This window comes from Aphelocoma coerulescens, chromosome 4, assembly GCF_041296385.1.
Source record: "Aphelocoma coerulescens isolate FSJ_1873_10779 chromosome 4, UR_Acoe_1.0, whole genome shotgun sequence".
Taxonomy (NCBI): domain Eukaryota; kingdom Metazoa; phylum Chordata; class Aves; order Passeriformes; family Corvidae; genus Aphelocoma; species Aphelocoma coerulescens.
The window spans coordinates 36,564,229-36,698,980 of NC_091017.1; the positions used below are offsets into that span (position 1 = coordinate 36,564,229).

General features: G+C 36.9%; 1 long non-coding RNA gene across 2 annotated transcripts; it reads left to right on the forward strand.

The window, feature by feature from the left end:
- The first annotated feature begins 62,823 nt into the window (after window positions 1-62,823).
- LOC138109717 (uncharacterized) lies at window positions 62,824-104,981 on the forward strand. 2 transcript variants are annotated; one of them, XR_011150686.1, is made up of 6 exons: window positions 62,824-63,023; window positions 87,325-87,524; window positions 89,439-89,489; window positions 96,765-97,001; window positions 101,822-101,894; window positions 103,130-104,981. It is a non-coding gene; the product is annotated as an uncharacterized lncRNA (long non-coding RNA). The 2 variants fall into 2 exon arrangements; XR_011150685.1 differs by lacking the exon at window positions 101,822-101,894 and having other exon boundaries at window positions 103,130-104,979.
- The last annotated feature ends 29,771 nt before the right edge of the window (window positions 104,982-134,752 follow it).

The window sequence follows — 134,752 nt, forward strand, 5'->3', positions numbered from 1 at the left end:
ACTCTTCAGTATTTTTAATTATCAGAATCAAATGCTGGTCGTGCTCCATTCACTATGGGTTTCGCCTATTTGCTTTGCTATTATTTGGTTTTTTCCATGTACATCATAAAAAAGTAATTTTGGAAATGGATTCATTAATAACTGCAATCATGATGCTGTAACTTTAATTTCTTTGAAATGGAATGAATAGCTGCTATATTACTTTTTAATTTACAAGCTGGTTATCCAGGGAGCACAAGGAGGTAAAATGTATTTTAGAATTTAAACTCTGGATGTTTATGAGTACAACAGTAACCGTAAGGAAAGAATTAATAAATCAGGTAAGGCACAATGTAACTAACTTTAAATTTAACCTGAGGATGGTAAGAGTATATGTGACATGTCTAAGAATGCAGTCTTGCAAGCTGTTACTGCAGTGGCAACATAGATTTTGTCAAGAACACAACCAAACTAGGTGTTGTACACATTCATTACCAGCAAGACAGAACAGAAGTGGCTAATGGGCAATGCTAGTTTTTGTGCCGTCTGTGACTCTGTTGGTGTCACATAGTGCTCTACCTTGTTCACAACAGGAAAGGACATTTGCAACAGAAGATTGCAAGGTCACCTCTCCTGTGCTCCTGGAATCCTGTGTCCCACAAGGTAAGCCTGTAGTTTGGTCCTTTCCGTTTTACCCTTCTTTGTGTCTAGGGATTTCCCATATAAAAAAAGGTGTCACTAATAAAATTGGGTGCATTTTTAGCAGCTCTGAAAAACCTGAATTGGTTGAATTCAGTGCAGTGATTAATTTAAAAACAAAATGAAGATCAGGCAATGCTGCCCAGCTGTCTCTGGAAATACTTTCATAAGATCTAAAAAAGATATGTAGCATTTTTAAATCTCATACTGAGTTAGCCAGTGGCATGGCAGCAAAGGGCAACTTCCAGCTGTGATGTTCCTTCTCAGTGGTCAGCTTAGTTCTGAAGGAATGAGGTGTAAACTGGCAGTGCTGTCATGCTGTTGGGCACCACCAGTCACTGCAAGCCGTGCTCTCCTTGCATGTGACTTTCAGACAGCACAGAAAATGCTGGAACATAGTTAAACAAGTGTCTGGTTTATGAGACCAGTTGGAGAGGTTGCTAAGCATCAAACTGTCCAGTTTAAGATGTTAGAATTAACGTGCTACGTCTTGGATTATTTTAATGTATAAATTACTCTAATGAGAACCCTCACTCTGCTGGGTTTTGCTGAAACTTGAAGCTCCCGACCCTTCTTTCCTGGATATATACTGTTTTGTTTAGCTTTGTTTTGTGTGTGGTAATGGTCCTAAACAATGATTAGTCTAAATGGTTATTTGGCAGATTAAATGGCAGATTTGATTAGGTGCCAGCTACTATGAAGTTAATGTGTAGTTTTGTGATTTGGTGTCCTGAGTATCCTATGACTGAAATTAATTTCTATTGCTTCTGCAGGAGTTGGGTTTCTGTAAATATTTCTAGGAATCTGCCCATGACATAATTCCTCAACATAAGAAAAACACCTTTGTAGACTCTTCCTGAATTTCTTGTCCATTCAGACTTTCAAAAGCATGTGCTTTTGGTCCTAAAGTTCAATTGAAGAGAAAGCATGGCTAATGTGAGGTATTTTGCTATCATCAACACCTTAAAAATAGTCACTCTTCTACCTTGACAGCACCAATTTACTGATTAATGGCCCATCATCTTGGCTTTGTATGAAGCAATTGCACTTGGCTCCTGCTGAATTACCAAAGGAGCTGTATAACAGACTGCTGCACACTGTAAATGTTTCTACCACACAAAACTCAGTGAGAACCACCAAATCATATTAGGACAGCAATTCCCATCTCCTGTTGTGTTCCTGAGGCAGATGACCTATTGCTTCCAATAAGGACAATTTGGGAGCTTGAGACTGTACAAATCAGTAGCCTCCACTGGACAGATCTGTGCCCCACTAAAATAGTGTACTCACACTTTCAGCTTTCATTTCTGCCCCATTGAGAAGCCAGCTTAAAAGGATTTTCACAGCTCTTATGCCCTCTTTGTATTTCCACTGAAACTCAAAGTAGATCTTAACTAGTGAGTAGATAACTGAGTTGACTTAAATCAGTTGTCTGCAGGCCTGGTCTCTGGGATGGAGAAATTATAAGTGCCTTGGAAATGGAGATGGAAGAATGCAATTCTAGTTGCCACTGAATGACTCCTGATAGCAGGGTAGAAACATGAGGTCCTGGAGGTGTCATATCCTTTCCAAACCCTTTAATTAGATCCGTAGTGTTCATGCCGCCTTGGCTCTTGGGAGTATATTTATTTTATGGACAAACCATTTACTCATCATCTGAATGACCACAAAGTACAGTTGTTCTTTGGAGTTTGTTTTCAAAGAATATTTTGCCCTTCTTTCCCTCTGCTTTTTTGTGCAGACAGCTTTTGAATGTGCTGGTTCACCCTGCCCAACCATTCCACTGCAGCTGCCTTGGCTGTAAATTCTTCCTCTGATATTTTGCCTTCATAAATTATAGAAGTTGTGGAGAATATAAGATGTTGCTTTCTATATCTTCTGCAGCACTGTTTGCAGCCCTGTTCACTTTTTAAATTCTTCTCATTTGTATCCCAATGGTAATAGCATTTGCTGGGAGGAAAGAATTAAAAGTGGGAGAATGGCAAGGGGGATAGTAGATTTACTCAAGTGACCTTGTATCTGGGAATGCCAAGTCCTGGCAAATAACAGTGTGGGAAACCATATATTATGCCTAGTGCTGCTTATCCTCTGTTTTGAGAAGTAGAATTTCTGTGCAGAGACAACATAGGTGTTTACAGAGACTTGGAGACCCTCTCCAAGACATGCTTGAGCTTCCTGTCTTGGGAGAGATATCAAAGCAGAGGTCATAAAAAGCACAGAGAAAATCGTGGAGGTAAACTGAGCATGTGCCAGACCATTTGATATATTGAGCCTGGGGAACAGGTCACATTCTTTTTGCCCCTGCTAAGGTGGAATGAGCTTAGCAGTGTATGTGCCCCAGCTTGCTCCTGAAATCCTCCAGCCAGCAAAGTGATGGAATAAATCTGTTCTTCTCACTTCAGCTGTGGGTCCTGGTCACCTTGGTTACTTGCATCTATCTGTTCATGCAGTATTATATCTCATAATTCATGTTGATAAATTCAAAGCACTTGTGGCTGATATCCAGAACCATCTTTTCTAAAGGCTGGAGCTAGAAATTATCAAGTGTCTAGCCAGCTCTCTGGCCCTGAAGTTTGTATTTCACTCCTGCCAGCAGTGTGTTTCCTTATATGTGCACATCACAATTTGACATATAGCTTGTAAGGTCTTCAAGATATTATATGTTAACAAGTTAATCCATTGAAGAGAAGTTTCATTTACTCAATAAGAACAGATGTGTGCATAAGGTAACTTATTCCTCATTAGAAGAGAAAGTGTATGACCTTTGGAGCACTTAAATGCTGATAGGTAGATGGTATGGAAGATTATCTTTCTTTGAGTATCTTGTCTGAGCCATTTGATGTTAGCTTATATTACATATATCAGTCAGCTAATGCTCAATAGATCTTTGTCATACTGTAGGTTGTGCGATAGATTCTAGCAGAACTTATTTGATGTAAATAATAGATTTGTAATAAGTAAATGGATTTCCATGTTTAGCTTTTGAAATTTTTTGCATGGCTGTGAAGTGGAGATTTGCAGGTCTCCACTGCTAGAGCTATGCCCCAAATTAGCTCATACCTGCAGTACCAAATAGAGACTTGGTTACAGAGCAGGAATCAACAATATTTTTTTTTTAAGTTGTCCTTAGTGACTATTTGGCATTTGATTACTGACCTATGGTGATTTACATGCCCTCCAGTTACCACAGGCCACTTCCCAGCAAAACTGCAGATGAATACAGTCCCATTCTCCATGGACATTTTCTCTTTGAGTGTTTGGTGGAGATAACTACTAGTAGAACTGTGTCTTGCAGTGACAACAGCAAAAGGTGCTCACATTGGGCTCTGACATTCATCATAAATTTTTTAGAGATTGTTTTTCTCGACAGCTCTACCCTTCTGGTTTGCTGTGTTTTCTTTAGCGATACTCAGTCAGCATAGGCCCTGAACATTCCCCACAATTATAGTCCCCACAAATAAAAAACTTCAGGCCATTTAGATAACAATATAGCTTTTTCATCTTTCCTTTCTCAGTTTGCACCCTCTGGAGAAGGCCAAAAACAAAGGTTCACCATTTCTATCACCCTAGTTAGAGCTAGTCAGTTAGAGGACTCTGAAATCAGATAGCCTTTTGTGTGTGTCATAGTGTATCATATTCTGCCTTAAATCTTCTTTGAGCTTACTAACCCAAGAGTTCTATCAGCTTCAGTTCTCTTGGTTTCTTTCTTGCCCCATGTTAGCCTCATGATCGATAATTAAGCATTTCAAGTTTCATTCAGATGTAAAAAAGAATAATTTTGAAAGGAAAACTCAAAAAGCAAACACACAGACTGTCAGTGGACTTAATGCCATCCTCAAAACCTCATGATTTTTTAAAGCTCTGTAACATTCATAAGGGTTTTTCAGCATGTTAATAAGGACAACAAATACAGTGCTGGTAACAATCTGAAAATAAAAATCCAACTCTTTTCTTGCTGCAGTGCTTTAGAATTAGTTTCATATTTACAAACCCCGATTTCTTTCCTCATGAGTTAAAAAATTTAAAGAAATCCAACTGTAGGTAATTTGAAGCTTTCTGATAAAAATCTATCTTAAAACCTCTGATAAAGATTTTGAGACATATCTGTTATATGTGTCTACCTCTTGCGCTTTGAATTTTGCCATTTAAATGCTCATCACTCAGGTCTGGCCACGAGCATGATAAAGAATGTTAGCAAAATATCTCTAATCTGAATCCAGTCTAGGTTTGACTTAGAATAAGCATCTCATTTTTCATTCTGTAGCCATAAATTTCACTCTAACACATCCTGCAATGTCGTGATTGAGTATATTCTGGAGAACCTTTTTCCTAATTCTTCCGAAATCTTACCCTAGTTCGGGAAATTACTTACCTATGGAGGGCTTTAGAATTGACTGCCAGTAGATCCACAGGAAATTGCTAGGCTTAGTTCAGACAAGGACTTCTCCTATCAGCTGAAGTGCTACATTTCTTTATTTGCTGGATCTGAAGGCAAGGGCAATCTCACTCTGTACTTCAACTTATTTACTGTGAAAAAGAGGTGGTAGAATATAACAAGCATTCTACATAAAACATAATTTCAGCTGCTATGTGCTAGATTGAAAAAAGGGATACATGCTGCAGATTTTTTGGTTAGAAAATAATGTCTAAACAGCATCTTTTCTAGCTGTGGCTCCAAAATTAAATCCATTTAGAGTGCACTTACAATAAACAGAAAATGTTTTGTGGATGCAATTGTTCTGTTGCATGAAATCGCTTCCAAATCACTGTTTTTCTGGGTTTAAAGTACTTTGTATAACTGCAGTTGTGTAATGAAAAGATTAGTATACTGCATGTATGAGACTTGTATTGTAACTGCAAAGAAAAATTACTCTCCTTGCATCCAGCCTACATTTTCTAAAATGTTAGGCTGAATGCAAGGAAAGTCATTTGCATTAATGAAGTCAAGCCCAAAAGGTAGATTTTTTCGTTTTTAGAAAATGTGAACCTAAAACTGAAACATGGAAATTAATTAAGGTGTGCTGTGTTGAAGATTATATCTGGACAGCCAGAATCAAAAGTACCAGGAAAATGAAGGGTTTTTTTCCTTTGGAAGTATCACCATTCTAAACTAAAAAGACAGAGCAAAGGAGGTTAAAGAAAGGTTTCAGTAGTAGCACTGTCTACGTAAGATAAATAAGTGGCATAGTTCAGAAATCTGCACTAGAGGGCTTATCTTCTGGGTTTTAGATTAGTCAGAATTATTTAGCACACTCTATTTAGCAGAAAAAGTCTTTTAAACTTTAAACCCATTGAGCTGCTTCTATTACAGAATATGTATTCACTGTTGAGTCAATCCTAGGGAACAGAATTGATAATCTTTTATCCATTTTATATCAGGTCACCCATCATTAAGTTTCAGAACTCACCTATCAGTGACAATGAAATTTCATATGGGTGTTGCTTGTTAATTGCTCTAATTTACTTCTTAGGTGAGGAGATAAGAGAACAAGAAAGGCACTGAAGATAACTTTGAAAAAATCCCCTTACCTACATGGTCATGTATTGATGTTTCATGTACAAATATCCATTTAATAATGGATTAAAAACTGAGGTGAGGTGAGAGACAGTCCTAGTGATAATATTAAACAGATGCAGGTCAGAGAGCACAGGTGACCCTAAGGGAAAGAAAGGCCAGGAGAGCAGTTAGAATAGGAAAACTGTAGAATGCAGGAGGAAAGGTGCAGTTGCAGTTTCATCTGCTAAAACTGCTTAGTGTCAGGCTAATTCCACTCCCTGAGACGTCAGTGGGAATTTTATTTCTGATTTCAGTGGGAACAATTAAACAAAGTGGGTCAAAAACCTGACTGAGTCCTATGCTACATCTTACAGTTATTTGAACTCAATGGTGGGCTGATTAGATTTTATCTATAACTTTTTGCTAACTTTTGCCCTGTTCTTTTAGGAGAGTGCCAAGGCAGTGCGCAAGTGGTAAGAAAACTACTTGTAATATTAACTGTTTAAGTTAATAGACTAGTTTAATGTGATGATTGGAAAATATGTAAAAATCTTGAAGGATAGTCTCAGAGGTAGCTTGTTAAAGTGTTTTGGATTACTGTAATATTGATCTTAATTCTTGTACAGAAAAGTTGAATAATATTTAAAGATGCGTGTCTTGTGTTAAATGTTATAAAAGGCAGAAGCAACTATTATAATGTTATAATAACTCATAATACTCTATCTTCTGTGCTCCATCCTCCTGCTCTAATTGGTGAATCCCTGAACAGACAGCTCCTTTGGGAGCATTCCTCACACCAGCTTCAAAGTGCCATCATGACCTGGCACAACAGAGAAAAAAGGCATCTGCTGGGTCCTAGTCCCACTAAGTAAAGAGAAGAAGGGGATTAAAATAGCTTCTGCATGGTGAGACAATCCAGTCAGAAGATGGCATTGATAGATATGAGTATGAGCTTTTGTTGCTGAACCTCAGCATGTTTCGTTCCGATATGCGTTACCTCCTTGGAAACGTGTATCTTCTGATTATGGTTAATGAGAAAGCTGACAAACTCCTTCTGTTGCTGACCTCTTTTGCAGCTGTTCTCAAGTCTTCAGAAAATAGCTTAGGGATGCCGATATATTTGTCTTTACCTCCTATGAACAGGTGATGAGGTAAGTATTGCCCTCCATTGTTTCCACTTGAGTTGAAACATGGTATATAGTGATTTGGTACTCACATCTTGATAACCCTGTTTCTTATTAGTGTATGTTGTCTGTATTCAGGCTGTAGCTTCAGTATTTCTTATGACCTATAGAATAATTGCAATGGATGTATCTCATTCAGACAGAATAACTGATAAAAGGGAACTGCAAAAACGTGCCTGGGTCTTTTCTGGGTTACCACCACAACAGGAAGCTATTTTTTCCAATATAATTACTGGCAACATTTAAAATTTTTGTTAATTTTGAGATTAACTACAGTTATTACTTTCTCAGTGACCCATGTGATTTTAACACACAGGTCACAGTGAAATATACATGCAAAATTCTTATAGGGTATTCATCAGTAGCAAAGGCTCTGCTTCCAGATGAAATGAATGATTCTTGAATTCAGGTAAAAGCAAAACTAAAAGAAAACAAAAATAATTGTTTATTTCATGGAAAGTTAAGGTCTTTTAAATGGCAGTGTACGTAGAAAATAACAACTTGTTCCTTTCACATTAAAAAAAAAAAAAAAGCTGGAAATTCATAAGGAGTACAGAGAGTTTGCAGTTCTTGGGCAGAAAAATCTTTACAACTGAGCTGTCAGCAGGCCAACCCTCCAGTTCTCTACCTTGCCAAGCTGGATATATCTGCATGTTGATCATTGTACTAATTTGATTGGGCGTGTGAAAGTCCTAAACTCCAGCTCTTCACCTGATCCTGTATTTTGGGCAGTTACTGTCAGATCATGAGTCCACAGTTCACAGGAACCTATGACAGCCCTAAAAGTCAGTACAGACATGTAAGTCATGTCTTTGCTCGTGCACAGCATGTACAGAGAGCATTTGGCCCTGGGATTTTTCTAAAGACAGAAAAAAAGCAATGTTAGTGCTGCTGCAGAGAACAGAAATCAACTGCTGAGATGCATCTAAAATGGTTTTACCACTGGCAAAAACCGTTTGGGACTATATTTTTCCAGTTTTGTAATCAAACGGGCTGGTTCCTGGGGAAAAAAAGAAAGAAAAAAGAAATCAAAGATGTATGTTTCCCTCTGGTAAAACCAGGAAAGAAAACCAGAAAGAAAATCTAGAGGTAATTGTTGAGGGTTTTTTTAACAAAACCCTGTACTAATTCAAGTAAATTTTGAATTTATGGCTCAGCAGTGAGTAAGGGACTCCATATTATAAAGGTGATTACATTTCTCACGAGTGACGAAACCAAAACCATGTCAGTATTGTTCTGCAAGAATGGAGTCGTTAGCACTCAGTTCCAATTCCCGATTGGATAATTATTTTCTCCTTACCTAATTTCACCTGCAGTTCAAAATAGATGCAACCTTCAATTTCTATTATAAAATATTGTGTAAAATCACTATAGCCCCTGAAATTCACCATAGACATAGCTACAGTTCCAGGGCCTGAAAAGTTTCTTGCATGGTATACATTCAATTTATAAAGAACTTTGTAAACCTTGTGAAGTGATACGAGTATATGAATATATAGCATCACTAAATGTTAGGTAAAGTGGGGATTTCTAGCTAAAACAAGTCAAATGATGCAAGATTAGTCAAATCTTTGATAGGAAGGAATGAATCAATACATTACTCTTTAGATATTTTTTTCTTTTCTTCACAGTTCTGTCAGTTACTCGATCAGAACCTTTTCTGTGGAGGGAGATAAGAGATGAAAAAGAGAGAAGAAGGTTGACTAAAGAAATTCTGTTGTAGCTTAATCATCAGCTGAAAGAGCTGTAGCATTCATGAAGTCAGATTGTACCACAATGGAGGAGCATATTTCTTCTATCACAAGAAACACCCCTCCTTCATATCTCTCCTTCATATCTCTTACCTCTCAATACAGGACTACTGCTCTTACAGCTGCACTTTTCTTCCTGATGTTACACTGGCTATTAATATAATCATGAGATCTCTGAAAAGCTGGGGCATTTACTCTGTTGCTAAATGCTTTGAGATGGGGAAAGATGAGGGTGGAAAAAGTCAGACATGCGTTCTGGGCTACTGATGGCACATATCACTTTGACTTTATTATTTGTACCAGTGGTTCTAAAAGCTTGTTGTCTTCCAAAGTACACCTATAGACTCATTAAGAAATAGAATTTTTAAGCAATGAAAACATTATTTTATTTCTTTTTCTTCTGTCCCAGTTATCATCTGGGATGCTTGAATTATTTTTCATGCTTAAAAAAAGGTAATTTTGGATGAATCTCATTATTTTTCTCCCCACATGTAAAATTTAGCACCATGAGAAGTGCATGACTTTTGTCAGCAGAAATTTTTCTTTTGCTACGTAATTTCCAGGTGCTTTTGCATCGGTCTTTTTTATAGGCTTCTCTGATTTGAATATATTCTTTGAATTGAATGATTGATTTTAAATTTATGTAATGGTTATTGTTTTTACCATCTCAAGTTTTTTCCTTGTGCCATCTCTTCACAACTTTTCTTCTAATCCAGTACCTCCAACTATTACAAGTGGTTTGAAACTGTTGCCAACATGCCTTTGAACACTGAAAATTGTTATGGAAGTACTGGTGGTTATGTCATAATGACACTTAGCTCCCTCAGCACAAAAACCTGCATCACTTAACAAGTTACACTGATTTAAATCTTTAAGCCAAAATTCCAAAATAGGATACTGACACCCAGTTCCATTATCCACTACACAAAAATAGGTTGGAGATAATTATTACTGCTTGATCGGTAACTGATCGCTCATTGATCCTGTTGAGAATCTGAAGCTAATTTGCTTTTGCTTCTTTGCGTGTGCAGTATGTATTCCTTCATCAATATAGAAATTGTCACTACTTTATGGACTTGGTGTATTTCTTTTTCTCTTAAAAGAGTGTAAATGACACTCCTTTATCCATTCCCTATTCAGATCAATGACAATATCCCTGCTGAGTTAACACCCCCCCAAATCACACTTTTTTATGTACTTTAAAGGAACAATTGAGATAATTTTTGATGACGAGTGTCTTATATGAGACATAGTGAATTCAACCTGTACTCCCCCAAATCAAGCAAAAGAAAGCATAAAATCACTTTTGGTAATAGGGTAGAAGACATCTCAACAGTAAAAACAGTAATTCTACAAAATGAATAGTTTCAAATGGCATACTTAATTTCCTATGAAATGTATGTCACCTTAACAAACATGCATTAAAGAGGGGCTGTCATGAATTTAAAATTTGCTGGAAAAGCAGAATATTTCTTTTTATATTGTACAACCTAGGGAATAAAAAAAAAAGTGGCACCAAGTGCTCTTAATGTTCCAACTTGTCAGTGAACATTATAAATAATTACTACTTGTATCCATAAAAATGAATGCCAGTTTCAAAACTAGATTATAAATTTGCATGAAGATGATACAATTTGAGTAAGAACTATAAAGTCTCATTTTTTCAGAGATTTTAGTATATGTTACCACCATATCTGTTTCTAGATTTGGTCCAGAGATTTATAAAAACAATTTTCAGAAGACCTTTCTGTATAATTAAAACATTTTACAAATCTCTGCTTCTATATGCCTGTCCTAAGTTTACACAACTTATGTCCATGTAATTATTCCTTGGGGTTAGGTGTCTTTACAGGCATCAGCTATTGAACAAAGATGTTTCCATTATCTTCCCTTTGAAGCATTTCCCTTTTTAATGATAAAAATCCTTATTTGCTTTCACATCTTTAGGTCATTATGACTGTATGCAGTGATTTCTAAAATGGCAATTTTAGAGGTGCCAAAAGCAAGGGCTGTCTCATGGCAAAAGACCAATAAGATAGTGAGTACTGAGCCAAGGAGCACAGTGGAATGCTCTGTCTCTAGTGCCATTTAATTACCTATTTAGGAATTGTCCTCTGGATGTGATTAACACTATCAATAAAATGACTATCTCTAGTAATACCTGATATATGTCTATACTTTCATTTTATAGACAATTTCTAACATGATTCCTTTCTGACCTCAATTTTACATGTATTACAAAAATTTCTTCCTCATTTAATTAATTTTGATCATCAAACTGTCTCCAATTTCCTCAATGAAGATTGAGAATGATTGACCCCCAAATCTGTGTACAAGGTGCTCTATGGAAAAAACCCTAATTCCCTAGAAAATAGATTTATATTTTAGAATACAAAAATTCCTTCCTTCCTTCCTTCCTTCCTTCCTTCCTTCCTTCCTTCCTTCCTTCCTTCCTTCCTTCCTTCCTTCCTTCCTTCCTTCCTTCCTTCCTTCCTTCCTTCCTTCCGAATTCCTTCCGAATTCCTTCCTTCCGAATTCCTTCCGAATTCCTTCCGAATTCCTTCCTTCCTTCCTTCCGAATTCCTTCCTTCCTTCCTTCCGAATTCCTTCCTTCCGAATTCCTTCCTTCCTTCCTTCCTTCCTTCCTTCCTTCCTTCCTTCCTTCCTTCCTTCCTTCCTTCCTTCCTTCCTTCCTTCCTTCCTTCCGAATTCCTTCCTTCCTTCCTTCCGAATTCCTTCCTTCCGAATTCCTTCCTTCCTTCCTTCCTTCTTCCTTCCTTCCTTCCGAATTCCTTCCTTCCGAATTCCTTCCTTCCGAATTCCTTCCGAATTCCTTCCGAATTCCTTCCTTCCGAATTCCTTCCTTCCGAATTCCTTCCGAATTCCTTCCGAATTCCTTCCGAATTCCTTCCAAATTGCTTCCTTCCAAATTCCTTCCTTCCTTCCTTCCTTCCGAATTCCTTCCTTCCTTCCTAATTCCTTCCTTCCTTCCTTCCTTCCTTCCTTCCTTCCTTCCTTCCTTCCTTCCTTCCTTCCTTCCTTCCTAATTCCTTCCTTCCTTCCTTCCTTCCAAATTCCTTCCTTCCTTCCTTCCGAATTCCTTCCTTCCGAATTCCTTCCGAATTCCTTCCAAATTCCTTCCTTCCGAATTCCTTCCTTCCGAATTCCTTCCGAATTCCTTCCGAATTCCTTCCTTCCAAATTCCTTCCTTCCTTCCTTCCTTCCTTCCTTCCTTCCTTCCTTCCTTCCTTCCTTCCTTCCTTCCTTCCTTCCTTCCTTCCTTCCTTCCTTCCTTCCTTCCTTCCTTCCTTCCTTCCTTCCTTCCTTCCTTCCTTCCTTCCTTCCTTCCTTCCTTCCTTCCTTCCTTCCTTCCTTCCTTCCTTCCTCCCTTCCTTCCTCCCTTCCTTCCTCCCTTCCTTCCTCCCTTCCTTCCTCCCTTCCTCCCTTCCTCCCTTCCTCCCTTCCTTCCTCCCTTCCTTCCTCCCTTCCTTCTTTTTTATTAAAGTCCACATTAAAATCAGTTTGATATTTGGGGTTCCCAGTATTTTGGTGACAAGGCACTTGCTTTGAATTTCCAGAAGGATTTCAGTTCTTCATGCCCAGTTTATGGTCATTTGTTCTTATGTCACATTATCCTTGAAATGAGATTACATTTTTCTCTTTTTGATACCGTGCCTCTTGATATGTCTGCAGAGGGCAATCATACCAAACCTTGGACTTTTGGCAGGCTAAAAAGTCTGGTTCTTCTCTTCCACAGTATCTATTTCTCTGTGATATCTATAGCTCTTTTCTGTTATCTGTAGAAGGAATGATCAGAAGATTTGTGAAATCTGAAAGCCCTTTGAGCCTCTTGTGGTCACAGAAATGCTTCTTTCTCTCTGCAGAGGTTGAGAAGCCCTTGCCAAATTTGCTCAGAGTGATCTTGTTCTCTCCAAGTGTGGTATGGGGTGCTTTGGTACTGAACAAGGCAGGAACTCTGGTGTAGTCCCACTGCAAAGAAAATCTTGTCTTCTCTTATACTTGCAGTGTAATAATGAATAAGTTTGGGCGTTCATAATCTGGCTCAAGTGCATAGTAAAAGGTGGTTTAGCTTATAACCTCATGATGCTATGTGTTCTAAACAGAAATCCTGCTAGTGTGGGAGCATCCTGATGTCTGTTTATTTTTATGTACCTAAATTGCTGAGTTCCCATTTGTAGGAAAATGGGAGGTTTAGAATGGAGGTCGAACATAAGTATGTGTGATTAATTTCCAAGGGAGTCATTCTTGTACTTTCTTTCACAGCTGCAGAAACCTGAGCTGCTTAGGTTCAGGTTATAATTTGAATGGTTCGTTTGAGTAGCAACATGGGTGAAAAACAAGGTCTCAGGAAGGTCTGCCAATGAAGACTGCCACTCAAAGACAGAAATACTATTTAACAAGTAGAGGTAGGCATCTTTAGAAAGATATCTTTGAAATAATTTTCAACATAATATGAACAAAATTGAATAAGCCAAATCTATGCAAATTTCATATTGTTCCACTCTGTGTAATATATGTGTTACACTGTTAAAGACTGTGGTCTCATCACTACACTGAAAATTTTGCAACTGATTAGAGTGAGATGCAGATTTTTTCAATAGTCCAGTGGACGCTCATTTACAGCTATTGTGAGACAATAGATGCTGTCATCCTTTCATTACTTTGTAGCTCTTATCATGTGAGTGCAACTAAATTATTTGAAACTCACATGTTTATCCAGAGACAATGCAGGGTGGGATTCTGGATAAATTCAGTGAATACAATGCAGATTTATTATGTATCTATGCAAAAACATTTAAAAATTTATCTGAATGCAATTTTCCACATTTAATTTTTTAGAGACAAGCATACATCATGCATAATATTTTCAAAATTAATTCCTTTAAAATATTTAATTGTAAAAATTAACATTAACAATAAAATATCATTTATGAAATGTTCTTGATTTGCTTTTTTTTTTTTTATTTTGTAAATTAACAGTGAAAAAATGAGAAAATACCCCTGTGTTTCTAATCCCCACTCAAGTCTTTGAGATTTCTTGGCCTGCTTAAAAAAAAGGAAATTAAAATAGGTCATTAGATGCTCTGCCTTATTTATTTATTTATTTATTTATTTATTTATTTATATCAAATCTTTATTGTATTTCATTAAGGAAATAAGGCAGTGAAGCCACTTTATCAAACATTTAGAAATGTAGCTTGAAATAAAGTCAGAACTGTACCCACTTAAATGTTAATGTAAGAAAGATTTTGATTCTATGTAATAACAGCTGCACAGGAAGATTGTTTCATTTTAGCTGATTTCAAATAGGATCTATATAGAGTAAACGTGGCTGCTAATCTATTTTCTTCTGATCCTTTTTTAGAAAAACAATAGCTTAATTTTATAAGACTTTGCAGGTTATATAAAACTCTCACCAGTGATTGATATTCCATTTAAGAAATTAACTGTAATTCAGGAATAATAATAATAATAATGATAATAACAAAAAAAATGTTGTGAGATTGGTGCAGCGGGGCTTATTTTATGTCTTTTTTTAGTAGCAAAACCAATTAGGACATGTGTAAGCAAAATATAAAAACTGAAGAAAATAAACTTGTTGAAAACCAGATATATTCACAGAATGGGTAAGGTTGGAAGGGACCACATTCTGGCTGGGTCCAGTCCAGCCTCCCTGCTGAAGCAGAGTCATCCCAGAGCACAACGCACAGGGTTATTTCCAGACAGTTCTTGAATATCTCCAGTGAGGGAAACTCCACCACCTCTCTGAGCAACCTGTTCCAGTGCTCAGTCACCTGCACAGTAAAAAAGTTCTTCTTCATATTCAGCTGGACCTTCCTGTGCATCAGTTTCTGCCCCATTGCCTCTTGTCCTATTGCTCAGCACCACCGAGCAGAGCCTGGCTCCACCCTCTGACACCCTCCCTTCAGACACTGACAGACACTGATGAGGTCCCCTCTCAGTTGTCTCTTTTCATGGCTGAACAGGCCCAGCTCCCTCAGCCTTTCCTCTTAAGAAAGATGCTCCAGTCTCCCAATTATCCTTGTTGCTCTCCACTGGACCCAGATAAAGAATGAATGATTTAATAAAAAGGAAATAAAGGGCTATAATGGACATGTGAAAAATGTTTTAATGATGTACTAGAAAATGGGAAAATAAGACTTTTAATTTACATGTCATTAAAATGAATCAGTGTATAAAAGCACTCAGTTTTGAAGAGTACGAACAAAATGTTTTCAACTGTCTGGTTAACCTTGTTTATCACAGGCATGCTGTAATATCAGCCAATGACTGTGGAATTCATGATACTTTATTGTTCTATTCTTCATATTTATTTGGATATATCTTTTGAAAGTGAGGTCATAAATGTTTCCTTTACTTACTAAAAGACATCTCTTTCTTTTTTATTAAATAACTATGCTGCCATTAAACCAATGAAAAGCCCAATATCTGTAAGGTATAGATGAGTATGTAAAATAAAGTATGCACCATGAATTATAATTTACTAATCATACACCAAGCTGCTTTTTAGGATAAAGTTTGGGTCAAACAGAGCTGTGGTAAAGATAAAGTATACAATGAATAGATGAACTCAAATACAGAATAAAGAAATAATCCCAAAACAATTGTACCTGAAGGTGCTAGAATGAAATCACATAAAAAGTATTGCTTAATAAAAAAATGAAAATCACATAAGCAAGAGAACATATTGCTTATTACCTGTATATTTTCGTAGTAGGGTTGCTTGAAAGATACTGTTTCTATTGATTTATTTCTGTCAAAAAATGTAACATTGCTCATCTATTCTAGACAAATTTAATATCCTTTTTTTAGGAATTGCAATACTGGAGTGAGTGGACCAGAAGTCTAACTTCCCCAGTATTTTTATTCTGAACTTAGGAAGGATCTTATTTACTGCATCTGTAGCTACAGAAAAAAAAGATAATTTCTTAGTTGTTTAATCTAGAAAAATTTTCTCTTTTCCTCTCTGTTCCTCTAAGTCTTAAACTTCTGCTGGATAGAAATCTCTTAGCCTTACTCCTGCAGTTTTGTACATATTCCAAAACTAAACCAAAGTATATTGACACTCGTAAGAATTCTGGATGTTGATTAGAGATATATGTTCTTTTTGGATCGCTAAGATTTTGACCTCAGTAGCTTTGAGGAACAGTGAATTCTATTCTGCTATGTGGAAAAAAAAAAAATTATTAATTTATCATCCTTTAATTGAATTCTTTCATGCCTATTTATTACAAGAAATGGAGACGAGAAGCTCCCAACCATTTCCAGACTATCAGTGCCTGTGTTTTTATACTGATGGGCTTACATTAAAATAAAGAGCAACTGTTTTGTATCACCTTTTTAAGTAAAATGATTCTAGCCTTACTGAGTGTTTTTCCACCCCTTTGTTAATTTCTCTGGATTTTTTTTTCAGAGATTTGAGCTTCCTTTTCTGAACCACTGCCAGTTTAACACTTTTTTTGAAACCTTGTGATCAATGCTACACATAATATTCTGGACAAGATGACATTTTAGATGGATATGTGGTAATTTCTTTACTGTAATGGCACATTGAGCTGTTGACATTTTTTATTTCCTCCTTTTCTCTGTCTTCATTGTCAGTTAGTTTGGAAGACACAAACTGTATGTGAGTACCACACAGAAATTGAAAGGAGATATGATCACTCTTTTTATTCTCTTCCTTCATATCAGTGTCGAATTCAATTACTGCTGTCCTTGAAGTTTTCTGGCCCAGTTACAAAGAATATCCTCTCCTTTGATAAGTGATTTGGTTTGGAGAGAAGTACTGGGATGGTGGCTGGGGTAAGGGATTGCTCTGCTTTCCTCTGAAAAAGTGGAGCTACATTGGCAGCTGGCAAGGATAGATGCCAGGGAAGCCTCCCACTGCAGTCACTTTTAGACCCTTCAGTGGCATGCAGCTGGTTGGTGTGACCGTCTCTAGTTCTCTGGCCTAGATTAAACTCTCATGGCAAGGGGTTTACTTCTGGATGATATTCATGGTCCCTTCCAACACAACGCATTCTATGATTTGAGGGAAAGAAGGAGTTTTGCCTTTTGTCAGACTTTTTTATTCTGTAGTGTTTTATATTATCTTGTTTCAGGGAACATCAGGGGAGTTCCATCAGAAAGTTGCAGAATTTCTAAACATAGGGAGTATCCTTAATCACCACTTCCTCCTCTGGTGTGCTTTCATTTTAAAGGCTTTTGATCTTTTATATTAAGGGCTCCATTCTCTGATCAGATGCTGAGGCATAATTTGTGCATTGAAGGGCATTTAAAATCTTGTGGATGGGACACTGAAGAGTTTCACACCATCTGTGTATCAGATGTACATCTGATTAACTTGGTGGAAGTAGCCTTATAGGACCAGTGCTTTGTACTCTGAGTTCCTGAGTGTGTATGTAATGGGAAGAGGGAAAAGAGGAAGAGGTCAAGAGAAGTTATAGGGAAAGAAAGGATTTGGAGTGAATGTGAACATAACTGCATCCTTAAAGAGGGGTGTTTGCTGTATTAGAGGGTGTGGCCTGAGACAAGAATGCAGTCTCCAAACCCATTCATTGATTTTACTTCAAGTAGTCAGAACATAGACCGAAATTTATCCCTGACTGTAGCCTGTGTTCTGGGCTGCAGAGTACCTTTTCCATGGTCTAGTCCACTTGCTTTGCAAACGTTGTATGGAGCTGGCTTCCAGCTATGCTCTGTGATTTTTGTGGGTTTTGAGACTCCTCTTTCTCTCTATACTTAAGTTGAATTTAGGAAACTAAGTCAGAGGTATAGCCTCATTAATAAGAGCAAACAAGAAAAAATTGATATTTCAGTGTTGTGGAATTTAAATCTCTCTTAGATTTGGATCTAAGATCTGTCTCAGATAGAAAGGCTTTCCATAATAATGAATTCTACATGAATAGTCATAATCAGAAAAAAAATGTTATGGGAAATTGTCCAAATGTCCAAATGCCCAAAAAAGTCCAAATTTCTGTACCATTTCAGACTAATCCTACAAATCTGGAGATTACCTAAAAATGAAGAGTAAAATTTGGGCTGCTATACAGGTCCTTTCAAGTTATTTTTCACTCCTCTTTAATGTTTTATGGTATAGGTGACCTTGGAAGATACATTTCTTTCTCTTTTTGTTTTTGGTATTACTATCTTAACTTTTTTTTCTTTCTGAAGAACTAAGCTTGTCATGAATTCTAAAATCTAATCTTCTGCAAGTGCTAGTAATGAGACAGTGGAGCAGAGAGGCATGGCTCCTTCCCACAAGGTTTTGCTTTCATAATGAATTAAGTCATATGCAGTGTGGAATCTGAGATAAGGCATGAAATTTTTAGATGGTGCCAGCTGGAATAGCTCCTTTAAAATCAATGGAAAGACACCAGTTTTCATCAGCAGCTTGTGACTCATTCCCAGGGGAAATAAAAATGGTTGATATAAATGTTTCAGTCATGAGCCTTTTAGAGTGACCTATTGACATGGCAAGAACAGATGCTAGTATTCAAAATCGAAGATAATTTGGGATATTATATTCTGGATGTGATAGAATCTGTTGGTTTTCTCTCTCTTTCATCCAGTGTCGCTTTGAACCTGACTCATATTTGAGCTTTTTAGAAAGTAGCTGAATAATGTGAAGTTTCTTGGGGCTGTGGAGTAAACTGTGGGCTGCTGCACAGCATTAGAATGAATCCCTGCTTTTCATAAAGACTCAGGCAGGGGAGGGGAAAATCAAATCTTTTACCCTTTGTTCCTCACCAGACACATATTGAATTGTACTACTGAGTCCTTTGCAGCCATATGACTATTGACAAATACTACTAAATTCAGTAAACCCATATTTGTGCTGATAAATATGCATGTCATTTTTTGATTTTACTGTAAGGTGGGTGCGGGATGTTATTTTCCAAAGTGAATGTGGCAATAGCAACAGCCAAATCCATGTGTGAGGATGCATGGATGGGCTTGGAAAAAAGGGGAAGCAACTACGGGTTTTTCAAGAACCACTTTCAGATTTTGTGAATTCCTACTGCGAGCTCAGGAAACCCCCAAGCAAGAAAAATCTAGAATAAGAAGCAGAAACATAGATGATTTATCTACTTTAACTTTACTCTTTAACATCAAGATGAACACGGAGAAAAAGAAGCAGGTAAGAGGCAAAACAGAATGGTCCTTTCACTGGGAAACAGTGATAGACCTTTAAGAGTCCTGTTTATACAAGATGTGAAAGCATTTCATTTCATGGACAGCCTGGTTTCCCCATTTACATTACCCTTGGATCAGTGCAAAAGCAAGTTTCTCACTGTGGAGTTTTATTAATGAGGTTATTGTTAAGCAAGAAAGCTCAACTGCTTTCCTTCCAAATGAAAAAGGGAACATTTCCACGGGATAAGATTTGCCCTCTAGCTGGGCTCCTGAAATCTCACCATGTTAAAACTTATCCTCTGCCTATTTTAACTGTTGTATAATAACTTAAATATAATATATATAATGCTATATAATCCTCTATGTTAACTGATGACGGATGGATTTCAAGCTGTTTCAAAATATGCCCCATTAACTTTAGTAGTTGCTAAACTTTGTAGCAGAATTTTAATTTTCTGTCTTTTCATACAGCTGTGCTTTTCCCTCTGATGAAACTTCTCTGCCGAAGAGAATACTACTACTAGAACAATAATGATTTTATTTTTCTTGAATTCTTAAATTATTGAAATCATAAGCTAGAATCAGAGGATATTGCAGACTGGAAAGGACCTCAGGAGACATCCTTATGCAATTTCCTCTTCAGGGCACTATTAGCTGTGAGGTGAGACCAGGTTACTCAGAGCTTTATCCAACCAACTCTTGAAAACTGTACTAAAAATTATAAGAATAGAATAGAAATAGTAAGAACTTCTAAATTCTTGATATTGGAGAAATTATAAATCCACAGTTATTAGATTAAAGGTATTAGAAGGTGCCTTTTTGCTAATTCCCTTTAGTAGCTGTTTATGGCACTATTGTCTTTAAATTTGTCTGAGGTTTTTTAATCTGCTGCCTCCAAGGGACTCCTGAGGCAAAAAATTTCAGAAGTTCACTTGCTACTGCATAAATGTATTTTCTTTTAATGGCTTTTAACTGATATGATGAATTCATTAAGAGCTGGCTGTTTCTTTTTGGGCTTATTGAATAAATAGTTCTGAGTTCACTCACCCTTGTGATTTTACAGACCTTCAAGCATACCCCATCATCCTTCTCTTTGCATCAAAGGATACCAGTCTTTCTCATCTGTCCCTGTTAAGGTTATTACTCCTCTCCATATGTTCTTAGTTCCATGATGTTTGTCTTGAGGTGCAGAAGTGCTCACAGTACAGAAGATGTTTGTGTGGAGGAGGCTGCTTATCCATCCCTCAATGCCTGAAGTCTGCCAGAGACAGATGTGTAAACCATAGCTTTTAAATGATGGTAATGAAGTAAAAGGAACTGTATGGCTGTGGTGTAAGTAAAAAAGGAAATTCACTGTTGATCTTAATGATAGTGGTGGACATCCAGTTTATCTGGATGTCTTAGTTGCTTTTGGGCTGATTTTTTTTCCTTGCTCTCTTCCACTGCTTCGAGTGTGGTTGTATTGTGATCACTAATGAGTTAGTAAATATCTACGAAGTTGAGCAATTAATATTTGTGATACTGTTACACTAAGAGTAAGGCAAAAGCTTCAGAAAAAAAATTAAACTAAGAAAAGGTTTTTTATAGATTTCTAGACATCTGAGGATGACCTAGAAATCCACATTCACTGTTTATCAGGACTGCAAACATAAATGGGGTATGCTCTACATCTCATCAAACTCTTGCACTTGTTTCTGTTCTGGCACAGGAGGACATCGGTTTGGAGATACGGCTGATGCTTGCTTGAATGTGGCAGGGGGCCCTTAAGTCTGCCAGAAAAATATTCCTGTCTGTCTTGTTCTTGCCAGTTACGTGGCGAGAAGACACTTCTCATAAGAGAAACAGGTTAGTACACCTAATTAATGGCTAATTTAACTGAGCAGTCAGAAATATTCTGTTTCCCCTCCTTCCTTATGTCATCTGGACAGCTTCTTAAATTACAGCTAAATGTCTTTTTCTCTGATGCCGTCTCTGAGATGTACTAGTCCTGGCTTTCAAGATTCCTATCACCTCATCAAATACATTCCTGTGCTGCAATAGCTGAACAAAAGTTAAGGGAAATGAAAAAAATATGTAAAAGAAGTTTTGAAAGTTTGAAGCCAGACTTTAGTCATGCAAGTAATACAAGTTTCCTCAGAATGTAGTGACTTATTTTAACTGGAATTACAGGATTTGTTTTTTAAAATATAAACGGTCATGTTACATGAAATTTTATTTCCTGCTACCAGCAGTGATTTTATTGACAACTGTTCAAAGAGGCTTTATCAACTACCTGGTCAGTCATCTCAAGGCCATTCACTGGAAAAGGGGACTGTAATTTTTTGTGATGGCTCACATTTATTTTTGCTCAATGATAGAAATAATGAATTATTTTCATGAAAGATTCATGTCAAAATATGTGTTGTGGAAGCAGAAATGTTTCTTATTCAGATCTCTCCATATTCCTCTCAGAAAACAGCCACCTTTGGAAACTTTCCAGTCAGAAACTTTCCAAGTTGATCCAACTCTGAGCAATATGTTATTTGTTATTTTGATAAAAAGAAATATTAACCATAAGAACGATATGAAGTCTTCTAGTGTCAACAAGTCTACAGTCTCAGGCAAACAAAACCAAAAACGTTCTGAACAAATTCATCACTACTTAAAGGTCTTCTAGACTAACACTGGAAATTCAAGAGCTGGGTCATCCTTCCTGGGAAATGTTGCTAAGATTTTCTTGAGATTAGGTAAAATATGATTCAGTATACATTAGTGCCTATTTAACAAACATTTTGTTGTGGTATTTACTTATGAAGTTTGCTAAAGGGAAGCCTTTAGAGATGCAGTATCTCACTTTAATTTCAGTCCTGAGGGACAGGAAAAACCTCATGCATAGTAACTATCATTTTCATAAAGCTATGAATTCACATTGCTTGTAAATAATAATTGTGTATCAAATGTGAAAATATGCAGTAGGAGATTAACAATTTGTTAAAGCACTGACAAGATCCCTGAGAGAGAAATATAATTCATTTTTCTAAGCAACATTTTCAAGTTACTCTTTACTACTTCTCCTTTTAGATGAGTTATGAAATAGTAACATCACTGAGACAGTTGAAGGTTATGATACAGTAGCAGATTACAAAAATAAAATGAGAAAACCTGTTAATCCTCTATCTCATTCTGTGTAGTTTAGCTTCCTCTTTGTTCCTGCATTTAGATTATATTTTCATCACTATTCTAATTCTTTCCTATGTGTAGGGGGTACTTCTAACAAGACATTTTAATCACAAAATTTTAAGTAATGCTATTTTGGTAAGAGTTCTGAGAAGAGCTTAGAATTTTGACTCAGTTCTACTGTGTTTCCATTGTAAACTCAAAATAAATTCAGAAACAGCTTCAACACATTTATGCAGTAGGGGCAAAGGTTTCATGCCAAATTTCAGTTAGCCTTAATCTTGATACCATCATAATATTGTCAGTCTCTAAGTGTATCCAAAGCATCATTACACAGGCTGGAAGTCAGCTAAAGTGGAGTGGCACTCTGGAATGCCTCTGCCATCAAGTCTTCACTTAAATTTCATTGCCACAAAGCGGATGTTGTAGTGACATCTCTGCCATCAATCTGCCATTAAGGGATCCCCTTAGCTGCTAATCCAGAGAAGTTTTATAACTCCTTTGCCCATTCATACCGTGCAGCATATCAGGATAAAGATCATAACATTTTTCCAAAACAGTGCTTAAGCACTTTAAAATGGGCTCTGGATATATTTCCTGTTGTCATTATCTTCCCTTTTGTCAAACAATATTGTAGTTCCACTACTGTAATGTAACAGTATTTTATAATGTGTATAATATCTGCAACACTCTATCAATACATATTTTATGAGAAAAGCTCACATATGTAGCCCTTTTGCCTCATAGAAGCAGGAAAAAGCCTGGTTTTTTTTAAATCTGACTCCTAATCAATAAATAAACTGCACTGTGTCTCAAAATCCTCACAAAAATAACTGTACTCTGTAGCCTCCTTGCAGCAGAAAATTCACTAGTCATATAAAGACAAGCAAATGTTTAACAGGAAATTTAAATGTAATCATGTAAATATGAAAAATATGGGAGTGATATGTAGCATGTATGCATGGAAAGAAATTTCCCCCTATCCACAAAACTGGAGGTATTTTGTGAAACATACCTGCCCTGAGTTGATGAGAAGCTTTCTCAAGCAACACTTCACTGTTTGCATCAGCTTTTGCAACCAACCTTCCTCAAATTCTCAGCAAGAATCTAGCCATAACCTACATGTCTTCTTAGCAGGTTTTTATTAGTGCCCTAAGTACCTTCTGCCTTCTTTTGACTCACCAAAAAAATTTGTTAAACCAGTGGTTTAATAAGTTACTAACTACCTGTATATCCATACAGTGAAACCCCTTGTGCCGTGATTTACTTCATTTATTAACAGTAAATTTATAATTTTGCAGTAGCACCTCATCAAACTCATAACAAATTGGCAAGTAAGAATAGCATTGGTGAGATCCAAAGAAGTATTAGGACACTAACCAATTATTGATATAACTACACTAATCAAAGTTAAAATCAAAGATGTTCACAGAGATATGTCAATTAGAAAAATGGTTTGTTGTACTTCTAGGGTTGCTGTAATTGAAAATGTAGAAGAAATGAAGAATAAAATGGCTAGAAATTATTTTACTTGCATCATTCCTGCCAATGCACTTGAATACATTTCTTTTCACTGTGTCCTCTAGTGAGCTACTTTGACTCGCTACTTTTGGTGATACTTAGAGTGGAGAAGATGAGAAGGTAACAAAGAAAAATGGAAATATAGAAAATGAAGACAAGGAAGACTCACATACAAGGCCTGATAGTGTTTTCAGACATTTGGACTTGGCTAGATCTCAAAGCAATGATTTCTCTGTAGAAATAAATATTTGAAAGTCACATTCTTTCATACGGTAAGTCCCTAATGATGGGTACCATAAATTTATTTTATCTGATTGAATTTGGCACTGGTCCTGAGTCATTTCCCTGGCAAAGGAGGTAAAACTATCTCATTTGTGGCTACTTTCATTTGATGTTATTGGTAATTTAGTGTAGGCTGAAGCAATCCTGAAAGTCTTCTGTATAACTCTCCAAAATCTTGAGCCACATTATGGTTGGGGACCTAAACAACTGCTGCAGAGCAACTGTTTTCTCCCTTGTGAGTGCACAAGCCAAACTATAAATGAAAAGTTGGGCTATGAAGTTGCATTTTTCTCTCAGAGTAGCCAGAAATGTTAAATGTTCAAACGCATGTAATCATTATGTGTAATTTTAAATACAATAAAGCAGATGGCTCAGAACAGAACCAGCCTCTTTTGGTTGTTGACTTGCTAAAAGAAAAATGTCTATTGGTATTAGTGCAGGAAAATTTTAGCTGTGAATTTGGGTTCCTTTGTTGCTCTACTTGTCTCTGCAATTAGGAAAATATTTCAAAAACTTAAAAAGTTGTTTTGTAAGCTTTCTTGTATTTCAGCCAGCTGATGTGTACTTTGACTTTATGATTAACACATCCTTGTTTTGCTAGAGTACAGATAGCATCATTTTTAGAAAAGTGGCTGCCATTAATAAATGATCCAGAAATTCCGATTTCAATGCTGGCTTTTCTAACGAGTGGATGTAGTTTGTCTGCAGGTAAAACCATCTTTGAGCTTTAAATTTCATAATAAAATCTTACTTGCATTTCATCCTAGAGTATCATTGTTCGGCATGTTAATTTGGAAATTTAGCAACAGCTTCAATTTTGATTTTCCTTTTTCCCAGTTATGATATAATCACTGTATATATCAATTAGCAGAAAGACCCAGTTTTGGGTTTCTTGTGATTTTAGAAAGAATGTAACCTTGCAGCTATAGCTCGTGACCTGTTAAGTGTTTAAATAAAAATACATGGCCTCATCCAAGGACTTCTGAAACCAGTAACTTTCTTTGGATTCCTCCCCTGCCATTTGGTGATGTCTCGTAAACAAAACTGTGCTCCCTTGTTCCACATGCTAAAGACTGGAAAGTAGCTGGACTTTTTTAGTCAGTTGTGGTTTGTCTTGCTTAGTTTTTTTTTGGTGTGCACATATTTCTGTGAGGAGAATGACTGAATTTTAAGTTACTTAAATAATAATGATCACACATAGGACTTAAAAATACTCTGTGTATTATGGAATTTTTCTATCATCATTTCATAATTAAGAAAAAATATGATGGATTGATTTACAGAAGTCTGCTCTAGAAGTTAGTGATACTCATGCAAAAATAATCCAAGATGTGCAGATACTGTAGATCACGCTAAGTGAAAAGCAATGCTAGTCTAGCATATCTTGTTATATCTTTTTTCATTGAGCCATATATGCGCTTTTAGAAATATTATATAAAAATCTGATACCTTCCCAGGGGGGTTTCAACTCTGCAATGGACTACAGGAAGAGAAGATGATAGAGAAACTAAGAGCAACCAGTCTGTTTGATTTTATGTCAGTTGTCCAGATAGCTACTTAGGAATGTTGAGACACATATAAATGTATGAATCTCTCTTTCCTAAGAGGACTTAATTGAGGAGAATGTCAACATATCATAAACTAAGTAGCCTAATTTTACCTGCTTTCAATCATCACTTTCTTGAGTACAGAACCAGTTTCAACAGGCCAGCTGAAAACTTCATGTCCCAGGGAAGAAACTTGAGGAATCTCAGTGGCTGAGAGGACATAAATAAATAGGAAAGAATGAAAACAGGAAGTTTCACTGTGTGGAATTGTGATGTGTTTTCTCTTCATACATAAAGGAACAACAGAACTCTGTCTTATTTCTAGGAATGTCAGTGCATTTGTCTTTGCATTTGACAACCAAAACAATACAATCCTTTTTATTATATTACGTCAACATGGTTCTTGAGGAAAAACCAGTGCTCTGTTAGATGACTCAGGAATGCAGCAATGGGAATGAATGTCCAGTAAAAGCTCATCCATGTCCTGCTTAGACCCACAGGGTCTCTGCAGCTCTCACCCAGCAGTAATGAGAAACCTTGTCTCATCTAAAGGCTGCACAAGGTAGAGCCACGAGTGGCTGTCTTTGATGAGATCTATTTATGGGAGAACATTTTTCTCCTCTCACCCTTTCCCTCCGCTAATCAGCTGCAGCTCAGGCAGCTCTTTCTGTATTTCAGGGCTTTTCTCTTTGTTTTCCTTCCTTCAGAAGATCAGAATGGGCTGGTGCTGACAAGTGAAACCTTTACAGATCTTTTGCAAAGAGTGAGGTGCTGTAGGCCTCACACTGTAGGTGTTTTATCACACTGCTAGTCCACAGGGCTGTTCCCAGCTGAGCCTCAGCAATCAGGTCAGTGTCTGCCTTTCAGTGCTGATTGGGATAGAGCAGTCAAAGAGAGTTGCTGGAGAGTTCTGGATCATGCGAACCTGGGTTCTTGGCAAAAGTGTGGGATTGGGAACATAGGTTTGCAGGAACATAATGTGGAAGATTACTGTAACTATGGCTGGCAGCCATGCATTCCGGTGGCTTGAAGCTTGCCATTGATGACTTGCAATGTGAAGAGTTTCATATTAGATCTAATGAAATTTCTTCACCACATGGAGTGGATCACTCTCACCAGACATGCCAGTGCTACTGGAACACCAAAGTCTGCTAAGAATATGTGAGGCTAGTCTTACGGTCTGTGTCTGTATCACAGAGACACAAGGAGGCAAGTTAAGCACCAAGATGTGTTTTTCTGGAAATATTTAATGAAAATGTAGTTCTGTTGCTCATCTTTCTACATGTGTTGGCAGACTGATACAGAATCAAGCGAGGATGCTGTGGAGGCTTGCAGCAGCAACAAAGAGAAACAACTAAGGGACTTCTTAGTAGTGAAGGAGATGAGCTAAAATAGAAGCTCAGGACTTGGGGATTAAATGTGTTAGATTTATTCAGTTATTAACAACCTATGTCTTTGAAAACTGAGAGATCATTTCATTTCTATTAAAATGTTACATTATATTCAAAGTGCCATGCTGTGCAATTGTGAAAGGATAGTAACTCGAAGAAAATCACACATAAAAGAGTACTTCTAAAAATATATATCTGTAACTTGGGCACAGAAAGAAAATCTGGCTATTTAGCAAAGGAGAAAGAGTGGGGTGGGGTAACAGACTACTACAGTGAGGGTTAATAAGTGAAGTTTTTTTAATAAGTGAGATTTTTATGACTCAGTCATAAACTTTTGAATGCAAGGGTCTGTAAAGTAAATGCTGACACTCTTAAACACTGTAAAACATTCTGTAATGGTACCAGATTCCTGGGATTTCTTTATAAATATATATATTCTAATAGCTAAGCCTTTTGCAAAGAAATAGTACAGATTACAGTAAGAACTACAGATAAAGGTATCTTTTTCTTTGCTCCAGTATAAAAGGTGTCAGTGACTTTCCAGCAACATACTGTAAGTAACCACAGTAAAACTCCTGACCTTCTGCCGTTCAGTTAAAACCTTCAATGTGAATTACACTTTTAAAAATACCTTTTAAAAATAAAAGCTACTTACTCAGTTATTTGAAATAATTCTGCTGACTATTGATTTTTTTTTCTCAATATGTTCACATTCTTCACTCACAAGAAATGGCTTCTTGGTTCAGAAATGAAATATCTATAAGTGCCACATTTCTTAAAGATGAGTTTGTGCGCTTCTAGATAACCATAATCATTCCATCTGTGCACCAAGCTTGTAATACTACTTATAGCTGTAAATTCATAATTTTAAACCACAAGTAACATACACAGAAACACTAATTTATTGTTATGAACCTGATTTAATTTCGTCTCCTTTGAAAACAGCAAATCTCCTTGGTAGGTAAGGATTTGAAAGTATAAAATTATATTAAATTTCTGGTTTGTTTTTTTTTCTTTTCAGTTGTGCACATTTTTATCTACTACCATTCTATTATTGTTAAGTTATAATTTAAAAACCTCATGATCTATTACAGATAACACGTATTTGTCAAGTTTAAACTTGTCCTCACCTTCAAAGCTGAACTTTTTTAGAGATTATTACTGGGAACTGTTGCAGGAGGAGTAACTTCTGATTCGTGACAACCTTAAGCCTTTCTACAGGTAGTGTGGGAAATGATTCTGTTTAGAAATAAAGAATCACTATCATTAGCCCTTCCCATCCTTCCACAGCAATGACCGATTATACCCAGGCTGGGATGAGCATTTAACACCTTTTTAAAAAGCAAGATGCCTCCTTTTAAAGAAGGAGCTAGAACCTAGTATTCACTGAAGTAGATATACACTGAAAATGCTGGAGGTGAAAGCACTGTATGTCCTTTACCTATGAGTGAAGCTCATGAAAAATGAGCTATTTGCCATTTTCTCCAAACCCTGGTGTCATAAGATGGTGGTGTGTAACTAGTGTAATGACTATCTGAGTTTTAGGGGGCTGGAACTTCTGCTCTGACTGTTGGAGGCTGTGTTTTCCCAAGGATCTGGTATCATCAATTCCAGACCATTAGTACCAACAGCCTTTACAGATAAGGCTGTTGAAAGCCTCATGTGATATGGCTTCAGCAGTATTTGTGTGCTAGGCTGAACATAAGAAATTGTTTAAGTAGAATACCTTTTATACTGAATATAAAGGATGCAATTTTTTTAGCTACATGCTTGTGTGGTACAGCATCTAGGAGATGGATGAAGAATGTTGAATAAAAATGAAGGGATTTCTTTGACTGCTAGTAAACATTACAAGATTAAGCAATGTTGATCAAAGTTTTAGAGTAGTGGAAAATAAGATTTACCAAGAGAATGTGTATTGTAACAACTTTTGTTGTGTTTGAACCAGTGACCTTTTTGGAACTGGCTTCTCTGGAGTCACAGAAGAGGAAGGGAGAATGAGTGAATTCTTTAGTATGGTGTCAAGTTTGAAAAATATATTTTTATGTTTTTTTAACTGTTTCTAAATGTCTGCTTTCATAAGAGAAGTTTGCATGTATCTGTATAGACATTCCCTTCTTTTTGTCTGTTAACCAGCTGTGAATGTTTATTCCCACAAGAATTTCCACATACATAAAAAATTTTACTTTATTTGTTTTCCTCTCTTGAAATTTGGTTTCCTACTGCTGTTTCCATGACTCTTATGAAAAGACACTTAGCATGGTTGCAAAGACCCCCAAGGTATTTTCTGATTTTTCTGGGTTTATTTCATCAAAACCTTCTTCCATTTGATTTTTTCAACCCAGTTTTAAAGTTTAAAAAGTTTAGTCTCAATATTAAATGTCTAATCTAGATTCACATTTCTATTTCCAAGTCAGAAATGTGTGCATGAAATATTGTTGCAATATTCTCTCCTTATTTAAGCCACATGATACTTTGAGCTGATGTTATTACCAGGGAGAAAATAAAGAGATTTCATAGTTAATCAGATGAAGTCCGCAAGTACTTTTTGATTTAGCTCCTGGAACATCAGCTTATTCTGTAGGATATATTGAAGTTTAGAAAATATAGTATGAAAAAAAATAGACACACCCAAAATCTTCTCCTGCTTTTAAAGACTAATCTAAGAGAAGTGGCACTCTAAAAAAGGAGCTATAAATTGAAGGTGAAAACACACCCAAGTGGCTTGTAACAGCAATATGGTTCAAGATGAATTCTGTAGTGTACCAGTCACAACATATCTGGCCCTTGTTATCTTTGAATTATTTTTATATCCCTGTAAAAAACAACTAGTCCATTATCTCTTAATATCATGTAGATAAGATTAATGTGTGACACAAGGGTGGCTGTGGAATTTGTACCCCTTGAAATGTTTTTTCAAAGGCAAATTACATCAGATTGCCCTTTCTGTCTTCCTGGAGCCTTGGTGCTGTTAAGAAGCACAGCAGGTTATATATTGCAAAACAGGTCACACTTTGTGTTATAGTTTTAGTAAGTGCTAAAATATACTTACCTATTAGAACAGTTCATTTTGTTATCCTATTTGAAATCCTTTTTAAGGTAACAAGGTGATGGACAATAAGAGAATTATTTGGATTTTTTCTGTACAACTGAAATTTACTTTACTCTTGCAGCTCAAAATAATTTTGTGTTGCCACTGTTCTTTTTCCTTAGGCAGAACACTCTCTCATGAGTCCTTTGTTTCTGATGGTATAAACCAATGCATTTGAAGCTTTTATACTGTTAATGGCTTTTTTTATTTAGCTGCTTTCAACAGCAAATTCTAAAGCTGTAATTAAATCTATAAGCCAAATTCAGTCCTTGGCTGCAGGAAACACTTGGAAATTTAGGGCCAGTACAAGGGTTCTTCTGTATTTCTTTTAGTGTTTTGCTATAAATTCACATGCTGTATTCTGTATTATAACAGTATTCTGAGGACTGATTTTAGTTAAAAAATACTTTATAAATGTAGTATCTATGTATATAACACCATGCCATTTCATTAGGTTTGTAGCTGGTGCAGAATTAAAATGTCTGGTTGATTGAGGAGAGCATGGAACTTCTGGAAAAGTTGGTTGACCATTCAACCACACTTAAGCCTCCTCAATCCACTGAAAATGTGGCTTGATAATTTATCCATTAGCTGTAAGCAAACTGAAAGTGTAATTGTCTCCTCATCCTCAAAGACAAACATTGAAATAACATGCCTTTGTCTGTGAGAACAGAAACTAGTGTTGTAACTTTCAGAAATATTTCCTGGAACAGAAAATTTTTCATTCCTAATTCTAACTAAAAGACATTTGGAGCTTCCAAAAACCCTTGAAAAATGAGCTGGAAGTGACATTCATGGCAAGTTATTGAATATAAAAGCAGTACAATGTGATCCAGAGTTGTGACCAGAAAAAGTCAAGTGCTAGAAAAGTGGAAGAATCCAGAAGCAAGTACTAGAATTGTCAAAAAAGGTAACCAAGTTATATTTCCTGTATTAATTCAATCACCTAGGATGCAGGAGAGAAAGCGAGCATGGATGGTGGTCTGTGCAAAATGCTGGGGGGCAGATTGTTTGCTCCCAGGTTTTCTTGTGGAATACATGTCAGAAACAATAAAAAGATACAAAATATGCAGATCCAACCACATTTACCCTGCTCAAAATCATGTTGACACAAATATATTTTCTTATTAACTGAATTGTAGTAAATTTGCAATTAGTGTACTCATATGGGGTTTACACTATGTTGTTATTACAGACTATATAGGTCACATTTATACAGCCAGTTCAGGATCTTTCTGAACAAATCACTGCTGAGGAGAATAGGGATACGTGGAGCAGAGGAATCCTTGCTATTGTTTGTGACTACTGAAAATGGGAAGAGACAGCTGTGTGTGTGATTAATTGTGTTGATTTGGGTAGTGTGGGGACACTTTCTGGCTGCACATCCCTTTCCTAAATATCAGGGTGATGTGCTCTTGTTTTTATTCTGCCATCTTTGATGAAATGTAAACAGACTGTACATTAGCTACCAGTATATCTGCAGTACAAAAGTAATATCAGATCTCTAGTCCCAACTTTTACCAGTTTATCTGGGTTTTACTTATTTACATGGATACATGGAGACAGAGAGTAAGAGGACATGCTTGGCACCAGGAATTGCTCTTTTAAGAGATGTTAAACAAAAATTTTGCAAGTAATATATATTTGCTAGACATTTATACCTCTGCAGACTGTGGAATGATCCCCACCTCAGGTCTCATCATATCCCACTCCACATCTCAAATTGTATCTTCTTCTCTTTCCTGAATTTGTGAAGGCTTTGTGGGTTTCTGCTCACTACACACTAAAAAAGCTTGGTGAAAAATCAGGCAAGAGGTAATATTGTGTGTTCTCTCTGTGGCTTTGGATTAGCCTCCCCAAGAGTGGTTGGCCATTGGGTCTTGAGTTACAGTGACAAGTAATAAATGATGCTAAGCTTTTTATTCTAGTTGTATCCATTTGGGGGCAGAGGCTGTGGATGATGTCCCTTATCTAATCACTGTCTTGTTTTGCAACAGGCAAGCACTGAAACTTGGTAAAATTGTAAAATGTGCCCTGTGAATTTATAAACTCTAGATTTCCCTATAAGCTTCGTTTTTAAAGAATTTATCACTAGTATGTAGAATGAACTACATATTGCTTTGAGCATAGATGTAACTTTCTGAAGTGCTGGACAATAGAGCTAAATGGAAAATGCAAATCTTTTGTTAGGATGTCGGTGTTTTAGTTTGGTGGCTTTTGTTGATTTTGGTTTTTTAAATTACAAATCTGAACAAAAGGTCAAGCTCATTGACCACATTTTCTGCCATGGGGTTTCCAGATATTTTAACAACTGATGTGGAATATTTTAGTTTGCTAGCAATACTTGCAGTGAATGACAATAGCTTGTGCCCTAAGCTGCAAGGCTACCAGGCTGCCTGAGAGGACCAGGAACCAATTAACCCAGGAGCTGGGAACCTAAAACAAACTGACACCTAGGGCTTGCTTTGGAATTTCTTGCTAAGACGCTGACAGTTGATTTGTTTGGAATTTACTGCTAAAAGGGCACCCAGTCACCATCTCGGAAACCCAGTTAATTAATCCTTGTTGGAAGAGCTTTACCCTGAATGCCTAATGTCTAGTTATACTGACCTTTAAAGTAACACTTGTAGCTGAGATATCTGCCTGAGAGCACCCTCTCTGCTGAACATTGGGTTTCAAAAATAGGCACAGCAGGGTTCTCATCCTCTCTTCCTTTTGTTCAAGACTGTCATACTTGTCCTGCTTTTATTCAAAACTTTTCATCTAGCTATAGTGCAGGCACAGCTGTGGCTGAGAACACTTATGCTTTTCATGTTCCCTATGGCCTCTTGCAGACATAGCCAGTACCTTCTCCGAGGACTTCCCTGTGTTTGTAATTGCATTGTCATCCTTAAAAAGTTTTATCTGGCTGAAATGCATTTCTCACTGCTCACAAAACTTTCACCTGTTATAACAGTTTATAGCTCTAGTCTCATAAAACTGATTCACAAGGCATGCATATAAACAGATCTGTAATTTCTGATTTACTTTTAGCTTTTAGTACAGACCATTTGCAAGATATAAACATGAGGTTTGCTTTTAAGAGTGGATCATCCAAACATCTCCTCTGTACCTTTTATCAGACACTGGCATACCATTACACAGCTGGGCAATGGGTAAGCAGCAAGTCAGGTCCCTCAGCAGCTCACACATAAACAAGCTGTCAAAAAAACTGGCAAAAAAGACTACCAGGCTTTCTATATCTGCAGCTACTTGGGCATTAAAACCTCTCACAAGGCAGCTTCCCGTGCCCTGGGGTTCAGAGTTTGCTTCAGCAGGCTGCTACTACCTGTGCAGCTGATGAGCCAAGTGGTGTGGCCGGGAGCGGTGAGAGTTGGCAGGTCAGTTCTTCATCAGCATCCTACTGCCTCTCCTGTTTGCCAGGGCATGGGAAACACTGGAAGCCATGTTTCCCTGAAACATCATAAAAGAAGTTGTTGGGAATCCATGAAGTCATGGAGCTCCACTTTTTGGGACTGTTTCTAGCACGAGGAAGTTGGGGACTGGCAAGAAGTGAGTAAGCATTGCCTCAAAAATTGGAAATCAGCTGGTTCTACCTTTGCTGAATCAGAATTTCCAGAGGAAAGCTGTTAGGTCAGAAGATTTTTCCACCTGATATCATGAACAGAACAATAAAAGCAGCACACATTGCAGGAGGAGATTTTGAAAAAGTCATTGACTAAGTATTCATTTTCCATTGAGGACTACAAGCATATTTCAAGGCCTAAATGATGCCCAAGTGCTAAATTGGCTTTGGAAAGTTACATTTTTTGTCTATATAGCCCAGCCTGAATGGCTGAATGTCTGCTGCCTAAGACTGCCCTTCGGAAAGTAATCTCCACATGTGGTTTGTACAATTTGTACTGTAAGTTAAAGTTCACTCTTTTTTTTTTTCTCTTCTCTTTTTTTCCCCTGTAACACTTTAAAATTCTTGAATTACAGTATTTTAGGAAAATACGTTTATGTTATTCTGATTTATATGCAGGCAATACAGAAAAATCACCACCTTAAAATATAATTTGACTTTCTAGAGGTATAAATCTGACACTGTCCATCAGAAAATGTGGACTATCTGCAGAGGCACTAGAGTCACCCAGTCACCTGTCTGCACAACTAAACAAAAGAGAGAGATATTTTATAGGTATTTTAAAAACACACTTTACAACTAAACAAGAAAAGTGCACTTCAAAATCCAATGACGTTCGAAATGCCATTTTACAATTTCTACAAGGACAGTAATTGTTTCTTAAATGCAGACAGAAAGCAGAAAATAGAAACACTGTTTCAACTGAAAAGAAAAACAAAAAGAAAGTGACACATTGTGTTTTTTTTCTAATTTGCAAGCACCCTTCCTGGCACACACACATAAATGAGGAAAAAGGAATAGAAATAATAGAATCCAGAAAAATTTGGCTTTACCTTTTTTATTTTACTCTACTGTATCATGATAGCATATAACTAAAACTAAACAAATATTGCTAGTGCTAGGAAATATAAATCAGAGAAAAAGGGTGAAAAGAGATTGGTCATACCTCCCCTGTGCCCCCTGTGCATCCTTTGACAACAAACAAGGTGGTGCTTTGTACTGCATTGTTTTTCATCACACTTCCATGACTATTTCAGCCAAAAATAAGAGGAATCAGCAAACCTGATAAATCAAATATTCAAACAGAAAACAATATAATTCTATTTTCCTTATTGCATGGCAGAGTTTGCACTCATCTCTGCCTTTTTCTGTATTCGGTAATTGATACCAAGTTAATGAGATGAGACACACGTGATTATCTGCCATTTTGTGTTGGACATCCTCTATTCAAAAGTAATAAATGATCTGAAGGCTTTTACGGTGACAGAAATATATATTAACCATTATTAAATTATACTATAGCATATAACACAATTTTAATTATAGTTAGAATTAAAAGTTTGGAAACATTTCACCCTAGATATTTAAGTAGTTATTTGAGCTATTGCTGCAAATGGGATTGTGCTAGGTGCTAGATAAATGCATTGCTTGGTATAGATAGATCTTTAGTGATGTGGTACAAAAATTGTAGTTGCTGTGGGAGTTTTCACTGACTCCAAGTGTTTGATGTGAAGCTTTCATTACTGTAACTTTCTTGGTTATTTTTATAAACGTGCTGTATTATATCCTAGGAAGAACTTACAGAGCACACCCAGTTATGGAGGAGCAGGGGATGAAACATGCATTTGCAGCTTCTTACTCCAGGTGCCAAGGTACAGAGTTTGTTCTCAATTGCCTTACAAAATATTGGAAAAAACCAACCCAACACTCAGTCAATATTTTATTTCATATTGCAATATGTCTGCGCTCTCTACCCAAACCCAAATAACAGAAGGGTTGCATTTGAGCTGTATATCATGTTTCTGAAAAAGAGAAAGCAAAGTGTAGTGAAAGTTGAATGGTTAGAAGCCTTAAAGTGTTATTCTGAACCAGAGGATAGAAGCAAGAAGAGGATAAAGATTGTAAATCCCTTGAGACAGATTTATAAAATCACCCACAGGCAGTTCTTTATGAAATCCCTCAAATAAACCAATATTCTCTCTCTTATGCACTTTCTCACAAAAACACGTTTTCCAATAACTTACAAATATTTTAATGCTTTTGTAGCCACTGTAGTAGCACCACTGCAGTACAAAAATCAAATGATCTGCACTACTTTTAGTTCCATATATGGTGGTACAATTTTATTCCCAAAATGATAAACAGAAACAAGAAGGTGGAGTTTATAAAGAAACTGCAGTGTGACTCTATCAGAATCATAATATCATCAGAAGAAAAAAGCCACCTTTTTCTGATGTAATGCATTACAGAAGCTGTGAAAGGGATGAGTCTGGAATGGGCAAGTCATAAATGGAGAGAAATGTCCATTTGGTGGAATGCTCTTTAGGCAAAAACAGTGTGTAGATAGAGAAATATTTTCCATTTATTTTTGTGATTTTTTTTCTCCTACAAGTAGGGCTGTCAGTGGTTCAATTAGTAGCTCATAGACCTTAACCTTGTGGACACGTCTACTTGGTGCTTATAGCACACACTGTTTACAACAAATGAATTTATTTATAATTATTTATAAATTGCAAATTTCTGCTCAGTAGGCAAATGTGCAGTAGCTGGCACATCTTTTCATCCTTGATTCTGTATAGGATGATGAATGTTTCTGTGTTTAGCAGAAAGATTTGTCTCATCTGAAAATGAAATTCATAGATGTTTTATGATATTGGTCTTGGCACGTGAAAACACCAGTCTTGATGCTAACTTAGGAAAAAATAATCTAAATGTCGGTCCTCTAGAAGAATTCATGTGGTATCCCTCTTCAAATCAAGTTTTTCTTTGGATATATATGTGTGTGTGTGTGTAGGCCTGTGTGTGCATTTTTCTTGAATATTGAGTAAGTGTGAGAACTCTTAGTTTGGAAAAGACAGAAGGTTCAAGATAAGGTTCCTGAGGAATCATCATCTTTTCTAGGTAGAGCTGTTTTGAGTACTCCAATAATATTTTTGCTACAAAGAAGATTGGCAAACAGCTTTTTAACAGGTGTCCTGATGAATAGGTAGGCAAATATTATGCTGTTAAGGTTTCTGAAACAGTAATAGTTTATGGCATCATCGTGTATATTGCAGCATTACCAATTTCATAGATCTAAGATTTATTCATATTGAGCTCAACACCTTCATCTGTTACAAATGACAATATTTTGATTTTAACCATATCTGTACAGATGTTTGTATAATTGCAACAAAATAAGGAACAATGAGATACAGAAATGCATCCAAAGCTGAAATATGGATAATAATAGGAAATTGAATCTTAAATAATCTGAATTTTAATTCTGTTCTAGGCACATTATAATAGATTTTTTCTTTAGAAACAGGATAAGTTAAAAGAAAAACAAAATTAAAAGTTATCTGAGCTGGCTACTTCCATCTATAGTAAATTTTTGCTAATACTTAAAGATAATAAGCCACATCTAGCCAGGATGGAAGTGAAATTCTTATTGAAAGTATTACTGACTTCCATATGTTTATATACTGGCTGAGTTTGAACTTACATAATCCAAACCTAAGGGAAAAAAACTCAGTGTAGGATTCTGAATCTTTTATGCTGAACTATAATTTCCAGTACAGCACTTACAAGCTTTCAGTATAATTGTACTTATTTTACATGTGTTCTAGGCCGTTCATTTTGGTAGCCTTTCTCTGCAGAGTTAAGACATGGTTTTGATTTTTTGTAAATGCAAAATAAATAAATAATGTCTCTTGACTTCTGTTTAGAAAAATAACTTACACCAGAACAGCAAGAAATCCATAGAAAAGCTCTTGGGAACAGTGTAACCTGCAGGAACAGGATCAGAAAACACTTACTCAAGGTGATAAAGCAGTACTGCAGTGACCAAAAGGAATTATTTAGCTTCTACAAGGTGAGTTATTTTGAGAGAGCTACAGAAACGCTGTTATCAAAAGCCACCACAAGATTCAGAAACATTATACTGCATGTGTGACAAATTTTCTGGGAATCTTCTGGCCCAGGTTGTACCAGCTGTATGATGCTCGCAGTTGATTTCTGACAAGCTGAAGTCCCTGGTAAGGACAAGAGCAGCTGACTTGGTAGTATTCCTTGATTCCTCAAAAAAAATTTTTTTGGCATCATCATTATCCTGAATTGGAGGGCTATAGTAGACTCCCACAGTGACATCCACATTATTTGTTTGCTCCTCAGTTCTTACCCACAGGCTCTCAACTGTGCCATGGCCAACTCCATACATTCTATCCCTTCCATTACACACAGTACCCTGCCTCCCCATATTCTGTCCTGTGTATCCCTCCAGAAGAGCCTGTAACAATCAACAGGGCACTCTGATCACAGGACTCATCCCATCAGGTTTCACTTACGCAGGTGATATCAAAAATCTGAGACTGGGCCAAAGCTTTGTGCTTGTCATGTTTGCTCCTCACTCTGCCTGCATTCGTGTAGAAATGTTTCAGGTGGTTCTTTGCAGTCACAACTACTCCTGAAGAAGATGGAAGGCTCCCCATTATTGATCATTTCCTCAAGTTTAGGCACACCATCCCCTTGTTCATCACTGGCAAGACAGGTATTTTCCCTTTCCCCCTTCCAAACTAATTAATGGCACTCCTTCAGCAGAGTTTTTGTAGCTTAATCTCATAATTGCTGAATATTTTTAACATGTATTTTCTGTAAGATAAAGTTACAAGTGAAGATTTCTGTAATGTATAAAAGAATACTTATTTAGGTGAAAGAAAATGTTCCTGTGATAGCCACTGTCTGCACTGTGAATCAATGTATTTTATCAGAGCTTTCCAAAATCACAAAGAAGAGAAAACTGAATATAATCTTTCTCGCTCAAACCAACAAGAAGTCTTTTGCCTTCTCCTAGTTACAACATGGTGTTCCAGTTTGGAGACACATGGGTTGCATACTTACAAGAATCATGACAAGTTCCTGGACAACGTATAGCTGTCTCTTCTCTAGGGAATTCTTAAAAAATGTTAATTACTAATTTTTAAAAAAAAATCCAAATGAATTTGTGTTAACATATAGCACATCAAATTTTACTAGATTTTTTTATAACTGAAAATTATTTAATAATTTTAGAAATGCCATGTTTTAGACTATGGGAAGTATAGCATCTTCTTTAAGTGTTGCTCTTCTCAGTCCCATTAACATTTTACCAATTCAAAAGGTCTTTACTAGAACAGTTTTTTCAGTTATGCAAAGAAAAATCAGTGCAGTCCTTTATAAAATATTTTGTTTAAGTCTATAATTCTATGAATTGAAACCCAAAGTTGGGTTTCTTTAGAGTGTGAAAGTTGCTACATAATTTTAAATCTAGATATGATAACTCACCCAAATCCTAACCCCAATTACAACTTTGGTTTTAATGGTATTGTAGGTTTAGGGATACTTCTCACCACAAAGCTGATGTAGCACCTCATGCTTTGGAAAGAGAGTAGTTTTGTCCTTTGTGCAATGAAACAGATTAAAGGAAATGTTCAAATATGTCTCTAGGTGGGGGCTAAAGCTATTCATGTTACATTATTGGTCATCCATGCTCGGCATTATTACAAATGTGGAAAGAGAAAGTTATCTGTCTTTGACTAAATTCCTAATATTTTAATTTACTGTCCATGGAATATAGATAGCTCAGGGACAGACTGTCACGGTACAAATATGCTGATACTTCTTTCCATGTTAAAGAAACACAAATTTTAGTTTTCAAGGAAATAAGGTTTTTACCAGAAATTTGTCCCTCTGGGCCAAGTACTGTCACAATTATGAAGAGTAGTCCCACTGCACTGAAGAATGAATTTTCAGCTATTTCACAGGGCTGTGAAACAATACAAGAGCTCTTGAGCTGGATCAAATCAATGGTGTCTAATATAATTTATCTGCAATCATTTCATCTCTACAGGTTTCAGGAATAAAACTGCTCTCAATTTCAGTTATTCAAGCATTGTTGAGAGAACACTCCCCAGAAATGAAAAGTGGGCAGAAACTTTAATTAGCTCTTTCTGTTTTTTAGTGAGCTATGAGAGTCGGTCAGATATACAGCACACACAGGGCACAATTTTAACAGTGCATATAGCACTAAATTGTTCAACTGTACAACACTTCAGCTCCTCTAGACAGTACAGAACCTGGCAAGAGGCCAAAGCATCTATAGAGGCTTTTGCATGTGCTAACCTCCTAAAATAAAAATTGCTCACAGATGGCTTACATTTGTGAGGTATCTGCCTTTCTGAGCCAGAGTACACACGAGCTCTGGTATGCTCTGTGTGCATGTCCAAAACTGCTCCCCTCTGAAGAATGAGACACATCAATAATCCAAAACCTTGTCAGAGAAGTGATGCCTGAAGTGGCCACCTAAAAACAGAGACTAGACAAGAATAAGGGAATAAGGGTAGGTATTTATTTGAAGGGCCTTAATATGTTTTTAAAAAAGCCCGAAGGTACACCCCGGAGAGTCCAGAGGCTACTGCCAAAATGGACCCCAAGATGGACCACAGGTCACGAGTTCTTCACACTTTTATAGGTTTGGTTCATTTGCATATCAGAGTTAATTCTCCAGTTAAATCTTCAGGTAATGATGTCATTTCCTTAAGCTTTCCCCCCCTTTAGAGGCTCTTTGGTTTATACTTTTTGGGCCTAGGACAGTCTGGGTGTCCTTGGAGAGCAGGCCTGGAAAGGCTTTGTTATGTCTACCTAGCATGAGAGAGCAGAAGTTAGCAGGCCACACGAAACTTCAGAGTTACACACTAGGCAGTACAGGATTTGAAAACTATGAAAGTTAAAACCTAAGGCATCAGAAGGACTGCAGTAGCTTGAGAAACCCAATCTAATAAGTGTTTTCCCAATGAGATAGATGCACCAGCAACTGCCTCGCAATCTGTGAGTGAGGCAGTGTTGTGGTATGGTCTCACCTACTGGGTGTGACTGGTGGAGCTGCAGGATACTGTGCTGCAGCATCTCCTCAGTCAGAAGAAATTCAGCAGAGACTCAGCATGGAGCAGCGATTTCATTCAAAGTGAACAGAGGCACCACGCTTTAAGGCAGGGTAGGAAGTTGGATACATGCGTGGGTTTATAATTCTCCATTGGTTTGCTCCAGACTGCTTTCCTCCCTTTCTCCTCACAGCTAGTGCATTAAGATTATTCTCAGCAGGTGGCTAATTTCTTTCCGTGCTGCCTATAGGAAGCCAAGTATGCCTCTAAGTTCTCTGGGTTAGGATCAGCTAGTGTGCTTTTAGTTTCATTTGTGTGATCTGTGCTTCAGAAGTGTAGTTCTGTCAAAGGTAAAAGGGTTTTTTTTTTTAAGAGAGAATCTGGAGGGGCTGGTGAAATAAATGCAAAACAACCTTTTGAATTGCATGCGATGCTGCATGTCTTTCACTGAGTTGTAGAGAACACCATTGCTGAGGTTATCAGTCTGCTGCTTCCACTCACTGAGAGAATATTTAAATTCTGGTGACAGAAAGTGAAATAGATACTGCAATTTCTCTAAGGCTAGCGTTTCTGAAAAAAGAAAAAAGAGAATTCCATAAGATAGCTAACGTCTCATGCTTTGCATGCTGTACAACTGGACAGGTGTTTTGTGGAGAACCCCCAGGGAATGTCTGCATTGATGTAAACAGGAAGGAGTTTTCATTTCATGAATCACTAGATTGTCAGTGATGCATTATAGCTTGTCACAGATATTATGGAGCAAAAATGAGATATTATCCTGAGTTTTATACCCCCATGACCAGAAAATTTGAACCTAGGGATTTGCAAATTTTAACTGTAATCATCAATGGCAATTTTTTGAACTGCAATTAGAACTATTAGCATTTTTGAGTCACTTTTTCTTTGTAGATTTTGTAACTGGATATAGCAATTAATCCTTTAACATCTTCTCAATGATAGCCACTATCTTCTGTCAAAGGCAAAATATGACAGTACTGAATACCAAGCAATTGCTTTGTGAAATAAATTCTGTAACACATTACTATAAGGGAAGATTTGTGAGTTGTTCACTCTGAATAGTGACAGATAAAATAGCCCTTAAATATGTACTGTGTAGTAGGTATACCAGAGAGTCAGGCTTCAGTGACACTATGAAGCAGGAAACACTTTTGTACCTCTCATCATGCTCAACCAAACATGCCAGTAGAAACTGGTGGAGAAAGCTGAGATAGCCAAGGTAATGACATGTGCTTACCCTTCCTAGCTCAGAGGAGCAGAAGACTAGAGGAATACTCATATAAGGCATAGAAAATTGCTTTCTCCAACAGTGCTGAATACTGATGTAGAAAGACTGTGGGGTTGTTGGTGTTTGGGGTTTTTCCCCCATCTTGGTGGTCATTCATTTCACTGAGAGATATATCAGTGGCAGAATTACTTGTCCAAGCTTTGAGGAAGAGGCACTGGACTTAAAAAATTAAAATTACATATGTGGCTATTTGTAAAGTTCTTTTTGGTTTGGAATTCTTTTATTCCCCGCCCCAAAAGTCTCTCACTGAAGCCAGTGTGTCAGTCTGGTGTTCACAACTTGGTATGTTACTTTGAACATTCAGGATAAACCTGTTGTAAACTTTTTGCATAGGGTGTTTGTACCACTAACTAAACATAACATATCCGTTTATTTTGAATGGCGTATTATTCCTGAATATATTGTATAAAATGAATATGCAAATGAACTTTGAGTTTATTCACTTTTGCATAGTCAGATTTTTCCTTTGACTGTTCCCAGCTGTTGCCACTTTGTCATTCAGTAAGGGCAGAAAATACAGCTATCACCTCTGCAAAAAACATTTTTGACCTTGTGAATTTCCAAAATTTCATTCTATTAATTTAAAAGCTAAGATTTAGTGTAGTGAACATCAGGCAATCTGTAGCACTTAATCTACTTGCTCAGCAAAACACCAAATTAATTCAAATTTGAAAAGGCCTCTCCATCTGTAGCAAAAGCATGTTCTCAATTACATATTGAATTAAATAAGAGATAGGAATATTTTTGAAAGCTTGAAATTTATGGTTTCATTAGACTGAAAAATTAAACCTAAAAATGTGTAAAAATCCACATTAATAATTTAGTTTTAGCACATAAATGCAAATGGCTTGGAACTGAACTTCATTTCAGACTGTAAGTAGTAATTACCTAGTGACACCTCATCAGCTTCATTAGAACCCTGCTTTTAATAAAAGTGGGGAGCACTAGGGATCTGCACAAATAAGAGGATTATGGTATTTAATCACCACAAAGTGGTAATGATAAAACTTCATTAGATAGGACTTCCAAATATGAAATCCAAGAAGGCAATCAAATATGAGTGAGTTAAATGATCATTTAAAAGTATTTTATTTAGTGAGTTCTCTTTCCTTCTGTTCATCAGTGTGCTGATTTGTATGAATTATTTTGTTGCTTGAAACAATCATATTCAACAATTAGTAGATGGGAAATTCTTTCCTCCAAAGTGTTGATCTTATACGAGGCCAGTCTACAATTTGGTTTAGTTATTCATTAGTATTTTAGTATTTGTTATCCATTGTTTGTGATATCTAATAACTACTTCTATACCAAATTATTTCTGGTCCATTTCTGGTCTGTAATCCACAAGATACATGTTCATATACAAATATATAAGTGAGAATTTATATTATGGTGAAAATAACGATACAGAAGACTTCTCTTGACCAGCATTTTACATTGGTTTCAATTAGTATTTAAAAGACTTAAGGAAGCACATTAAAGAGGGTTTTAGGGTACATGCATGCTATATGTAGAGATGAAGACAATGGAAGTATCAAGTTAAAATGATAATGAAAAGAGAAAGACCTACTTCTCTCTCTGTGGCAGATTTTGGATAAGAGGAATCTCTTCTGCTGTTCAAGATTGTATGTAATTCCTGTAAGTAAAATGATTAAATCATTTTCTATACTTTCTTTTCTGTGTTACACCAGTGAACTCAGCTTCTATATTTTTGCTGGTTATTTATTTGCAATCACTCCTAAATATGTTGCAAATACTCTGCCTGTAGATGTGTGAGGGGAATTCTTCAGATGACAGTTTTGTGAGCTTGTCTAGAATCCAACACAGTATTCAGTACCTCATGATCTACTGTGACATCTTATTCAGGTTGAAAATGTTCATCTACTGTTCTTGCAAAGCACCGAGGCCTTAACTTGTTTTCTATTCTTTGTTTTATGCTCTCCTCATGTTCTCATACATCGTCTTTTTGTTTATAGCATAAAATTTCACCCAGCGTCTTATTCCATTGCTTTGGAGGTTGGCTGTATCTCGGGGTGTGATATCCTCACCACTGCAGCTTTATCATCCGTGCGTTTATAACTGTGCCAAGTGCTAACCTTCTGGAGTCCTCTTTCATCTGTTCATATGCAGATCCAAATGCTCTGTTCTTTTTATCTAGTTGTGAATAGCTTACACTTGTACAAATTGGAAGGTTCAGTAAAGAGTGGTGCTTAAACAGGTTGGGTAACTTCACAAATGGCCTACACAAGACTCAATTCAGAAAATGTATGAAATTATTGCACGTCAGCAATTGCATTTTTAATCACCCCAGATGTCCAATTGCATGTCTTGAACCTGCTGATCTTTACATTAATTTGGTAATTCAGGGCTGTTTCAGAAGAAAATTATTTTAAAATTACATCTTTCAAGCACAGAAGGTTTAGAATTGAAAATGCCCAAGCAATATTGAAGATTGAGGGTGATTCTTGGAGAATGCTTATTCTGGTTAGGCAGATGGAATTTTATATGATTTCATATATTTTATCATTAAAAGCCAGAATTTTAAGTCATTATGCTACTGCATCAGTATGTAATCTAGATGGTCTCAGCAATAATATGTTTATGAATCTATTTTATCTTCTGTATTGTTTCCTCTTTTACACTATGATTTACACGGGTTTTAGTACTCTGAAATTCCCATTTTTTCTCTTACACTGTGTAACAGTTCTCACACTATGTGGATCTCAATTAGTGCATTCAATATAAAATGCAGTACTTTACCCAGTGGTCATTACACCATGCAGTTATTGCCTTAACAAAGCATTAGTGCCGCTGGTTTTCTCATTAAATTTCTTCTAAAGATGTTTCAGAACATGTGGATTTCTTTCATCACAGTTGCCACTTCATTGCAATAAAAAAGTCTTCGTTCTTCTATGGTTTTTATATAACTTGCTCTGTAGTTTCTCATTAACCTGTTTTTCCCAGAAAGCTTATAATCCCTTTCAGTCCTATTGTGTGTAATCCACAAATTTCTCGGAATGACATTTCTGTAGCATCCAAATTCTTCATACTTAGACCTGAAGAAAAGTAACATTAAGGTCAAAATGCTTAGGTCTGTGCTGTCTCATCAGCAACTGACCTCAGAGAATAAGATATTTTAATATAATCCAATAGCAAATCGGATAGATTGTAGAAGAATTTGGGTTGAAAGGGGCCTTTAAAATTTATCTAGAACAACCCTCCTGCAATGAGCAAGGACATCTTCAATTAGATTATGTTGCTTAGAGCCCCATCCAGTCTGACCTTGAATGTTTCCAGAGTGAAGGCATCTATCACCTCTCTGGGCAACCTGTGCCAGTGTTTCTCCACCCTCACTATAAAATGTTTTTCCTTTCATGTAGCCTGAATCTACCCTGAGTCAGTTTAAAAACCATTGCACCTTTTCCTGTTGCAACAGACTCTGCTGAAAAGTTTCTACCCATCTCTTTTATGAGCCCCCTTTAGATGGCGTAACTGCAATAAGGTCTTCCTGGAACTTTCTCTTCTCTCTCAACCTTTCCTCATAGAAGAGGTGCTCCATCCCTCTAATCAGCTTGATGTTCCTCCTCTGGACTCACTCCAACAGATCCATGTCCTTCCTGTGCTGGGGACCCCAGAGCTGGATGCAACACTGCAGGTGGGTTCTCACAAGTGCAGAGCAGAGAGGCAGAATGCCCTCCCTTGCCCTGCTGGCCGTGCTGCTTTGGATGCAGCCCATGGAATGGCTGGCTTTCTGGCAGCAGGTTCCTTCTAGAACTGGAAGAGTGCATGCACATCCTTTTTCAAGCACTTCAATTATTTATAAAATCTTTGAAATCTGTGTTAAAAAAATTTCATGTTGATCTCAAATTACTTTTGATTTACTTGAAACCTTTTCTGATTTAATAAAATGTTTACAACAAGTAGTGCTTAGGCTGAGAGGAAGTTGAAAACTATCACTATGGCACGAAGTAATTCTAATGTCTTTGTCTTCTTTGACATTACCATGGTCTGTAGGTGAATCCAAGCTCATTTATTGCTGCAAAAGTTTGTAGGACTGTCCCTAAAATCTGAACCTGTCCATCATAAGAATTTTTTCTATCTAAGAAGCAATGCCTCCAGGCTTTTAGAAAACATACAGCTGTTTCATTTCCCAGCCATCTGTCTAGATTGAAATAAAAAAAAATTATACAACTTACAGCATCTTCATAATTTAGCACTGGAACTATTAATGACATGAAGGTCAAAGTGAAAAAAACCCAAACCTTAAAGCCTTTCTGGTTATAAATGACTGTTTAGTTAGAGTCAAACCCTATTATGTTGACACTTATGTAATAAAACAGTTTATCAATATTAATGTTTTGGGAATAACTGGTCTTTTCTTGTTTAAAGTATGAATATTCAGAAAATATATAGAAACTCAGGAGTGACCCTGGAACTGTTTAAAAACCAAAACTCTAAGTTCATTTAATAATGAACACCCAACAAATAAATAATTAAAAAGAAAGACAAATAACTGCATCATCTAGTGTCACAGTTATGTATTATCTATAATGAACATATGTGACTCTTTGAAATCTCTGATTGCATCTGACAGCTATTCTCAAAATAACTGACACACAATCTTTCTGAGCTTGCAGACAGATGCATTGTTCCAGATGCAGCTCAGCTGGTTAAAAAGTTGGTTCAGAGATTCTTTTATGACATCATCATCTGTGAGAGTTATCACCACCTGTGAGAGTTATCACCACTTATTTTCCAACCTAGGACCACACTCCCTCACTGCCAATTTGCTTCTGTAAAATTATCTGGGTTAGAAAACACCCCTACTATTAGCTTATGCTAATGTTGAGTGCTGACACCCAGGTTAAGCCACTACATCTGAGGGGATGTTAATGAGAAGGAAAGAGTGACAAGGAGTGGATAACAGAACAGTCTTAACCCAGCAGTGCTGTAGCCTAAAAAAGCACATCAAATTATTGTATTATATGATCCCAAGGATATTCTTGTACTGTGCTCTTCCCTTACTTAAGCACAGTAACCTCAGCTGGACCATGAGATGGCCAGTTAGCAAAATAAGTTGCGAATAAGTTGCTTGAATAAGATTTATTCAAACATTCTGTTGCTTCATTTGCAGTTTGGTAGTCAAGAAAAAGATGACCACCACCCCCTCCCAGAAAAAGAGAAAAGAGTCAGATGCATGTGATCACTTTGGATGGCTGGCATATCTGATCAGAGTGATACAGCTGATTTGGATTACTGCTGAGGAACAAGAAGCCAGAGGAGACACATGCAAATTCAATATTTGTAATTAATGACAGTGTACAGAAAATTTTAGACATGAATTTAAATATGTTCTTGTGTGCCCCAGAAGTAATATAAATCTGTTGAGGCTCTGGGCTAGGAAACATTATTCTATAGATGATGTAGCAGAGGGTAGTGTTTTATGTCTTTTTAATAAATCTCCAAAGTTAAGAAACACCAGACCAAATTTATACTTATTCTAAGATGTGAATCTGACATTTTTTAGCTCATTTAACCTTATTAATGTAACTGATGTTACCAGGATATTCCTCAGATTGTAGTGTTATAAACACACTCAGAGTGTAAATGAAGAGAAGATATAAACGTATTACTCTTTAGAGCTACCAATTTCTGGCTTAAAAGACTTTTGCTTACTTTGGAAAGATTTAATTCTATATTTCCAAACAGTTAAAATGCCATCCAGCCTAACACATTTTTCTTGGAACTATCACAAAAATTCTGTTCAATTTTCTTTTTTTTAATTCCACTACCTGTGGCAATTTAATTCTGAGTGTAAGCAGTATCATAAAATGAAAATTCTTGTGATTAATTGTCCCCAGAATGACCCTTGGAGTAATAAGTATGTAAATACAGGATATTTCTGCACTCTGATGGCCTTTATTCAATATTACAAAAATAATAAGGTAAAGATCAGTTTAAACCTACATTAGTAGAAAACAGGCAAGCTGTAATGCTTTAATTTGGAAAAGGCAGTGCAATTAAGACCAGACAGCTGTTGTGGAAACCTTAAGGTTTAAGGGGAAAAGTTATAAATCATGATTTATAGTGAGAGAATGCAATTTCTTGGAATTTATGAAGCCTGTATTAAACCTGTTCCAAAAGTGGACTTTATAAGTTTTTTTATAACTTTATGTGATCTGAAAAATGTCACTTAAATGGTAGCCAGGGATATAATTTGTGCTTCCCATGAGAAAACAGAAACAAAATTAAGGCTAAAGAGAATGTAAAGCAATTGCATGTTCCAGCCATCAGTTCATCCTCACAATATCTCTACAAAGTCTCTTTTTAGCACTTTTTTTTTTTTTTTTTTACACTAGCATTGGACATTTCCCGATATTTCTGGGGTCTTTGGCCTTCCGGGGGCCATAGATTTAGGATCTAATTTGTACCCCAGAATAGCAAACAACAGGACAGCATTATTTCGGAGTTTTTCTTCAGAGAGAGAATGTACGTGAAGGTAGAGAGAAATGTTAGTGTGGGGGGAAAACACTCCATATACCAGCACAGATTTACACTGTCAGCCCCTCCTCTTGCTGACAGGGTTGAGTAGCAAGTAGATGTTATCTGACATGACTGAAACTATGCATGTGTTAATGACTGAATATGTTAATGGTACCCATTGCACAAATTTTATATAGCGACAAATCATAGGGACAGATCATCAATATCTGATCTTGCCCCACAGCAGAGGAATGTTAAATTGTCAATGGAATGTCAGTGGATGGGACAGTCTTGGGCAATAACCTCTCAGCCTTGTCATGAAATGGTAGAAGCAGAACTTTGACAGATTTTTTATTTCCTGGTACTTTCAGTGTCCTGTTGGATGGCAGTGTGTCTTCATTTCTAGAAGGGCCAAAATACATGTGTTCAACATCTCCTTTTTCTTCCCCTTTGCTGGAGTAAGAAAGATATTCAACAATGTCAGAGATCATTTTCTTATGTATGCTAGAAATGGTGATAACCAGCAGAGGAGACTGAGACTGGTACCTGTATATCCTTCAGCTGCCAGTGGCTTCACAGAAGATAAGCTATTACTCAAAAGGGGAGCTTATACAAGTAAGAAAATATCCATTCTATTGGAAATTATTGTTTAAATCAAAACCAAGCTGCATGTTGTTTTCAGAGTCACTTGTCTGTGTCAAAATCTGATTGAACAAGCCTGTTGTGGGATTTATTTTTTCTGCTGACAGACATGCAGTGTTACCACTGGTGCTACAGGCAGGAGCACAAGGCACATGGGTGCTGCTGTTTTCAGAGCTATTAGCATTACAGGAACTGAGAAAGCACAGAAAACGACCCAGAATATGTAAACACATTAAAATGATTCAAATTCAGGAAATTATTTAAACAAACAAGCAACAGAAATAAAAAAACAGAGACCAAATATTGAGCAGCATACTCAATTTCCTAATCTATTTTCATAGCCTATTAGGCCAGTAAATCCACAGTAGGAGACAAACAGACACACACATTTTAAAATTTAGTTACACTAGGTTAGAACTGTAGTATTCCACAAGATGGATAAACACATAAATGTTACAGTTTCTATCCTCATTTTCTGAGTTGTAAAATGATGAGCATGGAAAGATGCTGTGTAACTATTGCATAGTAATTTCAGGAAATTGAAGCATTCTGGTTATGTTTAGAAAAAGGAGATTGTTGATTGCTCAAATGAAGATTTGAGTCTTCATTTAGAAATGATTATCAGATCTGTGGATGAGGGGAACCTGTGTGTGGAAGTATAGGTACACATATATATACCAAAAAATTATATTTAAGAAAGACAAATGGCTCATTTTGTTTCACTTTTGCATAAACCAAATATCTGAATCATGCTTTTCTGTGCATTCTGAGTTTCTTGCAGCACATTGTGGTGGGTTGGCCCTGGCTAACAGTCAAACACCTACCTGGCTGTTTGCTCACTCCCTCTCCTCAATGTGGTAGAGGGGACAAAAGAAGGAGAGCAGTAGGGAGAAGGTTCATGGGTCAGGATAAAGGCACAGAGATTGCTTACCAGTTACTGTCACAAGCAAAATAGGCTCAGCTGGGAAAAAAAAAAATCATCTACTCCTAATTAAAATAGGCATTTATTAATTTGGGTAGTGGAAAACAGAAAGAAAAATGTTAAAACAACACCTTTCCCTCTGACTCTGCTCTGTCCCCTTTTCTATGCTCTACATCATTCTTTCATTTCTGACTCTTCTAACCCTGCTCCAAGTGTTGCAGGAGTTTACAGTCAGTACCTGGCAGTTTCTTTGCTCCTCTGTGCTGCTCCTTCCTCCTCACACTTCTGTGCTCCAGCGTTGGCCCTTCACAAGCTGCAGGGGAAATATCAGTTTTCCCGTGGCTCTGACTTCAGTTCTCTCTCTATTGTTTCTCACTCCTTTTTTTTCCCCCTCCTCCTCTCTCTGTCTGGCTTTTTATGAATTTTTTAAAATATGTTTTCATGGAGGTGTCATCAGCTTGGCTGATATGTTCACTTGTGTCCTGTTGTGGATCCATTGGAGCTGGTTGCACCTGATTGTGTCTGGCACTGAGCAAACCCTAGTTCCTCCTACAGAGGCCCCCTACAGTTCCACCTGCCTACCACCTTGCCAAGAGCTGGAAAATTTTGTAAAACTTTAATTGTGTAGGAAATCCATTTACTTCCCAATTTTTTTTTCCTTCTCTGATATACGTCACAAGAGACCGTTTGCTCTGAATTGAGTATGAAAGTTGGAACTGCAAAATCATTGGTTAAAAATTAAAATACATGGTCCAGAATACCAGCTGTATTGCTAAGTCTTTGCTTTCAGAAAACATAATTTATTTTATTCCTAAGTACTGCTAATTTAAATTGCCATCTCCCCTCTCCCCATCAAAATAATTCTGAAATCTAGTGCTGATTAAGAGGAAAAAGTATATCACCTCTGGAAAACTTAAAATAAAGCTCCTAATTTTCAATAACTGACATGCAATTAACCAATTAATTTTATTGTTTAATTCTCAAACTTTAACACCCTTTAAAAATGCTGTTATAAAGATCCATTGTTTATGATCCCACAGCTGTAAGACAATGCTATTTGCAGCTTGGCAGGTATTTAATCTCTGGTGACTGTGAGATAGGTCATTTATCTCCGCCTGAAAGCTCTTTGGTAGTATTTTGTATTTCCTGCCATTAGCAGTGAAGCTGCAGGTCTAGTCACAATCATTTTGGCATAGAAGTCTGTTCTTCTAGTTCACCTTTGCAGCAGCTATTAGAATAAAAAATATCTTGGATTTTAGTCAGTGCACTAAGAATTTCGTAAGGATTAGTAATCACAGTTCTGGCATGCTAGCAAGAGAAACAAAAAGACTGAAAGACTGGGTGTTTGACCTTTTATGGCAGGAACTTGCAAATCATACTATTACAAGCTTTGCTTGCCTACAGCTTCAAAGTAAATAGTTACAAAATGTTCTGCTATAATGTTGAGCTATTTAAAAAATTAGTAAAGAGAGATTCAACTGCTGACAAAAGAAAAAATACTTCACAAAGAGGGCATAGAGAAAAGCAAAGTGCAGAAAAGCAATCAAAGAGGAAAGCTAATGCAGGAATGAAGTAAGAAGAGTACTTTATGTGCTGGATATGATAAAGGCTGGACAAAGCAAATTAAACACCTTCACTCGAGTAGCCTACTTTTTAATGAAGTACAAAGCTGTCAACAAAAGAGAAAATGTCACCAAATGTCAGCAACAGAATAAGCACAATATAAATCAGAACATATTACTTGAGATAAAAGCTGCATAAACTCCACTAAACTTTCCCAATCAAGTCCTAAAAAAAGAAGAAAAAAATCCTTACAGAGAAAATGTCAATGCTAATAGAGAGTCAAATAGAAAACAACACTATTGAGACAGAATGAAAAATAGATTTCTCTCAAGTGACATCAAACTACAGACTGACCTGAATGAATGGCCTTGTACAGGAGCCACTAATTTTAAAGAAAACAAAAATTGTGAAATAGAACACAAGGCAGTGAGTTTTATGAAAAATTAGATGTTCTGTGGTAGTGTATAAGTGAGTTATGTATAGTGTAACTTAGGATCTTAGTAGTCTTCTCTTCTTCTACTGTAAAGAAATGATGCCTTTTGCATCTTCCCTGCAGTTAGATGCTTTAGTTCTGCTTTGGCAGTGAAGAATAAGTTCAGTCCCTTAATAGAGAAAACATCTTGGGCTCAGGTTATCTGGAGAGCATGAACCTTGTTTTCCATTTTCCACTGCCTTAAGAAAATTTTCACCCTCATCTGTTTTTTCCAAACACCCCTCTCGTGTGATTAGGGGGAAGTGTCCTCATTACCATCTCCCAACATTTTTTTCCCTTTGTATGAAGTCAAGACCTACTAGTACAAACTATGAAACATTCATAATCTATATTGGGTAATCAACCTATGAATAGTTTTGGGTTTTACTTATACTGTATATACTATATACAATAGAGGGAAGGAAGAAAGAAAGATGTAGGTAAAGGGGAATTTGGTAGAAGAAATATATCACCTTGAAACATGCAAGATTTAGTTTCTATCAAAAAGGAAAGAAAACAATTCAAATAGATGAAATCAGGTGTAATGCTACTGTCACAGAAACAATGGAAAGATCACAGCTCTCTCTAGGTTTTACCTGTACTATGAGTTTAGTAGTGTGTTTGCTGCAGCATCATCAACCTCTAAACAATACATTACGTGCTTCTGCTGGCTCTGCAAATGCCAAGCTAGTTTCTGAGGATTAAAAAAAAAAAAAAAAAAAAAAAAGGTGTAAGAAAAAGAAAGAGAAGTAGAGAAAGTAAGAACCAAGAGCCCTGCATCAATGTAATTCTTGAAATAGGAAGTATCTGTATTTTCCCACCAGTCAGGAGAAACTAACCTAAAATTTCGTGACTGCTTGTATTGAATTTGTCTGGGACAGAGTTAATTTTCTTCATATAGCCAATATGAAACTGTGTTTTAAATTTGTGATTGAAATGGACACTAATGTTTTAGCTATTGTAAACAGTGCTTACCATCATATGTCATGCCTTTGAAAGAGTGTATGTCCCCTCCCCTTTCCTCTCTTGGACTACTGTATGCTGCAAAAGAAGGGCTCCACTAGGCCCTCTGATGCCCAGTGTGGTAGCTCAAAAAGTCACTAATGGAATGGCAGGTAGTCAAACAAAACAAAACTGACAAAACTATATATAAACAAACAAACAAATAAATAAATACTTATATATACACACACATGCAGGAAATCCCTTAAAAGAAAAGATGCTATGCTTCAGGAAAGAATATCTTAGAACCAAAAAAGCCTAAGCAATGCATGAGGTTCTCTGTTCAAGAAGTACTTTAGTGACTGGAAAAAAAGCCTACATTTCTTTGTAGAAATAGTTGCAGAAACAGTGTCCTGATTCAGGTATCTCAAGAGATATAAGACCCTTTCTCACTCATCACTTCCTCTTGATCAGCCTGACACTGGGTTTTCTGATTCCTGTTCCTAGACTTTCTCTCCATAAACCAAAGAGTTGAGACAGATCGTGTGGGATTGTGAACCCTACAAGATGACAAAGTACTTAAACCCAAGTTGCTAGCACCTCTCAGCCCCCCTCTCCCCAAGCTTTATGTGTGTATTGATGATGAACAGTGACATCACAACAGTGAACAAATGGCCTTCCCATTATTTTCCCTACCTTTGACCGCTGAAAGATCCAATTCTCAAAGACTTATGCTCCATGAATATAGCCCCACTGAATTCAAGAGCAGAATTTATGTTTGTGTTTATTCAGTATATGGCCCCTTCAGGCTTTTCACCAATGGACAAATGCAGCCAAATAAAAACAACCAGAATCACAGAGGCCCTGCTCTCTATGTCAGCTTTCCATGGTGTTTTTTGTATTTCAGCTCTCCCATTTTTGTTTTATTTCCATCGAAATTACTGGGTAATTTAAAGGGTGCATTTACGGCCTGTTATTCATTGTGAGATTAGTGTGGACATTCAGACTCGGATCAACAAAGTACTCACCTAGGAATATAGGAAAGTTTATGAGCTCTAAGGATCTTGTTCACTAGATGGGAGGAATGTTAGCTGGTGCTACAGTAATTAATGGTTAAATTACCCTTGGGTAGTAGGTAGTAGGTAGCATAACTTTACAATCTGGTAGCTTTAAATTTTGCGACTAATTGTAGCAGTGGGAGTTAGAATGCAGGTTGAAGACATAATGAAATTACCATAGGGAGGAACAGACTAATGAACTGAAGTCCAACAAAAGTTATGGCTACATTACTGTCAACTTGAAAATCTGTAAATAACAACTTTGAAAACCATCGAGGGCACTAGACAATGGGTTTTATGTGTATATAAGTATGAAATGTGGATTGGGAGGAATAATTGAGTTTGCTAGATTGTCAAGTATGTACTTGGAAAAAAATCACTTGGTCATCATTTAATCTTCTTTGCACACCTTTTTCATCTTATTTGCATTTTTAATGCAAACCCCCACAGAATACCTCTTCAATCATACTGAATTGGTTTGTGTCAAGTAGTTAATGCATATACAACTTTGCAAGTCTTTTAATTCTTCAGCAAAAAACTTTGAGGAAAGCATAATAAACTCTTTATGTTTTTGGTACTTGGAATTTCAAAGTCAAACTTTCCCGGTTTTATTAAGAATTCTGAAATTATGGTTTATTGAATAGCAATTCTAAACCAGCTTTTTAATGAAGTGGACTGTTTTAAACCAAATTATTTTCAGTTAATAAAGTATAGATGAGTGAATCCAGTGCTTTAGGAAACCGATCCCTATGGATGTCTTTTCTTCCAGGTATTTTAATATGAATTTATAGGTTTAAAGTTCCTGTTCTGTGGAAATGTCATATGAAAATCAGGTATATTGCTTTACCTGCTGCAGAAGTTTGAAAGAATTGCATTTGACCTCCCAAAGGAGGCCACATCCTGTACTTGTTATAGAAGCTTACATGCATTTCGTGGACTCTGTAACATCATCCTCCTATCTATTGTGAGGTTTTTTCATGGATTATCACTTGTATCAGCTACATCGCTATATCAGTTTCACCTATATCAACCATATTATTTCCTGTTTTAAGCAGACCTGGTATTACCTAGTCTGTGAAGTGTTCCAATAGTGGAAATTCCATTAGTTTACTGGTCAACCTGCTCCATCAGGTCAGTCCTTCTAATCTAAATTATTTGCTAATATCCTGCCTTTTCTACTGTGAGCCCTGTTTATTCTTGTCCTGTATGTCACTGTAATGAAGGAATAACTTTTCCCTTTGTTCCACAGCTTTTAACATAATTGAAATCTATCCCACATCCACATTCAGTTTTGTTTTTATGTCAAAAAGATGTCCAGTCTTGTCTTTCCGTGTTTTCTGTACCTCTGACCACCTATTGATCCAGTTAATTGTTGTATCCAGTTAATTCCCACCTTTCTTGGACAGCAGTAACCAAGGCTGCTCAATTCATGAAGGCTGTGCCCCCAATAATTAGAGCAGGGAACAGGTATTTAGACACACATCTGCTACCTAGGTGGTTCTTTTGCATCCTGTCCCCTTTATCATGGATCTGTTTGGCTGCTGTTGGACAACTGTAATATCTTGCACAAATTTCCAGATTTTCACCTGTACATTGTCCTGCAATTTAGATGCCATCTCCCTTACCTTAGTGTAGGTTCAGTAAGTATCCTCTGCCCCACTATCCATGCCATTAATGAAGCCATTGAATGGATCCTAGGTAAGTATAGGCTTCTGTATATCCCCCCCAAGACTTCTGAATTTCATTATGCTAACTGCTCTCTGGCTACAAATATCTATGATTATCCAAGTTTTTATGCACCTACCATCTAGAAATTAAATCAATTTGAGCTTTCTGGCTTCTTATGGGCCTATATTATGGCATTGAAGTGTATGATCTGTATTGCCTCTGTAGGATATTTGTAAATGGTTTGCTCAGATTTTTCTCAGAACTAAGCACAAGCTGGTTATATTTCTTTAGTTTCGTTTTGGCTGCTTTTTATTTTTTTTTTTTCCTATAAACACTATACTTACTGCATTTTCTAACACTGTTTTTATTAATTTCCACTCTTTTGGTGCTTAACTCCTCCTTGATGATTTCACAAAGAGAATGATTCTGTGAGTTTTCAGATCATATTTAAATACCTCAGGAAGAAGTCCATCAAATCTCAAGGTTTTGAAAATATATAATGTAGACATTACCTTGTAAACCTTTCCTTCCCTTTTCTGGGCTGACACCATACTACCTTCTTCGTTAGATTTAATTAGTATCAGGTAGTTACACATTTCCATTTAACTGTTTTTATGAAGACTGATGCAAAAATGTGAAACAAGCATTTCAGCTCTCTCAACATCCCCTGTCACTTTTTTTCCCTCCACTTATTACCAAATTAACACTTTCCCTGAGGTTTTTCTGCCTAGGAATACATTTGGTAGACTTCTTTATATTACAGTAGTTCACACATCAACCAGTCATCCCTGAATTTTGCCAAAAAACTGGTATGGCTAGATTGAGGCTGTTTTCTCAAAAAGTAGTTAGTAGGTGTAGTGGGAAGATATTCAGAACTGAGTAATAATAAATTTCCTTGATAATACATTACAGCGGTGAATCATACAAAACATGGTTAATAATTTCTGCTTAATTTTCAATTTGAGTTTTTCTAATTAGAGCTTCCAGTCATTAACCCTCTCTTTGGTACACCTCCTTTGCTGGATTAACTGCCAGTCTTTTCTTTCTGTAAATGCACTTGTAAGCTGTGATGAGTTCAATTTGCATTTCACCTCTGAGAAAACAGTCTGAATTCTCCCTGCAAAAGTCTATTTCCAATAGTATATCTATAAACCTATCTGGTTTTATTCACTGTTTCCTACTGATGTATGTCCCAGGGTATAACTAATCAGTTCTATGATGGCTGTTAAAGGGGTGGTCAAGGTGGTAAAATGTGAATGTACAGGGTTAAAAAGAGATGAGTAGATAAAGGTATGAGGTTTGGAGATAATGGGTGCTAAAATGTGAGAGGAAAAGTGAGGAGAGGAGTAAGGAAATGGGAATTTCTATGCTGAGCATAAATAAAGAGTGTAAAGATAAAGATTGTTTTTTCTTTTTCTTTTTCTTTTTCTTTTTCTTTTTCTTTTTCTTTTTCTTTTTCTTTTTCTTTTTCTTTTTCTTTTTCTTTTTCTCTTTTTCTTTTTCTTTTCCTTTTTTTTTTTCTTCTCTTTCTTTTTCTCTTTCTCTTTCTCTTTCTCTTTCTCTTTCTCTTTCTCTTTCTCTTTCTCTTTCTCTTTCTCTTTCTTTTTCTTTGTTTTTCTTTTTTTCTCTTTCTCTTTCTCTTTCTCTTTCTCTTTCTCTGGCTTGACTGAATTTTTGATTTTGTAGGTAACACCTGTTAAAATTAAATTTCATAAATATTATAAAGATTTACAAATTAAGTGTTTTCTCATTTCCATTTAATTCTGAGAATGTCATTGAGCCTGTCTGAAGGCTTTGTTTTGACGCATATCCCTGAAATACAAAAATATTCCATTTTTGTATTTGTGGTTTAATTAATAAAATATATGGTAAGAAAGCAGAAAGATGCAGGTGGCAAGTATGCACAAGCATAAACCAAGGCTGAAAGTTAAATTCCTACACTTGAAAAATATGATGATATTATAATTTTAAAGGGATTCTTTTAATCCTCTCCTACAACGTTCCTTGTAGCATATACATTTAGGCATTGTGTGCAGTTCATATGATGAAAATTTTGATTTCAGGTAAATTTAGAAAAAATAGGGGGCACTAATTCTGGACCAAGTAAATATTAAGAACTTAATGAAAATAACAATATCCCCTCCCCAACTTCTTATTCATTATCAGTGTCATAGCTATCTCCAGTTCAGTACTAACTCAAACTATCTATATTTGAATTAGCATCTCAAGTCCCCTTAGTTGCAATGCAAGTGGTCACAGTGTAAAAATACACATTGCACTACAGCTGCTGGCTTGATTGGTAACAGAACACAGCTGCACCAGCCTCTTGGAGTACAGGGGACTCCAGTGCAGTACTAGGTTAATCAGGAACATGCAGCTGTCATTATTTTCCTGCTGGCAGATGGTTATTGAATTCAAAGCCCTACTTAACCTGAGGTGGAAACTTATGTAGGTACATGAGAATGGAGTTCTCAATGAGGTATAACTCTTCCTGTTTCTGAAGCTAGCATTGCACTGAAAACAAGAGCACGAAGCAGTCAAGCACTTCACTAATACTTACACCTCCACCAGCCCTCAATTTCTGTTTTACTTTATTCTACCATCAACCTTCTTCGTACAATAAAATGCATAATCAAAGCAGGGAGCTAAGATAAAAGTGAAAAAAAGCACTAGAATCTCCACTTTGTGTAGGCTTTTTTTTTCTAACAAGCTTAGTCTTTGATCATTTTCCATTTGATCAAAGAGAGCTTTGATGCTCTTTGAAGAAGTACTGAATTATTGGAATAGAGATATAGAATTTGATTCACATTTTCATCCGAAGAAAATAACCAAAAGAACTGGGCTAGTAGTTTGCAGTAGATATGTCTAAGGATATACAAATAATTGGAAAAAAACCCCCACAAATATAAAGAAAAAAGGAGTATAATCTGTGAAAAGCAAAAGTTAACAGTGGGAAAGAAAGCCAGATGTATAGCATGCTTGTTCTAGAAAATGTGTCTCTAACTGCCAGTCAAACTGTGATAAATGTCTTCGACTTGGAAGAAAATGTATGCTTATGAATATCAAAGTGCAAAATGTATTGCAGATCCATGCCTGAGCAATATTTACCACAGCTGGAATGCTTTACTCTAAGCAATGCTAGAAAGGAAGGAAAAAAGTTTAGGAAAAAGCAAGTATAGTTTTAGCTCTATGTTTTATGTAGTGTTGCGTAGTAAGTGAGGTGAGGATTTTGGTGGATTTTTTTGTTTGATGACAGAAAGAGAAAAGTTCAAACTTCTTTTGAAAGTCATGAAAATGAATATATGTAAAGTCTGTAATCTGGGGTTAAATTCATGTTTTTGAGCCTTTAATTAAATACTTCGGCTTCATTTTGGAGGATGGATGGTCAATGGTAGCCAAGAAACCAAGCCAAATTTCAAAGTACGTATTATTTTGTTGTTGTTGGGATTTTTATTTTTTTTTCTTCAGTTTTCTGTTTTGACCTCATAAGTAGCCCTGTGCTAGAGTGTCAGCAAGGTCAGATAGAAAGACAGGAATAACTGAAAGCTGCATTTAGTCTAGAAAGGAAAAGACTGCTATTCATATATATATATATTGGTCAACTCTTAGAATAGTTATTTAATGAATACTTTATCTCACTTGTAAATATTGATTTAAAGATGCAATAGCTTTAGAAGATAATAACCAGTTATTCCTATTTTCAGGAGAATGGTTACAGTGTTGGAGCTGTGTCTACCCTAAAGCAACTTACATTATAGTAATGTTTTAGGTCTCTGCTATGTGATTGAAGTAATGTCAGTTGAAGTCCTGGTACTCAATCTTTTCAGCAAAATCCTTTCCTTCAACAGAGATTTTAATAATTTTTTTTTAAGTGGTACAAAAAGATGAGAAGTCTTCATAAATTCAAGCTGTTGTTCATTGTAGGTGGTAGAATGAGATTCATGTAAGACAACTTGTCAGGTTAATTTGGCTCTAACAGTAAATAGACCTAACCAGGCATGAAGAGAGGCAGATGAGATCCATGCTAAACAAAATAATGCAAATTTGGGAAAGAAATTCCAAACAAACAAAACCCAGACAACCAGTTCTTGGATGTGAAAAAGATTTCAACAACAGAGAATACACCCTGAGAAAGGAGGAGAAAGATGATTCATATTTAAGAAAGGGGGCATTTGAAAACTTTTTTGCTTTGTCCCACCAGTGCACAGAGCACAGAGCAATAGAGCTTAAAACAGAAAGAAGAATAGAGCTAACTCTTACTCCATCTGTCGAAAACCTCATTAGAAGCAGCCTCAGACAATGACTTGGAGTATTTTTCAGGTCTTTTAGATCTTCCCAGAAAATTACTCGACTTCCTAACTCACTGAAGTCAAGTTTACCATCCTAATGTTCTTTTTAAAGAACTCTTGGACTAACAGGGACACTCCAGAAAGTTGGAAAAATGGTAAATTTTGAATTAGCTGGATCATGTGCAACTGGCTCACTCTAGATTCACACTGACACATTACCAAAGTAGAAATGTTGTAATATGCACAAATGCAAAGTGAAGAATTTAAGAATAAGGACCACTGAAGATTTTAGAGTAAGGAAAGCTGCAACACTGAGAAAACTCTATGAATTATTAAGATAAGTAAATGAAAGAAAACTACAATACAGGGCTCTATCTAAAAGGGTTAATATCATTCCTACATATTTAAAGGGAGTGGGACTGAGAAGCCATTATCCATCTGTCTACACACTGGTAAAATCAAGAGCAGAATATTCCATACAGTCTGATAGATTTAAAGTGGATCTTTTGTAATTAGTACTGGTGAATAATATCCCCCTACTATAGTTATTTAAAGTGACAGAAAACTGTCTGTCATTGAAAGAGGTCAGTTTGAGGGATGATACTTACAGAACTTGTCCATCAGAATGTCAATACATGTTTATTTTGAAATTAATTATTAAATAACTGTATATTTCTGTGCATATAGTGTTTCCCAGAATGAAAATGCATCTCTTTTATTTTAGTTGAGTAATTTCTATTTTTCAAATTATGATAGGAATCTTTGTTCATATCCACTAATAAAGAGATTATGCAACTTAAATTCTCTCTGTTTTGGGTCATTTTTTCTCCTTCTATGTCTTTGGCTATGAAGGCAATGCTCTAGTTTCTTTGGAGACTTGCTTTTCCACTGTCATAGATTAGATGTGAGAATGCTTTGGATGATTTCTTGTTTAGCTATATTTGCTGAAGAGTGAACTTTCTTTTTGTTTTGTAGTTTAAAAAAAGAAATGAACAAAAATCTAGGTGGCTATACTCATGGAATATGAAATAAAAAGAACAATCAATAGCAAATGTAGAAGATTAGATTGAAGCAGTGGGAAAAACTGCATACAGAAGAATATGAGGTTTTCATAGAAAATATTTGTTATCTCTTGCAGGTACTTTTTGGACATGGTAACTGTTTTGCTACCTTTTTCTGAAAACTTATAAATAAAGTTTTATGCATCAAAATAAATTTTAGAAAAAAAGACAGATCCACCAGACATTTCAAATGGTAAAGAAAACTAATAAAACTGAAAGAGACTTTCTGAAAAGATATTTTACATGAGAAATTATTGAATAATGTAGTTGAACTCAAAATTATAGGAAAACATAAAACATGCAGATTTTAACTTGCAGTACAAATACATTACCATGTAAATGTGTTCTATCATTGGGGTTTCTAATCATTGTATGGCGAATATTGCTTGTCTTTGATGCAAATCCCATCAGAGCCTATTTCCAGTTACTTCAAATGATTCAGGCTAAACTGGAAGCCTCTGGCCTGCATCAGATCAACAATGATAAAGGAAAAACTTACTGTAGGCAGATCACTTATTAAGAGTCAAGAAACAGATGAGAGGGTCGTCTTGGACCAGTGGCATCTGCTTAAAGGCTAGAAAGCATGGATATCAAGTGTTCTCAAAAGCAGTAACAATATGTACAGCTGTAGAAAATAATTTACTTTCCAGGTTTTGAGAATGACGTTTGTCTTTAATGGAATCACTCACATTTAAATGATTTACTGCGGTATTCTGGTCACTTTTGTAACAGAATAGAAATAACATGCATATTCACATATAGATGTCCTAAATTGCTACTATGTCTCTTGTCTGCTACAGAAAACCTGTAGAAAAGAATGGTGTCCATATTCTTATCACAGTACAGATTTTTTTCCAGTTTACAAACTCATTATTTCTTTTGTGAAACAGAAAATAAGTTGGGTTTTTTTGTGGAACAAAACTTACAATGCCTCAAGGTTACAGTCATATCACTGTTCTTGCAGTTGTGTTTGTATGAAGCAACACTGATGCAGTTGCTGTCGTGTTGAAAATAGATCTATTTTTTCTTATGATATATGTCTGCAAAAATGTCAACTATTTGACTCTCCTACTGTATTAGAAGTTATCACAGAGCGAAATTCCAAAGGCTCCAGCTTCTTGTTACTGTCCAGTCCAATTTATCAAGCACATTGAAATGACAAGTGCAAGATAAAAAGTTCTTGTTGCCCTTGGGCTAGCAAAAAATGGTCTGGTCATCTAAAAATCAGAATAAGGTTTGTAGCTGGATATTACAGTTACATTTGATGACATTTTTATTTTTATATCAGTGAATTGTTTTGCATATAGTTCAGTCCATAAGCAGAAAAACAGTTTTAGGCTGGAAAATGAAGGAAGATCCCGGCATATTCTGAATGAAGATATATGTGTTCAATTCAGCACACTGTATGTATCACAGACACAAATACTTTTGGTTGGAAAACTCCACAAAAATCATTTTATTCTTGTTGGCATGTCTTCAGGTCTCTGAGCAATCACTGTCTAATTCCTTGAAGGTGGGCCAGGCAGATACAGAAACAGGTTTATGTGGTTAACCATAGGAGTAAATGAGTATAATAATTGCCAGGTTGTTTCAGTGCCTCTGTTCCCTTTGATGTTGGGTAGAGCATGTGAAAAGAGGATAAAGCTAGAAGAACTGAATGTTTTAAAATAGGTTGTATACATTCTGGGCTGAAACAGAAAATTGATGGGTTTTAGCCCCTATGTTAAAAGTGGCTGAGGTAACGCACCTGTTTATTTTTGAAGAAAAATCCTGCTTCAGCAATAAAAAATGCACTAAATAAGACTCAGAGTATGATCAGGTAAGTGCTTGAGTGCCTAATAGACTGATTTTAAAAGTTCATTTAAGACATGTAATTAAGTGCGTGATTCTGCTGCAGTGGACATTAAGATAGAGGACATTTTTTGTGAACTTATGTACAAAATGTACATTCCATGTTTTAGAGGCAAAGGATTCTCCTTTTTTGTTTGAGGGAAATGTTATCATAGAATTACAGAGTGGTTTGGGTTGGAAGAGACCCTAAAGATTATTTGGTTCCAAACCTCCTGCCATGGGCAAGGACACTTTCTGTTAAACTAGGATGCTCCAAGCCCCATCCAGCCTGGCCTTGCATATTTCCAAGGATGAGACAGCCTCAGCTTCTCTGGGTAGCGTGTTCCAGGGTGTTGTAGTCTGCATAGTAAAGAATTTCTTCTTGATCTATAACCTAAATCTTCCTGTTTAAAACTGTTGCCCCTCATCCTGTCCTCTCACTACACTCCTTGACAAAGAGTCCCTGATAAAAAGTGTTTGTGGCTTTTCCTGTGTAAGGAGTTTTATTATTCCCTTGGGTGGGACACCCAAGGGTCACACTGCAGAACATTTGATGACTGACTTATCTTTTCTTCCTTTTCCTTACTCCATAGCTGGATGTAAAAGTCAATGTACTTAAATAAGTCAACAAGCTTAAATAATGAAACTAGAGAAGTAATAGAGTAAGAAAGGTAACAAGTTGAGAAAAATTGCAGATTAATTCCCCTGTGGAGTTTAAAAAGAATTAGGGACATATCTGTGCTCTTCCATAGTTTTCTTCCTGTTCTGTTCCCATGGTAGTAGAGCTTTTCACTGTCTCTTGCTACTGACTGTGGTTAAATTTTAAATCTGAATTTTTGAATTGTTGAATCTCACTAAGAGAGGTTTGGTCTTTATAACAGAAGCCCATGTACTTCCAAGTGATGTGTGTTGCATATACGTACAAATGAATTACAGTAGAAATAAAAATAATTCAAACATTTTCAAGATGTCTGTAATTTGAAGCTCAGAATGGGTATAATAAAATTGTGAGTCTCTTTGTAAAGAAAACACCCAGATGGGCTCACCATCTCCTCTCCATATGGCACTTAGAGTCTGCTCTGCATCCCGCTGTGCTCACAGTGTAATCCATATGGACCTTACTTAATTGGTTTCCTGTTCCTGCAACATTGACTGTTCATAGCTTTCCATCAAGCATACACTCACTGCTGAGAGAACACGTTACTATGTGATGATTTTCTAGATTGCTGGAAGTGTGAAAGAATTAATCTTTTGTGTGTATTTATCTGTGCTGTGGCTTTGGCCATTAGTGGTGAGGTAGAGTGCACACATATAAAGCCAACATGCAGAATTTCAGCCAACTTATAAGTGCTCATATGCACCCTCTAAAGACAGCTGGCAAGCATTTCTCTGTTCAAGCAGCGTGCTCCTAGGATGTGCAAGGCACAAAAAGGAGGGTCGGGAACTTGGAGGAAGGCCATGGGCAAGTATCTAGTGGCTTTAGGGGAATTCCTCCAGGTTTTAACTGGATATAGAATTTAAGGGGTGCTCTGCAGTTGCTAGGGTGTCAATTGCATGTGCATAGATGGGAGACACAAAGAACAAAGGAAGTGCAAGTGTCACTCTGTCAAGGTTTTCAGTTTTCAAGGTGAATTAGCAGTGCTTGTACACTGCAGGCTGAATACATGTAATGCAATGCTAAAACAGGGTCTACACCTGAAGATCCAGGTCAGACAAATTCCAGATTTAATGCTCACTAGATATTTGCATAAAAACCATGTGAAGAGCTCATTAAGTATTGACACAAATTGTAGGAGTTGATCTCACAATCATATCTTGCTAGTGTTCATAAGAAAGGGGTACAACTTTGATGTTATTAAGTTGTTTTGAAAGCTACATTCAGTTCTGATTGTCCTGATTCTAAAGAGATTAAGCAAGAGGATGCAATGCTGTATGATGACAGATCATAAGAATATGACCAACAGACTACAAAGATAAAAATGTGGAAAAAGTGAAAGGGAGCAGTTGGCCTAATGACTATATGATAGAGGTTCAAAAAGATGAAGAGAAGGAAAAGGGTTTTTTGATGTACCTTTTGTTATAGTGAACCATGCTAAAAGGTATTCTTTTGAATGTATTACAATTATCCTGTGGAACTCTGTCATTAAGTATGTCCACAGCAAAGGAAATAGTGGGATTCAGTAAAGAATCAGATAATCATACAGATGATGAAAACATTCAGAAATTTGTTACGTTATATAAATTATCTATAACTATAGAGTTAATTTTTTTTTTTAATGTGAAAGTATATGTTTGTATCTTATAGAAATTTACCTAGCTGCTGGCCAGTAAGATTTAGGATTATGCTTGTTGTGTGCATGTATATACATACATACACATTTACATAGATATATATATATATATTTATCCACTCACAAAAAATTCTCAGAGGTTTCGGCATCTTCCTTGAACTGTGCATAGTAAAAAAGAACATAACGGAAGCCTTGGGACTGGTGACACAACTGGAAATTCATAAAATATAGGCATGCTGGAGGACAAAGGGGGAAATCAGCATCTTTTTTGGCAGTTGGTATCTCTTCTACATGGTAATGCTTATATAAGGGAAAATACTTGTGATAAAATATAGCCTATTATATCCTTTATTTTTATTGCTGTCATGACAGCTGATAAACTCAAACTGCTGATTGTGTCTGGTTCAGTGACAACTTGTAACAATTTCTCTTTCTTTCCTTGCATTTTCCCTTTACCCTTTTCCCCAGCTCCAAGAACGATTTAAACAAATTACCACTACAATCTGCATCACAGTTTCTCACTATATTTATTTTCAGGTATAAGATATTCATACCTATAGATTTACAGGTATAGATATGGCTTTTTTTCGGACACCAAATTTGCTTGTACTTCACAAACAGTTCTATGTGCACCCTGGCAGCGAGTGTGTAATCACCATTGCTACTACATCACAGAATCACAGAACAAGTGAGGTTGGCACCTCTGGATCATCTGGTTGAAACTCCATCTCAAGGCAGGGACACCTAGGGCTGCTTGCTAAGGGTTGTATATGATCAGGTTTTGGATACTGCCAAGGAGGAAGGCTCCACACCCTCTCCGGCATTTTTTTCCTGTGGGGAAAAAAAATAAAGCTTTTTCTTGTGCTTAAACAGATTTTTCTCTATTTTAGTTTGTGCCTTCTTGTCTAGTCATTGGGTCCCATGAGGAAAAGTTTGGCTTCATTTTCTTTACTTCCCCCATCAGGTATTTATAAACACCCAAAACATCTCATCTGGACCATTTCTTCTTCCGTTTAAGTAGTCCCAGCACTTTCAATCTCTCTTTGTATGACAGATGCTCCAGTCCCTTAATCATCTTTGTTGCCCTTTGCTGGACCCATTCCAATATATCCCTGTCTTCTGTTGGAGAGACCAGACCAAGGCACAGTATTCCAGATGCATCTCACTAGGCTGAGCAGCGATCCCATTTCTGGCAATGTTCTTCTTAATACAGTCCACGAGGTTTTTGGCCTTTTGTGACACAAGGGCACATGGACCATGGTTGATTTTCAACTTGTCTAACAGGGCCCCAACATCCTTTTTGGCAAAGCAATTTTCCAACCAGTCTGCAGCCTCTACTGGTACGTGGGTTATTCCTATGCAGGTGCAGGCATTTATTTTTCTGTTTTCTGTACTTCATGAGATTCCTGTCAGCCCATTCTTTCAGCCTGTTCAGATCCCTTTGAATATCAGCACCACTTTGTGGTTTATCAATTGCTTCTCTCAGTTTTTTGTCATGTCCAAACTTGCTGAGAATGTATTCTGTCTCATAATCCAATTAATTAATGAAGATATTAAACAGTGTTTGCCCTAGTGTTGACCCTTGGGGTACACTACGTATATGTCTTGGACTGCTGCTGCCTTCCTGTGTTATTTCTCCAGGAGATACTGGGGTCGTTCAAGTTTTCCATGAGTATCATGGCCTGAAAAAGTGAAATTATGTGAAGGCTTCACCTGAATTTTCTTGATCAGGTGTCCTGCAGCAGATGCACTCAGTTGTACCAGCCACTTTGGCCTGACGTCTAACCCTGACCCATAAGGTCTCTGCTCTTCATTCATCAGATGGAAGATCTTCATGTATTCCTTCATGTATTCACTCCCGTAAAATGACTCTCCCTTTGTGCCATCCTGGCCTGTACTTAAATCTCCCTAAAGTGGGACATGTCTCCATCGACTGCAGCGCTTCAGTTGTGTGAATTCTTACCACACCTCTAGGATGACTTCACAGCCCTGTGGCTGCACGCTGACCTCTATTTCCTCATTTGTTCCCCATGTTTCATGTGTTGCTATACAGGTACTTCAGGGGCACCTAGCCATGCTCATTTCCCAGAAAAGGTACAAGTGTGTTCCCCACGATCCTGTATTTGCTTGCAGGTACTCCTTTATTTCTGTGTCTATGCTTTAAGTGTACCCCTTTCAACTTCTCTTTTTTTCATGGTGTGGATGTTCCAGTCCACACCACCCTGGACCCCTTGCTTGCCAACTTAGTCTACGATTTCCTCACTTAATTACTTGTTATGGACTTTGTCCCATTGTTCCTACTTTAAAGCTCTTCCCTCTTGCTTGCACAGCCTGATGACAAAGATGATTTTTCCCACTTTAAAAGGTGGGTCCTTTCTCTTTCCAGGAGTTCTTAATCCTTGAATAGTCCCATGGTCACAAAAAACATCCATGTTTTCAACACCAGCCATGCAGCTGGCTGTTGACCCACAGAATCAGTCGGTCCCCATCTAAATCAAGGAGACCAACTGATGCCTTGCAATGTGCTGATCTCTCGTCCCTACTTGGTTACTTGGCAAGACAGACCCTCTGTCAGTGCACTCCTCCTGCCACCCCAGCCTCAGCAAGAGAGCCCAGGCATCCTTACAGCCCCAGACCTGAAGAGAGTTGCATCTGTACTCGAGTTGAGACCCCGAATGTGCTGGAGAAGAGCTCCAGTGGGGTGGGGTCTGAGCCCTGCAGTGTCTCCACTGCTGCTGAGCAGCACATATGCTGCTCTGCTCAGAGTTTCTGCCCCCACTCTGTGCCCTTCTGCATAAACTGCTGCCTCTGTTATACAGCAAGCCATCACCAGAGCAAATGAATTTCTAGTCTGAACTAGCAGGTACCTCGATGTTCTTTGTAATTCTGCAGTGGTTTGCTTCTCCCTGCTTTATTACAGTGTCAGAATAATGCTTTGTGGTTTAACAGCAGGGAACTGTATTGTTTATTCAACAATACATTAGGCCTGGAGAAGGAAAGGTGTGAGGGCAGGAGTGGGCACACATAATCTCAAATACCAGCAGAATGTCAGGCTTTTAATAACTTGATCAAAGCCAGAGATGTGTATTAACCTGCTCCATACTAAGGAAGATATGACCTGCACAGAGTAATTGAAAAGGGGTTAGCAAAAACCAAATAATATTTCTAGGATTTTTGTTGTTTTTTTCCTCAGTTTGCTTTTTTTTAGGCTATACAAACTTACATTTTATTGTCTAGGGTGTTTTCCTTTATTATAATTTGAGATGCAAAGGCTTCATTTACAAGTAGAGAAATAGTGTTTAAAATGTCATTTTGCCACAGGCATCAAGAAGTATTTATACACACTGATTAGCAGCCACTGTCTTTATAATGAAAAATGGGATGTCATTTTTCATTGTAGCAGATCCTGCTGCACTGTATTTTTAGCAGCTCCATAATAAATAACTGAGTACAACAAAGTGAATAGCTGCATTGCTCCCAAATGAGGAAATCTTCAAAAACCTTCACCAAAGCTCCAAAATGGTTATCTCTCTTCCTTAGAGAGTTACTCTAATTTTTTAATAAATATATTCTCTTTGTAACATATAGTAACAGTATATTAACAGACTTTATTAGATTCTAATTAATGATTTTGAACGTTAAAATTGCATTAAAAAATGGAAAAAAAATATAGATCTATTCATGTCATGCTGGTGGTGGGGAGACAGAGTTACATGAATGTGGAAAAACTTTTCGTGTTACGTAGTCCTGAGTGCTACCAGAAACAATGAATGAAGCCTGAAGTCCCAGAGTAATTATTTTCCTCCCAGATACATTTAGGCTTCTTTCTTCTAGTTAACAAATCATGGCTTCAGTGGTCTCTGATGTACACGTGAATTTAGACATTGATGTTAAAAGAAGCACCTCTGGACCCTGAAAAACTGAAATATTCTGGAAAACTACAGTCCTCATAATGAATATTGCCTAAAAGTAAATGACTTGGACAACATTTCTATGCAGTGGACACTAAATTGAATTTGCAGTAAAATGAGATGATGGTAGCAAGTGTAGTCTAGTCACATCTGGTGCAGCACAGCTCTTACCGTTAGTTTCTCACAGGTCAAGTGTTTGTGCTCCTACAAATGTTCCTTTCCTTACCTGAGCACCAGGGCCTGATGGTGACCCTTGTAAAGTAAGAAAGGACTGGTTTTAGGGATTTTATGACCTTTGAATTTGTTTGTGAATTTCTTCCCCCCCTCCGCCCGCCCCCCCCCCCCCCCCAGATTTCCACAGCAACAAGATTTTGAACCAATTACTTCTTCATTGAAAGAGAAACTTCAGAGAACAGGGAAGATACATATTACTGAAGTCCATAAGTCTGGTGTTCGTGACAAATACTGAAAATTTATGAGGAGCTGCCTTTGTATTTTATAAGTTTACTTTATACGTGAAGGGAATATGTCATTGTTTAAATGATACAACATTACTGGTGCTTTATCTTCTGCATTACAAAAACCTCTATCTAGCATGAATTTTAACAGGTCAGGATTCTGATAAACACCATGGTTAGACACATCATTATGCATATGGCAACTCAGTGGGCTGAAAGGTTAGGTCAAATACCACTCCGAAGTGGAATTTTTGCTTAAACACCAGTTCTAATCACTGATTTTCCGACTTTTGAAAAAGGTCTAAGTGGATGTGGATTCATGTTCTTGCTGCATAGATGTTTTGGCAAACGGGAATTTAATTGCTTTTACCTTATTTTACAGCAGCAAATATTATGGATATATATTTGTTACTGTGGGTAAGCTTCAGAATTTTCATGTTTTCTGCAAATATTAGTTGCATGTAATGTAAATACGAGGTTTATGAAGATGAAAAGGGGAAAATGAAGCAAATGTTTTAAGCACTTTTAGTGAGTGTTTTAAAAATATGTAAGGTAACTGTGCCAGTTAACTGATACCATTAGTTGCTATTGAAAGTGATGAGCCAGAGCTGCAGTAAATGCAGGAACTTGTGCTTGGAAACAAGAAACAACAAAAGAGAGCTCTCTTTAGCTTTAGTGCCATCATGACAGAACTTCAGTTGTGCTATTAAGGAATATTTGCATTTTCAAGCTAAGTATATCAACCTAGAAAATGTAAAGTGGGATGAATCAATAATATTTAGATAGAGATCATGATGTTTTCCAACCTAGTAACAGGTCTAGAGCTCTCCTTCTCTGAAAGGAAGCTACTGCAGTGGGGGAGGAGATTTTCTTGCTATGGGCTCTTCATTATTCAAAGTTAATAGGTTGTATTGCTGGCTTTTTGTTACAGCTGTTGAGAGCATCAGACAGGAATGCAGGAATTGTTGTTGCTGCAGGTCCTTTCTTAGACATTTGAGAAGCTGGGCACAGAGGAAGAACCTCCGTACATATAGAAAACCTTACACCACCAAACCATAGCAGTCATGATACCAATAGGTGGCTGCGTGTTTGACGAAGTGGGATAGAAGTGTGGCCTCCCCTTGGGCACCACACAGTGGGCATTCTCTGTGATGTTAAAAGAGTTTTCAGTATGATAAAATGTAATTAAGCAACACTGAGTTTGAAATTAATTTGGCAACAACTCAGATGTTTCTCAATATTTTGTGTTGTTCATTAGTATGAAAAACTGCGGCCTTTACCACATTTACATTCGTCTGAGGAGTATGTAATGAGGGAAAGTAGCAAGAAAACATATAAAAGCTATCTGTATAGCAGTGCAATAGCAGTTAAGAAATACAATAAAATGAACACAGCCACCTAGAATTAAATGCTAATTAGAATGATGTATTGTGCTCATGCACAGAGTTTGATCTAAGCTCTTGATTACTGATGCAACAGGCAGATAAGCTTTCTAGGTCCATCTGTCTGCCAAAGTGGTCCTATGCAAATTGCTTTCCTATATGATGTTCAACTGATTATCTGAACCAAATATTTTACTTATTTTTCAGCACAAAAATACATGCTTTATTTATTGAGCATGGAGATCCTTTATCCTTCTCACTGGCAATAATGAACTTGTGAAAAAGTATTATTTTAACTTTCTGTATAGAAACAGAGTCTGGAAGAAATTAGCTACTGGGTCATTGATTGCAGTGTTTCACAGCTGCAGGGAAGCATTAAATACAGTGGTTTCCAATCCTTTCTAGCAAGGTAATACAGCTGCCATCTCTTCATCACAAAACTGGAAAAAATATTTAATTTAGATTTGGGTTGGTTTTTTCTCTTCATCATACAGACAAAATCAAAATATTTTGTTGACTTTGCTTCTGAAAATCTTGGACCCCTTGTTGCATTGTGGAACTAATCACAGTTTACCTTATCTTTTCTGACTTCAGAGGTATTATTTGGAATTCTGGTTGTATTGCATGGTGCAGTAGTTCAGACCACTGCTGATATACCATTAGAATATTTTTGTCTGCAGTTCAAGAAACATGCAGTGTAATACTGTGTTTCATAGGGATTTTGCAATAGCATGTAGCACTTAGAGTTCCACTTACAATTCTGCAATGAAAAAAAACCCAGAGAAAAATGGGCTAGAAACCTTAAAAGAGTCTGTCTTTAATTAGTACTATTTAATTTATTTTTTTTATTTTGCGGAATCATCTGCCACCCTTAAGCATAGACAACTCCATTAAAGTGTTTTTCTCCTTCTAGAAGGAACCTTCAATCTATTTTATTTGACAGCAAACTAACATGTACAGTTTTCCTTTCTTCACTTTCATGGCCTATTAATCTCCCTTATAAGGCCAATCAATTTTGTTACCATTAACCAAAGTTACCACATTAGACAAAGAGGTAGAAGCTGTTCCCCAGCTACGTCTCTATGAACTCTGCTACTAAAATGGTCTTCCTCAACACTGATTAGGGCCAGAACACTGTGAACTTGGAGACTTGTATTCACCTAAAGCAAAACAAAATTAAGTAATTTTGCCCACAAACTATCTAGTGTGAACATTCAAAGGTAACTGACTGCTTTTTGAGAATGGTTGTTTGGTTTGTGAATCTTGCATGAAGCAGAGTGCTCTCCAGTGCCAAACTGGTTCTAAGGACTGTGTATTGCACCAAGGCTGCAGTAAATTTCTTGGCAGTGTCCAGCATTCTGTTTCAGGATTGAGACATTTGCACAATGCAAGGATCTGTGCTGTATGCCAGTCTCTGTCACAAGACTGGAACACAGGATAAGTGTAGGTGATACCCAGAAAAAATGGTGTAAGCTTCATTGCACTGGGAACAGGGGAAGCTCTTCAAAAGTAGGACAAAGGCTGCATTTTTATTAGTACTCAAAATCACAGAAGGATTTGCAAAGAAATAAAAGATTGATTTAGGATCACAGGAAATGCAGTCTTAAGGGTCAGTCATAACTGGGAGGTAATTACAGAGGTGTAAGTAATGCTATGATTTAAGAAATAAATATGAGCTCTTTTCTGGAGAGGAGTGGCAGAGATGTCCTCCCCCTTCTGGGTGATGTCTCTGAAGAAAGGAGGTGACACAGAGACAAGGTTCCTATGCAGAACACAAAACTGATAATTTTCTATGAAAACATTTTGTTGTTTTAGTGAAAAATCTATGTGTCAGTAATTTCCATGTTATGTATGTAGCACGCTTAGGTGGACCTGAAATGAGGAGAGGAGTCAGGACTCGGACTCGCCTGCCAGTTAATGCAGTGATGCCCATGGTATTTACTTGGTAGGTGAGAGAATCACTCTTGGAATTGTCATGCTTTGCTCACAATAGCAGCTTAAATCCCTTACACCTCTTTCAAGTAAATACTTCTATTAGTTTACAGATCACGACTGAGTAAAATTCACTCATTCATCTTTGCTGGAGATTTTTTTACATTTGGTAATTCAATACATGATAAATACATGAACTTCCAGCTTCCCCAAATCAGGTGGAGAAACTGCACTCTTATTAACTCTCTCTTCTGATTCTTCTTCCCATCTTCCCTTACTTCTCTTTTGAAAGTTTCATTTCATGGAGACAGAAAGTATTTTTAAATCATAAAAAAATCTTTCCTAGCTTGCCCTGGCAGGTGTGATGTTTTGGGTTCTTTTTGTGTTATTTCTTTTTTTTCCCTTTAGATTTATGTATCTCTTGGGCTGCACAAAGTAAGATAGATCTTTGAATATCTGTTCAAAATATATACCCAGAAATTTTATGGTCCAGGAATTGCATGGCAAAATGGATGGACACATCAACAGAATTTTCTCAAATTAATAAAACTTTACAAATTTATTGATCCCGAACTGAGATCTGAATAAAATGGTTTAATACCTAACAGGTAATTTTTGGCAGACAAAGCTCTCTGGCTTTAGAAATGCCAAGGTTTAGAAATAGAAATGCTAGCTTCTTTCAGGTAAGAGAACAATTTCTACTGGTACTGAGGTAATAAATACATAGAAATCGAGTCTAGAGCATATAGAAAATGGTTACATTTGGAGGATTTCTAGCTTGACTGAGGTATAATAAGAGTTTTGATCATGAGTTTTTTTTTACGAGGTCTAATTTCCCCATGACTCAGCAAGGAACCCACCTTTATTCGCTCAATTTTGTGATAAAAATTCATGGAAAGTCCTTTTGTTCCCACAAATATTTAGATAAGAGCTTCTGTGTGTGTGAATAAGGCTACTGGACCATGAATGATTTTTTTTTTTTTTTTTTGGTGCAAACAAGGGCATTCATGCTGAAATTTCTTAACTAGCTCCCCAGTACAAAAAGGCTTTATGTATCTATGAGTTATGGGTTAGCAATCAGCGGGAGACAAAAAATGTTTTAACATATGAGAAATAAGTAAGCTTTGGTATGAATTAATGTGAACATAAAGATTTGAATTACAGGATCATATTAGTAATAGCAAAAAATAATCACTGAAAGAACCAGGTCTGTGCTCCTGGGAGGAAAACTACTATTCTGAAACGTTTGGCTCATCAGACTCACCTCGGTCCCTGGGAAGATGATTGAAAACCCAATTCTGGAAGCCATTTTTAGGCACATGAAGGACAAGAAAACAGGACCAGTCAGCATGGACCCACCAAGGGGAAGTCATGTTTGACCAACTTGAAAATATTGTGTAATAAAATGGTTGGCTTGCTAAATGAGGGAGGAGTAGCAGATGTTGTTTCCTAGATTTCAGTAATTATTCCAATGTTGTTTCCTTTAAGATTCTCATACAGAAGCTGTTGGAGCACGGGCTGGATGAGCAGGCAGAGGTGGGTTGAAAACTGGCTGAATAGCTTGGACTAGGGAATGGCAGTCTGTGGTACGAAGTCTGGTTGGAGGCCAGTAATCAGCAGTGAACCCCAGGGATCTGTAGTTGTTCCAGTCCCGTACAACACCCTCACTAATGGCTTGGATGATGGGGCAGAGTGTACTCTCAGCAGGTCTGCTGATGGCACTGACCTGAGAGGTGTGGCTGATATGCGCTGCCATCCAGAGGGACCTTGACAGGCTGGAGAAAGGGAGAAAAGAAACAGAATAACTTGCTTGAATTTACATTAGTTTTCAACTAGGATGCCTGTGGGATCTGCACTCAAAGTGTGGTTTGGAACTTCCCTATCACAGCTAATACAGCAATAGTGATAACAATTAAAATACACATTTTAGTAGTTAGCAGTATCACAGTATTCTGACGTACCACTCTTTATGCCCGTGTTTTTAGACAGGAGAGATCTACAGTAATTTTTAACCATATCATAACTTCTAACACAAATATAATGAACACAGATGAAAGTGTTTATGTTTTTTTCACTGATGTTCTCGGTTCAGCTGTCCTTTCCACACCGACTGTCACCTTGAAACATATTACTGGTTGTATAGACCTGTAGACCTGTTCTGCAAGGTTGGTATACACCATTTCCAGGTGAATGTTAACATTTATTAATTGATCTGTAAATTTTCACTTAGACATTTAAGGTTATAAATTTCTGAACCTATAAAATGTGTGATAAAGTACTCAAGATGAAGGTTTTGGAAGAAGAATGTTGGAATCTCTTGCATACTTGTTGTCACAATCAAGATATTCTCACGCTGTTTTGATTTGTCCATGTTGCAAAATGAATTACCGATAAATTTACATTTCCTAGAGATGTTTCGCATGTATTGAGGCCTAGGTCAAGTAAATATTATGATGATATGGAACACATGAGCACATTTCTAGAGGCTTTGAAGCTCCTTGTAGTTTACATAATTTGCATGACTCATGGTAAAAATTAATGCAAATTAATATTTCTTTGGACAATTTGCACTTTTTTTACAGCCGAAGTCAAAGTTTGATGGAAATTTGGCAGGGATCAATAAGAGTCAGCAGAAAGAATATAGTAAGCTGGGGAAGCCAGACAAAGTAGCCTGGTTGTTCAACAGGCAGGGCAAGAAAATTGATCCAGTGGCACGACTGCCTGTCTGGAATCAGGAGCAGTTACGCAATGTCCTGGTAGTCACCTGTTGGGGTCCCTCCCCCGCGCCCTGGGGCCCTGGGGGGGAGGCACGGGGTTTCCCTGCCCCTGCTCAGCCTCGTTCCCCATTGGTTGGTTTGTGTTCCCCTGCGCGGGAAAAGCAGCTCGGGTCCTGTGACTGTGGCAGAGTCCCTCAGCAGAGCCCGGCCATGCGGCTGGAGAAATAAACATCTCTGAAACACCTAGCAAGAATCCGTCCGTATATATTTCTTTTCCACGGGACTCCTGGTTGGATATAGGCGTGTTGCAGTATCCCCACTGCAACATAATGGTGGAGAAATGAGGACAGAACGATCCCCAATCCCTAAGCGACTTTGTGTGAGTAAACCCTGGAAACTTTGGATTCCTCTTCTTGGTTTTGTTTCGCTATTCCATATCTGGACTATGGAAGAATCGTGGGAAATGGGGCTCTCTGAGCCACAGAAAAAAATGTATCTAGAAGTAAAAGGAATCCTTGAACAACAAAACAAAAAAGCATTTGAACCGGGAGATCTTGAACACTTCTTTATGTGGCTTTTCAAAGAGTTCCCCTATATTTCCCGAGACTTACTTTTTGATATCAAACCTTCTGGATATCATCAGGAGTGTTTCTGGAACGAGATCTGCGATAAGCTAAGGGATGGACGAGCGATAGAAGCTGTCCGTGGATCCTTTATAATCACTGACGCTCTTGAGGAGCATTTGTATGGTCCCATTACCCCTAAAGCAGAAGATCATACTTCTCCCGTGGCCGAGACCGCGCGGCCGCCATCCTGGGAGCGCATGACTGCAGCTGTGCCGATGGAGGTGCCTGCGCTGGATGCGCCCGGCCCCCTCGGGAGCGCGCGCCTTATCGCGGACCCCATCCCTGTCTCGGGGTCCCCGGCCACCCGGCCGCGAGTGAGGGAGCGACGCCGCAGGCGCCATGGGTGCCGTGGGCCACGAGCAGCCAGGAACCGGAGGTCAGCGTGGAAGCCCGCTCTGTGCATACAGCTCGGAGAGCCCTATGCAGGGAGAAGCGGCGGTTTCCACAGTGACACGAGAAGCCGCGCAGCGCAGCGCCGAGCTGAAATGAGGCCGCTCTCGAAGCAGCGTGGAGTTTGCGGAGCGGAGCCGCTCACAGGCCACGGAGCCAGCGGCGATGGCAGCGCGGGGCCGCGCAGAGCCCAGACAGGCGCCGGAGCGGGGCCGCTCGGAGGGCACGGAGCAGCCGCAACGCGGGGGCCTGACCGAGACGTTGGAGTCGGCGAGGCGGCGGCCACGCGGGACCGGCACCCACGACAAACACGCAAGCATGTGATGGGAGACGTTCTAGCAACGAAAGTCACAGGAACTGTGAAATGGTACAATGTAAAAAACAACTATGGATTTATAACACGAGATGATACAGGGGAAGATTTATTCATCCATAGAACTGCCATTAAAAGGAATAATCCTAAAAATTACCTGCAAAGTGTAGGAGATGGGGAAGTTGTTCAATTTGATATAGTGCAAGGAAAGAAGGGTTTACAAGCAGCGAATGTTACTGGGCCTGGAGGTATTCCCGTCAAAGGCAGCCATTATGCACAAAATTATAAACAATATCCATTCCAGCAATTTCCCTACCCACAGCCTAATTTCCCCTTTTACCCTATACCCAATATGAACCCTTTCCTAAGTTTACCCTATCCCCAGTTTATTCCTAATCCGTTTTTCACTCCATGGCTTCCTTATACAGTTCCATTTCCCTACAATTCCTCTCCGATGCCGATGGGGGGATGAAAAGGGGGAGGGAAGGAACCCTGTCCTGCCTCAGTTTCCCCACAGGCATGTCCAGAGAGTTCTGTCTCCCTTCTGTCAGCCCTGAGATGTTCCACAGAATTTGTTTGGACATTTAAAGACTCAGGAGGGTGGCTTGTTTTGTTTTGAAACAGTTCTTGTTATGGTTATCCAGTTGTCTTCATTCTCCTTTTATTAAAATAAAACGGGTGAGATGTTGGGGTCCCTCCCCCGCGCCATGGAGCCCTGAGGGAGGCACGGGGTTTCCCTGCCCCTGCTCAGCCTCGTTCCCCATTGGTTGGTTTGTGTTCCCCTGCGCGGGCAAAGCAGCTCGGGCCCCGACTGTAAGAGTCCCTCAGCAGAGCCCGGCCATGCGGCTGGGGAAATAAACATCTCTGAAACATCTAGCAAGAATCCGTCCGTATATATTTCTTTTCCACGGGACTCCTGGTTGGATATAGGCGTGTTGCAGTATCCCCACTGCAACAGTCACCAGCAACCAAAGCACAGCTGAAGCAGTAATTCTTAAGGAGTAGAAAGAGGAGAATAATCAGACTCAAAAAGTCAAGACCTTATTTACCTAAAGAAATGAGTTCTCCAAGGTAGTTGGTAGGACTACTCAATAAATGCACTAATGTAGAGAAGAACAATGTGACATAAGTGTCTCAAAGAAGCAACAAAACTGCAAGGGAACAGAGACTGCTGCCTGTCTCTTTGGTTGTAAATTGTGCAATCTTCATTCCTTAAAACTCAGCACAGATGGACTAGATATTTGTTACTTATGTGTCTGACTTCCTGATTCTGTGGTTCAGTTACCAAAAATGTCAATGCATATTCCTTTTGTCAAACACTACTACAGCTCCACTAAATGTTTTAGAAATGCTCAACGAATCTTTCCTGAATTCCATCTGTACTCCTGTGAAACACCCCTGTTTCAGCTGCTTTTCAGCCTTTGCTACTGTTTTTTGGGGGGGTCACTGTAGAATTGGGTAGGGGCTGTCTGCAAAATTGACCTGTCTATCTGCTCGTTGCTAGGAATTGATTTTCACCTACTCTTGTTTCCCTCAAAACCTCACCTTCAGGATTCTGTACTTCACAGAAATGAGGAGTAACCTTTCTGATAGCTGTAGTCTTTTAAAGTTCATGATTTATCTATGTAGAAATGAACTAGAGCTCCACTCTATAATGGATTCCATAGTTTTGAATCCCTGTTATACCCATGCATTATTTTGTCTTTATCAGTTTTTCTTGCTCATGGTACAATTTGTTCTACTCTCTGCTGCACTTCTGCTAAACTGAGAATTTGCTCTCTCCCACTAAACACAATTCCAGTAGTGATGTACTGTGCTGTAAAGGCAATGCCCTTAGGTTCAGCAGAACTAAATCCTTCCAACCTCTGTAGCCTTTTGCATTATCTCTTAACAGTTTCAATTCTTTTTCATCAAATTGTTCAATCACAGATACCTGTGATGTTAAGTGTTGAAATAGACATCCCTGAAAAAGAGGCTTAAGCAGTCTGCATTAGACTTTGTTTCTTTTGTTCATTAAGCTGTGAACCACCACCAGAGAAAAATATTCTGGAGTTTCACGTCCTGTCAGTACAGATTTAATGTACATTTATGACACGTTACACTATTCCTCTTAACTGTGCTACAAATATGCTCTAAGATTTTCATGTTTGAATATGCACAGACTTATACAGAATCTATAGAGTCATAGAACCATTAGGGTTGGAAGAGGTCTTTAAGATCATCCAGTCCACCCATCCACCCAGCACTAACACTGTTACCTCCTAAACCACTGAACCACACCTCCCAGTGCCAGATCCAGACACCTCTTAAACATGTCAAGGGATGGTGACTCCACCACCTCTCTGAGCAACCTATTCCAATGCCTGACCATGCTCAAGAGTGAAAGTTTTTTACTAATATCTAATCTGAATCTTCCCTGTCTCAGCTTAAGGCCATTTCCTCTGGTTCTCACTGCAGGCATGGTAGAAGAGACTGGTCCTCTCCTCAGTACACCTTCCTTTCAGGTGGTTGCAGAGAGCAATAAGGTCCCTCCTGAGCTTCCTTTTCTCCAGGCTAAACAACTCCAGCTCCCTCAGCCACTCCTCACAGGACGTTTGCTACATGCTTCATAAGCTTTGCCCCCCCTTCTCAGGACATGATCCAGCACCTCAATGACCTTTTGGAAGTTAGGGGCCCAGAACTGAATGCAGTACCTGATTTGAGTAAACTCAAAGAAGTAGTAGTAGTAGTAATAATAATAATAATAATAATAAAAAATATAAATCAAACTGTTTTATAAAGTATCTGTGAATATGGCCTGATTTTCTAATTATGTATCGCAGCTCCAGGAGCTCTCTTTGTCTTTTGAATTTAACCTGCTTGTAAATCCTTAGCATATGTATGGACTTAGCAATTAAAACAAATGTAACCAGGTTAATTTTCACTTTTGCTTTTCAGTTCAAGATTATTTTATTCTTCAGGAAGAACTATTTTTCCTCTTGAAGTTATTTTGGTGGGGATGTTAGTGACGTTTTTTCAATGAAAAGCTCACAGCTACATTTTCCCATCTAATATTCAATTTGATATCAATAGCGAATCTATAATTCAGAAGGGTTCCCTCAGTGTGTAGGGCAAGATGTCAGCCCTCTGTCATCCCTACATTCAGATTTTGAAGATTAAGGCTTTCTCTAGAAGTCCCTTTCAGTTTGATTTTTTTTTTATAACTTTTTATTTTAATACAGAGCACTGATATGCTGATATTTAATGTGTTTAAATTAAAAATTATTGCAAATTGTTATGTTTGTGGTATCTAAATATGGATATTGGATGCTTGGATCTGTGCATGTTTTTACAGTTAATGCACTTCCTGTCCATCACAGCTTCTTGTGGTTCTGTGATTTTTCTAACTTATTATTGTCTTCCCGTTTTCTAATTCCCCTTGTGATAATCTGTTTGTCCAGTGTAAATGCATCTCAGTTTTCTTCGAACATCTTTTTGACATGTCCTTATTGCTTCTCCTGATTTAGGTTTCTATCTTGTAGCTGTCATTCCAGTAGCTTTATACCTTTGATTCCGATCACTATTTGATCTCTTATAATGGAATCAGTCAGTATGCCATAATTACATGGTGAACGTGTTAAGTGACTGTCAGTCAAAGATTCCTCAAATTTAGAGAAATGAAAGAAATTCTGTTCTTTGAGAGGTGCATGTGATGACAATGATGTCCTTCAAAAGTTTCACTTTTCTTAGGAGCACAGTATTTCTCCTGCATATTTCAGAGACAGGTTTTTCATTCTGTATTAGTACCAAGCTAATGAGTAAATGGAGAATTCCAGGTACTGCTATATTAAAAAAAAACCCCACCTTTTTGTGATTGCTTTTGAGTCCAGTTGGTCATGCATTATTTCATAAGCCTGCATAAATCTTCTCTCATTCTGCAACATTGCCAAAGAACATCAGTTGCTTCTCACTCTCAATAGTGTTCTTCTCTCTGTCTCAATTTCTTTGAAAACTTATTTTTTCAAGGGCTCATTTTGGTATAATGCAACAGCTGTAGAATGTCTGGTTGTAGAGCAGCCACTCAGAAGTTAGAAACATTGCTTCTGCGTGATCTAAATTTCTTCGATTATGTAAAAAATAACCAACACACACCAACACTTTAAAAAACCTGTTGGGAATGTAATGTAACTGACTTTCTGCCTTTAGAGTGTTAAGTGTTGAACTGTCTTTCTAATCAGACTTATCTTGACACAGGTGTTTTTGGGTTTTTTAGATTTATTTTTAATTTATTTTGCCACTTTGCCTTGCCCCTTTGTCTTTTGCCCTCTATGTTCCAACACTGTAGTCTTTCTAGGGAGCTGGTTTATGTCCATATATACCAAAATGACAAGGCTGTTCACTGAACAGTCTGACAGTGATGTTCAGCAAAATCCAAAACTATAGTCAGGGCCCACCTTGAAGGCAGAGCCACGATTGCCTGCAAGAAGATCACACTTCAAGGTCACACTGGGCTAAGGTGCACAACCAGCTCAGGCTGCAAGGGAAAGTATTCATGCAGGGAAGCCTTGTGGCCCTCATTTGAGATGGTGTGGTGTGCTGTGTTGCCTTGGTCCCTATTTTTTAGTGCAGATATTTAGTGAACTCTATACAGTCAAAATGAAGTATTTGAGAAAAAGCTATTAAAAATTCATGAATAATGGTGGGATTACTGTTGTGTAAGAGTGGATGTTTCAGTTCAGTTTGCTGTTTTGGCTCTACTGTGAGGAATTGTATAAGATCACATTAAGGATGCCCAGAGGACATGTGGAATAGGGTCTCCTTGATGACCTGAAGCGAAAAGAATCATCACAAGATAGGGTTTGAAAACTGCTAACAAAGTATCAGAAAAGTCATTAGTTAGGCTGTCAGTGTCTTCTTTCACCTTTCCCCTGAAGCCCTCAGCGATCCTCATGTCTAACCCTTCATCTGTGAGGCTGGAAATTTCAGTCTGCTGCAATGCTGAATTTAAGAGTGCATGGAGAGATGAATAGCCTACTTTTGTCTTCTGAATTAATAAATCTCAGAAACTCTGAATGAAGCTACATCCCAGTGATATCTATAGGCAGCAACCAAAATCATGATGAACATGTCAGTCTTGGGGACACTTTATAATGTTGTATCCCATATCGCTGTTCTATGCCCAGAAATTAATTTTGTGCCTTTCTATGCCTTTAAACTGAGCCTGAGAGGGGAGAGAGGAAAACCGAGCATAGTTTTTCAAAGCAGTTTGCAGTGTGTTTTCATGGTTGAAGGACACACAGATACACACACACACAGACTCCTCTCGGTGCTCGGCTGGGGAGAGAAGCGGGAGGAAGCACACTGCTTGCTTTCTTTCCAGCCAGCTTTCGGCTTTTTTTCTCCAGAGGGAGGCAGAGAGTTGAACTTTTGTTTTCCTGGGACTTTGTTTTTTTCCCTTTTCTCTCTGCTGGACTGTTTCAACATCAGGGAGGACTTTCCACAGAGGCATTGGCCCTGGAGGTGGGCCCACCACCCTGTCCCAGCTCCAAGGAGGGGGAGAGAGAGATCTATGGAAGGACTCTGAAATTTCCCCAGGTTTCTCTCAGCAGAGCGAGAGGTTTTATTATTTAGCATTATTATCCTTTTCCTGTGTGTTTGTTAGATAGTTTTTATCTCTTTCACTTTCCTTCAAGGAAAATGCATTTTTTCCCGAACCTGGTGGGGGAGGGCTGGTTGTAACCTGCCTTATATCAGAGGATATATTTCCAAATTTGCCCAAACCGGCACAATATGTGAATAAAGTTTGGAAGCTGTTAAGATTATCTAGAGGGGATACAAAAATGAAGTAGGGAAATGTGTTCGAAAGGATAGATTGAGCTTGCCACAGAAAGCCTATAATGTCATATGTTTTACTGAAAATTCTGCTCAGTCATGTTCAGAAAGGGAATAGTTCTTTTAGGTGAGAAGATATTACCAGCCTTGCCAGCAGCAGGGAAACAGGGAAGTCATCAGCTTGTTGTCAGCTGCAAGTTCATTGGATCTTGCATCCTCTTCAACATTCCACAGTGGACCAACAGTAGTGTGGTACAGAGGTTTCCTGTGCAAGCAAAGCCTGCTATGACTCTGTGACCCTAGGCTGCCCATAGGCACTATGATGTGGAACTTTTTACACAAATTTTTGTAGGTACTGTTGAGCAGATAACAGGGCTTGATGAACCTTTTGGTATGGCTCAGTACAGTTCTTTTTTTGTTTTGTATAGGTGTTAGGGAAAAGAGGAGATGTGGGTATCAAGTTGACCTCCAAAAATTTTAAGTTGTTTTCATATTAGTTTTCCCTTTTTTAATAGGAGAGCTCAATGCATAACTCATGAAACATCTTAAGTATGTTGTGTGATGTGAGTGAAGGCAGAGAGTGCCTTCCCTCTGGTGCACCACATTGCACAGCTCTGTCATTTGTTCTGTCTGGTCATCTTATAATTTAATAATTTTGTCTTAATGAACATCTAATCCCAGGATTAAATTATTGAAGAAGAGAGTTATTTGAATTACAGCAACTCATCCATGTTGGATACAGGCACTTAAAGCATCCTTAGGCACCTAGTCCTCTTGCAGGCCTATTACAGTTGCATACCGTGTTTGCGTGATGTATCTTCTCATCTCAGGTACTTATTACACATCCAGATGTAGATGGAGAAGGCAGGTCAAGAAAGGTCTGTATTTTTTTCTGTGAGATTGTATGATATCTGGATAAATATGAAGTTCTGAAACTATAAAGGAATACTTAGAGAGAGACAGGGAAGTTACGCAGGTAATTCCAGAAATACGTAAAGTGGTTCTTGGTTACCTTTGCAATTTAAGATCTTGACAAGCTGTTCTGTGAAAACAGTGAGGAAACAGTGTAGAAAATTTAGTAGATGTTTATCTGAATATACCAAGAGTGAAATACTCCATCATCCATCTGTTGATTCCTCCATCTATTCATCTGGTGATAACTGTAGCATTTCCTTTGTCACAAAACACGTGTCACAGATTAGACTTCCTGCTAAGGGAGTCACTTTAAAATGGCAGCCTGCACTGAGAGACATCAGAACAATTCACAGCTGGGCAGATGTTGAAACAGTGCTGGTATAATACAGCATTTTTAAAAGGCATCATAGCGATTCATTTGCAGATTCAGCCTTTGTAACTACAACATTTATCCTGGATTCAAATGAATCGCCCTTAGTCAGGAATCTAAACATGTCTAACCATGCATTGTTCATTGTGAGAACACTTGACTGGAGTGCCTGGGTGTTAAATAATGATCTTAGATGTATCAGTAATACCTCTTTCCTCTTCAGAGGTAGAGTGTCTATTGCATTGGAATCTAAATGAAAATTACTCATTTGGATATCCAAAGCAGTCCATTTTTGCAATGCACATGTCTATGGAAAGCTATATTAGGCCTCTTTTACCTCCTATCTCTAGGAAAAAAGTAAACTTTCCTGAATGATTCTCCAAACTGCGATTTTTTTGGGAGGATCATGACACCCATCTGTTAGGATACACCTTTGGGATACAAGGTGTGAAACCCACACAGGTAACCAGAATTGGGGCTGTTTGTCTCATCTGCCTCAATTCTGGATGCCCTTTTGCTCATGGCCTGCACGTGAAATCTTAAGTGTGTTGACTGTGGATTTGTCTTTTGCATGTCTCCTGGGCAGTTCCAGGAATGTTATGTAGATCCTCTTCAGTGCGTCTTTGGAATGGATGAAGTGATATTGACCACAGATGTATATCCTTGTCTAATGGCAAGTCTAATAACATAGCCAAGTTTCCTCATATTTACTGTAAACTTGGAGTAAATACCTGTGTCTGTTTAGTGGATTAAAAGATATTTGGTAATTTGTTCAGTCACAGGAATGTGATTATGTGCTTGATGTATGTTTTAGTTCAGCCAAGAATATAATGCACCATGGCATGTACACCAGCAAAATCTGAGAGGCCTAATGGTGCCTTGCAGCAAGCTTTCAGGAAGGATGCTCAGGTTCTTAAGCAGTAATTATTTTGTGAGTCATCCTCTGTAAGGAAAGAATTTTTGTATATAAATCAAACTCAAGTTTTGAAGGATTATACTTTGCCTATCAACTACTGATACCCCAAAGTAGATGAATGTCCACCTTAGTAGGTAGATACTCAGTAGGATCTTTCTGAGTCCCTATACAGTAAATGGTAGATGAAAAATAAATAAGATATCTAAGATTAGGAGTGTAGATTTTTTTTTTTTGATCTCTCATGTGCCATAAAAGAAGTGGAAGCTTGTAGGCTGTTTGTTGCTGGGTATGCAGCGCTGACTCCAGTATACGAATGACTGCAAAGCTGGTTATATAGTTTTGCAGGAGATTGCTAGTTAAATTACCTGCCAGGATACACATGTAAGGCTCTTGTGAAACCCATCTCATATTTAGGGCTTGGAAGGGGAGAAATTGCAATGAACTCACCATAAAATGCAACCTTTTGGTGCCTCTAGAAAATTCTATGTGAGGCATTTACTGGCACCAGTAAATGCTGGAATTAAGTTTAGGACAATGAAGGATGTCAGTCAAGGGTTATAACACAGGACATATATTCATAATGTATGAATTGTTGCTTTGGAAATTGCCTGTGCTATGCACAATTAAGTGCTTATTTGACATGTTGCTGTCTAAGTGAAGCAGTGTAAGTGCTGTTTGTTTTCAGAAATATGCTGCATATTCCATCAGCATGTAACGAAGCAAAATTTAATTTCAGTGAAAGCATTTATTAAATTGTTAGTACTCAAAATTAAAGAAATAATAAGACCTACAGAAAAGACTTTAGGAAGAAAGGATTTTAAATAGTATTTGGATAGTAAATATAAAAGAGCATAAACATATGATGTATTGTGGGAAGCCTATCACCAAGACTGAAAGTATATTTATATGTGTATGAACATCTCTGGAAAGTCTGAAGACATTTTCTTCTACTTGTGACAAGGCAAAAAATTTATATTGCTTACTTATAGAATATGGTTTAATTCAAGTTAAACTGATAAATATGCTGGTAGTCTAGCTTCAATTTTTTGCACAAATTTAGTTGGAGTATTAGACAAGAAAGCTATTCAAGCCACCTGCTTTCTTTTATCACTTACCTGGGAAACTCCTAATACTGTTTCTATTTTAGATTTTGTACTTCTCTATGTGTCTGGGACTAAGTATCTCTGCATAGTTTAGAGTTTGAAAGTTGTGCATTCAGGTGACAGCTAAGCTCCATTACAGTTCAGAGATGCAGTGGCTGAACTGCTAAATTCTTCAGAGATTTTTTGCCTTCAGGAATTGTCAGAGTGGGTACTTTACCAAGCAACCAGAGCCAAGGTGGAGGCATCAGAGATTAGTTCAGAATAGCATCTGACTTTTTACCTTTTATAAAACAAGAGTTAGGGTACATCTCAAGATGGTGCAATATTAATTTTTAGGTCTCCTCTGCTCAAAGCTGCTTCTGCTCCTGAGAATGCTGTAATCACTGAGCTGATATGAGATGCTTTTATTTTGCTGTTGAACTTGCAGCACTTGGCAGTAACAAGAAGATTCTCAGAATGAAGAGAGTCTGGGGAAGACAAGATATCACCTGGGAGTGGGAAAGGAAATTTTCCAGTTAATATTTTATATTAATGCATTCTTCTGGTTTATTCAATTTGCTAGTGAGTTGGAAAGTATGTGTATGAGGCAGAGAGACAGGGGAGGACATTTACATATAGTACCCAGGATTGTCAGGGAATTTTAAAGTCAATCAATTCTGATACATTTTCCCCAAACTGATCTTTAGTAAAAATTTTTTCCCCTTGAGCTTAAGCCACTTTTATGTAGTTGTATGAACTGCAGAATATGAGAATTGGCCATCCCACTGGGAGCCGGGACTAGTGTTGTCTCAGAGGTAATAAAAATTTGTATGACATTCATTTAGCATGAAATAGTCAAAGTTTTTTAAAAAATTGTTATTCAGTGTAACCATTTCAATACACAGTAATCTAAAAAGTGCTTATTTTATCTAATATTCTATTTTAGAAGGATGATATTCACACTATAAATATCAAAATTACTGAACAGTTAACAGCATTTAACGCTATCTGTACCTTAAATGATCATCTGCAGTCAGGGGAATCAGATTAATTGTAAAAGGCCAAATAATTCTAATGTGTTTAAAGTCATGAATGACAGTAAAGATTCTAAGTATATGCTTAAATATATCTCTGTCAACACCAAGCATTAACATTTAAATCCTGATCTCATCATAGAACCACAGAATCACAGAGTATCCTGAGTTGGAAGGGACCCACAACAATCTTCAAAGTCTAACTCCTGGCCCTGCACAGCACCACCCCCAAGAATCACACCATGTGCCTGAGATTGTTGTCCAAACGCTTCTTGAACTCTGTCAGGCTGGTGCTGTGACCACTTCCCTGGGGAGCTGTTCCAGTGCCCAATCACCCTCTGGGTAAGGAATCTTTTCCTAATATCCAACCTAAACCTCCCCTGACACAACTTGAGGCCATTCCCTCAAGTTCTGTCACTGGGCACCACAGAAAAGATCAGTGCCTGGCTCTCTGCTTGCCCTCATGATTTTAGTAATCTACTATAGCATGATAGTAGCTGTCAGCAAGTATGTGTCTATTACGTGTGTAATTTTAAACTTTTAAAAGTACTAATAAATATGATAGCTACTCTTCATCCGCTAAAATGGTAGAAGAAATGAAGACAGAAAATAACAGAAGTTTCTGCTGAGATTACATGTCTGTAAAGCTCTGTATTCTGAATTATTACACTATGTGCATAATTTATGGTTTTTGATCCCTTAGTAATTAGAATCTAGATTCAAAGTGTAATTATTAATCTTTATAAGCAGTCAAGCAAGCAGGTCAGACACCTCCAAAGAGTAAATCACAATGCTTAAAAGATTTCGTCTTTCCGGTTATGGCATACAGCATTTGAATAGCATAGTGTGGGTAATCTCCCACACTAGCTTTGTAGGAAACAGGTGAGCTCCAGAATTAGGGAAGAGCACAGACATCCCAGACCTGAAGAACTGGCAGAGCCCTCTCATCTCACAGGTTTCAGAATGCCAGCAGGCGCTGAACACAGTTTCAGCACCTCCCTATCCATCCCCCAGCTGTGTGGTAGATTAAAAACCTGCATGTCATCCAGAATGTTTTGATTGTGTGAAGCTACATTCAGGGATGTAGGAAACTTCATTATCTAGTACAGAGGCAATGAGTACATTTAGATGACTGACAGGTCTGACAGGATTGTGCAGTAAGTGGTCTAAATTATTGCACTGAATTTGAGAACAAATACCTATAAGCCAAATGCAAAACTTTGGTGTGGTTTTTTGGTTTTTTCCTGAGGAGCTTCTGAATGGGTTTGAGCAAAAAAGCAAGCTTTCCCAGTAAGATGATACCATTCAGAACGACAAAGATCCAGACCTGAAATTTTAGGAGGGCCTTAAAAAAATCTCTTGGCTTCAGAAGTTATTTTTCAAAACTGTGAGCAATGAAATTAGAGTTTGCATGTAATACCCATAAACAACATCTAATAAAAGAAGGGTAACTAAAGCCACATTTTGCATGGGAAACATGAAGAAAAACTGGCTTTGTCAGTGGAGGAGTAACTGGCACTTGCATCTATACTAAGAAAAAGTGTAGGAAAGAGGCTGGGGAAAAGGAGCTCTCAAGCAGAATAAAAAAGATGAATAAATGATCCACATAAGTCTTCAGTTGCAGACATGTGAAAAGGGATTTCCAGTAGGTATCCTCTCATCTTTAGGCCTATCACCTTTTGCATCATCAGCTTCATTGTCTTCAGACTGCTCCACTCCCTCTCACACATAGGTTGCTCTTACATTGGTGTATGGCTTGTATAGCCCTGTAGCAAGAGAGTCTCATTCAAATTCATTTAAAGTTTATCTGCATCAGACATGACCTTTATCCATTACTGTTATTGGTTTCTATGTATTGATGGAAATTCAGTCTGCTCAAATTGTCTGGTATTTACAAAGCTGGAAGTTAAGCTGTAATATAGTTATGACAGACGTCTTTAGAGTTACTAAGATGTATGGTTTTTAGGTATTTCATTAGTTTCCTAAAACAAAATTATTTTCAATTTCTTGTAATATCAAGAAGATATGAAATATGTCAGCATCAGAACAGACCAGATTTATTACCTGGAAAGGTTATCTCAGTTTTACTCCTCAGTTATTTCAGCAACTTGCAAGAAAGCAACAAGAATGTGCATAGTTTGAGCTTAGATGATGAATTTCCAAGATTATTTCATATTGACAGTTAATTTTCCATTAATAGATTGCTGTCTGACTGAGTGATTAGTTAACAAATTCAAACCCTTTCCCATTATTTAGGTCTGAAATATGAGGAAGGAGAAAGGTCGCAAGGGAGAAAAGCCGTCAAAGGTATGTGTGGGACGAAAAGTTAAAGCTAATCTAACTATTTAATAGTTGGGTGGCACTAGATGGTAGAAAAATGTCAGAGTGGCAGAAATCCCTCCCCAGCAGAGCTGATTTGATATCTTTGACAGTGTGATAGATAGCTGTGCAACAGACTGTACTGGTTTGCCAGGAGATGATGTGAGCCTCTTTCAGCAGTTTGTGCCATTTCACGCCAGACGTTGGCCGGATTGGTTCATTAGCTAGGGAGCCCTCCTGGTGTATTTCACTGCCTTACAGATACAGCCAATCTATTTCTCATGCAACAGATATCAGGAAATAGCTGCTCTGTTGATTTGTTTCAGATTTGTACACTAGTGTAGCAGCAGGCAGAAGTTCAAACTATAAAGCTGGGAAAAGATCCATAACTGGCAATTAGCAGTAATTGTGATAGCTATAACACATTCATATCACACTGGTTTCAAAATGCAGTTCTTTGGCACTTGAGTACATTTAAGGAAAGCACAAATTATTTTTCTGCCATTATCCCTTTTCACTACTGTAACAGTATTTGGAAGACGTGAACAAACTACATTTACAGGGAGAACATTTCCTTGGAGAGCTGTCCTCTGTTGTTTTCATACTAGTGGAAAATGAGAAAAAGAACAAAACTCATGGGCCGTATTCAGGAATTCTGGATTTCTGTGGATTCTTGCATGCCAGTGTAACTTCTTTTTCTTTCTTTTTCTTTTTTTTCATCCTTTGACTTTAAGCTTCATGTTCCATGTTGCATCTATGTCTCCTTTATCATGGACTCAGCACTGGTGAGGCTCCACCCTGAACCCTGTGTTTAGTTCTGGGTGCCATTGAGTTGCTGGAGTGTTTCCAGAGAAGGGCAAGGGAGCTGGTGAAAGGTCTGGAGCACAAGTCTGAAGAGGAATGGCTGAAGGAGCTGGGGGTGTTTAGCCTGGAGAAAAGGATGCTCAGGAGACCTTATTGCTCTTTACAACTACTTCAAGGAAGGTTGTTGCAAGGTGGTTGTTGGCCTCTTTCCGCTCATAACAAATGACAGAATAAGAGGAAATGGCCTCAAGTTGCACTAAGGCAAGTTTAGATTGGATATTACGAAAAATTTCTTCACTGAAAGGGTTGCCAAGCATTGGAACAGGCTGGACAGGGAAGTGGTGGAGTCACAGTCTCTGGAAGCGTTCAAAAGGGCATAGATGTGGTGCTTAGAGACATGGCTTAGTGATAGACCTGGCAGTGCTGGGCTGATGGTTGGACTCTATGATGTTAGATGTCTTTTCCAACCTTAATGATTCCATGATTTTATTATTTTAGTCTAGAGTACCCTGAGATCTAGTTTAGCACTTTGCTTATGGCATTGAGCAACATGCCACTGTGTAAAGCTTTCCAGATAAACTAGAAGAGTACTCACAGGAGCCAGGCATTCAGATGACCTTGGTACAGGAAATAACAGAACTTCTTCAGCTGATAATCTCTGACAAGCATTTGCAGCTAACCAGCTGTGTGTTACCAGCACATTGACTAAAGATATTACTGAGCCCTGCCGCCTTTTAATTTATTGTTTCTGTTAATGGCATCTAATCTCCTGCATAAATCACAAATATCTAATGAAATTTATAATCATTGGTGTCTGCAATTAGTAATTTACCCATAATATATAAACTTTTAAAATGCAAGAACCTTCTCTGACTAATTTTTAGCATATTTGGTTACTACCCTTATACAAAGAAACAAATTCTGTTAAATATTTCTGCTAATAGCATTGCTGATGGCATTGAAGTGGACACGATTACTTGTGAAGTTTCAAACAAATTAGAAACTTATCATATTTATTTAGTAAAAATCTTATGTTTGAATAATTTATAATCCTGGAATAAAAATTATTATTATTTTCAAATAGTTAAATCTGTATGCGATTCTCTGAAGAATTGCTCTATTTAATCTTTTGAGTCACTTTTATACTAGTCTGGGGGATTTTTTAGTTAACAATTTTTCTTGATAAGTTATTTTATATTAAGCTTTTTAACACAGATATGTACTTAGTATTTGATGAAAACCATGGGAAGATTTCAATGTTTACTTGGGGTATTTTTTATACTTTGATTTGTTCTCATTTTCTTGTTTGCCATGATTATTCATCCTCTTCATAAAAGAAAAATACTTCTATCTTGTTCTGCCTGTATTAGGAAGTTGGTCTCTAAAAAATATTTTTCAGCAACAGATCTTTCTTCTATGAATGTAGCAAAGGAATGTAAATATTTGCTGCTCAACAAGGTGTTATGAACCAAATCTACTTGGACCATAACGAAGTCCAAGGATCAGTTACAGAATATACGCTGATGCAGTGTCATTATGTCTTGCATATGCAAGTTTATTCTTCAATTTAGACCTGGTAAAGATTGCAGTAAAATAATATTCTAATTATATAATTAAAAAGGTTAATAACAAAACAAACAAAATAAAATTTAAACAGTCTTTACCAATATGAAATTAATTTCAAGAGCATTTCCTTACTGACAAGACATAAAGTATTAAAACTAATACTGAACACAAAAGGTCCCTGATAGAAATTCAAATCTAAACACCAGCCCCAATTCTAAAGAAAGCTTCAGCAAAAGGCAGAGGAAATTTTGACCCATCGGTAATGAGCATAATATGATATCAGCCAAGTAAGAATCCTTCTCTTGTTCATTCTTTTGTCTTGTATCACGATAGTCTCTCAGATCTGTGCTGTTTCCTGCTGAACTAATTTAAAAGTCAGTTGTAGTGTAAACCTCACTTCCTTTTTTGGGCTTGTAATAGAAAGGCTTCCTATTAAACTCTTCAGATGACATTTTTAGGGAATCAGTGCCCCAAGAAATCTTTGATAGTTAAAAAGTACAGTAAATGAACAAGTGTTGATTTAAGTTACATTTAATTTTGGCAGGTTGTTAATCAAGATGGTGTTATAATCTCCCATGCTGAAACTTGACTGTGGCAAGAAATCAAACCACTGATTTAGTAGCTGAGGAAATCATGAACTGTAGATAATAATTCTACATATGGAATATACGTGCAACAATTTATTATTAAAAAAGAGTTTAGTTGTGGAGGTTAAGAAATCTGAGGGAGTGTTATGGATCTGATGCAAAAACGAAGGAACGAAATATAGTTCCTATATGGTGCCTACAAATATGCTGCTACTGAAGGCACCTGAAGGGAAGAAAAAGCAATGAAAAATGTCAAAATATCAATCTATTTAAAACCTGTTTTGATTACAATTGAAATTTCATTCTTGTATTGGTAAATACTGTATTGTACCGCTTAAATTGTCAGCTGATGATTTATCTGGATAACGCTTCATCCCTTCACATATTAAGAGAGGTGGTGGAGGTGGTGAGGTGCTGGAGTGGACATAATTTTGCAGTTGATATCTTACTGCATGCTGGAGTGTCCTCCTGATTACCTTTCAACATATAAAGATTTTTGTGTGTGTCCTGCATTTCCAGCTCACTGTCAGCCTGGAGGCAGCAGTGTTTTGGTTTGTATACTCATCACAATACAGCCTTGTTGTTACCCATTTATCTTAAAATTCCAGTTCCTTCAATACAGATAATATTTTATTGTTTTTGCCTAGAATATTGAAAATAGGCAAACAGTTAAGACTATTTATAAAAGGCATAGAGATATGAAAAAAATTGCTTGAAATAAGAACAAACTAGAGGATTTCCTTTCTTCTTTCTTCAGATGATTTTTTTTCTTTCTCTTCTAGCAAAATATTTATCAAGGTTTCTTCTTTGAGTGTGTATTACATTCCAAGCTGCACCTTTAGAGTGTTAACCTTTCTAAACTTCACCACAGAGCACTCCCGGAGGATACCTCCTTCTGTTGTCTTTGTTAACCTTTATAGACCATCACTCTTTTGAAACTTTCCACAGACTTCAAACAGATTAATTCTTTCTACTTAAAATTAATCCAGGAGACAGTTTAACTGTTCTTCCTCAAAATAAACTGCTCCTGTTTAGAAGAATGTCTTGGTGGAGGTGCCTTCAAGTGTTTTAGATGGTTTTGGGTGTCTGACCCAGCCTCTAACTGATGACCCAGGAGGGCACAGGTTCACTGTAACTCCTGAGAGATGGCAAGATCCCTGTGGTTGTCTTGGATACCTCAGAGCATGGGATCAAGCTCAAATTAAGACTTCTAGCTTTTCTGTTTGATTGTTTTATTTTGTCTGAAACTAGATGTGATTATAAATGTGCACTCTGGGCAGCGGCAGAGAGTTGTGAGTAACTGATCCTCCAGTCACTTGTCTTAAGGATATTATAAGAACGCTGCACATAAATGCAGCACAGCTGAATAAAGTCAAAGGGTTTAGGTAAACAGTCTCTCATATTTCAGAAACGAGAAGATCTCTGTTAAGATGAAATCATGGCAGTAGCATCTGGGTAAAAATATGGAAAAAATAAGTCTGCAATGATTTTTTTTATTCTTAAAAAAAATTAAATAGCTGTGTGCCGTACACATGTCCATCAATGTACTCTCAGAGGCTTCTAATTAATTTGCAAAGCGTACTGCAAACTCTGAATAACTACCTGAATAAGTGATTTCTATGGAAAATGAATTTCCAAGACACGTTAGAAGTATTAATTGTAGTTGAATGCATAATGTCCCTCTTTATAATTTCTTTCCTGGAAATGACTTCCTCATCTCCTAAAACACAGAACATCATCTGTCTTTGCTGACTAGTTACTGCTGCGTGTATGTTTCTCTCATGCCTAGAAAGATTTTTATTTCAATTTTTCTGTTTGATTCCTACCAGAGTTCCCCCTACAACTTGTCTACTAATCTGAAAGGGTAGAAATTTTAAGAAAACTTGAATTCACCTGCCTAAATTTCATGGTCTCACTGGTGGAAGGTGAGTTGCAAGCCACCAGTTTTTGTTCAAAGTCTGCATTTATCCAGACAGTGTGTACTTCAGAGAAGTGGCCTGCTTCTTTCCATGGCTTTCCCACTGTAGGAAAGATGATGCTGCAAATATGTGCTTTGCAGGCCTCATGAGGTGTTCTAGTCGGCTTTTAACAGCTAGCTGAGGTAATAATAACAGATTAATTGTGGTATTTAATCTCACCTAATTTTAGATTAGTACTGTGTAGATGTGAAATAATCAACATAAACTATTTTTTACAGTCCATAAAGAGAATTAAGCAGTTGCAGGTTGTAATTCATCTGACATTTTGAACATCCTTGTTAGGGTGAATTATATTCTAAATCTGTCTCTACTAGTTATGAAGGGAATCAGATGACAAGCAACATATAAACATCTAGATTGTAGAGGTCTATGTTTGATCACATTTAAATATTTACCCTAGGTCACTCCAAGTTTTGAATCCTATATTTTAATTTTCTGTTTGATTCATCTGTATTTTATTAGTCATCTTACCTGACTATTTGAAGGCATATATACCTGCAGAGCAATAATCAATAATTGCAGTGCCCATAAATGATTTCCTTTCCCATCTCCCTCATATCCTTAAATCAAAAGCAGTCAAACTAAAGCCACATGTATAATTTTTATGCTTCAAGCAATGTTAACATCATGTCACAAAAGCAGATTAGGAATATTGGTACTTCTTACCCCATGTAGAATGATCTCATCTCTTCACATGTTAAATAATCCCTTTTCTCATTTCTTCTGTTGAATTATAACTGCACGTGTTGCACTTGAATACAAGTTATATTGTATAGCAAGATTGCAGAAAAACAAATGTAAAGTAGGAGGTTGAAATGGAAAGAAAGTTATTACTTTCTATCTTATTGAACTCAGAAAATTTATTACTAGTACAGCTACTTACAACAAAGGTGTAAAAAGAAAAAGGCCAGATTTCAATCTGATGTAGATCAAGGTATATACATCAAAAACATTGAAGGAACATTAGTCTGATCTAACTAAAGGTATGACCATTGTGTGGAAGTATTCTGATTTTTTTTTTTTTTTGTGAACAGTTGCAATGTGGGAATAGGAAATCAAAATAAGATTTCTTGAATCTTAAAGTTAGGTTTTATAAAGCTCATGTTTTCTTCTGTTGCAGTTGCATAAACTCCCTAGATAAGGGCAGAGCATATGAAAGATTTTTCATTGTCTCATTTTCATTTGATCTGGAAGAAAGCCTTAGGTAAAAGTCTACTATGTTATGGTTAGAAAAGGGAAGATTCAGAACGTGGGGTTCATCTTACTCTGGCTTTGCTCTGTTGTAGCTCTGTTGATTGCCACTCTGTTCTGATTGTCATACTGACTTCTGATCAGCCAGCTGTTGCCTGTTTTTTCTTTGATAGACAGGGACAGCAGGGACTGAAAAATGCTTCTCCATATAAAAGAGAGTTAAAATGGAAGAATCTCAGTCAGAAGGAAAAAAAGAGCTTTACTTATTTTTTCTTTGATACTGTAGACAGATTGCAGTAGACAGAAGATAGACAGACAGAAAGACAGATAGACAGAGAGATTCCTGTCAAGTATACTGATGCTTAGTCACATATATTTTGTCATGCTTCAGGAAAGTTAGTAATGACCTTTGCAAATGTATTAATAAGCAGGTAATATTTTTACCTATATTGTAGCACAGGTAATTACAATAGATGTAACATAATATTTCACTGTAATATTCATTATCCATTTATCTTTCCTATGTGTTTCACAGCAGCTTGTAAACCTGAATTTTTTAAAAGCTTGCTTAGAGAAACAAATGCATTTTAAAGTTATGGTTTCAGATTAATCAAGAAAATATAGGAAAAGAATCACATGATCATAAAAAAACCCCTTAATCGCTCTTGAATTTTGCTACTTGTGAGTTACATATAGGAGCTTTAATATAATTTACTTTCAATATTTTACATTCTTTTACTGTCACTGAGAACAAATGGCTTAGATAAAAAAGGCTTAACAGAAAAAAGAAATATTTATTTTTCCTGCTTTATCATTAAACTATGAAACATAAAAATAAAACTAAAGTCTCATGCTTTTCCCAAGACCAAAATTCTTCATTTAAGTGATACAAAAATTTCAGTTAATTCTTCTTTAGCCTTTTTGTATACTTGAGGAAACTGCTGAAGAGCTCTGAATTTTGAGGCTTTTCAGACCTACAGCTGAGGAGAACAGTGTAAAGTTATTTGTGCTATTGTGTGGTTCATAGGCAGACACAATTTTTATTTCTCTAATCCCTTCGTGTTTAGCAATCTTTGGGTTTTTTTCCATGGTGGTAATTTTAACTTCTTTCCTTTTTTTTTTTTTTAATTCATCAGGACTGTTCTGGGCCTCAGAAAAAGCCAGAAGTGGTGCCCAAGTACCTGGCATCACTTGGTGACCTCCCTGAAGGTGACCGCAAAGGAAATTGTTGGATTTCAAAAGCAAAGATCTGTCCTCTGCTTGCAGAATTCACCTTTCTAAATAAAGAGCCACCAAATGAGAAAGGGATGGTTTATGTACAAATTACCCTGCATTAATTATGAGCAAGTTTTAAGAATAGCAGCTTCCATAAGGTAAGCATAATTCTGGTCTGTCAGCAGCTCCCGACAATTAAGTTTTTCTAATGCTTAGCAGTATAATGACAACATTTTTTAACTCTTTCAAAGCTGTCTAGCAGAGGAGATGGATGAAACCAGTTTCTATTGCTGGTGCCCTAATTTCCACTCAAACACCATCGCTGGTGTGTCCTGCTTGTGCAAACAGGTTGCTGAGGTAGCCAGGGCTGACTACAGTGTGCAGGGAAATAAAATATTAAAAAAAAAAAAAAAAGAAACCCAACAAAAAAGAAAATTTAAGTCTAAAGCAGTATTTGATATTGCAACTACCAACACTAAGCTGGCAATGTGTAATTAGAGAGTCATGTGCAGATTATCCTGATTGTGATCTAGAAGGCTGTACCAGAAAGGACAGAAATATTCTGGAAGACAAGTATCTTGATGCCTGCAGCTTCTTTCTCATGGTATGAATTTTAAACCAGTTTTGGAAATGACACCCTAATTTTTCCTCAGGGAACCAGGGAACCCTGATAAAATCTTGGGCTTTAGATAACAAAGTGCTCATTACCACATTGTTATCTTGAGATAACCAAGTAATCTGAAGCTAACCAAGCTAACTGCAGTGGCTTCTGGTTAAAGGCCCAGTGCAATAAAGGTGAGTGACAGAGAGTTATCTCTGATTTCTCTAAGTGCCATATTGCCAAATTTCCATTCTATTTACCAATGTCATAATACTATGTGCCTCAGAAAATCAAGCATTAAGAGGCACTCAAAAATCAGTGCTATTACAAGACATGTCTGATCTGAAGAATTTCGGCCTTATTTGCCTGGATAGATTTTGAAAAACACTTTTAAGGAGGAAGCTGTTAAACGAAATTTAAAAATTCCAGCATCAAAAAGATGTGCTGTCTGTTAGGGGAAGTATAAATGGTAAACTGAAAGAAGATTAAAAATGTGAGTAACTCATAAAGTCTACAAGCTATGGAAAAGAGAGAAGATAAATGGCTTACTCAATTTGATGTTACAGTTGAAAGTCTAGGTTTACAGAGAGGCTCCTTCTGTTGCTTTTATATAGAATCTTTATTCCCATCAGGTGATGAATGCTTAGGGAGGTTAGGTTATGGGCATAATAAATGTTAAGAACTCTTCCAAAATAAATGCAAATGACAAAGCTAAGAGTACATGCCCAAGAATAATTTATAATCCCCATATCATTCAGAACAATGTAACAGCAGCACAAGTTCATTATGCACAGGAACAGACCAGAGTTTGACAGCTTTTCACTACAGTTTACAGGAAAAGAAATGTTAGCTTGGTATCTCATAGCAAATGCTCTCGATACTCATGCTGGCAAAGCTGTAGGTTAATACACATCGTTTCCCTGAGTTTCCTCTTTGCAAAGAAAGAATAAAACTGCTGATGATATACTGATATAGGAGTGTTAATTTTCAAATAATTGTCTGTACCCCTTGATGATCGCACATCTAATATCCCAAGAAGGGCACATTTTCTTCCTAAGTATCCTGTTGGTGTTAAGGAAGAGCCTGGCAACATGGAAATATTGTAACAGTTTAACAACAGGAACTAGGGATTTTTACTTCCTACCTGGTGAATAGTGACAAGTTTTTTTAAATTTTTGCATCTATGTAAGATCCATGGAAAGCCATATGTAATGGTTGGTAAAGCAGATTACATGAAATTTCTGTATAGGCAGAAGTTCTTATGGTTCTTTGAGATGACCAAATTTCAATAAAACCATGTGATTTAGGTGGAAGAAATATTTATGGAAAACAGGCAGGGTACTGACTGCTTGTGGTTTAGGTCTGTTTATTTTGTATTGAATAAGGTGTGCAAACTCGGGCATAGTTATGGAGGCATCAGGAACAACATGAAGATAATTTGTCCCAAAGGCTTGTCGGGTCATGCTGGCTTTCAACAGAGTGAAAGCAAATAAAACAAAGATGTTTAATTTGTCCTGAGTGTAAATTCTTAAAATAATGTAAGTACTCTGCTGCGAGCCACAGAAGTATGTAGCTAAAGAAAACTGGAAGAAAAAAAAAAAAAATCATTAGAGGTCCAGAAAAGTTTCATTTGCAAAGGCACGCACTTAAAGGGTCACATTTTCATTTCCTATGCAGCTTTAGTCCTGAGTGAGGCAATACCTGTGGTGAATATATGCAATCCTGTAGTTGAAGATCATGTCACATTACAGAAGCAAAAGTACAAAGGAAGGACAATTGTTCAAGGAAATGTAAATCTGTTGCGTCTTAACATTTGAGACTTTCAACCTAAATAACCCTCTTTTAAGCTATTTTTATATAAAGATTATGTAATTGATTAAACGTAAATCTTAATGCAAAACAGGTAAAAAGCTGTGAATGTATTTTCTCCCATGTAATGTGGAACTAAATTAAATTTACAACATCTTAACATCTGGGGGTAAGCACAGAATTCCTGTGCTATGTTTATTGATTTGTTACCATTTTTGTGCTGCTGTGTAATTGTCACATTAAAGCATCTGGTATTATTCTCTGCTTTTCCCAAAACACATGCACAGAAGGACATTGGAGTTTATAATGCACAGGAAGCTAAACACCTTTTCCACTGGGAAAGTGAGGGGAGGGAGGTGTTTTCTTATTGTGAAGGTTTTCTCCTGTCAATATTCACAGGCTTTGTGCAACTAAGAAGGAAATGGAGGTATTAGATCTTCTTGAAAACATCCTTTTCATTTACTGTATGAAAAAACAGTGTTTTAGAATTTCAGAGCAGAAAATACAGAAAAGCTTGTGAAATATAGAGTAGACAATAGAGCCCTGATCTGTCTAATCTGTGCTTTTCTTTAATTTTTTTTTTTTTTTTGTATTGTTCCCAACTTCTTTGGCTCTCTCTCTGAAGTCCCTGTTATTTTGGTTTGAGAAGTAGTTATTTTGTTTCAGAAAGTATGATCATTGCTGGCAGTACGGACTGCTGGGTAATAGCAACAACTCTACCATTTTTTCCCTCAGGGACATGATCCCTTGTGAGGGTTGTAATGGCTGGGGGAGAGCAGAAGGCAGGCTCTGTCACTTCAGTTGACTTTGCCTGATTGGAAAATGTTATATTCCTTCGTGTTTAAACAGTGCAAGTAGTGCTAAACCTATGCATAACACCAATGGAGATGTCTGAGAGTCACTCCTCAGTCCTAAACTACACTTCCAACAATGAGTCACATTAAAAAAAAAAAGTTGCAATGGTTTAATCACAGAGACTGTAGTTCAGCACTATAACAAATCTAAAGTCTCTTCTCTCATACATTGGGGCTCTACATTAGTGCTAGGACAAACCTCAACAGTTCTTGTCAATTACTAACTTCTTACAATATCTATAAAAGAATTTATGTTCAGAGGGGAAAACACCCTGTATTATTATTGGCATAAATTGGCCAGAACATTTCAGATATGCGCAAGTTTGTAAAAGTCATCCATGTGTGTTGACATTCTATATTATCAGTAGACAAGAAAGAACATTTCTTCATTTGATGATATTCATCCATAACTGGTGATACATACAATTTATATTACCAAGGGCCTACATTTAACCTTGTATTTTGATTTTGAATTGCTAAAATTATAAAATTAAACCATTTTTTTTTCTGATTTAGATTTAGCTGTTTGAGCATTAGACATTCTTTTGTTAAAATAGTTTGAGCATGTTTTAAAATACCAACTGTGCCTTGCTCTAAATATTTCTAACTTTATGCTTCTGTGAACTATAGAATCTATTTTTATTCCAATTTATCAGTATAGCTCTCATTAAGTAAGTTTTCAATTTGATTTCTAGCCATTTGTTTTATCTAGGACTCAGGCCTTGCTGAAAAGTTTTGACCCTGAATTTAGCTCAGAAGGACAAAAATATGCTCAATGGAAAATATTTTTGGCTTTCCTGATACAAAAATTATTTTGAAAATGAGACTAGTAGGCAAGCTATCTATCTTGCTGATGTTGTAGTTCTGAGCCTAGAGTTAAAAATGTTGTCTTGAGGATGTACTCTGTTCCTTTCAGCTGTTTTGCTTTGTGACTTATAGTGTAAGTGTTGGTTCTCTTAATTCTTTCTCCTAGGTCTTTTAATTATACCATGACCAAAGATTTTTATGTTGTATCTCCAGTTACAACTCTCTACCTTGTCCAACACTGGAATTTTATATGAAAATGAATAATGTATATGATATAGCTTTAATTGTTAAACTCAGACTGCAGTGTTCTTCCTCAACTCCCCAAACTCACATCCTACTACTCCTATTCAGGAACAGAATTTTGCTTGTCCAACTCACTAGATCTCTGCAGTCAGCACAAGGTAGTAACACACACAGTGGTTATGTTACCACAGCAGTAATAGGATCACCGGATTTTAAAAGCCAAAACAGACACTGAAGACAGAATAATATCAGGAAACATGCTTCTTGTGTCTTACATGGTTGGAAAAGTGTCTTAATGGACAAAATAAAACAGCATTCCAGTGTTCCTTGGCTCAGAAGTCTGAAATTTTGGATTTTTTCAATATAGAGTAATTTTGTTCTGCTTTCCCGGCCATAAGAAGCTTATGCCCAGCTCAACTGGTGCTCACATAAAGAAATTCAGATCTCCCTGCTTGCAAATGTATATGTTGACTGTATCCTGAACTATTTTCTTCTATGAGGGGCCTTCTAGGGAGGAAACAAGAGCAGAATCATAGTGACTGTTCTCTCACATGCCACACATACTCAGCTGCAAGCTTTCTACTGCACTTTTGCCCTGGGAAATGTGTCATAAGGTGTAGATTTTTTGGGGAAGCTCATAGGATATTTGCTTTTGCCATACCAGGATCTACTTCTACATCCTTTGAAGATGATGTGATTCAGTGGGCACTGTTTTCTCCTCCTTTATTTCAATTAAGGTAGGACTAAACACATCTTTCTTAGAATGAATCTTGCTATATTTTGTAGTTCATCTTGGCATCCTAATCTTACATCTCCTCTATGAAAAGCTCATAGTAAATATGTATTTTCTTGGGTTGTAGATAGAAAACAACAGCTGTAACAAACACAAATCTTTCCTGGCATTTCTCTTTATCTGGCTTTATTATAAGCATACAAGTTCCAACAAAATGGGTATTTTTCTAAAAACTTATGCACATTCTTTTATCGTTTAGAGCCCTGTTTTACCAATTTCCACTTCTCACAGCATAAAGAGATACAATTCATGATGATTTACTTCTGTATTTACAAGATTTGGGCCAAACTCTGAGCCTAGAGCTGTTGGGTGCTGAGGATGGGAGCTGAGGAGCAGTCTCTACTATAGCTGGTGAGAAACCCATATAGCAGGATTACTCCTTTTGAATCCCATATACCTTCTACTTTCCACACCTGTTCTTGTCGTTCTAGTTGAAGTTAAAGTAAAGCTTTTTAGGTATCCATTGAAGAACTTGAGCATTTTAATGACTGAGCTCTTGAGGAGAGATTAGTCTGACGTCTCTCACTCACCAGCCAGTCCTCCTTGAAATAAAACTTAACAAAATAAACTTTTCCCTTTTAAACTAGAGTAAGACTAACATGGCATTCTCTTTATATGTTCAGATGCTAAAGGAAACAAAATCTTCCTAATGTGCCAAGCAGCAAAATGAGCTCATACTTCTGTAAGCATTTTTGCCGCTACATCAGAAAATGGTTGCTATGGAGCGAAGGTTGCTGCTAATTGACTGTAAAGTAATGTTTCTTTCTTCCTTCTTTTCTTTTCCTGAAAGACCTTGTGTTTTGCACTTGTTGAAAAGGTAACATTTTGTTTTTCTTAAGGAACGACAACTATCCCAAAACATGCACGGGACTTGATTCAATGAGAATATCAACCAGCAAGAACTACCTTTTTGAAAACCTATGCAAAAATTTCTCATTCATTGTGGTTTCCACTTAAGTTATGGAATGTCTTTTTTCTCACTGTTTCCTCCTAATTCCTCTATACTTTCTGATGCCTATTTGACATCCTAATTGACTAAATGTAAAAGTATTCTCCCTTTCATTTGTTATCTGCTTTCCTTTGGTATTATTAAGTAAAATTGCTTATATCCAGCTCCTATTGACTGATATTGAGACAGTTTCTGATGCAGTGAAAATATAAGCTACTTTTTTTCTGTAGGTCCATCACCTGAAAAATGATGACTGTGATACAGCTGTGGCCAGTTTTCTATTACATGGAATGAAGATGACTTTGCAGTTTGCTGTGGTACATAGATCTTCGCAGTGAAATATGTTGCAGACATGTAAAACTTGTTACTAATTGGAATTCTGACTTATTTTTCTGTTTTACTTTCTTTTCCTGTTGAACTTTCTGTTGCAAAGAGATAAGCATTAGTAGGCTTTTAATTTCATGTATGTGCATTTTTCATATTACTAATACTTAATATTTAAATGTGCCTTAGTGCCTGTAGAAAAATACATTATGAACTGATTAGAGGTGATTATTAATTTGTAATTAATTAAATGAAATCTTCTAATGGTTTTAATTCAGCAGAAAATCTACAAATTTCTTGTCCTTTCTGTTTTTAAAAGACTAATTCCAGGATAGCATAAGTCTGTACTCCTATGTGCTTGCTTTCATGGCTCATACCACGAAAGAAATCAGATTAAGAGAACAGAAACCAATTAAACCTGCACCTTCTAAAGCTAAGACTAAAAATCTCAACTTCCTAGAAGTGTTCTTCAAGATAGGTCTATGTACCCAGTAGTATGTTTAAAGTTGAATGAATGAAACAGTAATTTCTAATAATAGGAGGTGTTGCTTCTTTGTTTACTTACCTGTTTTTCCTCCCTGCCTGCTCTGAGTTACAGCGTGTCCAGAAATTTATATAACAGATAAATGTATCTATATATCAGAATCTAAGGAAGCTGCCACATCTGGAATTCAGTAGCCATTGAAAAGAAGCTATTATTTGCCCAAATAAAAAAATTCTAGAAAATAGACGCTCAAGGAGCATTTAACACCTCTTTCCATTTTTCAAATTGTTTTTCCAAATCTTTTTTCTCAGCGTAATGGTGCTATTTGGAAATGTAAAATTGGATCAACACTAGGAAAGAAAATGGTGTAAGATGATTGGCATATGGTTAGCAAAACTACCCATCCCTAGCAGAAAGCAGAGTTCTGACTCCATAGAGGTGTTTGCTTCTGAGCAGGTACGTGGGACACGAGTACAGAAACAGGGTGTGGATACCATTCTGTCTTAAAAGGTGTTAAATAAAATATTTCTTATTAGTTCCACAGTACTGTTAATCAAAAAAATCTTCTTTTAGGGGTGGATCAATTTTTATTGGCATTATGGACGTGCCAGACAGAAAAAATATTACTTAAGTTTACAGTACTCTGTGTGGTCCAATTCTAGACCTCCAAACCTGGAGTTCACACTGTTGTCATAATTTGCTCTAGCATATTTTAAAAAATGCGATTTTATACTAATCTGAACTGCAGGATTGTATCTATTTTATAAAAAAATCTTTACAGAATGCATTTTGTTTCCATAATGGTGGGATGTATCTGTGAGTACACACACATAGCATATGTGTGTATATGAGAATGCATGCATGTTGTGTGGTCTATGTGTAAATTTATTCTCCAATAAGTAAAAAAATATAAAAAATCTGGAAAATATAAAAATATAAATTAAAAAATATATAAATCTTAGTTGTTCTATACCCCCTTAGAAATGTATTTACATTATGAAACAAGCTATTCATGTTACAGCACAAATGAGCTGTAACCATTCCACAAATACGGCACCATCATTAACATCTGCACGCACTTCATAACCCTGGCTACTTAGATCTATCTCGTCGTAATCTTGATCTCTTTTTTTTTTCCTCCCTCTCCCTTTTCCATTCATTAAGTAGCTTCAGAAAATCTTTTCGTGATGCAGAGGCAAATGATCTTGTAACCTTTTCAAAGTACTTAAGAGTTAATAGAAATTTATTTTGTCCTTTTTATGACTTTATTATATATGGAATAAAATAATACATAGCCTTCCAAATGTTTATGGATAGCTCCCTGATTTTAGACTGCCATCATACTCTCTGATTTTAAAATGTAAACTGTAAGCTACAATATAAATGTGTATGCATATACAATATTTCTATTGGTCTCAATTTGGAGAAGATACAAAAAATTTATCAAGATAGACATATGAATTTAAAAAACCCCACAAAACAAGACTGTTTCTCATAGGTAGAAAACACTATGATAATTCTCAGCCACCAATATATTTGTCTTATTTTTAATATCTTTTTTCCCACCACATTTTGGAGAACTTGCTGCTAATCTATCCTTATGACTTAAATATTTGAGAAAAGAGGGAGAGGTCATGAATCCTGTTTCATTTTACCAGACTTGTGATGCTTTGTAAATTAAGGCATAACAGAATGTGACTGCAGCTGTATGGAGAGATTCTTGGGACACTTGAGCTCTTGGGACACCTCAGCCCTTGGAAAAGAAATAGCACATCGTTTTTGGTGCATCAGTGTGGACTTAGTGGTCTGGCTGAGGATAATGTTAATTTTCCAGGCCTTATGGCTGCACAACATGTCTGCCTTATTTCTGGGATCCAAGTGGATATGACTGCTGAGTATCCAGCTGTGCTGTACAACTTTTGATGCTTACTGGGGTATCTCTACATGGTCATGCCTTCCACAGTTTTGACATGACCTGAGACACAACTCAGCTCTTACTGCTTGGAAAACTCCCAACATCCCATTGCTTTTTTCCTGCATTACTCCTTCCAGCTTTATCTCCTTTCTACATCTGAAAGTCAAAGTACATGTGTTCATTGGCAGAAAGAAGCTTAATCTTCAATTTTCTCTGATTTTTATGGGACAAGTTAGAACCAACTAAGTCAGGTGAAGATGTTGAGATAAATTTCAGTACTTTTATTTTATGTCTTGTGAATATTTCTTGGTAAAATGCAGTCCCAGATTTGTAACAGAGAATTCTTAGGCTACATTTTGAATGTCATCTCTGTTCTTTGTAGTCCCTTGAGTAAAATCTTGGGGGAACGATTGTCATAGGCAAAAACTCTTAACCTTCAGATCTTTCTCCACTCTTTTCCTTTGAAATATCTAACTCTGTGAAATTAGGGTGTACACTACTGTGTTTCTGTTCTTTATGGAATGTATCTGCGACACTTTCTCTGGTATGTTAATTTGGTTAGCTTATCTTTCGTTGCACACTCCTCTGCATCTCATTGTCCATCCGTGTCAGCAAAGTCTTACAAAAGCCTTCATGGAATAATTCAATTATGCTGTAGAATCTACAGTTTTTAAATCCTTGAGAGTTTTCATGCCTGCATAGTCAAAATTTGCCTTTTAAAATAAGACACTTGTACATCAGAAGTCTTTCTCAAACCAGGATTTTGGATATAATGTCTTTATTTTGTCCCAGCCCTGTGCATTCTATTTATGAAGTCAAAAGGAAAAGTAGAAGCTTGAAGATTGAAAGGAGACAAACAGGTCAGCTTCCCAAGTGCAAGTTTTATCTTCTGGGTATATAGTATTTCTTAAAATATTTCAAATAACTATAAATACATAAACAATAAATTTAAGTAAATTATAAAACAAAATCCTTGAAAAATTGTTTATAATTTACTGGAATTTATATATTAATTTATTTTTTTTATTAATACAATTTTGTAAACACTAATGTTGTAAAAATAATTAGTTTCTTCTTTTTGCTACACTCATACTTTAATTCCTATAGAATCCTACCTCAGTGGACCAAAAATAATTTGTCAAGATCAGAGGAAGTCATCTGTCATTATAGTGAATGCAAAATTATTTTAGCTGGCCATTTGGTAAGGAGACTTACGGTAGAGTTTTGTTTGATTTATAAATAATACTGCTTTACTCTTGTCCCTGCTTCTGCCTCCCTAAATGACACAAGTTACTCAGGAACAGTACAAACCTCTGTGGTGCTGTTTCAGTCAGCCTTGCTCTGAACTAGAACTACTTCTAGGAAGCAGATTATTATTATACCAGTGTTGATAAGCCAGGTACATTTCAATTGTTGCTAAACCATGTTTACACAGAGTCAAGGCCTCTTCTGCCTTCTCAGTGAGGAAGCTGGGAGTGCACAAGAGATTGGGAAGGGACACAGCTGAGACAGCTGACTCCAACTGACCAAAGGGCTATGCCATACCATATGGCCTGTGCTCAGCATGTAAAGATGGGGGATGAAGAAGGGAGGGAGGAACATTTGAAATGATGATGTTTGTATTCCCAGTAACCTTATCTGGGTTGTGTAAGATGGAGCCCTGCTTTCCTAGGGATGGCTGAACATCTGCCTGCCCATTGGAAGTGGTAAATGTATTCCTTGTTTTGCTTTGCTTATGTGAGTGTTGCTTGCACTTTCCTTATTAAAATGTCTTTATCTCAACCCACGAGTTTTTTCACTTTTACTTTCCTGATTCTCTCCTCCCTCCTGGGGTTAAACCACAACACTGCTCCACTGGGATTACTGTCTGCAGGTCTTATGTGTAATGCTGCCCACTGCAATTGAATATAAATGAAATGATCCTCTGTATGTGTCTCACAGTCCACTAAACAACCATGAAATGAAATTAACTTTTCTTCATTACTAACTCAAATCATATTCAAGCGAGAATACTACAGAAAATCATTCCTGATTATCACTTTTCTGACCCATGCACTAGTCTAGTTTCGAGCTTTTATGCAGTTGATTTAGGTGTTTGGTTTTTTTTTTGTTTTAAAACAATAGTTTCTGACTCAGGTGCATAGCACCTGAGAAAAACTCTAGTTTCTGCAGTCTCTCCTTTGTTTTGTGTATGATAAAAACTTTGAGTCTAAATGTATGTGCCTAAGCTTTAGCCATTCTTTTGTATTTCTTTGTCCTTGTGTTATCTCCCATACTTTCCAAAAACTATCTCCAGGTTTCCTTTTCCAGTGTACCATTGTCATTATGAGTGAGCTGAAAGCAGAAGGCGAGTTTAAGACAAAATCTTTTCTCTTTTTTGACCTCTTTTTCTGGCTTTTACTTTACTTAGGTATTTAATCTATATTTTCCATTTTGCCAGAGAATACTTAAAAAATTACAAAATCCTGTTGTCTGGCTTATTAAAGGGTGTAGCAAAGGATGACCTTGCATGAAGGCCTAGTAGATTCAAATAAACAGGTAGTGACATTTCACTCACTGGTGTTTATTATTTACTTTATTTCAGGTGCCAGCTCAAAGGTAAGGGAGAATAATTCTTTCATTGACTGAATACTGCACCAAGAAGGGATTTTTGTAAATAATGTAACTTGCATAGAAAATAATGCACTGCTATCAATCTCAAATACATACAGCCTTCTAACATCAACCATCAAAACTTTTACATTTTCCTAGAGGAACACACGCGAACACAGGGACAAATTAGCCCATGGATGGATGGAGAAATGAGTGAAAAATGGATGATTTATACAGTACCCAGTTGGGTTCTGCCAGACAATTTGCCTTTTTTTTTTTTGATTGGTGATTTATTCATTTTAGGGAAAGCAAAAGAAAAAGGGATAGGTATAGCCTGCTGTACTTCCAAAGCAAAACCCCACTCAGTTTCAAATTGGAAACATTGTACAGCCACATGTTCCAATACCTGGGAGACAAATGCTTAGTTCAGATTTTTGTGCCAGGTGTAGGTACCCAGGAGCTGATAGAAGGAGTTGCAGGGATGGCCTCTGAGGGTAAAGGCCGGGGGCTACCCTGTGCCAGACACAGCCCATCCCAAGCACAGGGAGCCACCACAGGGCATAAATGAGCCCTTCAGTCACACTCATGCCACTTTTTAGAAGGAGTATTCAAGAAAGGGCATAAAACACCAGAAAGAGAGAGGTGGAGAGAACAAAAAAGTATGTGAGGAAGGTCAACATCAGATGAGGGGAAAGTGTTGACACAACAAACCAACAAAATTAATTTAAATTTCTCCAGGCTGAGCCTGTTCTGACCACAGGCTTTCTCCTTCATGTTCTCACTATTTTCAGTGCTCCCCCACAGAGAGAGGAGAGTTGAGTGGGTTAGGTGGGTACTTGGCTGGTAGCCTTGGTGGTCATGGACTCAAACTAGAGCACAATGTGGAGCAAAAGCAGTTGCAGAAATATATGAGAACAGAAAAGGGAGCTGGAATTTGCCCCACTTCCTCTTTCTCCATGGATCAACAATACAAGTCGTCAATCGCATTTCATCAGATTTACAGGTTTGGGCTGGCTTTTTTGGATAAAACAATAGGATTGATAGATATCACCACTGGATGAGATAATTCACACAATTATCTCATTTACTCCAGGGAACTTCTCAGTAGTTTTGGTGCACTGGCCAAGCCAAATATTTTTGGCAGCTCAACGAGGGACTAGCATATCAGCTGGGTGCCACTTGTAGATGTTATTATTATTAGAAATCTATCGGTCCCCCTGGAGGCCACAGGGGGAGCTTAAAGCTGCCTTAACAGCTCTACACCACTCTCAGCTTCCACATTTCCATATTGTGTGGCTTAATGAGCGCCATCTCTCTGAGGATTTTATAGTAAGAGGTAAGTTTACGACGGCATTTTGTCAAGTAACACACCAAAAATAGTGCAATTAATGTAAATGTCATGATTTTTTAGTCACTATTTTTTTTAATATTGGTGCAATAGATTTTCATTTCTCTTTAATAGATCAAATGGAATTATGCTATAAATTTTTAGATTCAATTAATAAAAGCTATAAAAATAAGTTAAATAAACATATGGTTCTTTTCAGCCATCTTCCACGCAAATAGCAAGCAGAAATATTTGTTTTCCCAGATATTAAATTTCTGTTGGCCAAATTGTGCCTATGGGTATTACCATGCTGAGGTTGTTTAAAGTATGTTTTTATTTTCTGTAACGATTGATGTGTTAGGGGATCTCAAGAAACTTGCCTGAAGGAGTTTTTCTTTACAGTGACAGGGACAAACCCCTGTTCATTGAAAGGATAAGCCAGAACAATTTTCAGGTTCTAAAAAGCATTATAAATTAATGGAACTCCTAAAGAGGGATCAGAGTTATTTTGTTTCAAAAAGTATTTACTTGGATTTCTCATTAATAAAATATGATTTCAAGTATGAAAGTAGATAAAATTGACTTTGTACCAATCAACACATATTGCCTGCCTATGGCACTAATATTATGCTGATGCACTCAGTAAGAGTGGTCTGAAATCAATATAAAAACGCTTAAAGCAATGTTCATAGCCTTCAGCTGTGATGTTTTCAGGATGTTTGCTTTATAATTAACAAAGCTAACCAACTGTACAAAGAAAAAAGTATTAAGCCATGCAGATTTTTCTGAGAAGGAAAATATTCAGAATATTATTAGGACTGAAGGTTTTTGTTCTTCATCTGTTAGAGCAAATTACATTTTTTTTAATTCAAGAAGGTAATTATAGAAACCACTTATAATTTTCCTGGGTTCATACATTGGGAGTATACTTAATCTTGAAATTGATGGGATTTTCTTGTTAACATGAATGTTCAGATTGATAATTTTTTGTTTGATGGTTCACAATTTTTGGTCATATTTGTTTTCATTTAGACTATAAGGCCTCTATGATCAGCATCATGCCTTCACATATTTTTTTATTAGCACAATTCTGTATGGGTGAGAACTTCTGAATTCACTTGTAAGATCTTACCGTGTAAGATCAATTACCCAGTAATTGTAGTGTCACTTAGAAAATTCTGGCTTCCCGTGACCTGGGAAAGACTTTGTTTGTATGTTAAATTTTAATCTCAACAGTAAAATAAGGTAATGTGTGACACAAAGGCTTATAATTTAAGTGATGCTATTTTAAACACTGGAAATATTTGTAAAAGTCTAACTACTTGAGGAGGTGATGCTCCCTGATTCATAAATGTTTCAATTTATTGAAAAAAACCCAATAAAAACCCAAAATGAAAGACCCACTATGCAGGAAATAACACTCCAGTACTCAAAAGTTCAGTAATTTATTGCAACTGACTTTTCTTGGAAATATTAAATTATACCAGAACATATTATGTTTGAAATGACTAAGAAATATCTATAGCCAAAAAACTCAAAAAGAGTTAGAGTCGGTTGTCTCAGTTTTTGGAGACAAAATCCTGGGAGGAAGTGCCCCGGAATGAGCGCCTCCCCCAAAGGGACAAGGGCTCCCCTCCCTCCTTTGCCAATGAGACAAATGGGTCACAAGAAGTGCCAGTGGAAAAAAACCCTCAAACTGTTTATTAGCACACAAACAAAACAGGGTAGAACAGGGAAAAAAACCCAAACCTCAACAACTCAACAAAATACAACAACTTCCTGGAGAGGGAACAGACACACGGGCTCGGACCAGCCGGGGCCACCCGCAGGCTCCCTGGACCGGCCAGGAGGGAAGGGAGGCAGTGAGGCAAGGGGAAGGAAAGGGAAAGAAGAACAAGAAAAAAACCAACAGAACCTTTTCCCAGCTAGCCAGAACACAAAGGAACCCCAGAAAAGCAGCACAGTGCTCCCAGAGCGCTCCCTCCCGAGCCCTGCCCAGAGCCTGGAGCCCTTGGGCTGAACCGTTCAGCCGCCCCCTCCGGTCCCTGGCTCCGGCCCCGCCCCCGGGTCCATCCTAAAGGCACAGCGTCCTCGGGCATTGAGCGGGCGGGTAAGGAATAAAGCGGCTTCATAACATCACCCCAGGACATTGATGCAGCCTTCCATTGGGCCCAGAACAATTGCACATCTTCTTTGTGTTTACCCTTCAAAATGTTAATAGGTTTGACTGGGATTTAAATATTTAGAGTAGAAATTAAATTTTTATAGTACCTGTGGGGACTGTGGGGAAACAAGTAGTAGCAATCTTACAGTAAAAACAGCTTTAGAAGATGAGTGGCATTTACTTTATATAAGGCAGCATATGCTTTGTCTCCTTTCTTCAGTGGTGGAAATGCCTACAAGATGATGAATACTCTCAGCTCCAAGTCCTGCTTTCCTTGTTTACTGACAGGTAAATCTGGAGACATCTCATTTATCAGGACAATTTCTACTGATTCTCATCATTGTAGGGTAGCAGAACTGAGCATTTACTATTCAGTATAGGGTCCTTCAAAACATGTAGTGTGAGACCCTATATTTGCCATATGTTTGAAAGAGCAAACTTCCACCAAAAAAAATAACACACATCTTTGTAATTTTTTCATGGTATAATTGCTGAATCTTATAATTTCTTTCTCCCTGTTGTGTGATAACTTGCCTATTCAGATCAAAAGCTGTATAAAATATGAAAAATAGGCATATGAACACTGGAGTGAGAACATCTCAAGGAGTGCAGCTGTATGGCTCAGATCAACCATGGCTCTCTTTTTTGAAGGGAAGGCCTCCTGGAGCTTATTTGTCTACAAGGCTGTGCACAAACTGACACCTCACAGTGGGGTGCAGAGCTGTCCCTCAGCACAATCTCTCTCCCCAGCTATAGCTTTACCAGTGTGCTACCCCTTACTCTACATTTTGGAACAGTATTCAGCCTCAGAGAAGCTAAGGGGTTTAAGCATCAATTCTGTCTGGCCCATATCCTGGAAAAAAAAGTCAGGAAAAAAGGCAGATGGCATGTTATCCCCAGCGCCTGAAACAAGCCAGCCAGGCATACTGCACCTCAGATGTGTTAAGGTGGTTTCTTCATTAAACTAAAGATTAGTGACTCATAAAGAACAAATTTACTACAAAACTGCAATCTTTTATCTTGCTGAATTTGCAAAATGTTGTTTATGCATAGCAATGATCAGGAAGCATGTAAATGAATCTTACTGCTGTTGGGTTGGTTTCTAAATTCTCTGCAAAAGCTGCTCAGGTGGTTAAATCATATTATTTGCAGTTTTGTTAAACATCTTATTTTCAGTTAATGCAGTTACTTTTATCCTTAAAAATGACCTCATGACTTCTGAGTGAGTTGCAGCATCAGACAGAGATCATTGCTACCTACAATTGAATTATTAACAATCTGGTTAAATATCAAAAGGCAGATTCCATCAAGAGCTTAGTCACTCAGAGTCAGGCTTTTGAGTAGGGACGTTTGGGACTTGGTGCTTCTGTGGAGTATGGTGTTGGAGTAGGGTTACCATTTGTGTCAATGTTTGCAAAAGTAATTTATCACTTCTACAAAGATTTTATTGTAAAGAGAACAGAAGAATAAGTATTGTGCTGATTTTCATGGGTATTGTTGCTCTATAAATATTGCAGATTTATTGCATAGAATCCAAACACATAGGAACATAAACAGCTCCTTTTCAAAAAGGGATAACTATTGACAAAGGCCAAAACTATCAAGTGGCACACGAGCTTTCCATGCTTACCTTTGCGTTGCTGGACATTGGAGGGTTTTTTCCTTGTGTTTTAGATTTTTTTTTTCCTCCTGAGAGGTTAGTAAATCTGCAGTATTGCACATGCTTGAAATTGACTCTAGTTGCATTTGGATGCAGTCATGAATACTCACTAATTCTACGAACATAGTTCCAGTTATCTCATACTGGGCATATAGAAAGGGAGGAAGACATGATTATTGATAAAAATTCTTGTTCCACTTGCTCAGCATCCTGCTCATGGATAAGGTTTCTGTCTAGTTGTCTATACTAACATTTTCCTAATTGCAAAATAGTCTTGTTTGTTCCTGCACTGTGAATTCTCTGTTTTTCAGTCACAGAAACTGAAGCAGATCTTGGTCATTTGCTAGTGCACAATATTCATTATTAGAATTCTATTTTTATGAACTCATATCTGAGTATTTAAATTTTAATTAAATCTTTAGAGATAGTCAAAGGTTGCAATTGAAAAGCATTTCTCAAAAATGGTATCGAGTCACCTTCTGGATATAAACTATATTAAAAAAGACCATTATCATCTAGAAAATTATATTATAAGCTTGAAAGGAGGACCAGAGGAAACAAACAAATAAAGTATTAAAGACCAGCTGAAGGTAAGAATATTACAACTTTAACAATTTTTTTAAAGAAGAATTGACTGATGGAAAATAAGCACTGTCTGGGCTGTATGTTAGCATTTAATGTGCATCATCAATTTGTATTTAGGCAGTTTTACTCCATGGCAGAGGTTAAAGCCAGCTGAAAATAAAGAAGTAAATAAATGAACAGAGTTAACTAAGGGATTTGAATAATGTCATTATTTATCATATAATTTATTTGACAAATAGCATTTTGACTGCTGCAGAATTGGTTGACTATCATGAGCAGTATTTTTTGAATAAATTAGTCAATGAAAAATGACGAAGATTCAATGAATAATGTATTTGATAAATAATATTTAGCAAGCTCAACTGTACACATAATTTTATTTTCTGAATTCTGTATTAAGCAGAAACTGGTCAATTTTTATTCCTCTCCCTCCCCCCACTCCCAGCTCTCCTATGGCCAAGTGGGAACTGCTGGTTTTGGTTCTTGCAATACTGTTCCTCAAGTTGTACAGGAATGAAGCTGAAAATTAGGTGCTTTTCCTAGAAAAACCATATGTGATAGAGATCATGACATTAAAGACAAGAAAAGCTTCATCTTTTTTTAAAAGATGTGACAAGCTTTTGTAGTGCTCCATGTTTAAACATAATGGAAGTTGTTGCTTAAACCCAAAATCCAATTCTAATTGCACAGCTTCTACTTTTCTCTTTGGCAAATACAAAATGACGGTTCGGGACACACTTTACTAAAAGCATTATTTCTCACCAAAGATGCCAATACAAACTAGAAATGAGGATTACGCACACAAAAATCCCGATGTTTAAAAGTTACCTTACTTGAAATTGACATTTTTAATATCTTTAGTGCAGGAGAGCTTTGAGCTGCTTCAATTGAGTAGGTGATGAACTTCCACTACACTGTTCTGTGTAGGCATCCTTTGTTCCTATAATGGACAATATCAACCTTCAATTCTTTCAAGTTTTTTAGGAGCAACTCTAGAAAAGATAAAACTAAAATGAAGATGATGGTGGTTATTTGACATAATACATCATCTTTTTTCTTTCTTTGTGAGATATTTCGAATATTTTTTTAAGACATTTTAAAATCAGCTCCACAGGGACACTATTTAATGCCGTTATGTAGGGGGGCAGCATATCTGGCTAATATTTTTCTCCCCTTACCACTCAGATGTCCTCGTTAGTGCCTGGAGGCATGAAAGACATGAATTCAGGAAGAGATGTAGATCAGAAGAAGAAAAAAAATGTCAAGGCTGAGAAGCCCCCCAGCCCCGCAGAACTTGAAAGGAAAGAGCTGGCACAGCAGCAGAGGTTCTGTCTGTATGGGGCCTTGGGCACCAGCCATTCCTTAGTGTCTGCTGTACCTTACCTGTACCTTATGTTTTAATTTTTCTGAATATTAAAATACTTTGCTTGCAAAAGTGTTTTCAGCTGATAGAGAGGCTTTTGATATAGGACAGGACAGAATGAAGTAATGGAAATTTCTAAGGAAGGATGACACAGCAGGGGTTAGAGATGAAAAGGTGTTTTTGAGGCCTTTGCCTGCCTGTGTCTGGGTTATGCTGCAATTCCCTGTGGGCTTCTTGAGATCCTGCAGAATTTTCTATCTTGTTTTTCACTCACATCTTTTTAGGAAGCAATCGTATGTGCAGGATCATGTAATGGTACCGCTGGATTTAATATGTGCGTTATGATGACAGTTTCCAGAGGAATAAACACTTTGTGTCATCTTATGGAGAAGGAGTTCAGTTCTGACATTAACTGTGAAGAGTGAAATTGTATAAAAAACAATTGTCAAAAAAAAAGAGTATATATTGCTGCACTGTAGTGATATTAAAAGTATGAAATACTGTCTTCATTGCGTTCAGTGAGAGATTTATGCTTGATTTAGTAAAGTCAGGAGGTCATCACACAGAGAACTAAATCAGATGTTAAACTTTTGTCCTTCTTTGGTTTCAGCAAATATTCTAACCATCATCTAAGATAAAAAAATTGATAGCATGAATTTACACATCTGCTTGGATAGTTTAACTGTTAGTACATAATCATGTTTTAGTATTCCAGAGTAGTGAATATGGAGTGAAAAAGCCCCAAAGCAACAACTCTAATTCCTTTGTGATACATAGAAATATATTTTACCAGTTTCCTTACATTAGCTTAACCAAAAAAGTAAACAAACAAGATCAACAAAAATGACATTTGAATGCAATACCCCTAAATCATCTATCAAAACTTTACCTTTAATCCTTAATCTGTAAACAATGCTGCTTCAGGGAACAGTTGACAGACCAGGTGCCATTAGCCTGTGTGTGTTGTTACGTCTTAGCAATACTGGTATATCAAATATCCACAGGACCACTTTGAGGACAAAAAAAGAGACACCACAGTGTTACTTTGCTTTGTTCTTTTTGTTGAAGCTGCAGGGTTAGAATGTCTGTTTATTTCAGTGAAGAAATTGGGGATTTAAAATAAAACCTCCTTAAATTTGGTGTCTTAATAACTGGGTGCATTCACATGCCATCTCCAATTTAACTAGAGGTAGTCTGCCTTCTAACTGTCATGTTGTGCTTTTAGGATAAGGTATAAGAGTTTAGGCAAGTATGCTTTCCTCATGTGCAGCTACAGTCTTACTGAAATTTAAAAACAAAGTAATGGATCCAAGCCAGTGCAACATCTTTAATTTTGTTAAAGGAATACCAGAAGTCCCATATGGGGATGCTGTGTTTTTAGATCTGTTACATCCTTGGCCAAAGTCATAAACTGCACAAAATGCATTGTATGGACTTTGAAAGGGAGTTACTCTAATGCAGACAGCATATATATATACATACATATATATATATATATATATATATATATGTATGCTGCTGCCAGACAGCAAGTAATATGTTTTCATAGGCTTGTCACAAAGACACACACAAAGACACACAAAATAGACATTAGTTTTCACAATGATTTGAAGATTTTTCCTGTTAAAGTCTGTTGAAACTTCTACTAAATTCAGTTCTGTCAGAGCAGAACACTGATACAGTTCCAGAACACATTTCAACATTTTGCTGCTTCTGTTGTGTTCTCCTCCTCATGATTCTTCACCTTTGATTATAAAGATGCACTAACTTTTTCGCTCAGTTGGATCAGAAAAAGTATCCTGTTAATGAGAACAGTAGTTTTGAGCTGTTCAAGCACAGTTTTCAGCAATACTGTTCTGACCTTTTTAAAATTATACTATTAGAGTTTGTGCCCTGCCTGTGCTCTGCCACAGAGAACTCAATTTGTTTTACACACAGGGTGGTGAGGGAGCATTAAGAAGCAGATATGAAAATTTGTGAGTGTAAAGACCCAAAAAAGAAAGAGAAAAGTGAGTGGTCTAATTCAGGAAGGTTTGAAGCAGAGAAGGGCAAAGCACAGACTTAATCAAATAAAAAGAACAAGAAAAAATAGGAGAGGATTATGGAAGTCAGAGACGCTACATTAAATTTAAGCTGACAAATCAGGTCTCACTAGACACAGAGCATGTAAAACTTACATGTAAATGTGTTAGTGCATGTAAATACATGTATTAGTAATATTTAAACAAATGTGTAAGTGCATGCAAATGGAAGTAAAAATATTGATGTAGAATATTTACAGTGATAACTGTGCAAGAAGAGGGGAAAGAGTGAGTGGCACATAGCATGCTTCAGACTTGTCATAGTGAAGATGAGCAGAGGGATGCACATTTTCAGGGTGTCTGTTGACATCCATGCAAAATGGTTGTGTCATAGGAACAAATGGGAAACACAATTAGAAAAGAGGCTTAGAACTGTGTTTCTGGGACACTCCAAGAGTTGATTTAACTGTATTGCAATAAAAAATTGAAGAACCAATTCAATATGATTCTCTGTTATTTCAAGGCAAAACCCCTAGATTTTATTACATGAAAAGAAGCTGATGCCAGTCTAGTTGTGCTGGTAAACAGAACACTTTCTGGAGTACCTGCTGCCACTCTGAACAGCAGAGTAGATTAAAATCTAAGTTTTATTGAGCAAAACCAGCAATACACAAAAGTGGAGTACTTCCACTTTCTGCAGAAACCCTGCAATGAATCTCAACTCTTTCAAGTATCAATCCTATTCTCACCTTCCCATAAAACATCAGCCCTTTCCAATGTGAGCTTTTGAACTGGAGATGCCTTCATACTGTCAATTGTTGGTCTGAGCAATTTTGAAAAGTTTAATTCAAACCTATAATCCTAAAACATCCTGAGCTCAGTGTGCTGTTTTTGGCTGGGGTAATTTTCTTCCTGGCATGGGGCTGTGTTTTGGATTTGTGCTGAACACAGTGTTGATAACACAGAGATGTTCTTGTTGAGCAGGGCTTGCACAGAGCCAAGGGCTTTCCTGCCTTTCATTCTACCATGCTGAGGAAGAAGTTGGGGGTGCATGGGAAGCTCAGAGGAGACAGCCTTGACAGGTGACCCCAGCTGACCAAAGGGACATTCCCACACCACATGACATCATGGTCAGTATATAAAGTGGGGGGAAGAAGGAGGAAGGGGAGGATATTTGGAGTGATGGTGTTTGACTTCCCAAGTAACCATTATGCACGATAGGGCCCTGCTCTTCTGGAGATGGCTCCACACCTGCCTGCCCATGGGAAGCAATGAATTATGCCTTGATTTGCTTTTCTTGTGTGTCTTAATCTCAACTCACATGTTCTCTACCTTCTACCCTTCTCCTAGTTCCTACTGGTGGGGCAGTGAGCAAGTGGCTGCATGGGGCTTGGCTGCTGGCTGGGGTTAAACCATGACAGCTCATCAGACCTACTCATTAGCTACTAACATGAAAACAGATCTGGTTTGTGGTCTTTTAAATATATATGGGTTAAAGAAAAAAGCATGTGCGAGCACTGTGATACTTTAAGATTTAAGAAATATAAGACACATACATTGTCAGCTTTCTTACTGCTCTTAGATATGTTTAGAATCACAGAGATTAATTTGCTACTTCAAATAACTTGTACCCAACAAGGTATGTTTATAAAATCTATGAAAATATGTTTCTTGCATTTGCAGGTGATAACGCTCCTGTCGTTTCTGATGGAGTTTATTCTAGTGGTAAGGGATTTTAAATAGGTTATTAATATAAGCATGAAACATAGACCTTTTGAATTAACACAGATTGTCACATTCAGATATATATAATGACAGTTGTAGGTTTTTTTCTGTTTTATTCATGTTACCCCAGGCAGTTTAAACCATTTTAATTCTGAATACTAACAGCTAGCAGAACAGAGGTAAAGAATGTGTTTCTTAGCTACTCTATTGAGGAGCTGCAGACATGATGCCCAGTATTTTGTTTTCTTTCATAGTATCTCTGGGCTAGACTGGAAGGTGTCATAACTACCAAGCTAAGGTAGATGGTTATGTTCCCTAGGTTCTCTCTACAAGCAACTGGAGAGAGGAAGATCCTTTAGAGGTCGATCCAAGGAAGACTTTGTGTAGGTCCCTTAATAACACAGTAAGTAAGTATCTCAAATGAATATAAAAACACTAGGAAAAGAACTCAGTCAGCTTTTAGTTTGGGTGCCCAAAGTCAGATGATATGAAAGCCCTTGTATCATGCCATTTTTAAAACATTGTCACTGCTTCACTTTTAAGGCACAGAAAACAAAAGCATAGTTACAAATGCAATTTAGTGTCACGATACTCCATGTGATCTTAATAGCAATATCTCTCTCCTCCAGCTCCAACTGTGTCCCTATAATTTTGCTAAGAACAATTCCAAAGTTTGAATTGCATGTTGATCTAGAGATATTCAAAAGCCATCTGGACGTGGTCTACCATCTCCACTCTAGGTGAGCCTGCTTGAATGGGGGATTTAAGAGTTTGACAAGTTGACTCCCAGAGGTCTCTTTCAACATCCAACATTTTGTGATTCTGTGATTCTTAATTTCATGGAAATGGTTGTGGTGCAATTTTAGATGTTAATAATAGCAATTTTGATTAAATACTAAAAAAAATCGCCTAAAGACTCATGAAGGTCTCCTCTAGAATCCAAAAGACTGAAAAAAGGTCCTAGAGCAATTTTTCCACCTATGTTTTGCTGCTAACTGCAGTCCATTAAGGATAGATAATGTCCCCATTACTGACGGGCAATGAATTGCAGGCACATCTTGATTGCTTCTAGTTTATTCTTCATTTATGTCCTTTCCATCTGGCTATTTTTTTTTTTTTTTTTTTGCATTTAATCCATGAATGATTTGTATAAAAATTATGTAGAGCTGGAAAAGTTAGAAAGGTCAGAACACAAAGGAAGCAGCTTCTTGCAGAAACAGAAATATGTTCTTTATCCTGTTGTGCAGCACAGCTGGAGTGCTTTCAGTGGCAGAAAAAGTTCATTTTGAAAATTTGGAGGCAAAATCAGTACTAGTAGGAAGATCATGCTTTTACCATTTTAATGATCATACATTCAGCAAAAAGTTTAGAGTTCTGACTAATAGAATTATGAGAATGGCAGCTACCACAGGAAAGAACAGTCAGATGTCTATCAAAAACTTTGGCTTTCATTTTCTGTGCTCTTATATGCAGAAGGTCTGCCTATATTTCTATCAGGAAAGTATTATTCATAGTTAGAGACCATGTGGTGCAATAGAAACATACTTATGATGAACTAGATTAAGACTTCTAGCTAGGAGCAAAAAGTGCATGGGGCAAGTCCTTTTCTAATTGGGATATGAGATTTTTGCCAGCAATCAGAGTGCGAATTTCCTCAGGCTTGTACTGTAAAAAACAGTGAATAAAGCAAAAGAAAGGCTCTTTGGGGAGGCCAAACCTTGCATCTCTGCATAGCTTTGAATCAATCTATTCTGACAAGTCAAACTCCTCCTATTCATGCAAAACTAGTAAAACGCCAAATCTCTATGTACTGCCCTAACCCTTGCATCTTTTTCCTGTTGTGAAAGGAAACATGTATTTTTCGGTATACATATAGGAAAATCAGGAAACATCTACAAAATAATTCAGAAATAACATTTAGTTTATGAAAATTTATGACTATTTTATAGTCAATCCGCAGAAAAATATGCAAATCTCTTTATGAAAAGAAATTGTTCTGGTTGATCTACCAGTATTTATTGAAGAGATTTGCTAGGAAAAGAAAAAAATAAAACATTGCCTGAATTTCTGTCATCTCTGATTTAACAAGCAGCCTGTGACACTTACAGGCATTACTCACCCTTAACTGAGAAACGTGTAAAATAATGATTTTTTCTTAATAATTCAGGGGATTAATATTTTAATTTTATGAATAGTCAGTTGTGTTTTAAGATGTACATTATAATGTCTTTTGGTAATGAGTAGAATTCCATTCAAAAATATGTAAGGAAGTTGTTATAAATAGAGACTTTTAAAATCTTTTGCTATGCCTTTGGCTGTTACTGTGAGTTTACTTGTATCTTCTCGTTTAGGGCCACAATTCGACTAAATATCAAACAGATAGGAAATGAGAGTCCTGAACAAGGTACTTTGAGAGAGAATTTGATGTAGAAAAACATAGCTTTTGAAAGGTTGAACATAAACCTCAAAGATTGCTAACTCCTTTCTTAAACTGTAGGAGACAGGTTGGGTGGGGGATGGTGGAAATAAAAGAAGATCAGAAGGAAAGAGAGATACAAAGAACTTTTCCTTCACTTGCAGAAGGATGGATCAGCTTGGCTCTTCACCTCTCTTATGTAAGGACAATATAAGTCTAATTTAATGTAGGAACTGGAGCCATGAACATCAGAATAATATTGACTCCAAATGAATAGAAGCAAAGTTCCTCCACTGGCTGTAAGGAAACAAACAATCAATGTCAGAATTTTCTTGTGCTGTTTCTGAACTTTGGAGAAATTCCAAATCCCTGCTTTGGTCTTTCCTGTTTTTTGACTATTCACAACCAGAAACTCTGATGCCTCAGAAAATATAGATACTACAGGACACATCAAGGCAAGAAGTACAGAGACAAAATAGAGTCAGCATGGTTCAGTAGCACTTTCTTAGCTGTGGCTTAGCACAAGACATATAAGTCACAAGCTGGCACTTGCAAAGCCACGTAGGTGTTTCTGCACTGTGTTTCTTACAGTCTCAGCCCTGGGGAGACTGACCAGCTCCAGAGCCAGATCAGTTCTTACCACAGCACATCTGTCCTTCCACTGTAGCTGAGTTGAAATGAATGTTGTGAAAAAAAATTGACAGATTTTATTTTTAGAGACAGTGAAGATTCATTTATGGTTATTAAAGGGAAACTGATGTTTGTGTTTGCCAATGTGTTGGCATTATTTACATTGATATCTCTGTAAATACTTTATGTCTATCTAAGAATATAACTCAAAATTCAGTATAGAATTACAGGCAATACAAAGCTACTGTTAGGGATATACCATTGTGATGAGAAGTACATGGGAAGAGAAAATTCTGTGAAGCATCGTGGGGTTTTTGGTTGGCTTTTTGATTCCTAGCTGGAAAACAAACCAAACCAGAAAACAGACAAACTCAAAACCAACAAAACACCCCCTCCCCAAACTCACAAAAGAAACACCATAAAACTGATTCCCAGAATACTGTTTTATTACAGCATTTTCCTAACTTTTCACACAAGATGAATTTTAGTGTAAACTACAAGTATATAATGTTTTTGGTAATATTTCTCAAAAAGAAGCCTTCATAAGCAAATGAAAACAGGCTCAATATCTGTCGCATGGGATTTTGGAAGTGGTGATAACTAATCACTGGCAACAATAAATATTTCAGGATGGCCTGTCATGCATTTCAAATTCTTGGCTTCCCTATCTGACATGATATGTGCCCTATTTAAATTAATGCCATAACCAGGAACAGACAAGTTTCTCAGACAATGTAAATTAACATAGATCCAATTAAGTCAGTTGACCAAAACTCGATGAGAATACAAATCAGTTGAGGTTATCTTAATCTGATTTAAGTTTTAAATATTTTATTCACAATTTTTCATCCACTTTCCTTGGGAATCTTGCTCATAACGAAAATAGGAAACTGTGAATGAATCACACAGAACTCCATCAGATAATCTCCTATTTCTGTTAGTTCTTATTTATTAAAGTGCCATGGCATACATGGATTCTGCTTGGGTTTTTGTCCCTTGCTTGTCTAAACATCTTCCTTTTCCTTGTCATATCTCTTCTCATATCTTATATCCTATATCCTGTGGTATCTGAGAGAAAAAGCTAGACTTTTTTTTTTTTTTCCTTAGAGTTGAAAGTAAGGAAAATATGTTGATAGTGATGCAGAGCTACAGTGAGTCTGAAGAATGAAGGAGACAGCAATGGTGACAAAATAAGAGGTCACCTTTTCTCTTGAATGGTACTCCAGTGAAACATCACAGAGTGACTTTATCAAGACCTGGTGGCTACTGAGCTGCTGTGTAAATGGAAGGAGTTTATATTTGAGAAGGTTATGGAAAAATCTCCAAGAACACAGGAAACTGAGGAGAAGAATACTCAGAAAAAGATTAGATGCTGGATATAAAACAGGTAGTATAAATTACGAGTTTGCAAGCAAAATATAAAAAGAAAAATAAGAAGTAGAGGAAGAAAATAACATCTGGTATTGCAAGGGCATAGAAAAGGATCATGTGAGACAGCTACAGCTGGAGAAACAGGAAAAATGAGACCAAGGTAGATGAAAGAGGAAAGAGCAGCAGGAGTTTATTTGAGGCTGAATAAGAGCCAAAGGTGAACAGAGTGGAATCTGCTATTCATCCATCATGATAGATTCGACAGATTCGTCCTAAAGTATCAAGAATATGCCAAACTGTGAGGCCAAGGAATTAGAATAGTAGAGGTTTTCAAGTGTTATTTTTCTTATATTTTTTAATATAAAAAAAACCAAAACAAAACAAAACAAAAAAGTAGGTGGATGGAGTGAATAAACTGACAATAGATAGATGAGTGCTAGGATAAAATAACATTACATTTTTAAGACCTTCAGCCATAGACAGGTGTTCAGAAACACAACACAGTGACTGGATGGAGTTCATTTTAGAGAAAAACAGCCTTCAGGTTACCATGACTGCAAAGATCCTGAAAATCAAAGGGGGTAAATTTGCACTCACTATGCAATTGACATCCCTACTTACACAAAGAAAAGAGGAAAAAGAAAGTCACATGATATGTTTCAATAGATAAAGAATGATCATGAGGGAGGAATATTTAATAATAACACAATATAACTGTTATAGGTTATAACTGTTCATGGAAGAGTTGAACATAGAGAGTTAAATATATTCAAGAAGAAGTAACTGCAAAGTTTGCAAAGACAGATCGGGGTATGTCAACAAGCAGAAGGACAAGAACTACTATGTGTGAAGAGAGTATTATATGGATATTTGAAACCTGGTGGGCTAGTCACTAACAATGGAAGCCAATTACTAAAAGTTAAAAAATCAAGATGTAGTATAAAAGTGTTCAAGGAAGAAGAAGCCTTAAAAAGATTAAAAAATCCACAAAAAAATGGAATGAAAATATACTAATAGCAGAATTTCTCTGGACCATTTTTTTTTTTTTTTTTAGAAGGTAAACAAATTATAAAAGTCATGGCTAGATATTTTAAATTTTATTACTCACATCACTGAACCAGTAAGATATGACTCTTTATCAGATTCCGTTTTGGTAAGAATTAACTGAGACTTAGTGGTTGAAGATAACATAGGTTTAGTGACAGTAAATTAATTCATTTTTTAAAATTCAATGAGTGGAAAAAAGATATGTGATATATGGTCTTCAAATTCAAGAGATAATATGAGTGTTCAAGAAACTGCAAATTTCTTTTCACTGAAGAAACTGTGTATGGAATAGGAAAATTTTATATGCCTGGCAATCTTAATAAAGGTGCATTATACTGCCTGTAGTGAGTTTTAATTTTAAAATCATTGTTTGCGCAAGTATTAATTTCATTCTTTTTTTAACACAGAAATAAGCATTTCAGGTTATCTGATTCTGTACTGAAAATTCATCACGTGAATCTCACCACTTTCTTCACCTTCTCTAGTGCATTTGTGGTGGTTCACTATTGGTATAGTGGTGGTATAACTTCATTTGTGGTGGTATAACTTCAGAGTTCTTGCAATTATTTAGAAAAATATGCTGCTGTTACAATTGTTAACTACGTATCATTTTTCACTATTCTTAAGTGGAACCAATTTTTATGACATTTCAGGATAATCATCCCTTAAGCCTTTCTGAAGTAAACTTGAATTTTAATAAAGGATTCAGAAACATGAACTTTCCAATACACAGATTGGGAGCTTTAGATTTAATGGACTTTGATGCTGAAAGGTGTGAGAGGGTCAGGAATGAAAATACAGATGTTGTGCTAATTCTGCCAGTTTCAATTCTGCATCTGTTGGCATCTCCATATTGCAGATGAACTCTGATAAATTATACCAATTTATAATTTTAAAGCAGTCCCATGAGTATCTTTTTATTTTGCATTTTAGTGTGCATCTGCAGTGACACATCTGCAGTTCCCTTCACATAGCAAATGTAGCAGACACTTTTTCGCTGTAATTGTCATGCTGTACATGAGGACTGCCTTAGGATTTGAGAAAAGGCTGTTAAGAATATCCCTCATGATAGTTTTCACTTCAGCTAGCGTATACCTCGATTCTGTAAGTCCAGGCAGAATGTGAAACAAGGCATATTGACTTATTTTATTTGTTTCACACAAATTCATAGGCAAAAACCTGACAAATATCTCAAAAGGTCAGTTTCTCTACTCATCCCAAAGACAGCAAAGATATATAGAAGACTCCATGCAGAGAAACATATGGTTAAAATTTTATATAATATAATTTATGATAAACTGTCTAATGCCTGATGATAATTTTTAATTGTGATTATACAATATGATCAAAATGTGCAAGGAAAAACATTTAAGAGGAAAGATTAATTTTAAGTAAAACAAGTAAAAAAGTTGTGCGATTTAAAAACCAATTCGTTTCTCTGGTCTAAAGCTCTTTTCTCTTCCTAGCTTTGATTATATTTTGTGAGAAAGAATCATACTCTTTTAGCAATATTACAAAATTCAGTATTTTCAATGTAAGGTATTTAACAAAAATACAAATATTTAAGTATGGGGAGAGTTTTGAGACCTTGTATTTTTTTTATTTGTGTGGTGTTGAATAAGAACACAATTTAAAATACTGGAAATTTTCTTCTAATGTGTATATATCTATTTATCAATAATGTATTTAAGTTTACACCACAGTAAAATATAATCCTGAATTCATTTAGGATAATTATTAATGTATGTTTCAGATTTTAAATGTTGATGAATATGTACCCATCCATATACATGCCTTAAAGAAATATGTCATATTGAATACCATAAAGTTGACCTATCTGATAAAAATGTTTTATTATCAAGAATAGACTTCATCCTATGTTACTATTCATCATTATTTCTGTCACATTAGAGTTTATGATGGAATGAAGTGATATTTATGTATTTATTGCTGTGCTATTTCATTATACATCATTGAGTTTTATGACATTTCTAAGTAGATTAATTATACATGTTCTGCCTGCTCCCCTGTCTGAACACTTATAACCAGCGGCCCTTTGAATAAATATCTGTATGTATCCTGAACTGGAAAGTTGGATTTGAGAGACTTTTGCATAAGTTTGTTGTGTGGAAATTCCATTAAAATATCAACAAGAAAATGAGGAAAGAACATCTGAAATAAAAATAAGCAGAAACAGATTTAATTACGTTACATTATACATAATCTACTAGCTTGAATTTATATTCCATATGATAATGAAACTGAGAACATCTTTAAGTATTATTCATTCTGACCAATGTTAAATGTTGTGTTAAACAGAATTATGAAATATTTACTTAAACCACTATTTTTTGTGGTATCAAAATATGTTTGTAATATGTGAGTCACTATCATATAGTCGTTTTAAATAATACTCATGTAGGAATTAATTTATCCTTACAATAATTATAGCACATATTAAAGATTCTTCTGCAATAAATGACGTTATACAATAAAAATCATATTAAGAATAATTAGATGGGTGTTGCAATGAAAAATGAATGTTACTTTTTAATCCTTCCCTACATTTAACTAATTTATAAAGGAAAATATTTCCCTAGTAATGACAGTATTACAGTTAACAGTAATAAGGAAATACAATAGTTGGAACAAGTAACAACTATAAAGGAGATGTTGTGGTGCACAACTGTATGAACATTTGACCTAGCATGAGCATCGAAGACAACACTGAGCATCTCTTCTTGTCCCAAAACTGATTTTAATAGGTATGTTTGTAACATAATATTAACAATGGTCATATTTTAAATACCACCTGATGGTTTATTACACACCTGGATAGTTTGCAAAAAGAAATAGTATTTTATAAGAAGAAATCTTTTGTTTAATGTTTGCTGAACATTATGCAACTTAATATTCTAGAAAGCCTTCTGCTCAGCCACTTTCAAGTTTCTAGAATAGTCTTTCCATGAAAATAATCCAGAAAAATTGTGTTCAGCTTTCAACAAGTAGTTGACACTTCATGGCTGTTAGCACTTCTGTGCGAAATGTTGGCAAACTGGATGAGCTGTAATGGTCTGAACAAGTAAGTATCAAACATCCTTTCTACTATAATATTTGGTGTGGAAAATTACAGCCATCTCCAGTTTTAAAAATGACATCTTGTTTTTCTTTATTTATTGTTAGCATTGTGCAAGTTTTGTAAGAGAGCAAAAATAAGGTGAGATTGTGGGAAAAGAGGGATTGATTTTATTTATTGTATAAATGTACATATTTGTACCTGTCTCTGTACTGACATACTGCTTTTATTCCTAACATTAAAAAATCCAATGGAGATGGTGACAGAAATAATAAATAAGTTTTCATTAATACTAAATCACATTAAAGTAGATTCAAAATTGCAATGCTTTTTATTTAAAAACAAAAATGGAAAAACGCTATACTGCCAGTAAAATTTCCTCTGTATTTTGAACACTGTTGAAGTCTGCTACATGCCCAAATAATAAGAGAGGACTAAATATATGCCCTCTTCTAGGGCATATAACAAATGTAAATATATTGCATTAAACCAAAATTATTCCTAATTTTCACTATCAGCCACTAGTAGTTACAGGAGCACAACCATAGTCCTGGCTGTGAAACTCTACATCAAGCAGATAATTTCCTAGATGTGAGATCAGACTAAATGCTGGGCTTCATGCCTTACTTGTAACCATATGTGTTTTGTCACTGAAATCTGACAGAGGAAATTTAAGTGTTGATGGGTAAGGTTAAAAAGTAACGTTATTCACAATGCTCAAAATGAATCTCTGCACAATGACTTGGTAACCATGGACACAAAAATCTCATCTGAATGTTATCTGGAAGATGAAAGATTACATCTAGGAAATTTTTTTCTGTGTGTTATTTGCTCATTGGGAGCTAAAGATGTATCTCCTCAAAATTTGGGTTTGATACACACAAGACTGTGTATCACAGCAGTCACATGCATGACTAGTGGCTTAATGTCTTAATTGATGTAAATGGCTACTTTAGTAATTTTGCAATACTAAGGAATATGAATTGGTCACAATCTGCTAGGCTCACGGTCATATCTTTTGTAAAATGAGAATTTAATTTGATGCATTTTTAAAGTTTAAATTTTCAGATGAATTGTGGAGAAATATCAGTATTGATCAAGGAAATTTATAACTCTGCAAAATGGTTACTTTGGAAGATGTGACCTGAGTACAAAATTGATAGGTGTTTTATAGGTTGATAAGAATTTGACAGACAGGTAGAGTGATGTTGTGAGGTGCAATTTATTGCCATGATCAGTGTGGAAGGTATGTAAATGGAGCTCAATTCAAATGTAATCTCCAGATTCATGTGCCAGAATTTGGTCTAAAATGTCCATTTGTTCATATATCTGCTGAAGGGACTAAAAATCTCTTGTACTGTGAGAATTTATATCCAAATTGCATTAGCCAAGACAGTTCTTGAATTTTAAAATGACAGTGTTTGAGCCTAATGGTTATTATGACAATGATGGGATAAAATCCCCAGAAAGCTTAGATGGGTAGACAGGGGCAACTGTTCAGGCAGAAATTTCCCATTCTCCATTACTCCTTCCTTACATAGATAAGGTATCACAAGGATTATGACATCTTCCTAGGATATTGAGAATATTTTGCAGCACATATATTTAGCACATTATGCAAAATGCTGATCCTTGACATTTTCAACACAATAGTCAAGGAACCTCTGCATCAAACACAGTAAAAATGTGAGAAGTTCCTGCTCTTTTTTTTTTTTTAAATTGGAAACAACACTTCTGATTTTCAAACAAAAAATAAGACTAAAACTATGTTTAAATAGCTTTGTGGTTCTGCCTTGAACAGACCAAAAGAAAAAAAACCCACAAATTTAGCTACCTTTGCATCTCTCAGTGCCGCAAGCTGAATTATGGAAAGAATTTCAGTCAAAAATAGAATATGAATTGGTTCTTTTTATATCATCAACCCTACATGTCATTACAATGCACCATACATAGAATTAAAAAAAAGTTGTAGAGCACACTAAGATTTTCAGGTAAGGTTTAAATCAAGAATCTGATTCAATGCGGTGAAAATTAGGAGAATTTTATATTCACTGGGCATCACTTTTTTATAGGACCTTATGCTTAAAAAAATAAGTCATTGCTTAGTAATAGCTGGGACCTGGGTTTAGATTAAATGGCAGTGATCATTTTAGGGACCTAAAAGAAAAAGAAATGAGATTTAGTGGAGGGTGGAATGGAAAATACATACTCATATATATACACACACATAGTTTGGCAACATATGAGCGGCCAATGTGCTTGTGCAACTGGGACTCATTTTTCTATGAAAATAAACCAGCCTAAAATAATAACAAATTCAACAAGTAATGACCAAGTCTTTGAGGATGACTAGCCCTATTGCTCCAGGCACCAGCTTGAGCTCTAAGAGGACAAGATATTTGTCTGTTGTTTTTTTCCACTGTATTTTTTTTCCTGCAGTGCATGAGGAAAACAGAAAAATAAGCAAGCATGACTGTACCTTTCTAGAAGAAACTCTACTTTCTTAACAGAGCACAAGGAAATGCATCTTTTGTGGTAAAAAAAACAATAAATAAAAAGAAAAGTCCTAAGTAGGTTCAGAGGCATGATTTATAAAACAATAAAAAATCTTCTGGAAATACCTATGCCAGAATTTGGGTAAACATACTAAGGAACAAAGTAAAAACTACTCTCAACAATAAAGTATAAATACTTCCTACTATGAATTTTGACAGCTTCATATTTACCAAAGAAGTAAATATGTATGGAATACTGTTTTAAAATGTTTTTTCTCACGTGATTATGCAAAGTGTACTAAGGGACTGGCGAATCTCTCGTAAAAGGAGAGGTTGAGACCTGGGACTGTTTAGCCCTGAGAAGGTTCAGGGGGATCTTATCCATGTGTACAAATGCCTAACAGGGTCAGAGAGTACAGGAGCCAGATCCAGGCTCTTCTCAGTTATGTCCACATGAAAGGATGAGAGGCACAGATTGAAATGTAGGAAATTTTATTTAAACAAAGGAAAAAACTTACTTTCTGTAAGGGTATTTGAACACTAGAATGGCTGGTTTTGGACTCTCCATCCTCAGATCTGTTAAATACCTGACTGGACGTGATCCAGAGCAACCTGCATTTGGGCACATTGACCTTTCTCTGAGCAGAAGGATGAAGTAGAAAATCGTTCTTCCAAACTCAGTGATTCCATGACACATTTTATATTACTGTGTATGAATAAGCATTCTAAAAAAGAAATTGTTCTGGCAGAAAAATATAGAATTGACTAGTCTCCGTTTGTCATACTTGCCAATTAGATGAGTTGCTTGTATTCGTTTTTTATCTCTTGCCTCAAACCCGCCTTGCCCTGCCAGTGATTACCATGACAATGAATTTGTTCGACATATCATTTGATTTACTCTGGAAATAAGCATATACAAAATATTGTACTCTCGGCACAATAAACTTTGTCTCTTTTAGCAGTTTTGCATAGCTAAAACATTATGGGCTAAGTCAGCAAAGGACCTTGAACTGTCAGAAAAAAGCATTGTACTGGAGGACTTGGTTTTCTTCTGGACTAAATCCTCCTGTGAACAAATGGTCTGTTCAACAAAACTGTAGCTTCATACATAGATGAACAATGTTGGATCTCCTGCCAAGAAAGATCTCCATCTTATCTAGCATTTTGATTGGAAGAAAGGAGTGGTTATCCTGACACAATCTGCTAAACTATGATCAAAGATAGGGATTCATTGACTATCAGGAATAGCATCCTACATATAAAATAAGATGTAAGAATGCTTTTTAAATACCTGAGGTTGACTTTGTGTTCAATGTTTATGCACTCTGTTTTTTAGCACTGTTCAGTCTTAATTCAAGAACACATTTGTATTCAGGAAGACATTTATAAATTTGAGTAAGTTTGGCCCTAAAGCAGCAGAAAAGTAAGTTATAAGATAGAGTGAGTATAAGCTACTGGCTAGACGAGGAAAACGTGATATTTAGATTAAAGAAATGCTTCTGTTTGACACAGACTGAGAAAGAATGAAAACAGACATTCTAGTCATCCTGGAGACATAAACCTGATTTAGATTTTCTAGCAGACCTGGATTCTTATGTGTGTATGTGATTGGTAGGAAAGCTCATGTTCTTTCACATAGCATTTTGCCTGGTACGTCTCTTTTCCATTGTTTTACAGGTCAATGTGGGACCTCAGTGTCATATATCAAGAGAAGTACTTATATAAAGTAAATGGTTACAATTCAAGGTAATGTTTAGTAGAAAAGGCTACTTTATCCAAGCAAATGTGACAAGGCCATGACATATCCCCAGCATGTAAATGTTTGTTCTGTTGCATTTTTAGAATAATGGCTGGTGCAGGTCAGCTAAGACAAACAATTCCTGTTTTCTGCCACGGGAGATATATCTTAAGGTGGAGAATGCTTACCACTGAGCAGTATGGCCAAAGCCATGTAATTTTTCTAAGCTGCCCCTCTCTTCCCCACACAGGTCTCAGCATTGGCTGCCCCACCATGCACTGCTGCAGCCTTCGTGCCTTCATCACTCTGGACACACACCATGGTGTTCTACTAGGAAAAAGCCCTACTCTCGAGAACTCCAGAACATCACACTGCTGATCTGGACGAGTTGCCTCAAGTGTTTCAAATTGAGAAAGAGGCCCATCTATGTGGTAGAAGCCGCCGATTGTTCATGACCTTGCAGTGGCTCCCATTCTTGATGCTCCCTCTTATCAGATTAATATTGTCCTGAAGAAGCACATCACCTTTGAAGGATGAAACGGAAGGTGTTGGGGAACAGTTGTTTCTACACTGTGGCTATCATCACCCACACTGGTGAGCCTTCCAGTGGTGTCAGCCCACAAGGCCAGCTCTGGTAAGAAAAAAGTGCCTTAAAACATGCTTCTGGGAAAGTTCTGGGTTAAAGCAAAATGATAAGGATACCTGCAAGATCTCCTCACAAAGTCATGTCTTTTAAAGACAAATTTAATTCTAAAGCAGTTTAAATTGTAGCAATGGAATTGCATTAAAGATTGATTTATTATAGTTTAAATTCTGGCTGCCAGAATGGAAGAGCTACTTTTCACTGAAAAAGCAAGAATTTGCTTTTATATTTTACCTGAATGATGTAATGAGAATGACTTAATAACTACAGATTGAGAAAATGATATATGTTGGCTATGACCCAGGTAGGTTATTCTCTGTTAACTGAATTAAACCATGTGTTAAAATAGATCCCTTTTCAGTTGGTTTTACATTATAGAAGTATACTGAGCATTCTGTAAGTGCCCATTCATTACATTTACTGTCAATTGTTTCATGTGAATAATTTATAGCAAATGATCTCCAAAAAATCAATACCAGACTTCTGAATTTACAGAGCTATTGGATATGCAGAAGCAAAGCTTTTATATTAACTAGAAATAGATCTAACTTTTCCCCTGCACCTTAGAAAAGGAACCCCAAAGATAAGAAATCTTTCTGAGTCTAAGTAATTGTAAGTACTTACCAGTTATTTACTGAAATTCAGTGTGCTGTCCTAGCATTGCCATTGGCATTGATGTCCTTAAGAGGATGGTGAGGTCTGGTGCGTAGCTGTTTTCAGGGTCCTTTTTACATTCTTATGATGTTTCCTAGTGGGAACACAGTTAAAAATGTATGGGTAAAATGGGGAAATACAATGCTTCTGTTCCTTAGTGATATGTAAAATAATGCCTTAGTGTGCAAATAAGCACTTACGGCCATGGCTTGGAATGCAGGAGAGCTATGTCTTGTAACTGTCTTGCTTATGGGGACTCACTCAGTAGCACCACAGCAGTTTGTAATTATTTAAAGAAAAAAAGTTGATCATATTACCTCTTTTCTCAATTTTATATGCTTAAATAATACTTTTGAGTAAGTACTCCCTTTTTTCTTCCCTGTGCTTGAAGCATTCCTAGTATTATTAGCCCCAGCTACTGCTGGTGTTACCTCAAAGATTTTGTGCACAAGACCTCTGAAGTCTTCCCTGCTCAATGGTTAGCAAGTCATGAGATTTTTGGTCCATGTCAACTAGCAGTTCTCTGGCCTTGGGTGGGAGCTATAGCACAGGCCAAGGAAGTCCCACAGTAGACATCAGGGACGATCTTGTACCAGGGTTGTCTTTTTCTCTGTCAGACAGAAATCTCCAGCACTAGCTGAGGAGGCCTTGTGTTCTCCCCCCTCCTTCTGTGCATGACCTGTGGTGTGACCACCCATCAGCTTCATGACACTCTTTTCAGAAACTGCCTGTACTGCCCTTCCATTATATCATATAACTTGAATTGAGCACAGACACATACACACACACACACACAAGTGATTATCATGTCGGAAGAGCATTGCAGAAAATCAGGTACTAGATAGGTGATATGCTGCCAAGTCTCCACAATTTGTCCTCAGAGCTAGAGGCTCCCAGCCACGTGTCGTCTACCAGCTTTTTCTTGTAACATAATTCATGCTTTCATTAGCCTGTTCTGGCACTTGTGTAAAAAAAAATTTTTTCACCCTTATGCTTAAAGTCTTGCAGAAAATGCTCCCCTGAGGAAGACCTTTCAGTTTAGAGAATGGCACCCAGCTCTTATACAGCACTTACAAGCAAGCCCTTTGACATTGGCGTGCCAAAACCAGCATCATGCTGCTAAGCTCACTTCACTGAATTTACCAAGGGAGGGAGGCCAGGCCATGGAGAAATTTACACACACTCACACACGCACGCACACCCACACACACCTCGTTTGTGCTCAGTCAATGCTCAGTTACATGCTTGCAAGTGTTGTACCTATCATCCAACTGGTTAATGAGTCACTGACATTTTGGAATGCGGGGAAAGGGGAAGAGTTCAGTAGAAAACCAAGATTGATATTCAGCCCTTAGATGCAGAGACTATATCATATACTGGTTATGGTAAACAACACCTGAAGTAAGGCCATTCTTTAGTACTTAGAATACCTATAAAAAGGGGAGAATTGTTCATCTGCTACTTTGAGTCTCTTGTGCCAGCCTTAATGATTTGTTTTATAAATATGTAATCATCCATCTATGCACTACTGTTTAAATATATGTTAAAGAAAAGGAAAAAAAAAAATCTCTCAATCTCTCAAAAATGACTCACAACCATAAAGATGAATACCCATTTAATTTG